At 45.3% G+C, this 144,179-nt stretch overlaps 2 protein-coding genes across 3 annotated transcripts; one reads left to right on the top strand and one right to left on the bottom strand.

Moving 5' to 3' along the window:
• Window positions 1-20: 20 nt before the first annotated feature.
• Window positions 21-22,320, bottom strand: map3k8 (mitogen-activated protein kinase kinase kinase 8). Its single transcript, XM_072508383.1, has 7 exons — window positions 21,612-22,320; window positions 19,864-20,034; window positions 17,542-17,803; window positions 17,314-17,420; window positions 11,885-12,037; window positions 8,574-8,820; window positions 21-3,782 (listed from the first exon to the last, which is right to left on the bottom strand). Exons 1-7 carry the CDS (start codon window positions 21,939-21,941, stop codon window positions 3,655-3,657), a joined length of 1,398 nt encoding a protein of 465 aa, XP_072364484.1. The 5' UTR covers window positions 21,942-22,320; the 3' UTR covers window positions 21-3,654.
• Window positions 22,321-65,336: 43,016 nt separating this feature from the next.
• mtpap (mitochondrial poly(A) polymerase) lies at window positions 65,337-130,605 on the top strand. 2 transcript variants are annotated; one of them, XM_072508382.1, is made up of 9 exons: window positions 65,337-65,504; window positions 71,947-72,119; window positions 76,195-76,428; window positions 77,993-78,217; window positions 109,316-109,527; window positions 110,425-110,651; window positions 120,265-120,351; window positions 120,441-120,514; window positions 129,828-130,605. In XM_072508382.1, the coding sequence occupies exons 1-9, from the start codon at window positions 65,372-65,374 to the stop codon at window positions 130,194-130,196; spliced, it is 1,734 nt and encodes a 577-aa protein (XP_072364483.1). In that variant the 5' UTR covers window positions 65,337-65,371; the 3' UTR covers window positions 130,197-130,605. The 2 variants fall into 2 exon arrangements, with proteins under 2 accessions (XP_072364483.1, XP_072364482.1); XM_072508381.1 differs by having other exon boundaries at window positions 120,262-120,351.
• The last annotated feature ends 13,574 nt before the right edge of the window (window positions 130,606-144,179 follow it).

Raw genomic sequence — 144,179 nt, 5'->3', positions numbered from 1 at the left:
TGTATCAAAATAAACAAGAGTTCATTTAAATAATTGTTTATTCAACCATTATTTTGTTTACAAAGTTGCAAAAACAATCTGGTGCCCATGAAACTGTACACCAGCAAGCAGACAAAACCTTCAGAAAAGTTGGAAAAAACAATCAGGAAGAGAAAAGTACATCAAGTACAAGTAAGGTCTAGGAACAATCTTAAATTGTTTCCACAATGTTTTTGTAATGATAATGAGGGAAAGTATCCCTCAGTAAGCATTTGTTCAAGTTCATTTCCAATCACTAAATGAAATATGATACATATCCCAAATTTGTGCCTCTGATGTTCACCAGGGTATATAATATAATGATAGAGGAATCTTTTAAATTTACCTGGCCAAGTGGCAGCGAAACAATCCTGGGTAGCTCAGGCCCAACTTCTGCTCATTGATCACTAATTTATGGATAGGCCTTGTCAACCAGTGTTAGGCCCCTAATTTATGTATCTTGCACAAGCATTGGTCCCACTGTGAAATTCACATGGCACATTTTTTAATAATTTCAGTGGATATCTAAGAGAGGCGTTAAAATGTTAATTTGGGTCCTAATTACAGTTGAAGGACCCATGCGATAATATCTGTTACCAATGATATTTTTCTTTCCATGCACACCCGCAACGAGAGGATTTTCTTCAAAAACAAAATACTTTTACATGGTGCCAAATTGGGAGTCTTGGCAAATGCACTCTCCACTCCAACACCAATACATCCTGTGCATATGCGACTGAGATGTCAATTGCTGCTAATCCTCCATCCTAGACCAAAATCGACCTCATAAGGGTGCAGACTAACCATAAATCTCTTTACTGTGATCATCAGTAACACCTTGTCTAATACTTTTCCCCTTTCTTGGTCCAGGGATGTTACATAGAATCACTGCCACAACAGACACAATTTAATGACTGCGCTGCTGATTTAATGTGAATGCTAAGTTTATTTTTAAAATGTTTTGGTGCCCCCTCCTCTCACAGTGAATCAGGTAGCGTGACTCAGGTTTCTGGTGTTGCCATCTTTAATGCAGAAGTGACTCACATTGATATACCCTCCTTTCAACCAGCCAGATTTGCCTCCCTTCATATGTTACTGATATCAGAAGATTCAGCATCTGGGCGAATATAAGGCCTATCATTCCATAGCAGGCCACACTGGAGCACTCAAACATGCTGTGCACCCTATCAGAAGATCTTCAGAATTCATTTCTGAACTGGATTGCCTGGCTATTGCATCATATTAACATGAATATAAAATCAAACATACTCTGACTTGAAATGATAAAAATATTGGTTTCACAACAGCAAATTTAAAACCTTTCAACATCAAATGAAAATCTACTCAGTAACCGTAGACACAACGTATTAGAATTACAACAACATTATGAGAATAGAGTGAGAAAACCCATACCCAACCTGGAGCAAAATATATACCAAGTGCCTGCAAGATTCAAATCGATGGTTTCAGTAAGACACAGTAAAGCTAGCTGGAGTAAGCTAACTAGTTTGATGTTAAAAGAATACATGGCCCAGATCTTTTGGTCTCCGGATAGCCAGAGACCAGACTTTCCCCCGAAGATGTGGTATGAGATTAAATTTAATGACTATGTGGGAATTGCCTGGAAGTTTGAACTCCCAATGGGCAATTCCCCTGCTCGTTGGACCCACCGACTTACTTACTCAGGAAATGTTAGACAGAAAATAAATTCCTAGTCGAACTCCTGCGAAACTATGCAACACCCCCTCCCCAGACTGACACCTGCAACTCCCCCCTTGAATCCCTGACCCTCCCAACTCCCTCTCGATCCAACCGGACTACCTCCCACCAGTCGACTTGCACCCGACATCCCGAAACCAACCTCACCATCCGACAGCCTCCACTGACACCTCCAACCTGGCCTCTCCATCCAACTACCCTGAATCCGCGACCCGACCTCACCCACCCTACCCTCTTTACCACCATTCACTCACCCATTCATTTCTGCACTAACTTACAAAAAAGCCGTTTAAACGTCCCACCCTTTCAATGTGTTAACGAAAAACTTGTCAGAATACGGCAGCTAGTGGGTTAAAGAGGGTGCGTGGCCTGTTTCATCTGCCGATCCAGCACTATGAAGGATGTAGGATCGAAGGTACACTCTGCATTTCTGAAGAAGCCAGGATCAGAAGTCCCAACCAGAAAGGCAGAGCTCTGGAGTGGCAAGAAAAGTAGGAGTGGAATGGCAATCCATCGGTGATTGCTGCTCCTCGTAAAATTTAAATGTTTAGAAAGGACACATCTTTTCAGTGAGACATTTCTTCACTGGATCTTTGCATTACCAGGGGGACCAGCATTTATTGTCTGTCTCACTCAAGCTTCCGCAAGAAGATAGCGATGGGTCTTTACATGCAGTTTGATACAATTGAGTGGCTTGCTTTGTCACTTCAATGGGCAGTTAAGAGGCAACCGCTTCAGTGGGGAACTGGAGTCATAGTTGCGCCAGACTTGATAAAGTCGACAGGCTTCTTTCCCCAAGGGACAATGGTGAAGCAGTTGGGTTTTCAGTGACAACTAGTCAAGTTTGATAATCATTGTAACTGCCCGTGGAGACACTCGGATTTGAATACTGCAGGTACCAGCACAATAGTCAACATTGGTTTGGTTCAGCTGCAAATTTTCTCTGAGCTTTTCTTACAGTAAACAAAATATGCTCATTAGTAAAAACAATGTTTAAAACAGATTAACAATTACAAGTTAGAAGTTATGATACATAAATGTGCCACCTCAAAAATAAGGAGAACTTTTTTACCTTTTAGTGGCTGAAGTAGCATGACTATGACACATAACATGTAGCTAAATAATGCACATTATGGGTGGGATTTCTCTGGCCCACATGCCCTGGGGATGGCCCAATCCCACCCAAAGTCTTTTGTCTGGGCCACCAAATCTCCCATGGCGGATCTAGCCTTGACAGGGCCGAAAATTCCCAGCCTATGTTTCCAATATTGCTTAACTAGCCCTTTGCAGAACAAAGCAGAGGCTGACCCATCCCATAGGGTGTACAGAACAATCAGCTCATAATGTTTACAGAGCTACAGGGTTACTGTGAACCCGCAGCACACTTTGTGTGCAATTTAGTCGCCTGCATGGCATTTATTACATACATGCTCTTGTTTCCATAGGAACACATGTATTTCGACAAGTCTAACTCTCATCAGTTTGAGTAATTTTTCCATTAGAGAAATACATTAATCAGCGATAATCACTGAAAGCAAAGAGAGGGAGAGGGAGCATTAATCCATCAACCAAACCATTAGGCATAACAGAGGAAAGGAAAGGATAGTGCTTTTGTTATGGGAGACAGTCAAGCATCATTCACATTCCTTCTACCGCACTCTTCCATCACTGCACCTTGCAAACTAAGGAAACATACAGCAATGGGGATGTTAACTGATAAAATACATTAGTAATAAAATATTCTTTTTTTAAAAAACACTATTTTTTCTTAATGCTATAATCACATTGATGAAACATTCAGTGACCTCTTCCCCACTCTCAGGCAGACTCCTCCAATTCCATAGCACTGCAGCAGATATCTGGTGCCACTTGTTCTTCACAACACACTGGGTATCCCTTAGTCTGCTGGTTTGACAATCAGCCATATTCTGATCCAGGAGGTCCCCTGATCATGTTGAAGTAGCCAGCCAAGGCGCCTAGGTCAATATAGAGAGAGCGATTCCTTTTTCCTACGGTTGATTCTTCAGTGCTGCACACAGAAGTATCTGAAATTCAAATAAAAGCAAGTGAGAAAAATCAAACTTCCCCCATTCAAAACTACCCGAAAACAAAAACTATATATATTTTTAAAACATGGAGTGCACAATCCATTTTTTTCCAATTAAGGGGCAATTTAGCGTGGACAATCCACCTACACTGCACATCTTTGGGTTGTGGGGGCGAAACCCACGCAAACACGGGGAGAACGTGCAAACTCCACAAGGACAGTGACCCAGAGCCGGAAGCGAACCTGGGACCTAGGTGCTGTGAGACAGCAGTACCAACCATTGCGCCACCATGCTGCCCACAAAAACTGTATTATTGGAAAAGAATCAATAAATATATTGCTCCATCATTTCTGTCCCAACTTTCAAAATTACAGCTCAAGAATCTTTGCAATCTCTCTGTCCCGTAATACTCTTGTGGCAGTTATGGTTAACGAATGGAGGAGGTGCGAGCCATCAAGATCAGGTTCTCCTTCCAGCCACTGTGAGTAAATCTGAACCAAGTGGCCCAGGGTCTGTGCTCTCTCTGTAGGGTGAAGCACAGTGAAGCAGGGCTTGTTTGGCATTACCAGTTTTACAGTAGCTGCAGGCTTCTGCCCCAACAGCTGTATGGAAAGTTATTTTTTAAAAGTGTTTTTATTGGGTTTTCACATCTTGTATTTCACAGTTCTATTATCAAACACAAAAATGTACTAAAACAAAAAGACAATAAGACAGTCAAAGAGAACACAACGTGTATTTACAGGAAATTGTTTCCCCTCCCGCTGTGGTGACCCCCCCCCCCCCCCCTTTAATCGGCATACATATGTTACAATCCCCAGTGTGGCCAGAGCACATATTTACAAGTGTCTATTTACAGTGTGGTTTGGGCATCAGTCTCCTGCGACTTTGTCCCTTGTCCCTCTTGTTCTCTTTGCATACCTTCGTGAATCCACACCCCCATCCCCCCGTTTTCTTCCTTCTCCCTCACCCCCTTTCATTTTCCTCTTTGTCCTGTGGCTTATTTGTGTTTCCCCTTGCCGCTGCCACCCCCAACCCCCACCCCCACCAACCCAACCGGTTGCTGGCTACGAACAGAAGCTGTATGGAAAGGTAAAGTGGCTCCCTGTCAATTCTGTTGCCAGAGGAGCTCAGCTGACATGAGTTTATAGGGCATTTAATGTGGGTGTAATGGGCAGAATTTCTGAGATAGCTTGGGAAATCCCAAACAGCAGTCCTGGTATACAATGGGAGCGGGTACCTCAACCTTACTCCACTGAAATGTGGACTGCTTTTATATAGGGTGGGAGTCTCGTATATCTGCTTTGACTGTGATCTCCCCGTCATGATTAATCTGTTTACTCTGTGTTTACCCTGGACCCAACATCGCAGGTTAATATTTATTGGCTCAACACCTACAACCTTGTCTAATTGTTGACATTCACCATGACTCAGAGAGCTCACTTCTGTGCAGGCAGCTGGTGTTGGACAGGTTTGGTAACATTACTTTTCAGTTCTGCCCTCAAGGATCGTGATGAGATTATATTTGTCAACACAGTGGATGAGATTGTTTTCCTAATCTCCTATCTGTACAGATGATATGAGTTGGATGCTTCCATCTGCTACATTTAAATTCTGCATTTTTTCTTTTTGCTTTCCCTACATTCCAAAGCCTCATTTTTTCACAAAGGGCTGGTTTACTTTACAGTATTATTAAAGGAATATCAGCAGCATATCTTTGTTTCTGTATAGAATAATCACATGTAAAAGCATCACACTATCACTTGCACGTAACGCAAGTAGGACTACTCCAAAAAAATGCTTTCATTCCTGTTTTATGGTTGAATTTAGTTTACTTTTGAATTTCTGGCAGGTGCTTTAATTTCAGCAGTATCATTTATAGAGGAAGTTTCCTTCTGTGCACAGTGGGTACAAGGTTGTAAACACTTTCTTTACAATACTCTACATTCAGCATATAGGTAAAATGCCAGCGGCTCCCACCTATGTGACTATCATGTTCCCATATGCCTGTATTCCCTATTTCACCAACCATCTATTTAATCTATTGGTAAATGACATGCTCTTTGCTTTAATTACTAACTCTGGTGGTGTAGTCCAGAACCTTATAGCCCTTCCCTGTGTAAAATACTTGCCCCTACTCCATCCTTAATCCCTTAAGTTTAATTTTATATACACTTTCTTAATAAAATAAAAATCAATAAGTTAAACAAAAGTGAGAGGGGGTGGTAGCCCGTGGTGGAGGGCTGTAACTAAAATCAAACATCAAAGGAAACTAAACTAAACCAAGATATCATTTCTGGGGGTGATGATGCATGCCAGCGCAACCAGCGCCCACCGGTCATGGAAAGCCTGAAGCATGCCGATGAACACTGCGTGCTCCCTCTCCAGGGCCACCCGGTGTGAACATAGCCACAGGAGGGGCAGACAGTTTGGTCGACATTTCATCTTATATCAACGTCCCCTCAATTACCAGAAATGGTCTGTTTCAATTAGCTCCACACCAGTGCAGCATTATTTTAAACACCTTTATCAAATCATCCTGCGATCTCCTCTGTTCTAACAGAAGCAGCTCCAATTTGTCAAGTCTTTCTTTCTATTTGATCACCTTCTGCCAACAAATTTGTGCTGTAACTCTTTTTATTGTCTTCACTTTCCAACATGTGGAGCTTAGAAGTGTACAATACTCCAACTGTGAGCTAGCTGACTGATCATTCAGCATTATATGGAGGTCTATATTGAATACATCTTGCAATAAAACTAATTCCAATTGATTTTTCCAATGCCTCCAAGCTGCCTCTTCTCCCTCCAAATTGACAGTTGAATGGTTGCCGTTCATTTGGATAGGATGGGGATGCAAGGATGGGAAATAAAATAAATTCCATCCAGATTTATCCTTCCAACAAAACACCATAGAGTCAGACTGCCATGTGTCATCTGACACATTTGGTGCTCTGAACAATACCCATGCAGAAGGAGAAAATCTGACCCTGTAACTGATGGTAAATACATTGATTTCAGAAAGGAGGGGAGAAATCAATGAAGCACATCAATTAAGAATAAAATGTTCCCAAGCTACACCCAGAAGGTAAATATTGGTTTGGGCTGGAAACTGCTGTTGGCCAGATCCTGTACTCGAACAAGAGGCTTAGGCCACCCAGGTCACAGTGAACATTGGGACGAGTGCTAATTCCTTTTGTGTTATTTTGTACAAACCAGCTAATGCCTTCAGATGATATCCCTTTGTTTGCTAGTTAAACAAGGTCATTAACCTTGTTATTTTTCCCAAAACATGTTATTTATTATCATCCATAAACAGTGGAAATTCTATCCGTCAGGGTTGAATCTAGCCATTGTCACTTGATATAGCCAATTGATATTCTTCCTCTCTATACACTTTCTAGCATTATTGGTGCATCTAATACTCCAGCTCCGTAATATAAATTGTATCTTGGATTTGATTTAAGAAATTCCAAATTGCATGTTTGGTTTCAAGAATAATTTTCATTTGTAACTCTCATGTTTCCCCACCCACCTCAAAATGATTCCCCTATAACCCTGAAGGTGCTAAGCACAGTTACTCAGACACCCTTTGTACCTCACACCCCGGGCGGGATTCTCTGACCCCAGGGCCAGGTCGGAGAATCGCCGGGCTGGACGCGAAGCCGCCCAGAGGCCAGTCCGCCAATTCTCCGGTCACCAGACAATCGGCGCCATTGGCGCTGGCGCGGTCGGGGGCTGCTTTACGCTGCCCCCCCCCCCCCCCCCCCCGGCGTTTACGACGGCATCAACACTTAGCCTCAGGATCAGAGATTCCCGCCCCCCATCTTTATGTGAATACATAAACCAAGATGGCATCCAACTCAGCACTGAGCGAGTGCTGCATTAATGGTGGTGCAATCCTTATGGCAAGAATTTAAACCAAGGTTCCATCAGCTCCCTCGGCTGGATTTCATGACATTATTCGACCAAGAGTCGGGGAGTTCAGCTCGGTGTCCTGGCCAATGCTTATCTCTCAACAAACATCAGTAAAAACAGATTAGTCATTCTGTCAATCTCTGCCGCGGTTCCTACATTACAACAGCAACTACACTTCAACGAAGTACATCACTGGCTGTAAAGTGCTTCTCCTGAGTTCATGAAAGTTTCTTTTTAAAAGCGTGTTTGTTTGTTCACGTGAACCCAGACAGCAAAGACTGGCAGGCTAATCAACTGTGAAGAGGTGCGGAGAGAGGGGGAAATGACAGGTGAGCCACACACTGGCCTCAGTCAATGACCACAGTTGCACTGTCGAGCAAGATCAGAAGTGGAAACTCTAGATCACTTTCCAACCTCCCCAACTCAAGTGTTCGGAGATTCATTGTAGCAGCCAGACCGATAGGATTCAGCTTCGTGCTGGCAGAATATCATGAAAACCATTGGGGGCAATTTTAACCTTTCCTACTCTGACGGGATTGGGTACAATGCTGATTTCACACCCCTCCTGGTTTGGCTCTCCACTGTAGTCAACAGAGAGTACATGTTGGGCGGGTTTAGCTCAGTGGGCTAGACAGCTGGTTTGTATTGCAGAACAAGGCCAGCAGCGCGGGTTCAATTCCGGTACTGGCTTACCCGTACAGGCGCCGGAATGTGGCGACTAGGGACTTTTTACAGTCACTTCATACTTGTGACAATAACAGAGAGTACATTGGACAGGGTGTAAAATATAGCTCCACCTGATCCCATAGGTCTCCCAGCTGGGGAGTTGAGATAAAATTGCCCTCATTCCAGCTGGATGAAATCGAAAGGACATACCACATATTTGTTCAGGTAACTCCAGCTCTTTTCTCCTAAAGGTGCGACTGATTTCAAAGAGAGCTGAGTCAAGGCTCTGGCAGCGTGGCTGATCTTCAGGAGGAGGGCTCAAGGCCGCATGCTTCAACAGCTCTCCTGCACACCACCTTTTCTTTGGATTTCTCTCCAACGTCGCTTCAATAAACTTCTTCATGGCAGGGCTGCAGTCCTCCGCAATGTCTTCTAATGGTGGAGCCTGCTTGTGGATCTTCAGGGAAAGAACAGAATTATCACAAAAAACTTAGCGAGTTTGCAAATGAGAAAAATTAGACCGTCGTAAAGACAAGCAAGAAAAAATGTTGCTGAAAGGTTTCTGTTTGCAGCAGCATTGCTCATTTTTTTTCTCACCAACTGTCTCCTACCCGCACCCTTTGTTTCAGGGACTTGGTTCCACAGATACAAAACAGTTCCTAGTACTTTGCACATGCCTGTATTACTGAAAAACAGGGGTCGAGTTTGATCCTATTCCCAACTGATGTCCACACTGCACTCACAGCAGGATCCATGAAGTGGATCAGGAGCTGAAAATCTGAACAACGTTTGCTTCCTTATCTCAAGGCATCTTGTCCATTTTCATATATCCATCTTGATGGAGACTAACAGGCCAATAAGGTGGGAAACTCTGGGAATTTTCCTGCTCTGTATGATTCCGATAATCAATGGCTATTAATGGAGATTTGGCAGCACTATTATTGAGCATCTATTCCTTTTAATTATTTCTTCTACTTTCTTTCTTTCTGGGTCATCTACAGCTAACTACCACAGTCTAACTGAGTCAAGCAGCTATTAGGCTCCTTCCACCCTTTCTCTTCAGCCAACTGGCTGAAGATGTTCCTCGTCGATTTCCTTTTCTTGCCTAAGTTTCTGTTCTGCTCTTTGGGGAACTTCTTAGCGTTGGACAGCTGGCAGGAATCATATTCCAAACTTTCTTGGGTTTTGAACACACACTACAACACGAGGCAGTCTAATTTGCCCTAAGATTCTCCTCTGAGCTTTGGATTCAAGGTCACTAACTGCCCTCTGACACTTTACCATTCTTTATTTGTTAAGCAAGGTAGTGAATGCTGACACAAAATTTGAATATGGATGGCATCACAGCTGAGCTTGATCCCACTACCACTTGTGTACTCTTTCAAACAGTGATCACTAAAGTGTGTATCAGATATCAGGGGTGAAATTCTCTGGTATCGGCGTGATGTCCGCCGCCTGGCGCCCAAAACGGTGCAAATCAGCCGGGCATCACGCCGCCCCAAAGGTGCAGAATGCTCCGCATCTTTGGGGGTGGAGCCCCAACCTTAAGGGGCTAGGCCCGCGCCGGACGAATTTCCGTCCCGCCAGCTGGCGGAAAAGGCCTTTGGTGCCCCGCCAGCTGGTGTGGAATTGACATCTCCGGGCAGCGCATGCGCGGGAGCGTTAGCGGCCCCTGACGGCATTCCCGCGCATGCGCAGTGGAGGGAGTCTCTTCCGCCTCCGCCATGGTGGAGACCGTGGCGGAGGCGGAAGGGAAAGAGTGCCCCCACGCCACAGGCCCGCCCGCGGATCAGTGGGCCCCGATCGCGGGCCAGGCCACCGTGGGGGCACCCCCCCGGGGCCAGATCGCCCCGCGCACCCCCCCCCCCCCCCCCCCCCCCCCCCAGGACCCCGGAGCCTGCCCGCGCCGCCTTGTCCCGCCGGTAAGGTAGGTGATTTAATCTACGCCGGCGGGACAGGCATTTTAGCGGCGGGACTTCGGCCCATCCGATCCGGAGAATCGCAGGGTGGGGGCCCGCCAACCGGCGCGGCGCGTTTCCCGCCCCCGCCGAATATCCGGTGCTGGAGAATTCGGCAACTGGCGGGGGCGGGATTCACGCCTGCCCCCGGCGATTCTCCGACCCGGCGGGGGGTCGGAGAATCTCGTCCCAGATGTCAGAATGATTTCTCTCCCCAAGCAAGGATCATTAAAACCAAATGTGACTCCCCTACCAGGCGATTCGCTAACCTGGTCAAATCTGGGGGCATACTAATCTACAAAGCTGAGTGTGGCATTTGCTAACTGGGGGAAGAAGGAAGATGGGGGGTGGGATTCTCCGCGGGCGTGATTCTCCATTATGTCGGCGCCCCGGGGGTTTCCCGATGGCGTGGGGCTGCTCCACAGTGGAAAATCCCATTGTCCAGCCGGCGTAACGGAGAATCCCGCCGGCCGGCCGGGGCAGAAATGTGGCGCGGCAGGGTGGGGAATCCAGCCCATGGTTTATTGAGGAAAATAAAATTCAGGGTGGTAGACATGAACTAAACTTACTAGGGGCGGCACGTGGCACAGTGGTTAGCATTGCTGCCTACGGCGCTGAGGACTCAATTATTTGTTTTTCCAATTAAGGAGCAATTTAACGTGGCCAATCCACCCACCCTGCACATCTTTGGGTTGTGGGGGTGAGACCCATGCAGACACGGGGAGAATGTGCAAACTCCACACAGACAGTGACCCGGGGCCGGGATCAAACCTGGGTCGTCTGTGCCGTGAGGCAGCAGTGCTAACCACTCCACCACCGTGCCACCCCAATTTTACACTTATTAATTTCAGTATTGAATAAACAATGCTTTTACAAGTCAATTAAATTGACTGCCTCGATCATAAAGAAAACAAGAGGATAAATATCCTTTTGCATCACAATTGCATTGCTTAACTTTTTTTTTCAATGCTTTGCTTAAACTGATGCTTTCTTAGAAACTTATATTTCTCAGTCTTGTCTACATTCCATTATTTACCTCTCAGATCACAATGTCTAACCACTGTCACTTTATTTATTTCATTGGTCTTATTTTTCAATCTTGGTGGCATCCTGCATTATGTACCTTGAGCCCTCACCCAGGTTTCTCAATTTAAAATAGGGATCCACTATCTTACAACAATGCAGTTTCCCTGACATACACATTTGTTCCGTGTCACGAAAGCACGCGAACATTATCTTAATCACCTGTCCTAATAGGAATGCACTTGTCCTAATCACCTGTCCTAATAGGAATGCACTTGTCCTAATCACCTGCCCCAATAGGAATGCACTTGTTCACAGAGCAGAAGTGACTTAGTCAGGCTATTTTAGATCCCAGTAAATCGTAAAACCAGTTTCATTGCACCCACTTCCATCTCATTTAAAGTGGAACTGTCTTCATGAAACACTGTTTTCCAAACTGGTTTGCTCTCTTACTCAACATTTCATTTGTTTGATTAGACCATTGTTTAGCTTCAATGTGATTCCTACTTTTTACTTAGATTTGTTGTGATGGAAACTTACAATGTACAGATATGATGGGTAAGCTGACCTAGGATACCTCTTCACCCAGGGTGGATTCCCAGTCTGCATGTGGATGATGGTAGAACCAAGACTGTAGATGTCTGACTTTGTTGAATGGCCTCTGCAGGTAATAACTTCTGGACTCATATAGAACTAAAACAAAATATAAATCTACAGTTAATTCATGACTTCCAATCATTCTCACAAAACCTGGCTTTTTCATCTAGCAAAAACAAAGCCTTGAAGTATATTAATGGGAAAGCCAACTGCACACTTAAACGGTTTTAAATGTAAAGCCATTGGCAATCCGTCTTATTTTTTGGTTATCATCGGATATTTTCAGGACATGTTCATCTTTTTTAAAGAAACAGATAACAGAAGGTTCCAGTAGAATATTTGTGACTTTTGTTATCTGCCTACTGAATGTACTGTCCTAAAAAATGACAATCTACGCTAAATACTGTTGCCTTTCATTGCAATAACTGATAAGCACATCAAGATTAGTGAGCACATTAAAAATGATTAGTGAGCACATTCACTTCAGAAAATGAAGATAAAATATTTCTAATGTACTGTCTGCATTTTGCTGCCAATACACTCAAAATAGATTGGACAATCTGGTAAAATAAACTGTTAGATTATTGTAAAAATATAACTGGTTTGCTAATGTCCTTTCGGGAATGAGGCCCACTGGCCATCCCCAGCCTAACTTTAGGTGGCTCCAGTCCTACACTAATTTAGTGGACACTTGCCCTTTAAAGCAGCATAGCAAGCTATTCAGTTATTTCAAATTAAGGGCAAGAAATACCAGCAAAGCACATAACGTGAACATTAATACTGGAATCAAAATATCCATCATAAGCATCAGTACTTGGTTTTGCAACTAAGTGTAATCTTCACATTTTTCTTTCTTCTTTTCATAAATTTAGAGTACCCAATAAGGGGCAATTTAACGTGGCCAGTCCACCTAACCTGCACATCTTTGGGTTGTGGGGGTGAAACCCACGCAAACACGGGGAGAATGTGCAAACTCCACACGGATAGTGACCCAGGGCGGGGATTCGAACCCGGGTCCTCAGCGCCGTAGGCCCAGTGCTAACCACTGCGCCATGTGCCGCCCTGTAATCTTTGCATTTATACCACTTCTATGCTTCATTTTATTTATAGTAGAATGCCGATATGCTTTTATACTCTGTAAATAAATCTTCAGGTCAATCACACCCACTAGGCTTCCTGCCTGATATATCTACCTTGCTGCAGAAAGAGCATTGCATTAGGGGTCCAAGGAAGCTTTGTGTAAACCTCCTTCATCACAGTTAGTTCACAACCACCATCCAAAGTGATATACTGACAGATGAAAGAGAATTAAAAAGCTCTATACTATTTAGACCACATGAGCTAGAATAAAAAAAATACTAAAAATTTACCAGAAATAGGGGACGGGATTCTGTGAAACACCGTCATCATCAGTACGGCCTCAGGATCAGCAATTCTGGCCCCGACAGGTGGCCAGCACGGCACGGGAGTGGTTCACACCGCTCCAGCTGCTGATCCCGGCATCAACTGGGCGCCACGGCATCTGTGCATGCGCATTGGCACTGGCGCCAACGTGCGCATGCGCAGTGGCTCCCTTCAATGTGCCGGCCCAGATGCAACATGGCGCAGGCCTACAGGAGCCGGCAAGGAAGAAACAAGGCCCCCAGCCAGAGAGGCCAGCCCGCCGATTGGTGGGCCCTGATTGAGGGCCAGGCCACATCGGAGGCTCCCCTTGGGTTCGGACCCCCCCCCCCCCCACAGGCCGCCCCCTGACCCGTCCACGCCGAGTTCCCGCCAGCTGAGAGCAGGTGTGGAAGGCGCCGGCGGGACTCGGCTTTTTTACGACGGCCGCTCGGCTCATCCCGCACTGAGAATCGGTGGGGGGGGGGGGGGGGAGAAGAGAGAGGGCCTTCGCGCCCGCCAACCTTGCTGCGCAAATAGCACTGATTCTCCCCTCTGCGGAGAATCGTGTGCCGGCATCGGGTCGGTGTGGCGCGATTTGCGCCGCTCGCGGGGTTTGCCCGGCCCTGGGCTGAGAGAAACCCGCTCAAGGTTTTCCAATGTGAACCAAGCTTTATATGAACGGTGTGTAACCCACTATTTAAAAGGCATGTGAACATATCTTGCTAATTACTTGACCTAAAAATCTTTGAGGAAGGAATGTACTTGTTCACAGATCAGAAGTTACTATTTGCGATCCTAATAAGTGGTAAAACCTGTTTTGCTGGGCCCATTTAAAAGGGAACTATCTTTCATGAAACAAGTGTGTTTTCAAACTGGCTGCCCGACCTCCAGCACACAATGCCACTCATTATCTTGCCACTTGAGTGCAACAACAGAGTGAGAAAATGACAACAAAACGTCTGTCAAAACACTTATACAGTAATATACAGGTATATAACAAAAAGCTGATTGGGCAATTTCTTCCACGCATCTTTTTACTTGATAATGCATTCTTTAGTGGAAAGAAATGTTATTAACTTGTTTCCCAAGTGGGCGGCACGGTGGCGCAGTGGTTAGCACTGCTGCCTCACAGTGCTGAGGATCCGGGCTCGATCCCGGCTACGGGTCACTCTCTGTGTGGAGTTTGCACATTCTACCAATATCTGCATGGGTCTCACCCCCACAACCCAAAGATGTGCAGGATAGGTGGATTGGCCACACTAAATTGTCCCTTAATTGGAAATAAAAGAATTGTGTACTCTAAATCTTTTTTTTTTTTAATGTTTTTTTAAACTTGCTTCCCAATAGAAAACCCGATTGGCAGACATCCATCTATGGCCTAGGAAATTATTTAATTGCCTCTTATGTTTGGAAATGATGGATGGAATCAACATTGTTTTCAACATTTATTGTAAAGCTTCTTGTGCCTCTGCAGCAGTTATAAACTGCTGCGACTGACGTTTATTAAACTCATTTCCACCCATGAAGTTTATTTTATACCAGCATTTTCTCGTGGCGTTTTTCCCCCAAATTCCATCCCCTTCCAAAAGGAATACTGGAGCACAGATCCTTGGGATGCTGACAGTCTTGATGTATCCTAGTGTAATGTCCACAGTAACCTGCAGCTGTTACTGTATAGTGACCAGAAGCAAAAGCTCAGAGTTAGTTTGGCCTCCCTATCCCAAGGATATTGAAGGCAAATTCATCATCCCAATTGGTTCCTGGTCCAAGGTAGCTAATTTGACAGAATCGAGATTGAGCCTTGTATTTTACTGGTCTATATAGCTCAGTTGTAGAATGGATGGAGCCTTTTATATCTGAGTCATCAGGATATTTGGGTAGATGGAGTATAATGCGGTGCACCATAGGTCATAGGTTGCTCATACTTTTTAAAAGATATGAAACTTGTAAATGTTTACATTCAGAAGGATTTGGATGCACTTGTTCAAGGAACGCAAACTTTGCATGCAGGGACAGCAAGCAATTAGGTAGGCAAATCACATGTTGGCCTTTATTGCAAGACAATGGGAGCACAAGGATAAGGAAGTTTTGCTACAATTGTACAGGAATTTGGTTGAGACCATACCTTGAATACTGTGAGCAATATTTGGACTCCATATTAAAAGAAGGATATACTTGCATTGGAGGCAGAGCAATGAAGGTTCACCTGATTGGTCCCTGGGAGGACAAGGTTGTCCTATGATGAGTGACTCAATATATTGAGCATATAATCTCTGGATTTTTCAGGAATGAGAGATGTTTACATAGAATTTACAGTGCAGGAGGCCATTCAGCCCATTGAGTCTGCACCGGCCCTTGGAAAGAGCACCCCACTTAAGCCCACACCTAGCATGGCCAATCCAATAGTCTTTGGACTGTGGGAGAAAAACGGAGTTCCCGGAGGAAACCCATGCAGACACAAGGAGAACGTGCAGACTCCGCACAAACAATGACCCAGCAGGGAATCGAACGTGGGACCCTGGAGCTGTGAAGCGACAGTGCTAACCACTGTGCTACCGTGCTGTTACATTTGGTTGAAACATACAAGAAGGGGCTTGATAGGGCAGATAATGAGAGATTGTTTCTGCTGACTGGGGACTCGAGCATGGGGATTCAGGATAAGGAACAAAACATTTAGGACTGAGATAAAGAGTAATTAATATCTTCACTGAAGTTGTTGTGAATCTTTGGAATTCTCTACCCCAAAGGGTTGTGGATGCTCCATCATTGAGTATATGTATGGCTGGGATAGACAGATTTTTGATCTCACAGCAAATTAATGGATATGGAGAGCCGGCAAGAAAGTGATCAGCCATCATCCTATTGAATGCGCAGAGCCAGTTTGTATTTATTAGTTATTTTGGATAGTTTGACTCCTCTCATCTTTGAAGTTTCCCCAAAGCAGCAATACTTGTTGGCTGTCTCCAGCTGACAGGACGTTCATGCTTCTGTGCGTTTCCCAACTTCGTAATGCAATTGGTTGCTAGGACACTTTAAAAAACATTTAAAGGCTTCAATTTCATCCCACACCCTGTAAAGATCCACTGAGTGCTTCCCTGCCTTGTCTTGAATTACATTAAATTAAATTAGGAACTCAATGCAGCAACTCAAAGCCACAAACCATAGCCTACATTATGTGCTATCATGCCTTGCTATACGGTTCAATTTCTTGGGCTTTCCATAAGCCTGTGCATTTGTTCGGTTTTACTCTGAGATACACATTTTGAGAAAGCTGCACCAAGTTAGGTTTGATAAAAATGGTGTGAAAAGATCTTTTGTTGCACAAGAGTTTGTTGGATAAGGGGGCATTTTTGTTGAAATAGTTTAGATGCATTGTTCTGCTCTTCATTAGCCCATTTCCTTCAGTGTTGTGCACCTATATCATAGCCTCTCTGTAAGCCTACAGCGACAATCGGCATGCCACGTTCATCGCAAAATCTGAAATGGATGTTTCCCCAAAAATGGAACAGATCACTCACCAAAGATGAAGCAATCAGTTACCAAAGATGGAGAAATTCTGTCACAAAATATGTGCAATAATACAGAAACAATTCCAGAGACACGTGCTTTCCAAGGCATTAAACAAGTGGCACACCAAATTTAGTTTTAAATCAGAGACTTCTTGAGGAAGTGAAACCTCAGTTCTGAATACATGCACAATGACAGATCTCAACACCCCAACCGTTTCTCCACAATTAAGAGGAGGCATGAGAAACATCACTGCCATTTCATAGTCAGAGTCTGCACAGAACCATGGAAATATGTTAACTGGGAGAAAGCCAATTGGGTATTTTGCCAAAAGTAATTGTGAGGGGATGATGTGAGGGGTCACAGGAAGTCTGATAAAGGGCCAAGTAAACTAAATGGTTTGAATGAGATAAGAGACAAATGTTATTTTAAAAATCCTGGCCTTATATAACTGTCTTTGGAAATACAATAACCGTTCTCACCTCTGTTCCTCGAATATCTCTGGGAATGTAAGTTTCTTCAGTCATCTGGACAGAGAGACCAAAATCTACCAGCACTGCCTTGGTTGACATGAGAACTATATTGCTGGCTGGGAAGACATGAACAAATGAGACAAATTAACAAATCATTCCAATATTCCTTTTCACTGGGCAAACGTCTTTAACAGATTAGGAGTTATGTATAAATTATACAAAGTGCAAAAAACTTACGTTTAATGTCATGATGTATGACATTTTTGGAATGTAGAAAGTCAAGTGCTTTGAGGACTTGTTTTGTCAACCATATGATTTCAAATTCCTTCATAGGCCCACAGCTTTCTAATTTTTCCAAGATGGAGCCTCCCTCGCCTGCCTCCATGAAGAGGTGTATGGTCTCATTCCACAGTAAGGCTCCATATAATTCTGCAATGTTCTCATGGCAGAACTTTGCTTGTATTTGTATGTCAGCAGGCTTGAAAAATTCCACCGGAATCTTAAGATTTAAAACAAAATGCATTTTGTGACTCATTAAAGAAGATTTGCATTTATAATATAATTATATAGAAATTTAGGGGGAAAAAATACATTTACTGCCTCCAATTTCCTTGTCTCCTTTCTTGATGGCAATGATACAAGTTGGTATATTGTGTGATGCCTATATGGCCATTATTGATATGAGACTATAAACTGTTTTATCATGTGGGAAGTCCTCAGCTGACATCTATAAAGATTCACACTTTCCAGTAATACTATTTGATACTGAACAGAAGTCGGAATCCTGGCCAGCCTTTCCCAGTCTAAGCCCAGCGATTCTGAGGCCAACTTCTGGCGCTTCGTTAGTTACCTTACATACAATTGACAAAAATAGTTTCTTTATAATTGATACAGCATATAATGCACATAGCACTCTGGGAAACTCCAAATATCACTGATAGGCTTTTTCAGCCCATGTTTTATAAAATCTTTTTCTCTTTCTCCTCTCGTTCCTCTGTTTCCTTTTTCTTTTTTGATCAATTTATTATTTTACATTTAAGTTTTTCCTCAGCCACCTATTGGCTAAGTTACAAGCACACCTGTACAGTGTCACCCTTTGTTCATATCCTGGGACGCAAGCAAAAGAGGCCTGAAGTGATGTCTCGTCCTCTCTTCCCTCAATTTCACAACCCGTCAAATAAGAGATGGGCCTTTGCTTTCACTTCCCCTGACAGTATATCTCAATGTGGGAGTCCACCTCGTGAACATTTTTGGCATGACATCTTCTCCTGCTGCTCTGTGCTCCAAACAGAGCTCAGTAAAATGACTTATGTGCTATTTTAACACTGCTGTTAATTATAACATGCAGATGACTGGAAAATGAATTCAAGGCATTGCAAATGTATTTATCTTTTAACACCAACTGATCAGATGAAGGTAATTACATTATTGAAGTTTAATTAATTTTACCCAGATTTTTATATTTACAAAATGGACCTTGTTGGGGAAAACATTATGCAGTAACATAAATTAATCCAGTCATAGCTTGATTGTGGTGTGTTTCATAGACAACAGACCAAGCAGTTTTCTCAGGAACATACAGGTATACAGTTTTTATTATGGGTTTCAGAGATACACTCGCCCCACACTAAACTGGTGATGGCATTCCAGGGGAGATTTCCAGGGTTGTATTTTATTTAATTAATTTAGAGTACCCAATTCATTTTTTCCAATTAAGGGGCAATGTAATTGTGGCCAATCCACCTACCCTGCACATCTCTGGATTGTGTGGGCGAGCACGCAACACGGGGAGAATGTGCAAACTCCACACAGGCAATGGCCCAGAGCCGGGATCGAACCTGGAACCTTGGTGCCATGAGGCAGCAGTGCTGACCACTGCGCCACCATGCTGCCTGCCTTTCCTGGGTTGTATTGTCTGACAATTGAGTAGATTTTTTTTTAAATAAACATTTTATTGAGGTATTTTTGGGTTTTACAGCGACAACAAAATAAACAATATACATGAATCTATAAACATAGTGCAAAAGCCGTCTTTCTCCCTTACAGGTCCCACCTTTAACAATTAAGTAGATTGAGAAGGATAGGGTGCACATCTTTAAAACCTTGTGTCCAATTGTCCTTCCATTTAAATACTTTTAAAGCAAATGTTACGTGAATTCATTGAAATTTTAAAGATTATGAAAGCAAATAACAAAGCTGGTTGGAGCAAATGTTACTTGTGTTGTTGGATTACAGGAGTCTCAAGTTAAAATTAGGAAGTTAGGAGTGAAAAGAGAAGTTGCATTGAACCATTATGTGGACAAAGTTGTAATGCACGTTACAAAAAAAGCCATTAAAATGATCAATGTAAATAGTTTTAAGAGGTAACTATATCTGTTTCTAGAGCGAAGAGGTTGAGGTATATAATAAGTGAGTTGAAGACATTAAGATCTATCAAAATGGGTTGGGTTTGTTGAGACAAGAATATTTACAAAATGTTCAATACGAAAAGGTTCTGAGCTTTGATACTATCTTTTAGTAGTTGAAGGAATTTATTTATAAAACTTTTACAGGACTTACTAATTTGCATGCCATTCGCTTCTTTGTCTCTCTGTCCTGTGCAAGGTGACACTTTCCAAAAGTACCACGAGGAATGTAACCAGGACCAATGTTCCTATGGGCAAATTTCCATGGAAACAAGAAGACTTCCGAATCGACCTGATAATGTCCATTTTTAATTGCTATATCTTTCTGTAGAATAAAAAGAAAGCCATGACAATCAAAGACCACAATAAAAAACTATGTCAAACTACCTCCTCACATGTCAATTTGAAGTACACAAGCCTACTGTGGAAGTGGAAAGTTTATATTTACACATTAATAGCACTTGTGGTGGATTTAAAATAGATTAAAACTAGTTTGAACTGCAAAACATTTTCCATTCATATAGAAATCTAAGTGGACACATCAGTGCAGCACAGAGGGAGTGTTGCCTGTCAGATGAGACATTAAACTAATGTTCCATCTGTTTGCGGGATGCTAAAGATCCCTCAGCACTATCTGTATAAGAGCAGGGGAGTTCTTGCCAGTAGTCCTAGCCCTAAATCTATTTGTAGAATATTGCACAAATTGGCTGCTGCGGGGAACTAAAACCTGCCACTCCGGAGCATCTCATTTGTGGCTCCCAACTTGCTCCTGTTGGATTGCATTAACATGGTAAAAAATGAAGAAAAGTAAGAATTGTGATTTAATTGTGGGGATTAAAAAGCTAAATCAACTTTCTGCACTTCATGGCTTTAACACAAAAATCATGCTACTCGAAACAAAGCTGCCCCGAATGGTAGAACTACACCGTGGTTATAGCTACATGCTATCTGGGTCGAGGAACAGGTTTCATGGTTTGCCACTCTTATTGTCTCTAATATAGCTGCGATGATAAATATTCTGACTGTGCTGTTGGGAAGTATTTTTTTTAAACTAGGAGAATCAATAGCTGAAAAGATTGTCTTCATTCTACGCTTAAGTTAAAGTTTATTTTAAAGATCACTTACAAAATTAGAGTAAAAATAATCAAAAATGTAATAATTCAGAGTTAGACCTACTTTAATTTCCATTTTTTTCTATTGACACACAAATTCAGTAAATGTATCTTATGTAGTAAATATGCAAACTAAGCATTCTACTCATGACACTTGTTAATTTGCCAATTATTTGGTGTACAAATGCAACATTTTCGGCTTGTGGTTCTAATAGTTTTTATTTTCGGGAGATTTGTTTCATAGAATCATAGAATTTATAGTGCAGAAAGAGGCCATTTGGCCCATAGAGTCTGCATCGGCCCTTGGAAAGAACACCCCACCCAAGCCCATAGTTCCACCATATCCCCGTAACCCCACCTAATTTTTTTTTGGACACTAAGGACATTTCATTTTTCATGTAGCATGACCAATCCACTTAACCTGCATATCTTTGGACTGTGGGAGGAAACTGGTGCACCCGGAGGAAACCCACGGAGACACGGGGAGAACGTGCAGACTCCGCACAGACAGGGAATCGAACCTGGGACTCTGGAGCTAACTACTGTGCAACCTTGCTGCCCTTTATTAAGACTCTTTGGGTAAAATAGGTAGTGGCCCCTGCTGTGTTCCCTTGTGTCTACTCTTCAATAGGACTTCATCGGCTGCAACTGAAAGGCGACAGAAATTCAGGGAGGGGAGGGGAGGGGAGGGGAGTGTAAAAAAATAAATAAATAAATTCCGGCCACGCAGCACTCTGTTCTTTCTGAGTAATGTCCTTGCGTGCAGCCAACACAATGAAATAGCTCTCACCTTATTCAGTATCACTCCTGCCTCGCTGTTTCGGAAGTGCTGGAGGAGGCTGCGGGAAGTGTTGGACACCTGATTTGCAAAGTTAAGTAAATCCTCCACTGTGCCGTATCTGACAGAGGCGAGGAAGGGCGACTGCTGCTCGTCCCTGGCCCCATTCTCGAGGGCTTCTCGGTCCGAGTGTTGCTCCAGCGAGAGCAGATTGTCCTGGTACAGTGCCGTGCCCTCCAGCGGGTAAAGCGCCTCCAGCACCTCCATCACGTCGTCGCCCATATGTTCCAGCAGCAATTCCCACCTGGCGTTATCGATACTCTGGGTGAGCATGTACTCCATTGCCTTCCTCTTTCGATCGCTGCCGTCTGTCCTGACAAAAGAGAGGCGGCAGAAATGATCAGCACACCCGCCAGCTCCTCGCCAAAGCGGACACACAGCAGCTGCCGCTCGCTGCTGCCATCCTACCCAATGACTCTGCGTGTGACACCGAGCAGAGATTCCCTGCACTCCACAGGGGGAGGAGCAGAGCGCCGCTTTCAGTACGTGGGGGAGTGGAGAGAAGGAGGCGGGCTCTTACCCAGACAGGGGTTGCCCCAGATCTGATAGGACTGCACGGCATGAGAATATCACACACCCTGCAGTAATGACTTGTGACTGAACATTAGCAATGATTCAACAACAGTATGTCTCATTTGAATACAGTTATTTCTGGGCGGGGTGAAGTCTGGGAGGCGCACTCACACACACCCGCTGGGTCGAATGGCCTATTAATATACTGTTATTCTCCTGACTCACATTGAGAAAGTGAGCAGAATGCAAATAGACTCACTTAGCCATTCATTGTTAAACATTTCATTCGGGGTATGGGTACCCCAGGCAAGGTTAGTTATGCAGAACGATCATTTACATCCGAAATGTTAACTCTGTTCCTGTCAGACCTGCTGCGTTTATCCAGCATTTTCTGTTTCTATTTCAAATTTCCAGCATCTTCATTGTTTTGTTTTTATTTTAATGCCAGTATGTATTGCCTATTCTTGGGGAGGTGGTGGTGCGCGGCCATCTTCATCCAACGCTGTCCCTGTACGGTGTCGCCACATCCACAGCGTTCTTGCAGAGTGACGGTGAAGGAGCAGCAATATACTGCCAAGCTGAGATTGTTGTGCAACTTGGCAGGGAAACTTCCAGGTGGGGGGTTCCCCTTGGCCTTCTAGATGGCAAAGATTGTGGTTTCGGAAGGTACTGTTGAATAAACCTTGAAGGATTGCTGCAGTGGATCTTGTAGTTCCCACTGTGGTGGAGGGAGTGAATATTTAAGACAGTGGAGCATAAAGTGGGCTGCCTCATTTAAGATGGTGTTGGACGTCATGATTGTGATTGGAGCTGCACTCATCCAGGTCCAGAGTATTCCATCACACTGCTGATATGAGCCTTGTGAATGGCAGACAGGAGATACTTCTGCGGAATTCCCAACCTGTGGACTGCTTTTGTAGCCACAGTATTTTTGTGGCTAGTCCAATTAAGTTTCTGATCAATGGTTACCCCTGGGATGCTTCTGTGCTGTTCTAACCTATGGGGCAAGATCCTCCGAGCCCCGCCGGGTCGTAGAATCCCCGGGGGCTGGAGTGAATCCCGCCCCCGCCGGTTGCCGAATTCTCCGGCACCGGATATTTGGCGGGGGCGGGAATCGCGCCGCGCCGGTTGGCGGCCCCCCCAACCCCCCGCGATTCTCCGGCCCAGATGGGCCGAAGTCCCGCAGCTAAAATGCCTGTCCCGCCGGCGTGGATTAAACCACCTACCTTACCGGTGGGACAAGACGGCGCAGGCGGGCTCCGGGGTCCTGGGGGGGGGGGGGGGGGGGGGGCGCGGGGCGATCTGGCCCCGGGCGTTTCTCCGGCCCGAACAGGCCGAGTGGCCGTAAGAAAAGAGCCGAGTCCCGCCGGCGCCGTTCTAACCTGCTCTGGGCCGGCGGGACCTTGGCGTGTAAGGGTCAGGTGGCGGCCTTTGGGGGGGGAGGGGGGGTCCGACCCTGGGAGGGCCTCCGATGAGGCCTGGCCGCCGCGATCGCGGCCCACCGATCGGCAGGCCGGCCTCTGTGGCTGGGAGCCTCCTTTCCTACGCGCCAGCCCATGTAGTCCTACGCCATGTTGCGTCGGGGCCGGCGCGCTGAAGGAGGCCACTGCGAAAGCGCGCATTGGCGCTGGTGACACTGCGCATGTCCTCGTCGGCGCTGGCACAACTGCGCATGCACGGATCCCGCGGCGCACAGTTCACGCCGGGATCTGCAGCTGGAGCGGTGCGAATCGCTCAAGCGCCGTGCTGGCCCCCTGGAGGGACCAGAATTAGTCGTGGGAGCGGCCCGTTCATTCTGTCGTAAAACGCAACGGCGTTTACGACGCCGTGGACAGTCTGCCGCGGGATTGGAGAATCCCGCCCCAGGTCTCCGACTTCGAGGGCTTTGAGTCCCTCCAAGCTAATAGTATCCGTCTCCGGGCTATCAGGGAAGCAAAGGCCAGGACGTCTGCCTTTCTCCTCCTGGATTCCCGGGTCTTCCGACACCCCGGAAATCGCCACCTCTGGACTCAGCGCCACCCTTGTTTTTAACACTGTGGACGTGACATCTGCAAACCCCTGCCAAAATCCCCTAAGCTTTGGACATGCCCAGAACAAGTGGGCATGGTTCACTGGTCCTCCTGCACATTTTGCACACCTGTCTTCCACCCCAAAGAATCTGCTCATCTGGGCCACTGTCATGTGAGCCCGGTGAACGACCTTAAATTGTGTCAGGCTGAGCCTGGCACATGTTGCGGACGCGTTGACTCTACTGAACGCATCCGCCCATAGACCATCCTTTATCTCTCCTCCCAGCTCCTCCTCCCACTTGCGTTTCAGCTCCTCGGTCTGCGTCTCCTCTGACCCCATAAGTTCCTTGTAAATGTCAGAGACCCTCCCTTCTCCCATCCACCCTCTGGAAACTACCCTGTCCTGAATCCCCCTTTGTGGTAGGAGTGGGAAGGTTGACACCTGTTTACGTAGGAAGTCCCGCACCTGCAGATACCTGAATTTGTTTCCCCTTGACTTTCACTTTAGTAATGGAGAGGGATAGGTGCGTGCAATAGGGCAAGGTTTAAACTGGGGGAAGGGTAAATACGATGTTGTCAGACAAGAATTGAAGTGCATAAGTTGGGAACATAGGCTGTCAGGGAAGGACACAAGTGAAATGTGGAACTTGTTCAAGGAACAGGTACTATGTGTCCTTGATATGTATGTTCCTGTCAGGCAGGGAAGAGATGGTCGAGTGAGGGAACCATGGTTGACAAGAGAGGTTGAATGTCTTGTTAAGAGGAAAAAGGAGACTTATGTAAGGCTGAGGAAACAAAGTTCAGAAAGGGAGTTGGAGGGATACAAGATAGCCAGGAGGGAACTGAAGAAAGGGATTAGGAGAGCTAAGAGAGGGCATGAACAATCTTTGGCGGGTAGGATCAAGGAAAACCCCAAGGCCTTTTACACAAAAGTGAGAAATATGAGAATGACTAGAGCGAGGGTAGGTCCGATCAAGGACAGCAGCGGGAGATTGTGCGTTGAGTCTGAAGAGATAGGAGAGGTCTTGAACGAGTACTTTTCTTCTGTATTTACAAATGAGAGGGGCCATATTGTTGGAGAGGACAGTGTGAAACAGACTGGTAAGCTCGAGGAAATACTTGTTAGGAAGGAAGATGCGTTGGGTATTTTGAAAAACTTGAGGATAGACAAATCCCCCGGGCCTGACGGGATATATCCAAGGATTCTATGGGAAGCAAGAGATGAAATTGCAGAGCTCTTTTCATCCTCACTGTCAACAGGGGTGGTACCAGGGGATTGGAGAGTGACAAATGTCGTGCCCCTGTTCAAAAAAGGGACTAGGGATAACCCTGGGAATTACAGGCCAGTTAGTCTTACTTCGGTGGTAGGCAAAGTAATGGAAAGGGTACTGAAGGATAGGATTTCTGAGCATCTGGAAAGACACTGCTTGATTAGGAATAGTCAGCACGGATTTGTGAGGGGTAGGTCTTGCCTTACAAGTCTTATTGAATTCTTTGAGGAGGTGACCAAGCATGTGGATGAAGGTAAAGTAGTGGATGTAGTGTACATGGATTTTAGTAAGGCATTTGATAAGGTTCCCCTTATCAAAGGGGTTGGTAGGCTTATGCAGAAAGTAAGGAGGCATGGGATAGTGGGAAATTTGGCCAGTTGGATAACGAACTGGCTAACCGATAGAAGTCAGAGAGTGGTGGTGGATGGCAAATATTCAGCCTGGATCCCAGTTACCAGTGGCGTACCGCAGGGATCAGTTCTGGGTCCTCTGTTGTTTGTGATTTTCATTAATGACTTGGATGAGGGAGTTGAAGGGTGGGTTAGTAAATTTGCAGACGATACGAAAATTGGTGGAGTTGTGGATAGTGAGGAGGGCTGTTGTCGGCTGCAAAGAGACATAGATAGGATGCAGAGCTCGGCTGAGAAGTGGCAGATGGAGTTTAACCATGAAAAGTGTGAGGTTGTCCATTTTGGAAGGACAAATATGAATGCGGAATACAGGGTTAACGGTAGAGTTCCTGGCAATGTGGAGGAGCAGAGAGATCTTGGGGTCTATGTTCATACATCTTTGAAAGTTGCCAGTCAAGTGGATAGGGCTGTGAAGAAGGCCTATGGTGTGCTAGCGTTCATTAACAGAGGGATTGAATTTAAGAGCCGTAAGGTGATGATGCAGCTGTACAAAACTTTGGTAAGGCCACCTTTGGAGTACTGTGTACAGTTCTGGTCGCCTCATTTTAGGAAGGATGTGGAAGCTTTGGAAAAGGTCCAAAGGAGATTTACCAGGATGTTGCCTGGAATGGAGAGTAGGTATTACGAGGAAAGGTTGAGGGTGCTAGGCCTTTTCTCATTAGAACGGAGAAGGATGAGGGGCGACTTGATAGAGGTTTATAAGATGATCAGGGGAATAGATAGAGTAGACAGTCAGAGACTTTTTCCCCGGGTGGAACAAACCAATACAAGGGGACATAAATTTAAGGTGAATGGTGGAAGATATAGGGGGGATGTCAGAGGTAGGTTCTTTACCCAGAGAGTAATGGGGGCATGGAATGCACTGCCTGTGGAAGTCGTTGATTCGGAAACATTAGGGACCTTCAAGCAGCTATTGGATAGGTACATAGATTACGGTAGAATTATATAGTGTAGATTAATTTGTTCTTAAGGGCAGCATGGTAGCATTGTGGATAGCACAATTGCTTCACAGCTCCAGGGTCCCAGGTTCGATTCCAGCTTGGGTCGCTGTCTGTGCGGAGTCTGCACATACTCCCCGTGTGTGCATGGGTTTCCTCCGGGTGCTCCGGTTTCCTCCCACAGTCCAAAGATGTGCAGGTTAGTTGGATTGGCCATGATAAATTGCCCTTGCTGTCCAAAATTGCCCTCAGTGTTGGGTGGAGGTGTTGACCTTGGGTAGGGTGCTCTTTCCAAGAGCCAGTGCAGACTCAATGGGCCGAATGGCCTCCTTCTGCACTGTAAATTCTATGATAATCTATGATTAATCTAGGACAAAGGTTCGGCACAACATCGTGGGCCGAAGGGCCTGTTCTGTGCTGTATTTTTCTATGTTCTCACCAACCCAAACTTCTCCTTCAGCGCCCTCATACTCGGAAAGCTCCCCTTTAAAAACATCTCCCCCATCCTCTCAATCCCTGCTGTCCGCCATATCCGGAAAACCCCCATCCATACTTCCCGGGGCAAACCGGTGATTATTACAGATTGGGACCAGATCGATGCTCCCTCTACTCACACATGTCTCCTCCATTGCCCCCAGAATCTCAGGGACGCCACCACCACGGGGGTGGTGGAGTACCTAGCTGGCGGGAACGGCAGAGGCCCAGTTACCAACGCCCCCAAACTGGTGCCCTTGCATGAAGCCGCCTCCATACGCTCCCATGCCGACCCCTCCCCCACCACCAACTTCCTGATGATGGCTATATTCGCCGCCCAGTAATAGTTACTAAAATTTGGCAGCACCAGCCCGCCCTCTCCCCGACTCTGTTCAAGCATTACCTTCCTTACCCGTGGGGTCTTGCCCGCCCAAACAAAGCCAGAGATCACTTTGGTTTAAAAAAAAAAAAAAATTTAGAGTACCCAATTAATTTTTCCAATTAAGGGGCAATTTAGCGTGGCCAATCCACCTAACCTGCACATCTTTTGGGTTGTGGGGGCGAAACCCACGCAGCCACGGGTAGAATGTGCAAACTCCAAACGGACAGTGACCCAGGCCGGGATTCAAACAATGCTAACCATTGTGCCACCGTGCTGCCCAGAGATCACTTTGTTGACTCGTTTAAAAAAGGACCGCGGAATAAAGATGGGGAGACATTGAAACACGAACAGGAATTTCGGGAGGACCGTCATCTTCACCGTCTGCACCCTCCCAGCTAACGACAATGGGAGCGCGTCCCATCTCTGAAAATTATCCTTTATTTGATCTACTAGCCGGGCCAGATTTAATTTATGCAGCCGGTCCCATTCCCGCGCCACTTGAATGCCTAGGTACCTAAAGCTTCCCCCTACTAATCTAAACGGCAGCTCCCCCAGTCGCTGTTCCTGTCCCCTCACCTGCACCGCAAACATCTCACTTTTCCCCATATTTAGCTTATACCCCAAAAACCGGCCAAATTCCTCTAGAATCCTCATGATTTCTTCCATCCCCTCTATTGGGTCCAATACATACAGAAGCAGGTTGTCTGCATAGAGCAAGACTCTGTGCTCCACCCCCCCCCCCCCCCCCACCCCCCCGGACCAGTCCTTCCAGCCCCTTGAGGCTCTCAAAGCAATTGCCAACGGCTCTATAGCTAGCACTAACAACAGTGGGGAGAGGGGGCATCCCTGTCTCATCCCCCGGTGCAGTCTAAAATAGTCCGATGTCGTTCTATTCGTCCGTACACTTGCCACAGGAGCCTAATACAGCAACCTGACCCAGTCAATAAAGCCCCGCCCAAATCCAAACCGTCCCAGTACCTCCCACAGATAATCCCATTCTACCCGATCAAAAGTCTTTTCAGCATCCATTGCGACCACTACCGCCACCTCCCTACCTTCCGGGGGCACCATGATCACATTTAACAACCTTATTACATTGACCACCAACTGCCCACCCTTAACAAACCCTGTCTGGTCCTCCCCAATTACGTCCGGAACACAATCCTCAATCCTGGAGGACAAAATTTTGGCCAGCAGTTTGGCATCCACATTCAACAGGGATATCAGCCAGTAGGACCCACACAGCTCCGGGTTCTTGTCCTGCTTCAGTATCAGCGAAATTGTGGCCTGTGATATCGTCGGGAGCAGCACCTCTCTTTCCATTGCCTCATTGAACACCCTCATCAACACCGGCCCCAATATCCCAGACAACCTTTCATAAAACTCCACTGGGTACCCGTCCGGCTGGGGCATTACCCGGCTGCATGGCCTTCAGACCCTCCATTATCTCTTCCAACCTGAACGGGACCCCCCGCCCTTCTACCAGCTCCCCGTCCACCTTTGGGAAATTCAGCCCCCCAAGAAGAGCCCCATCCCCTCCGGCCCTGTAGGGGGTTCCGACTTATACAGCCGACTGTATGTTGTGTTATGTAATGTGGAATAACACAAGCTGCCACTTGATGCAGTTTTGAGTAAAAGATGCTCCAGACTTTCCAGTGAGTTCAATGTGTTTTATTGAACTATTAGCACAGTTCTCAATGAGTTCGACTCTCTGCTAATCTAAATGTAGTAACTCAGTCAAACTGAACCAGCCTTGCTCTAAGCCCCGTGCTGGGGTGTGATGCTGAGGATACACCCTATCTCACTCTGTAGATGTTCGTCTGTGGAAAGAGGCGGGGTGTGAGTGCTTCATCCCTTTTGTAGTGAGATACCACCCCTGAGTGTCCTGACTGCTCAATGGTCGTGTCCTATTCTATGTGTTCATTTGCTGCATGTTTGCATATCATCACACTGTAGAAATCCCTAAATGCCTTATTCTCCCCTGCTGAATCTCCAACCAGGTTCCCATCTCCGTCATTTACTTTCCCTATCTCCCTGGCTGCCTCCCTCTTTCTAAGCTGCTGTGCAAGCATTCTGCTGGCCTTCTCTCCATGCTCATAGATCGCCCCCCTCGTCTTTCTCAGCTGCTCCACCGCCCTTCCCGTGGTTAACAAGCCGAACTCTGCCTGCAGTCTCCGCCGTTCCCTTAAAAGCCCTGCCTCTGAGGCCTCCACATACCTCCTATCGATCTGTAGTATCTCCTTTACCAGTAGGTCCTTCTCTGCCCTATCCACCTTCTCCCTATGGGCCCGTATCGAGATCAGCTCCCCTCTGACCACCGCCTTCAGTGCTTCCCAGACCACCGCTGCTGAAATTTCCCCCGTGTCGTTGACCTGCAGGTAGTTCTGAATACATTTCCTCAGCCGTTCGCCCACCCCTTCGTCAGCCAAAAGTCCCACATCCAACCTCCAGTGCGGGTGCTGATTACTGTCTTTACTAACCTGCGGGTCAAGCCAGTACGGAGCATAGTCTGAGATTGTGATCGCCGAGTACCCCATGTCCACCACCCCAGCCAGTAAGGCCCTGCTCAAAATAAAGAAATCAATCCGGGAGTACACTTTATGCACGTGTGAGTAGAAGGAGAACTCCTTCACCCTCGGCTGCCCAAATCTCCATGGATCCACCCCCCCCCCCCCCCATCTGCTCCATGTACCCTTTTAGTTCCTTTGCCATTGCTGGCACCCTGCCCGTTTTCGAGCTTGACTGGTCCAAGCCAGGGTCAATAACTGTGTTGAAGTCCCCTCCAATGACCAACCTGTGCAAGTCCAAGTCCGGTATCTTCCCCAACATCCTATTTATAAACTCCACGTCATCCCAATTTGGCGCATACACATTTACTAATACCACTTGCACCCCCTCCAGTTTCCTACTGACCATAATGTACCGACCTCCCACATCCAAAACTATTCTACCCGCCTCAAATACCACCCGCTTATTGATCAGGATCGCGACCCCTCTAGTCTTTGAATCCAGTACCGAGTGAAAGACCTGACTGACCCAGCCTTTCCTCAATCTAATCTGGTCAGTTACTCTAAGGTGCGTCTTCTGCAACATTGCCACGTCTGCCTTCAGTCCCCTAAGATGCGCGAACACACGTGCCCTCTTGACCGGCCCATTTAACCCTCGAACATTCCTGGCGATCAGCCTAGTTGGGGGGCTCATTGCCCCCCCCCCTTTGCCAATCAGCCATCCCCTTTTTGGGCCTGCCTCCAGCCATGCTCCGTGCCTCCACCGGCCCGCCCCAGGCAGCCTCCGCCCCCAACCTCCTCTCTGTTCCTTGGCCCAAGTCCCTCCCTCATCAGCAGAACATTTTCCCCCCTCCCCCCCCCCCCCCCCAGTAACAACACTCTGTAATCCAACCCCTTTGATTATCTGAACTTATGCGCCCCCCCCCCCCACTGCACTTCCGTGAGCTAGCCCGCCCAGCTAGCTTGGTGGCCCCCATCCCTGGCGCCGGATAGTTTCCCACCTATTGTTCTCTCCCCACTCTCCCCCCGCTCATACAAACATATTCCAACATCAAACAATCCCCACACAATTGCCTGACAGAAAAACACCAAAATCTAAACAAGCACACCTCCATCCCCCAACAGTGCAAATGAAAACCTTAACTCACTCAGCTCTGCCACTGGTCCCAAATCAATACAGAAGGCATTACAAACAGCTTCCACAAAACAAAAAATGAGAAACTTTTTTTTTAAGGAATGGAGAAACAAAAAGAAAAAAAAACATGAGCGTTGCATCAAAGTTCAAAAGTTTTCAGTCCACCACCAGTCCTTTCCTTTTCACAAAGTCCAGCGCGTCCTCAGACGACTCGAAATAAAAGTGCTGTTCCTCGTACGTGACCCAGAGACGGGCCGGATACAACAGTCCGAACTTCACCTTTTTCTTAAAAAGGATCAACCTAATCTGGTTGAAGTCTGCTCTTCTCCTGGCCACCTCCACACTCACGTCTTGGTAGACCCGCAGGACACTATTGTCCCACTTACACCTCCGTGTCTGTTTGGCCCACTGTAGAATGCACTCCTTATCCAAGTACCTGTGGAATCTCACCACCATTGCCCTCGGGGGGGGGGTCTCCCGTTCGTGGCTTCCTCGCGGGTGCTCTGTGAGCCCTGTCCACTTCCAAGAAGGCTGTTTAGCACAGGGCTAAATCTCTGGCTTTGAAAGCAGACCAAGTAAGGCCAGCAGCACGGTTCAATTCCAGTAACAGCCTCCCCGAACAGGCGGCGGAATGTGGCGACTAGGGGTTTTTCACAGTAACTTCATTTGAAGGTTACTTGTGACAAGCGATTTTCATTTCATTTCATTTCAAGGGTCAGGAGAATGCTCCATCCCTCAGCAGCTTCTCAAACATATCTGTGATGTCTGCCCCAGCGTCCACTCCTTCGGACCCCTCTAGGAGCCCAACGATTCTCAAGTTCTGCCGGCGGGACCTATTCTCTAAGTCCTCCATCTTCTCCAGGAGCTTCTTCTGCTGGTCTCTCAGCATCCCCACTTCCAACTTCACCGCTGTTTGATGTTCCTCCTGCTCAGCCAGTGCCTTCTCCACCTTCTGGATTGCCCGAACTTGGGCATCGCATCTAAGCTCCAGCCGCTCAATCGACTCTTTTATCGGATCCAAGCAGTCCCGTTTCTGCTTAGCAAAGCCTTCCTGAATAACTTGCATCAGCTGCTCTGTTGACCGCTGGGTCAACAAACCAGACGTCTGGTCCTCCGCCATGCTGTCTCTCGCTGCAGCTTCAGCCCATAGCACAGGGCTAAATCGCTGGCTTTGAAAGCAGGCCAGCAGCATGGTTCAATTCCCATACCAGCCTCCCTGAACAGGCGCAGGAATGTGGCGACTAGGGGCTTTTCACAGTAACTTCATTTGAAGCCTACTTATGACAATAAGAGATTTTCATTTCATTTCAATTTTCATTTTCTGTCTTTCTGTTTCTGCGTTTATGAGCACTTCTAGTCCTTATCTCCATGCACCGATGTGGGAATTCAGTACACAATTGTCTCTGTTTTACATTTCAAGTCCGGTAGAAAATCGGGGGAAAAGGTCCAAAAGTCCGACCCAAGTGGGAGCCACCAAATGTGCAACTTACTCGCCACCGGAAGTATCGAAGATTTGTTTTTTTTAAATGCAATATAATGTTCCTGACTGAAGGGGGGCAGAGAGCAGGTCACACCACCTGAAAGTCACTGTCATGTGCGTTGGGCGCGATTGCGATTCCTCCATTCTGAGAAAATGGTGGGTCACGAACGTAGGCCGGCATTGGGTCGTGAAGGTCGGCCGGCGTGCGTCCCGAAGGTCGGCCGACATGGGTCCCGAAGGTTGGCTGGTTGGTAAAAATGGGTCCCCGGAAAAAAACGTTTGAAAAACACTGTATTAGTCTAACTCTGAATGTGGTCCAGGTCTTGCTGCATGTGAACAGTTACAAACTGAACTGTGCACAGTGAAATCATCAACGAACATCCTCACTTTGCATTTATATTGGAGGGAAGGTCACTGATGAAGCAGCTGAATATGGTTGGACCTAGGACACAGTCCTGAGAAACCCTTGTAGTGATAAATTGGGGCTGAAATGATTGGCCTCCAACAATCACAAACCAACTTCCTCTCTTCTAGTTTTGACTCTAACCAGTGCAGATTTTTCTGCCTGATTTCCACTGACATCAAATTTACTAGTGCTCCTTAATGCCACAACTGGTCAAGTGGTACCATAATGTCAAGGACAGTCACTTTCCACTCAGCAATGGAATGACTGTCTTTTGTCCATGCTTGGAATCCGGTCATAATCGGGTGTGGCGTTGAGTTGTCGTGGTAGAGCCCAAACCAAACATTGGTGAGTAGATCATTGGTGAGAAACTGTTGCTTGATAATGATGACACCTTCAATCACATTGCTGATGATTGAGATAGGCATATGGGTTGGTCACTGGCCTTTATTTTCTGGTCAAGACATACCTGGGCACTTTTCCACATTTTCAGGTAGATGCAAGTGTTGTAGCTGTAGTGCTATAGTTTGGATGGAGACACGGGTAGTACTGGACCACATATTTTCAGCAATACTGCTGTGATGTTGTCAGGGAGCATTGCCTTTGCAATATCCAGTGCCTTTATCCGATTCCTTGCAACATGTGGAGTGAATCGAATTGGTTAAAGACTGGCATCTCTGATGCTGGTGACCTCAAGAGGAGGCCGCGATGAATCATTCACTCAGCACTTCTGGTTGAAGATGGTTGTAAATGCTCCAGCCTTTTCTTTTGCGCTGACATGCTGGACTCCTCCATCATTGAGGATGGAAATATTTGTGGACCCTCCACCTCCAGTTAGTTGTTATTGTCCACCATCATTCACAACTGGATGTGGCTGGACTGCAGAGCTCAGATGTAACCCATTGATTGTGAGGTCGTTTAGCTCTGTCTGAAGCACTCTGTGCAAACAGTCTTTTGTTGTAGCTTCACCAGGTTGCCACTTGAATTTTAGGCATGCCTAGTTAACCAGGGTTGAACCATTGCTGATCCCCTGGCTTGACGGTAATGTTCGAGTGAGGGATATGCCAGGCCATGGGGTTACAGATTGTGGTTGAATACAATTCTGCTGCTGCTGATGGCCCACAATGTTTCATGGATGCCCAGTTTTGAGTTCCTAGATCTGTTCTGAACATATCCCATTTACAAATGATAGTGCCACACAACACAGTTTGATCGTGTATGACATCAAGGAGCTCTAGCAAAACTGGAGTCAATGAGAATCTGAGGGGAAACTCTCCATTGATTGGAGTCATACCTACCACAAAGGAAGATGGTTGTGGTTGTTGGAGATCAGTCATCTCAATCCAAGGACATCAATTCAGGAGTTCCTCAGAGTACTGTCCTAGGCCCAACCATCTTCAGCTACTTCATCAATGACCTTCCTTCCAAAATAAGATCAGATGTGGGGATGTTGACTGACGATTGCACAATGTTCAGCACCATTCCTCAGACACTGAAGCAGGCCACGTGCAAATGCAGCAAGACCTGGACAATATCCAGGCTTGGCTTAACAAGAGAAAGATAACACTTGTGCTGCACAAGTGCCAGGCAATGACTATCTCCAGTAAGAGAGAATCAAAACAATCACTATCAACATCCAGTGGGTTATCATTGACCAGAAACTGAACTGGACTAGCTATATAAATACTGTGACTACAAGAGCAGGTCAGAGGCTAGGAATACTGCAGTGAGTAACTCATCTCCTGACTCCCCAAAGCCTATCCACTACCTACAAAGCACAAGTCAGGGGTCTAATGGAATACTCTCCACTTGCCTGGAGGATTGCAGCTCCAACAATACTCAAGAAATTTAACACCATCCAGGATAAAGCATGCTTGGCTGGCACCCCTTCCACAAATGTTCATTCCCTCTACACCGATGCACTGCAGCAGCAATGTATACTATCTACAAGATGCACTGCAGGAACTCCCAAAGGCTCCTTAGGCATCACCTTCCAAATTCACGACCACTACCATCTAAAAGGACAAGGGAAGCAGATACATGGGAACTGTGCCCCCTGGAAGTTCCCTCCAAGTCACTCACCGCCATTCCTTCACTGTTGAGTCAAAATCCTGGAACTCTCTCCCTAATAGCACATTGAGTGTACCTTCACCACCACCTTCTCACGGGCAATTAGGGATGGGCAAAATGAACAAATGCTGGCCGAACCAACGACACCCATATCCCATAAAAATGATTTTTTTTTTAAATCTCAAAATCCCCCAACAGGAGTACATTCTGTGCGCTTGCTACCCATTGCTCTTTTTCGAAGTTCTGTTCAACGTGGAAGAGAATTGATTCATCAGCTGAAGGAGAATGGTAAGTCATAATCCGTAGGTATCTTTGCCCATGTTTGACCTGATGCCATTAGACTTTGTGAGGTTTTGAGTCTATGTTAGGGATGTCACTCCCTCACCATTGTATGCCAGTGGGCCACCATTTCTGATGGGATAAGACATAGCCACACATGGTGACAGAGGTGTTTGGGACTTTGGCTGAAAGGTATGACTCTGTGACTATGACCATATCAGGCTGTTGCTCGTCTAATCTGGTGGACAGCGCCCCCAATCCCGGCACAACTGTAAGTGAGAAGGACTTTGCAGGTTCAGCTGGGCTGGGTAATGCTTTTGCCACATCCCAATCCAATGCTGGGTGGTCTAGCCTGTTTTATTATAATTATACTTTGAACTGGCAGCTTCATAGGCCAATTTCAGAGAACAGTTAAGAGTTAACTGCAGGTCTGGAGTTGCATATCTGCCAGACTGGGTAGAGACAGATTTCCTTCCCTAATGGACATTAATGAACCAGGTGGGTTTTGACAACAGCCCAATAGTTACACGGTCACCATTACTGATACGAGCTTTATAACACGGTGGCTTGCACTGCGTCCTCACAACGCCAGGGATCCAAGTTTAATTCCAGCCTTGGGTGTCTGTGAAGTTTGCACTTTCTCCCCATGTCTGCGTAGGTTTCCTCCGGGTGCTCCGTTTTCCACCCACAGTCCAAAGATGTGCAGGTTCGATGGATTGGCCATGTTAAATTGCCCCTTCATGCCCAAATGTTAGGTGGGGCTAGAGGGATGGAGCAGTGGAGTGAGCCTAGGTAAAGTGCTCTTTTGCAGGGTCGGTGCAGTTTGGATGGGCCAAATGACCTTCTGCACTGTGGGGATTCTAAGGTGCGTCTCCTGCAACATTGCCACGTCTCAAAGGCAGCGCCTCCCTCTGCACCCCCCTATCCGAAGCAGGGGGCGGAAAAGAAAATGAAAATAAAAATGCAGGTTGATTGCGAGCCTTGTGGGACAGGAATGGGAAATCCCGCTGACTATCACTTCCTGCACAGCTCATAGAAGGCGACCCTTCTCCGTGCCAGCTGTGGGGGCGATCACTTGGGAAAGCCACCGAATGACAGTGCCTTTGGGTTGAATCCTTTCGAGTCGCTGTCAATCCCGGCAACATTCCGGGTGAAAGTCTGGCATGGAAACTGGCTCGTCTTCATTTCTCCAAGGAAAGTGGTCACTCGTCACAATAACCCATAATTTCACATTTAAATGCAATGCAATCCTCGAGTGTGACTATTAATAGGGTTTGGGGTTTTAACGTGTTTTTTTTAACAGTTCGAAGTCAGTGTCTGATTAGACCTGAATAATAACGATGCAATGGTGTAAAGTGCAAAAATATTCCAGGGCTGTGAGCGGGTTGGCGTGGCAGACACTTTGTCAAACATGGAAACGTGTGCTGTCGAACATACCCTCATTTGGAATGCATGTAGGTTGAAAAGCGGTTCCCATTTGCCAGTAAAAGGCTTCCTGTTTCCTCTCATCGTCATTCACTGGTCTTTATGTGAAATGAGACACAACCCTCAATACGTCAGGAATACGCAGAACCCCCCCCACACACACACACATTGTCATGACATTTATTTTCCTTTTAAAACCTCAGTTATCCGGAGTTGCACAATTTCTCTTCAAGAATTAGAAACGGCATTCCAGTAACATCCGCATAGAAAAGACGCTTAACCAGCGAAAAGACACGAACTGAACGTTTTGACCGGTAGAAGTGGCCGCAAACGCTCCTAGTAGTTTGGAAGTGTTTCAATGCGACCTTTATCGAGTTTGCATTATTAATCGATCCACCCCCGCTTGCAAAGATATAACACAACCACCGGTCGGTGCACAGACCAGTAGAATACTGGGATAGAAAGAAATGCTTGCCTTTTTTACAGACTTTATCGTAATTCATCAAGGATTGCTTCGGGCAATTCCAGTCAATACCGTTCTGTGGACTTGGAAGTCACTCCGCCCAGAGCTTCAGCCACACAGTCGCTCGCCTTGACTCTTGGCCAAGATGACATGGTCAAATCCTGAAACTTGGGTCCATCTCATTCTGACTCGAGGCGAGAATACTCGAGCTCCAAATAGTACCAGGGAACTTTTATAGGATGGGCGGACTCTCTCTCTCCGTTTAATGACTCATTCAAAAAAACCCCCACAGGGCCAAACTAATCAAAAGACAAAATATTGCGGGAGCTGTAAAGGTGAAATCAAAACAAATGCTCAGCATCATCTGTGAGATATTTCTGACCTTTCATCGAATTACCTTTCATCTCTGCACGCACGCTGCCAAAACCTGCAGAACATTGCCCGCATGCCTTGTTTGTATGCCCGTTTTGTCATTTCGACCATGAGCTAATTATTCCCAATCTCCAAAAGTAGGTACACCGATCAGAAATGGTGAGGGTTCAAACCATTTCGGTTCCTTAGTTCTAGATTTGTTGATACCCATCTACCAAAGCTCTAACACAAGTACAAAATACTGCTGATGCTGGAAATCAAATAGGTCAGAAAATGCTGGAAATATTTAGCAGAGGGAGAATCAGAGTTAACAATAACTTTCCATTAGGACAAGAAGAGGTTTAGAGGTTCGACAGGTTTTAAGCAGGGGATGGGGAGGAAGGCTTGAAAGGATAGCTCAGTGATGGGGTGGAAGGTAGGAGAGACTGAAATGACAAGAGGACGAAGTAAAGAAGGAAGAGGAGCTGTAAATGGCAACATCGGAATCATTGTCTGAGAAAATGGGGGTATTGGTTATGATATGGAATTGTTGAACTTGCTGCTGAGTTGTAAAGTGTCTAATCAAAAGATGAAGCACTGTTCCCCAAGCTTCTGTTGAGCCTCATTGGAGGGTGCAGCAAGAGGTCTGAGTGGGAATGGGACAGATAATTAAAATGTCAGCCAACTGGAATCATAGAAGCCCTACAGTGCAGAAGGAGGCTATTCAGCCCATCAAGTTTGCACCCGCCCTCCGAAAGAGCATCCTACCTAGGCCCCCTTCCCTGCTCTATCCCTGTAACACCGCCTAACTTATTGGACACTACGGGGCAATTGGTCATGGCCAATCCACCTAACCTGCACATCTTTGGACTGTGGAGGAAACCGGAGCACCCGGAGGAAACCCACGCAGACATGGGGAGAACGTGAAGACTCCACACAGACAGTCACCCAAGGTTGGAATCAAACATGGGTCCCCAGCGCTGTGAGGCAGCAGTGCTAACCACTGTGCCACTTGTGGACTGATCAGAAGTATCAGCTTCACTGAAACACTATAAAAAGCCGAGGGCAGAGAGGTCAGACTGGGAGGGGGCAGAAAATTAATATGACAGGTGACCAGAAACTTGGGATTCTGCTTCAGGACTAAAGAGAAATGTTCACTTGGTGTGCCCAGTGTGGGGGAGACTGTATTGCGAGCAGCAAATACCATATACTGAATTGGAAGAAGTACAAGAACATCACTCCTGTGCTTGCACAGTAAGGTGTCATGGAAAGGGAGGGTGGCAGTTTGCAGTGATGGGAGAGTGTATCTAGATGTCACAAAGGAGATTATACTTTTAAAATACTGAAAGGGGAGAGGAAGATGTGTTTATTGGTGGCATTGCACTGAACATGGCAGACACTGATTTACTGAATTTGGAGGAAGGTGGAGTGGAGAGGAAAAATCCTATCTTGGTTCTGGGACGTAGGGGAATGGATGAGGGAAGAATTATTGACACCGTCGAAGGCTCTGTCAGCCACAATGGAGAGGAGTTCTTGGTTGAGGAAAAAGGAAGACGTCAAAAGAGCTGGTAAGGAAGGTCAAAAAGAACTCTAAAAAGTGGCATCCAGAAAATAAGAACGAAAAACAATACAGCGCAGGAACAGGCCCTTCGACCCTCCAAGCCTGTACCGGTCTTAACACTACCCTTGGCCAAACCCCTCAGCATTCCATAGTGCCGTACCCCTCTATACCCATCCTATCCATGTATTTGTCAAGATGCCTTTTGAACGCCGTTAATGTATCTGCTTCCACAACCTCCCCTGGCAGCGCGTTCCAGGCACTCGCCACTCTCTGCGTAAAAAAACCTGCTTCGCACATCTCCTCTAAACTTTGCCCCACGGACCATAAACCTATGCCCCTAGTGACTGACCCCTCCACCCTGGGAAAGAGTGCCTGGCCATACACTGTATCCATGCCTCTCATAATCTTGAAGACCTCTATCACGGCACCCCTCAATCTCTATCATTCTAATGAAAACAGTCTGAGTCTACTCAGCCTCTCCGCATAGCTAACACCGTCCAGACCAGGCAACATCCTGATAAACTTCCTCTGCACCCTCTCCAAAGCCTCCACATCCTTCCAGTAGTGTGGCGACCAGAATTGTGCGCAATATTCCAAGTAAGGCCTTTCCAAGGTTCTATACAACTGTAGCATGACTTGCCAGTTTTTATACTCGATGCCCCGTCCAATGAAAGCAAGCATTCCATATGCTTTCTTGACTACCTTGTCCACTTGTGATGCCACTTTCAAAGATCTGTGGACCTGTACGCCCAGATCGGTCTGACTTTCTATATTCCTCAGAGTTTTACCATTTATGGTATATTTCCCCTCAACGTAGACCTGCCAAAATGCATTACCCCACATTTGTCCGGATTAAATTCCATTTGCCATTTCTCTGCCCAAGTGTGGGCGGCACGTTAGCACAGTGGGTACCACTGTTGCTTCACAGCTCCAGGGTCCCAGGTTCGATTTCCGGCTTGGGTCACTGTCTGTGCAGAGTCTGCACGTTCTCCCTGTGTCTGCGTGGGTTTCCTCCGGATTCTCCAGTCTCCCACAGTTCCCGAATGACGTGCTGTTAGGTGAATTGGATAGTCTAAATTCTCCCTATATATATCCGAACAGGCACCGGAATGTGGCGACAAGGGGCTTTTCACAGTAACTTCATTGCAGTGTTAATGAAAGCCTACTTGTGACAATAAATATTATTATTATTGAAATCTCTAACCTACCTATGTCCTGCTGTATCCTCTTACAATCCTCAACACTATCTGCAACTCCACCAACCTTGGTGTCATCCGTGAACTTACTAATTAGACCAGCTAATTTTTGCTCCATATCGTTTATGTACACTACAAACAACAGAGGCCCAAGCACCATCACTGTGGAACACCACTAGTCACAACCTTCCATTCAGAAAAACACCCTTCTACCGTTACCCTCTGAGATCGAGCCAGTTCTGTATCCATCTTGCTACCTCGCATCTTATCAAATGTGACTTCACCTTTTGTACCAGTCTGCCATGAGGCATCTTGTCAAAGGCTTTACTGAAGTCCATGTAAACAACATCCCCCGCCCTCCACTCATTAATCATCTGTCACCTCCTCAAAACACCTCCGCTTCACAAAACCATACTGCCCACAGCTAATGAGTCCATTTGTTTCCAAATGGGTATAAATCCTGTCCCTGAGAATTCTCTCCAATAATTTACCTGCTACCGACATGAGGCTCACCAGCCTTTGGTTACCAGGATTATCCTTGCTGCCTTTCTTAAACAGCGGTACCACATTAGCAATTCTCCAGTCCTCTGGGATCTCACCTGTAGCCAATGAGGATAAAAAGATGTCAGTCAAGGCCCCAGCAATTTCCTCCCTTGCTTCGCTCAGTATTCTGGGGTAAATCACATCAGGCCCAGGAGATCCATCTACCTTAATGTCTTAAAATGTTAAAAAAAACACCCAATACCTTCTCCTTTTTGATAGCAACATGACCCAGACTATCCACACACCCTACCCAAGAATCATCTTCCACAACGTCTTTTTCTTTGGTGAACACTGACGCATAAGATGTCAGCATTTCAGCCAATTGATCAGTAATAAAAAGCCACAGGGATCTCTTTTGGAGGACAAAGTGGAGAGCAGCAGAAAGAGGAGTCAATCTTGGCATAGTTGACAGACTGGTGGGTGTGTGAGGATGGTGCAAGACAGACAAACGTGACGTACCGTTACAGCATATTTCTTGGTCGCAGAAGCAGCAGCAAGGAAGGTCTTCAGAACAAATATGAGGGGGACAGACAAACTGAGAGAATTCAGAATCCTTATAGGAAGCATGATGGGGGTCTACAAATTTATAGTCAATGTTTATTGACAGCCTATTCGCATAAATAGAGAAAGGGAAGTTTAGAAAGGGAAGTGAAGAGTTGATATGGACCATATGAAGGCAAAGTTGTGTGGAAATTAGAAGTGATGGTATTTTCCAGTACATGGCAAGAGCAGGAAGTGACACTGATAAAGTCTCCCAGTGCACAGGAAAAATAGGAGAGAGGTGATGTGTGCAAGATGGGAATGTTCCATTTCTTCTATGAAGAGGTAGGCATGGCAAGGTCCTATATGGATTCCATAGTGACACCTTATTTTGGAAGAAGTGTGAGGAATCAATTTTAGCATTTAGAATTGCAATGCAGAAACAGGCCATTCAACCCATCAGGTCTGTACCAACCCTTCGAAAGACCACCCTAACTAGGCCCAATCCCCCGATATATTCCTAAAACTGCATCCTAAGGGGCAATTTAGCATGGCCAATCCATCCAACCTGCGCATCTTTGGACTGTGGGAGGAAACAGGAGCACCCGGAGGAAACCCACACAGACACGGGGAGAATGTGCAAACTCCACACAGTCACCAGAGGTCGGAATCAAACCTGGGCCCGGGTCTGTGAGACAGCAGTGCCAACCATTGTGCCACCTGCAAAAGAGAAGTTGTTCAAAGTAACAACTTGTTCAGCCAGACAGAGGTGGGGTTAGTGAATGGGGGATGGTCGGGCTTCTATACAATAAGAATAATCTTTATTATTGTCACAAGTAGGCTTACATTAACACTGCAATGAAGTTACTGTGAAAATCCCTTAGTCGCCACACTCCGGCGCCTGTTTGGGTACATTGAGGGAAAATTCAGAATGTCCAAATTACCTAACAGCGCGTCTTTCAGGACTTGAGCATAAGGGGATGATGCTAAGGATAGTGAAAACATGCCAATGGCTGAGCTTGATGGAAGATCTATCGCGCGTAGATCAAATCTATTCAGTTTGAAACCCCTAGTTCAACATCTTCAGCTTTATCGGGAAGAGAATTCCAGATTTCTGCGACATTTTGTGTGAAAAAGTGCTCCCCAATTTCTCTTAAATGGTCTCGCTTTAAATTCTAAATCAATGTTCCCTTGTTCTCGATAGGCCCACTGGAAGAAATGATTCCTCTGCATTCATCATTTTAGCCCCCTCAGTATTTAACCTTCAAAAGCCTAATATGGGTTTCAAAAGGATTGGATCACCATCTGTAAAGCGAAACAAGCTACTGGGGAAGGGTAGGAGAAGTGGCTCAAGGTGAACTGCGCCTTTATAGGGCTGGCACAGACACGACCAGCCGAATGATCTCCTCACCATTCTATATTTCCGGGGTATGGTCTTTTATCATTAGTGACCTCGACGTTCCAGAATTAAATTAATAATAATTTTTATCTGTGTCACAAGTAGGCTTACATTAACACTGCAATGAAGTTCCTGTGAAAATCCCCTAGTCGCCACATTCCGGTGCCTGTTCGGGTACGCTCAGAAAGAATTCAGAATGTCCAATTCATCTAACAAGCACGTCTTTCGGTACTTCTGGGAGCAAACCAGAGCACCCGGAGGAAACCCACTGCAGACACAGGGAAAAAGTGCAGATGCCACACAGTGACCCGAGCCGGAATTGAACACTGGTTCCTGGAGCTGTGATGCAGCAGTGCTAACCACTGTGCTACTGTGCCGTCCATTCTAGGAAGTCTGGTCACTGATGGTGTCAATGGTACAAATCTATCATTCTTTTTCTGATGTAGTTGATTGCCCGAGGGGCTTTTTCTTGTTGTCGAATTGACATTTCTCACCCTTGGGCCAGCTGCCGCCTGCTGCGGTCATTTCATTACTCGATTCATTAACATATGAAAAGAATACGTCTTAGTTTAGCGATACACAGCGCCAGGCACGTATATTCAATAGAGTCCAACAGCACGGCAGTGCAATTTGAGTGACAGTATAAATTATTTCAGGGCAGAGGATATTAAAATGATATCATGTTACCTGGTGCCAAGAACTATTGGAATTTCTGCGAAATCAGGAATGATGGATTCCTCCGTCGTCACATGAACCTACCTCAATTCTAAAGGACTGCACATAAACATTACTCATACACATAGAAGATCATAAAAGTGAGTCACATTTTTTACTCAAGAAACCTATTGGCATTAAAACCCTCAGTCATGAGATGTCTTGCTCTCCCTGATCATTCGTCTGCAGGGAAAGTGTTCCGGGAATCGGTTCAAAGATTGTTGTGAGCTCCTCGCCAGCCAAGCGAATCGAAACTTAACGAGGTTTGGTTTCGCTGCTGCTTTTACCATTTGAAGCGGGTTTGCAAAGCAATTGTGGTGCGGAAAATCAGAGCGCCTGCTCGCTGTTTACTATATCCAATGCCGCACAAGACCACATTGCAAGAGCGGGAATGCAAGTGGGAATTATTTCCCAAACCGTGCAGTTTCCCCCAGCGCCTAATAATAGGGAATCCATTAAGCCAGCTCATGCATCTAAACGAAGGATAGCACATCTAAAATTGTGGTGAAATGGACGTTTCTTCATGTACTTCCCCCTTCATAATCTAGAGAATGGGAAGTTCCTTCTTTCGTTTTTGCTAAACCCGATTCCCTTTAACCTACATTGCTCATGGGTTCAGTAAATCATACACGAATGGCACAAGTTTTGAGTGTTTCTGTAGAATTAATAAAGGTGAGGGGTGCTGGCACTGTACCCTGGAATAATAAAGGTCATATAAAAAGCTCAATGTATTTGTGAAATTCACTGCCTTGCTGCAGGTGCAGCCCACACTGTGTGCTTACAACATCTCGAGTTTCATTATGTGATGGGCAGCGTTGAAACCAATAGGTATTCAGAGAGGAGGAGGCTGTCACATCCAGCTTTGCATCATTTTCTGACCTGAGGGAATGGAATCTCGAATACCCTGTCGGTATGTATAGAATTCATAGAATCCCTACAGTGCAGAAGGAGGCTATTTGGCCCATTGAGTCTGCACCAACCTTCTGAAAGGGCCCAATCCTCTGCCCTGTCCCTGTAATCCCATATCTTTGTACAGACATTGAAAGATGCCCTCGTACGAACGGGATATGGCACTCGACTCATCGATCGACAGTTCCAACGCGCCACAGTGAAAAACCGCACCGACCTCCTCAGAAGACAAACATGGGACACAACCGACAGAATACCCTTCGTCGTCCAGTACTTCCCCGGAGCGGAGAAACTACGTCATCTTCTTCACAGCCTTCAACACGTCATTGATGACGATGAACATCTTGCCAAGGTCATCCCCACACCCCCACTACTTGCCTTCAAACAACCGCGCAACCTCAAACAAACCATTGTTTGCAACAAACTGCCCAGTCTTCAGAACAGTGACCACGACACCACACAACCCTGCCATGGCAATCTCTGCAAGACGTGCCAGATCATCGACATGGATACCACTATTACACGTGAGAACACCACTCACCAGGTACGCGGTACATACTCGTGCGACTCGGCCAACGTTGTCTACCTCATACGCTGCAGGAAAGGATGTCCCGAAGCATGGTACATTGGCGAGACCATGCAGACGCTGCGACAACGAATGAACGGACATCACGCAACAATCACCAGGCAGGAATGTTCCCTTCCAGTCGGGGAACACTTCAGCAGTCAAGGGCATTCAGCCTCTGATCTCCGGGTAAGCGTTCTCCAAGGCGGCCTTCAGGATGCGCGACAACGCAGAATCGCCGAGCAGAAACTTATAGCCAAGTTCCGCACACATGAGTGCGGCCTCAACCGGGACCTGGGGTTCATGTCGCATTACATTCATCCCTCACCATCTGGCCTGCGAAATCCTACCAACTGTCCTGGCTTGACACAATTCACACCTCGTTAACCTGGGGTTACCCCATCTCTGGATCTGTAAAGATTTAATCACCTGTTAATGGTCGCATTCCAAGTATTGTTTGGCATCTTTGAATTTGTCTATATATATGTTTCTGGAACATACCTCTTCATTCACCTGAGGAAGGAGTAGCGCTCCGAAAGCTAGTGACATCGAAACAAACCTGTTGGACTTTAACCTGGTGTTGTAAGACTTCATACTTTGTACACTAAGGGACAGTTTTTACCCTGGCCAATCCACCCAAGCTGTAGATCTTTGGACTGTGGGCGGAAACCAGAGCACCCAGAGGAAATCCATGGAGACACAGGGAGAACGTGAAAACTCCACACAGTCACCCAAGGTCAGAATTGAACCCGGGTCTCTGGTGCTGAGGCAGCAGTGCTAACCACTGTGTCACCGTGCCATACAAATCTCTGGTGCCCTGATAACTTAATGCTAGTTATATTTACTGTTTAATCCCGGCCCTGGGTCACTGCCCGTGTGGAGTTTGCACATTCTCCCTGTGTGTGCGTGGATCTCAACCCCACAACCCAAAAAGATGTGCAGGGTAGGTGAATTGGCCGTGCTAAATTGCTCCTTAATTGGACAAAAAAATATTTATTGTTTAAAATAAAGTCAACATCCAGTCAGTGTTTTGCTAACATTGATCAAAGATTTTAATTTTTCTTTCAAAAACTCCCAGGTAATTTAATATACAGTCTGGAAACTTCATAAACTTTACTTTGCACCATCTGTAGTTATGCACCACAGTATATAACTTCCTTCTTCCAAATCATTAATATATATTGTGAAAAGTTGTGGTTCCAGCACCGACACCTGAGGCACACCACTAGTCACCGGCTACCATCATGAAAAAGACCCCTTTATCCCAACTCTCTGCCTTCTGCCAGTCAGCCAATCCTCTACCCATGCCAGGATCTTACTCTTAACACCATGGGCTCTTAACTTATTTAACAGTCTCCTATGCGGCACCTTGTCAAAGGCTTTCTGGACATCTAAATAAATCATGTCCACTGGTTCTCCTTTGTCTAACTTCCTTGTTACTTCCTTAAAGAACTGTAACAGATTTGTCAGACATGACCTCCCCTTAACGAAGCCTTGCTGACTCAGTCATATATTATCATGCACTTCCAAGAACTCCGCAATCTCATCTTTAATAATGGACTCTAAAATCTTACCAATGACCGAAGTCAGGCTAACTGGCCTATAATTTCCCATCTTCTGCCTCCCTCCCTTCTTAAACAGGGGTGTTACATTCGCCATTTTCCAGTCCTTGGGGACCCTTCCTGCCTCCAATGATTCCTGAAAGATCACCACCAATGCCTCCACAATCACCTGAGCTATCTCTTTTAGAACCCTGGGGTGTATTCCATCCGGTCCAGGTGATCTATCCACCTTCAGACCTTTCAGTTTGCCCAGAACCTTCTCCTTAGTGATGGTCACTGCACTCAACTCTGCCCCCTGGTTCTCCTGGAGCTCTGGCATCCCACTGGTGTCTTCCACCGTGAAGATTGATGCAAAGTAACTATTCAGTTCGTCTGCCATTTCTTTGTTTCTTATTATTACTTCTCCAGCCACATTTTCCAGTGGTCCAATGTCTATTTTTGCCTCTCTCTTACCTTATATATATTGAAAAAAACTCTTCCTATCTTCCTTTATAGTACTAGCTAGCTTGCACTCATACTTCATCTTCTCCACACTTATTGCTTTTTTAGTTGTCCTCTGCTTGCTTTTAAAAGCTTTCCAATCCTCTGGCTCCTGCCGTTGCTGTTCCATTGTCTTCCCTGCTAGACTCCTTTTCCAATCAACTCTGGCCAGCTCCTCCCTCATGTCTTTGTAGTTACTCTTATTTAATTGTAATACAATTCCATCTGATTGCAGCTTCTCCCTCTCAAACTGCAGGGTTAATTCTATCATATTGTGGTCACTGTTCCAAACAAAGAACAAAGAACAAAGAAATGTACAGCACAGGAACAGGCCCTTCGGCCCTCCAAGCCCGCGCCGACCATGCTGCCCGACTAAACTACAATTTTCTACACTTCCTGGGTCCGTATCCTTCTATTCCCATCCTATTCATGTATTTGTCAAGATGCCCCTTAAATGTCACTATCGTCCCTGCTTCCACCACCTCCTCCGGTAGCGAGTTCCAGGCACCCACTACCCTCTGCGTAAAAAACTTGCCTCGTACATCTACTCTAAACCTTGCCCCTCTCACCTTAAACCTATGCCCCCTAGTAATTGACCCCTCTACCCTGGGGAAAATCCTCTGACTATCCACTCTGTCTATGCCCCTCATAATTTTGTACACCTCTATCAGGTCTCCCCTCAACCTCCTTCGTTCCAGTGAGAACAAACCAAGTTTATTCAACCGCTCCTCATAGCTAATGCCCTCCATACCAGGCAACATTCTGGTAAATCTCTTCTGCACCCTCTCTAAAGCCTCCACCTCCTTCTGGTAGTGTGGCGACCAGAATTGAACACTATACTCCAAGTGTGGCCTAATTAAGGTTCTATACAGCTGCAACATGACTTGCCAATTCTTATACTCAATGCCCCGGCCAATGAAGGCAAGCATGCCGTATGCCTTCTTGACTACCTTCTCCACCTGTGTTGCCCCTTTCAATGACCTGTGGACCTGTACTCCAAGATCTCTTTGACTTTCAATACTCTTGAGGGTTCTACCATTCACTGTATATTCCCTACCTGCGTTAGTCCTTCCAAAATGCATTACCTCACATTTGTCCGGATTAAACTCCATCTGCCATCTCTCCGCCCAAGTCTCCAGACAATCTAAATCCTGCTGTATCCTCCGACAGTCCTCATCGCTATCCGCAATTCCACCAACCTTTGTGTCGTCTGCAAACTTACTAATCAGACCAGTTACATTTTCCTCCAAATCATTTATATATACTACAAAGAGCAAAGGTCCCAGCACTGATCCCTGTGGAACACCACTGGTCACAGCCCTCCAATGAGAAAAGCATCCTTCCATTGCTACTCTCTGCCTTCTATGGCCTAGCCAGTTCTGTATCCACCTTGCCAGCTCACCCCTGATCCCGTGTGACTTCACCTTTTGTACTAGTCTACCATGAGGGACCTTGTCAAAGGCCTTACTGAAGTCCATATAGACAATATCCACTGCCCTGCCTACATCAATCATCTTAGTGACCTCCTCGAAAAACTCTATCAAGTTAGTGAGACACGACCTCCCCTTCACAAAACCGTGCTGCTTCTCACTAATACGTCCATTTGCTTCCAAATGGGAGTAGATCCTGTCTCGAAGAATTCTCTCCAGTAATTTCCCTACCACTGAAGTAAGGCTCACCGGCCTGTAGTTCCCGGGATTATCCTTGCTACCCTTCTTAAACAGAGGAACAACATTGGCTATTCTCCAGTCCTCCGGGACATCCCCTGAAGACAGCGAGGATCCAAAGATTTCTGTCAAGGCCTCAGCAATTTCCTCTCCAGCCTCCTTCAGTATTCTGGGGTAGATCCCATCAGGCCTTATCTACCTTAATATTTTTTAAGACACCCAACACCTCGTCTTTTTGGATCACAATGTGACCCAGGCTATCTACACCCCCTTCTCCAGACTCAACATCTACCAATTCCTTCTCTTTGGTGAATACCGATGCAAAGTATTCATTTAGTACCTCGCCCATTTCCTCTGGCTCCACACATAGTTTCCCTTGCCTATCCTTCAGTGGGCCAACCCTTTCCCTGGCTACCCTCTTGCTTTTTATGTACGTGTAAAAAGCCTTGGGATTTTCCTTAACCCTATTTGCCAATGACTTTTCGTGACCCCTTCTAGCCCTCCTGACTCCTTGCTTAAGTTCCTTCCTACTTTCCTTATATTCCACGCAGGCTTCGTCTGTTCCCAGCCTTTTAGCCCTGACAAATGTCTCCTTTTTCTTTTTGACGAGGCCTACAATATCACTCGTCATCCAAGGTTCCCGAAAATTGAGGTATTTATCCTTCTTCCTCACAGGAACATGCCGGTCCTGTATTCCTTTCAACTGCCACTTGAAAGCCTCCCACATGTCAGATGTTGATTTGCCCTCAAACATCCGCCCCCAATCTATGTTCTTCAGTTCCCGCCTAATATTATTATAATTAGCCTTCCCCCAATTTAGCACATTCATCCTAGGACCACTCTTATCCTTGTCCACCAGTACTTTAAAACTTACTGAATTGTGGTCACTGTTACCGAAATGCTCCCCTACTGAAACATCTACCACCTGGCCGGGCTCATTCCCAAATACCAGGTCCAGTACCGCCCCTTCCCTAGTTGGACTGTCTACATATTGTTTTAAGAAGCCCTCCTGGATGCTCCTTACAAACTCCGCCCCGTCTAAGCCCCTGGCACTAAGTGAGTCCCAGTCAATATTGGGAAGTTGAAGTCTCCCATCACCACAACCCTGTTGTTTTTACTCTTTTCCAAATCTGCTCTTCTATCTCCCGCTGGCTGTTGGGAGGCCTGTAGTATAACCCCAACATTGTGACTGCACCCTTCTTATTCCTGATCTCTACCCATATAGCCTCACTGCCCTCTGAGGTGTCCATTCGCAGTACAGCTGTGATATTCTCCCGAACCAGTAGCGCAACTCCGCGTCCCCTTTTACATCCCCCTCTATCCCGCCTGAAACATCTAAATCCTGGAACGTTTAGCTGCCAATCCTGCCCTTCCCTCAACCAGGACTCTGTAATGGCAACAACATCATAGTTCCAAGTACTAATCCAAGCTCTAAGTTCATCTGCCTTACCCGTAATAATTCTTGCATTAAAACATATGCACTTCAGGCCACCAGACCCGCTGTGTTCAGCAACTTCTCCCTGTCTGCTCTGCCTCAGAGCCACACTGTCCCTATTCCCTAGTTCTCCCTCAATGCTCTCACCTTCTGACCTATTGCTCCCTTGCCCACCACCCTGCCATACTAGTTTAAACCCTCCCGTGTGACACTAGCAAACCTCGCGGCCAGGATATTTATGCCTCTCCGGTTTAGATGCAACCCGTCCTTCTTATACAGGTCACACCTGCCCCGGAAGAGCTCCCAGTGGTCCAGATAATGGAAACCCTCCCTCCTACACCAGCTGTTTAGCCACGTGTTTAGCTGCTCTATCTTCCTATTTCTAGCCTCACTGGCACGTGGCACAGGGAGTAATCCCGAGATTACAACCCTCGAGGTCCTGTCTTTTAACTTTCTGCCTAGCTCCCTGAACTCCTGCTGCAGGACCTCATGCCCCTTCCTGCCTATGTCGTTAGTACCAATATGTACAACGACCTCTGCCTGTTTGCCCTCCCCCTTCAGGATGCCCTCTCCCCGTTCGGAGACATCCTGGACCCTGGCACCAGGGAGGCAACATACCATCCTGGAGTCTCTTTCACGTCCACAGAAGCACCTATCTGTGCCCCTGACTATAGAGTCCCCTATTACTATTACTCTTCTGCGCTTTGACCCTCCCTTCTGAACATCAGAGCCAGCCGTGGTGCCACTGCTCTGGCTGTTGCTGTTTTCCCCTGATAGGCTATCCCCCCCGACAGTATCCAAAGGGGTATATCTGTTCGAGAGGGGGACAACCACAGGGGATTCCTGCACTGACTGCCTGCCCTTTCTGGTGGTCACCCATTTCTCTGCCTGCACCTTGGGTGTGACCACATTTACATAACTGCAATCTATGACGCTTTCCCTAAGGGTTCCTTCACCTTAAGTTCTCTAATCAAGTATGTCTCATTACACAACACCAAATCCAGAATTGCCTGTTTCCTAGCAGGCTCTGTCACAGGCTGCTCCAAAAAACCATCTCTTAGACATTCCACAAATTCCTTTTCTTGGGATCCACTACCAATCTGATTTTCCCAGTGCACCTGCACATTGAAGTCGCCCATGATTATTATAATATTGCCTTTATTACATGCGTTTCCTATCTCCTGATTTATTTTCTGCCCCACATCCTGACTACTACTATACATAATTCCCATGAGGGTCTTTTTACCTTTGCGATTCCTCAATTCCACCCTCAGAGATTCTATGCCTTCTGAACCTATATCGCTCCTTGCTATCGATTTAACTTCATTCTTTACTAACAATGCGACCCCGCTCCCTTTGCCCATCTGCCTGTCCTTTCGATAGGACACATATCCTTGGATATTTAGAACCCAGCTCTGATCCCCTTACAGCCACGTCTCTGTGATGCCCACAACATCATCCCGGCCAATTTCAATGTGCGCAACAAGTTCTTTTACCTTGTTCCATATACTGTGCGCAGAACCTCCAAAAACATTTGTGTGGGGACATGCAGTGCTGATGGAGATACTGGGCGAAATTCTTCGTTTGGGAGACTAATGTTCTCCTGTTGGAGCTGCATTGCACCTGATTTTTCCAATCCTTAGTCATGCAAATTTATGCATGGTGAGGATGGTAGTCCGATAGTGAGGTCCCGCGGCTGGCCACTCACCCACCTCACATCGCAATTCAGCCCCCAACCCCTGGATTTTTTGGGTTCCCCCTCAGGACAGGGATGACCAAGCCCACACCCAGCCCTCTCCGGTGAATCCCTGAATAAGGGACCCCCTCAGAGACCCCCCCAGTTACCCCCAAAATAAAGCGGCCACCACAGACACCCCTAAACAAAGAGACTCTCCCAGATACCCCATAAATAAAGAGACCCACCACAGAGACCCCCTAAATAAGGCAACCCACACCATAGAACCCTCAGGAAAGAGAACCCTATCAGGAAGCTCCCCAGAGGAGTGACTCCTGTCAGGAAACCCCCCAGAAGAGTGACCCCTGTCAGGAAGCTCTAAATGACCCATTTGCATCCTCCCGCTGGCCCGGGACAATCCCATTGTCAGCGTGGGGATGGGGGATGGGGAACGGTGTGGGGGGAGCAGAGCATCGGAAATGCATCTTCTTTTCCGACACAACGCTGGATTCTCCTCCTCATTGGGAACTCCACTACGGCAGTGTGAGGCAGAGATTCATCCGTTGTCTTTCAAATAACACATTAAAACAAGGCTCCGTCTGTTCAGGTGTATGTTAAAGATCCCATTGCAGTATTTCAAGACCAGGGGTGGTCTCCTGGTGTCCATCAAACCAAAGCACTGAAAATCTAGGACATCTTGTCACTTATCATACTGCTGTTTGAGGGATCCAGTTTAGATTTTAGATTTAGGTTTATTGTCATGTGTACTGAGGTACAGTGAAAAGTATTGTTTTGCATACAGTCCAGACAGATCTTTCCATACATGAAAAACAGGACATACGATAAATACACAATGTAAATACGTAGACATTGGGTGAAGCATAGGGAGTGAAGTACTACTTTATAGAGAAGACGCGTAAAGGCGGCGCAGTGGTTTGCACTGCTGCCTCATGGCACCGAGGACCCAGGGTCGATCCCGGCCCCGGGACACTGTCTGTGTGGAATTCTTCCCATTTCTGCGTGGGTCTCACCCCCACAACCCAAAGATGTGCAGGGTAGGTGGATTGGCCATGCTAAATTGCCCCTTAATTGTGAAAAGAATGAGGTACTCTAAATTCATTAAAAAAAGTAGAGAAGATGCGTGGAGAGATCAGTTCAGTCCATAAGAGGGTCATTCAGGAGTCTGTTACCAGTGGGGAAGAAGCTGTTTTTGAAGCTGTTAATGCGTCTTCTCAGACTTTTATATCTCCTGCCCGATGGAAGAGGTTGGAAGAGAGAATAACCTAGGTGGGATGGGTCTTTGATTATGCTGCCCACTTTCCCAAGGCAGCGGGCGGTGTAGACAGAGTCAATGGATGGGAGGCGGGTCGGGGGATATGAGGAGTAGGCAGGAGAATGGGGATGAGAAGATATTAGCCATGATTGAATGGCGGAGCAGTCTCGATGGGACAAGTAGCCTAATTCCCCTCCTATGTCTTATGGGTTTGCGTGATGGACTGGGCTGTCTTCAGGACTCTGTGTAATTTCTTACTGTCTTGGGCCGACCAGTTGCCATACCAGACTGTGATGTAGCCAGATAGGATGCTTTCTTGGTTCATTTGTAAAAATTGGTAAGAGTCATTGTGTACAAATTTCCTTGGTTTCCTGAGTAAGTATAGGCATTGTTGTGCTTTCTTGGTCATAGTGTCGACGTGGGTGGACCAGGACAGATTGTTGGTGATGTGCACACCTAGGAATTTGAAGCTGTCAACCATCTCCACCTTGGCATCATAGATGCAGACAGGGCTGTGTAGGATACTTCGCTTCTTGAAGTCAATGACCAGCTTCTTAGTTTTGCTACATTGAGGGAGAGATTGTTGTCATTATCCCACACCACTAGATTCTCTATCTTACTCCTGTATTCTGACTCATCGTTATTTGGATCTTGCTGTGGAAACTACTTGCCATGTTAATCAGACGACCCAGACATGGCAAATGCCTCCAGCAGCATTATGTTGCTGGAGCAGAAGATGTTGCTCATAATTCCAACTTAAAGTAAGTTTAAAAAAAATAAGACCAACATCTTTGTTTGGAGCTGTTGGTAATGTCACAGCAAATTCCTGAAGGCCTGACTACAGCACCCGGTACTGATTAATTTTATTGAAGGGGTCCTCAAACATACATAAGGCCCTTCATTAATGTATTAAAGGACCTGTTTAAGGCAGCCATCTGAAATACCTAATAATCGTTTATTGTCACAAGTAGGCTTACATTTGCACTGCAATGAAGTTACTGTGAAAATCCCCTCGTCGCCACAATCTGGTGCCTGTTTGGGTATACAGAGGGAAAATTCAGAATTCGCAGCTGGTACGGGAATTGAACTCACACTGCTGGCCTTGTTCTACATCACAAACCAGCTCTCTAGCCCACTGAGCTAAACCAGCCCCTGAATATTGTCTTAAGGCAAACATAACATTGGACATGCTTCAGACATCCTTATGAATGCAGGACGTAGCCATACAAAATTGGTCCTTTCGGCTCACATTTTCACATGGAAAATGGCCGCAATAGGACAAATTACTATAACTTGTTTATCATAGAGGTATAATCTATTTTCCAAAATACACTTATCCAGTGGAAGTCTGCTGAGTAATCCTTTTGTATATTTAATAAGCATCATAAGCAATGATTCAATCATTTTTATATACCATTGGGCAGCATGGTGGGCGGAGGGTTAGCTCTGCTGCCTCACTGCGCCGAGGTCCCAGGTTCAATCCCGGCTCTGGGTCACTGTCCGTGTGGAGTTTGCACATTCTCCCCTTGTCTGCGTGGATTTTGCCCCCACAACCCAAAGATGTGCAGGCTAGGTGGATTGCCACACTAAATTGCCCCTTAATTGGAAAAAAATGAATTGGGAACTCTAAATTTAAAAATATATATATCTTTACATACCATTCTAGGTGGAGGAATGGAAACTACTCATAACATAATGGCACTCACTACTGAAGGAAGTTATTCAGGTGAAGTTGTTCAGATGCTTTCACGAGGAAGCGGGAGAAGTGCCTGAGAAAAAAACTAATAGAAGATTATGCTGATAGTGCAAGATGAAGAGGGATGAGAGAAGCCTTGTGAAACATAAAACCTGGCATGGATTTGTTGGGCTTGTCATGAATCTGCCTGGAGACAGCAGTAGAGAGTATTCAAAGGCCCCTCATTGGTATGCGTCTCTCCTGGTAACGAGGCAGTTTAGATAATAATCAAGTGTGAATGGCGTATAGAAGGGAAGCAGCTTAGGGGCGGCACAGTGGCGCAGTGGTTAGCACTGCTGTCTCATGGTGCCGAGGACCCAGGTTCGATCCTAGCCCCGGGTCACTGTCCGTGTAGAGTTTGCACATTCCCCGTGTCTGTGTGGGTCTCACTCCCACAATGCAAAGATATGCCTGGTAGGCGAATTGGCCACTCTAAATTGCCTCTTAATTGGAAAAATAAGAATTGGTTACTCTAAATTTATTGAAAAAAAGAAAATAAACAGCTGATAGACAAACGTTAATGTATAGTCAAGGAGGTTGATAGGAGCAGACAGCCGAACACATAGACGGCATACTCAAAGGACAACAAAGATATAATTGACCAGAATCTGAGAAGCAAGAGAGGTTAACATCTAGCAGTCTCAGAAAGCGGACATGCCAGTTTTCAGCCAACCAAGCCTGAAGGCCACATTTACAGCAAACAAGCTTCTAAGTCTTAGAGCCAAGAGCCAAAGCAGTGCAGAAAATCTTTGTGACAACAGTTTTAAAATATCTTCGCTCAACCAGGAAAATATGGTTCTCAGATTTGAGTATCATCCCTGTATTGTATGCTAACTATAGCCGGTTATTCAATTTGGATGTTGTTTGGAGAATAGAGGAAGTCTTACAGAGTTCAGGTATCATAGATATATTTTGTAAGAAGGGGTACGTTATATATAAATTGTGTGTGTTTAATAATTTTGTGTGTATTTGTCTTTTCTTTAATATATATTTTGTCTTTAATAATTGTTACCTGATAACTGGGCTATTTATTCTCACTGGGGTTTCACTTGTTTCCTCACACCATAAAAAACCCAAAACTATGCACCCCCACGAACCGATATTCTAAGTTGGGATACCCTCACAGATAACATTAGCGTACTTTGTGACAGGCTGAATGGCCTGCTTCTATGCAGTACTTACTTTTTGAGCATGCCTTAGGGTTTCCTGTGGAAAAAACGTTTTTGCTGTGTGGTGATGCAGGAGGGAGTGCAGAAAGTTGCAGGCACATCTTTTACGTCTGGGATGTTGGTCTAAGTTTTGTGAAGGATAGACATTTTGATAAGAAATATCTTGGGCAGAGTCAACCCAGAGTCTTGTGGGCATGGGTTCGCAGCAAATTCTTCACCAATTTCAGTATTAATTGATTATTTCATAAGTAGAGGAGGAGGGGATAGGGTAAACGTTCAGCAGTGCAATCAACAGCTAACAATCCTCCTCAGTGGCAAGATGGGATTCTTGAGCTGCAATGCTGGTATAACACACCCATTTAGCACTGTGGTGAATGCAGGGAATTGTTATATGTTATATATTTTGTTGTAGTAATGTTATTAAAAACCCTGGGTTCAAATACATACAGGCAGTATGCCTGCTAAAGCTGTGATTAAGGGGCCATAAAGATGAGGTAATCACTGACTTTCACCATTGACTTGTAAACATTTCGATGGCTAATGGAATATTGTTTATGCTTCGGAGGTTCCCTCGGGTGTAGATAATTTATTTTATTTTAAATGTTTTTGTTGGGTTGTATACATGGTATACTTACAAATGCACACACAGAGAAAACAAAACAAAAAAAACCAAAGGAAAAAAAACAGAGGAAGTATATATACAAAGAGACAAGAAAAATGTCAGAATGGTGCAGATAATTTATGAGAGGTTGTGTTTATTCCTAGCTAAGCGGGTCATGGGACATCCTAATGGGAGGAGACTGGAGAATGCCTTATACTTAGGATAGATATAATGTAATTAAAGGAAGGAGCCAAGTTTGTCTGTAGTTTCCCGTCTGCTATAAGATTTTAAATTGAAGTCTGACAAGAAGGATTTTCAGGTTGTTCCTGAAAGGATCTCTTTCCAAAGGTCTGCACAGATAAGTAACCCTGATTGTTAATTTTATTTATAAGTTTCATTTGAACTGTATAGAGTTGTGTAATTAGAATATATAGTGGTAGGTATAGATAGGCAGTTAATTATTTTCTCTTTTATTTATGAACAGTTTTAACTGTTAATTGCAAAGGTATTTCTGTGTTATTAATGTGATTGATTCTGTGTTTAAATTAAAGTACATTTTAACTTAAAGGTATCTACTGGTCAGAGATATCAGTCCTGTGGTTTAATCGTCTTCCCTTCCAGTCATACAAATTGCAAATTTGGGATTCGCGTATGGCAGTCCTAACAGCAAGACGCCACCTTGTTAAAGATGTTGAAACCAATGCTAGGATAACCACCAGAGATTCATTAAACAGCTGACTCCCATTTCAAACGTTTACTACCATTCAACATGATGTCGCATAGCATCTTGCTGCTGACAGTTCCACTAATCCCCTCACTTAACAGTGATGCACTGTTATGGGAGTAAATGTTACCTTGATCTTAATTTCAAGCACTACATAAAGGCATCCTCACCACTTAAATTAATATTCATTATTTCATGGTCATTAGCGCTGAAACTGTGAAGAGGACCTCAGAAGCACATTGAAGGTCCGCTTTCTCGAGTCTTCACCAACATTTATTTATTACATTTATTCAAAACATTCATGGAAGATTTTACCTAAAAAAAAGTGCTAGTGCTGTGCGACTCCACCTAAGAGGAGCCACTATGTGAAAGAGAGTGCTAGATCATAGCCTTTTTCCAAGGGTTTCATTTTTGTCTGGATTAATAATGGGAGAAAGACCTAATGTTAGGCAGAGCAATAGCAGTTGTTGCAGGAGTAAGGGACAGGAGGATGAAGTGGAATTCTTCCCTATTCCATCAAGACCTCCAGTGCCACATCTGAAAATCTGTGCACCTTCTCCCTCGGTTACTTAGACATACTGAAACATGTAGCGGTGTTTCAGCCAACACACTCCAGCCTTTGGTAGAAATAGGGACGAAGAGTCCACAAAATCTGTTCCATGAAAATTGCATCCAATCTGCACTTGCAGGTTTCTGGGTGAACAACTTCAGGTTAATTCAAATAATAACAATTAGAATTGAAGACCAAAACTGTACGCTGTATCCAGACTTACAAACAGACACGTTTTATTATTCAGCACTTGTTTTCACCCTATGACTAAAATAATAAGATTCCTGTTTCAATCTCTGAGATAGGTAAAAATAAGTCAGAGGTGATTCACTTTGCCTCAGTTACTTTTAACTAAAACAATAACGGTACATTTCTCTTGCTTTGCTGTCTGACATCGGGAGGGGGAAAAAGAACAGATGGTTGAATAGTTCACTGATACTCACTGCCTAAGTTGACACATGAAAAATGCCCGCTTTGTTGAGATAATAGAGTACTGACAGTATCTGTAGAACCTTAACCCAGTATGAGTCACCTGCACAGTCAAGGAGTGGAGAAGAGAAGAAAGCATTGTCTGAAATCAGTATTCCTTTAAGGCAGGAGGTCACAGTGCGCTTTCATACATCAAAAACATACTACCTTCTCAAAGATGCAATGTCATGTTTATATATAAAGAGGACACGGTGATCCATTAAATATTTGTAATTGCTAACTTGCTTTAAAACCCCCCAATAAAAACATGTTTATCTTGTTTCGCTGCAGCACCACCTACAAATACATAAAACAAAAAAGAGTGGCTAAGGTAAATATTGGTCCTTGAGAGGATGAGAAGGGAGATTTAATAATGGGAGATGAGGAAATGGCTGAGGAACTGAACAGGTTTTTTGGGTCGGTCTTCACAGTGGAAGACACAAATAACATGCCAGTGACTGATGGAAATGAGGCTATGACAGGTGAGGACCTTGAGAGGATTGATATCACCAAGGAGGTAGTGATGGGCAAGCTAATGGGGCTAAAGGTAGACAAGTCTCCTGGCCCTGATGGAATGCATCCCAGAGTGCTAAAAGAGATGGCTAGGGAAATTGCAAATGCACTAGTGATAATTTACCAAAATTCACGAGACTCTGGGGTGGTCCCGGCGGATTGGAAATTAGCAAACGTGACACCACTGTTTAAAAAAGGAGGTAGGCAGAAATTATAGGCCAGTGATCTTAACTTCGGTAGTAGGGAAGATGCTGGAATCTGTCATCAAGGAAGAAATAGCGAGGCATCTAGATGGAAATTGTCCCATTGGACAGACGCAGCATGGGTTCATAAAGGGCAGGTCGTGCCTAACTAATTTAGTGGAATTTTTTGAGGACATTAACAGTGCGGTAGATAACGGGGAGCCAATGGATGTGGTATATCTGGATTTCCAGAAAGCCTTTGACAAGGTGCCACACAAAAGGTTGTTGCATAAGATAAAGATGCATGGCATTAAGGGGAAAGTAGTAGCATGGATAGAGGATTGGTTAATTAATAGAAAGCAAAGAGTGGGGATTAATGGGTGTTTCTCTGGTTGGCAATCAGTAGCTAGTGGTGTCCCTCAGGGATCAGTGATGGGCCCACAACTGTTCACAATTTACATAGATGATTTGGAGTTGGGGACCAAGGGCAATGTGTCCAAGTTTGCAGACGACACTAAGATAAGTGGTAAAGCAAAAAGTGCAGAGGATACTGGAAGTCTGCAGAGGGATTTGGATAGGCTAAGTGAATGGGCTAGGGTCTGGCAGATGGAATACAATGTTGACAAATGTGAGGTTATCCATTTTGGTAGGAATAACAGCAAAAGGGATTATTATTTAAATGATAAAATATTAAAACATGCTGCTGTGCAGAGAGACCTGGGTGTGCTAGTGCATGAGTCGCAGAAAGTTGGTTTTCAGGTGCAACAGGTGATTAAGAAGGCAAATGGAATTTTGTCCTTCATTGCTAGAGGGATGGAGTTTAAGACTAGGGAGGTTATGCTGCAATTGTATAAGGTGTTAGTGAGGCCACACCTGGAGTATTGTGTTCAGTTTTGGTCTCCTTACTTGAGAAAGGACGTACTGGCACTGGAGGGTGTGCAGAGGAGATTCACTAGGTTAATCCCAGAGCTGAAGGGGTTGGATTACGAGGAGAGGTTGAGTAGACTGGGACTATACTCGTTGGAATTTAGAAGGATGAGGGGGGATCTTATAGAAACATATAAGATTATGAAGGGAATAGATAGGATAGATGCGGGCAGGTTGTTTCCACTGGCGGGTAAAAGCAGAACTAGGGGGCATAGCCTCAAAATAAGGGGAAGTAGATTTAGGACTGAGTTTAGGAGGAACTTCTTCACCCAAAGGGTTGTGAATCTATGGAATTCCTTGCCCAGTGAAGCAGTAGAGGCTCCTTCATTAAATGTTTTTAAGATAAAGATAGATAGTTTTTTGAAGAATAAAGGGATTAAGGGTTATGGTGTTCGGGCCGGAAAGTGGAGCTGAGTCCACAAAAGATCAGCCATGATCTCATTGAATGGTGGAGCAGGCTCGAGGGGCCAGATGGCCTACTCCTACTCCTAGTTCATATGTTCTTATGTTCTTATTTCAGTGCCCAGTTGGGAAAGTTTTAACTTGAGCACTTTTTAAGAAGGATGGACAGGAAAACTGTTCATAAACCAAGCAATACTCCAGTATCAGACACTCAACACTGTGGGTTAGTGCAAATCTGGAGGGAATGAGTATAAATTTGAACAAAAGGAAACCAAAATTCTCGGCCTGAGACAATGAGAAACAACTCAAGTAATTTCCCCATATTGCTGCAAAATCAGAAAATTAAAGGATTCCAACCACCCTCTTGGGAAAGCAATAGCGCAATGATATTGTCGCTGGACACCTGATCCAGAGTAATGCTCTGGGAACCTGGGTTTGAATCCCACCATGGCAGACGGTGGAGTTTAAATTCAATAAAACACTTGGAATTAAGTGATGACCATGTTATACATTGTTGTTAAAAACTGATCTGGTTCACTAATGCACTGATCTAACCGACAATGTGGTTGACTCTTAAATACCGTTTGAAATGGCGTAGCAAGCCAATGGTAGCATTGTGGATAGCACAATTGCTTCACAGCTCCAGGGTCCCAGGTTCGATTCTGGCTTGGGTCACTGTCTGTGCGGAGTCTGCACGTTCGCCCCCTGTCTGCGTGGGTTTCCTCCGGGTGCTCCGGTTTCCTCCCACAGTCCAAAGATGTGCAGGTTAGGTGGATTGGCCATGATAAATTGCCCTTAGTGTCCAAAATTGCCCTTAGTGTTGGGTGGGGTTACTGGGTTATGGGGATAGGGTGGAGGTGTTGACCTTGGGTGCCAAGAGCCGGTGCAGACTCGACGGGCCGAATGGCCTCCTTCTGCACTATTAATTCTATGATTCTATGTTACAAAGAAAACAGAAAGGAATGAAACCGGACGGTCCACCCAGCATCAACCTAGGCACCGGGAATCATAATGGAAAACACAACTATTAAGACCCAGGAAGCCAAGTGGTAAGGTGAACATTGTTTTATAATGGACACAGAAAGTCTACTTATGGCAGCAAATGTATTTAGAGTACAGTCCGTTGGGACAACTGCTGACATCTATCTTAGCACACTGGGCTAAATAGCTGGCTTTTAAAATAAACCAAGGCAGGCCAACAGCACGGTTCAATTCCCGTACCAGCCTCCCCGAACAGGCGCCGGAATGTAGCGACTAGGGGCTTTTCACAGTAACTTCATTGAAGTCTACTTGTGACAATAAGCGATTTTCATTTTCATTCATATTAATAATGATCACAATATGCAAGTGTGTTCTGTGTATTGGACAAATGACCACACAACCAGTATTTTAGCACAATCACAGTTTATTATCAAATATAGGATTAGTTCTATACTTGCTAAATTACACGCTCCTACACATTAGACTATATCTAGCAGTTTAAACGACCTTTACTTAACTTCCAAATGACCGGCTCTGTGCAGGTTACATAAGGCCTTTATCTGGTTCCCCACGTGTGGCGGCTGGAAGTTGGTTCATCTACGCTGAGTGTCGTCCTTCAGGTGGAGGTTGCGGGTCCTTGAACATGGCTGGTCAATGTGCTGCAGTTGGTACACAGAAGCCGGTCCGAAATGAGACAGAATGTTGGTTGTGCAGTTCCTCCTATCCTCCGATCTTTCGCGTTCTTTTGGGCGGTCCCAGGTAGGGATCCAATGGATCGATAGGATTTCAATCACCCTGATAGATTCTGGCCAATTAGGGACAGATACCTTAATAGCTGGGCGGGTACTAGTTATTATTGTCTGAGGCACATAGGCACTCCCAAATAATGCAAATCAGCACCCCTGAGTCTGTTACTAATGTTAAGTTTCAATCTGAAGCCCATTGTCATGGGAAGACCTGTGAGTGCCTCTAGCAGGTGCAAGTTTCTGCATAAGTCTGAGTTGTTGTTTGCAATCCACACAGGCTGTGTCCTGTCTGTGTCCCAACCTGACCACAATTCCCATCATCCTTTGCGGGAGGCCATTTTAGATGGCCACACAACCAACATGCCGATCTCTGTCCGGGCCAACCTTTATACTGAGTTCTTATGAGCCCCAGCTGGGTGAGCCTCCGCCGACTAGCAGGGAAGCTCATATTCCACAAGTTCCACTGGGAGATCAATAAGAGTATCTATGTGCGCCACATGGAGATTATTACAACCCTTCCCCCCCGACCCCCAACAAAGTCCAAAAGGTCTCCCTTTGCCACAAACTGAGGAGGCCTTCTGTGCCCCTTTGCACACGGTTGTGTTTCAGACAGTGGCGGGTCTGGGCCGGGTGTGTACAATGGTTTGTCGGCCGCCTTTTCCGAGATGATTTTCGGAGGGCTATTGCTGGGGTTTGGCTCCGGACACGACGTTGTGTGTGAGTGCAGACACTTCAGTGTCCATCTTCGAGCCGGAGTCATTAGCATCTTGACAATCTGGGTTTCTGGCCACAGCGGCTAATCCACCTTGACTAAGGAGTGGTCCATGAGCTGGTGGAGGTACTAACGGCCCCAGCTAGGCATCTTCTGGGGCGGGCTCTCGGCTATTAGAACATACAGTGCTGAAGGAGGCCATTCGGCCCATCGAGTCTGCACCGACCTACTGAAGCCCTCACTTCCACCCTATCCCAGTAACCCAATAACCCTCCTAACCTTTTTGGACACTAAGGGCAATTTAGCATGGCCAATCCACCTACCTGCACATCTTTAGACTGTGGGAGGAAACCGGAGCACCCGGAGGAAACCCACGCAGACACGGGGAGAACGTGTAGACTCCACACAGTCACCCAGCGGGGAATCAAACCTGGGATCCTGGTGCTGTGAAGCCACAGTGCTATCCACTGTGCTGCGGTGCAGCCCTAATCATAGAATTTACAGTGCAGCAGGAGCCCATTCTGCCCATCAAGTTTGCACTGGCACTTGGAATGAGCACCCTACTTAAGCCCATGCCTCCATCCTACCGCTGTAACCCAGAAACCCCACCTAATCTTTTAGACACTAAGGGTTAATTTCTCATGGCCAATCCACCTAACCTGCACATCTTTGTCTGTGCCGAGTCTGCACATTCTCCCTGTGTCTGCTCTGGTTTCCTTCCACAAGTCCCAAAAGATGTGCTTGTTAGATAATTTGGACATTCTGAATTCTCCCTCTGTGTACCCAAACAGGCGCCGGAATGTGGCAACTAGGGGATTTTCACAGTAACTTCATTACAGTGTTAATGTAAGTCTACTTGTGACAATAAAGATTATAAAATTGGCCCAGTTCCTCTTTGATTATAGAACTATGCTGCGCACGACGACAGGGGTCGCACCACCACTGCACCATCACCTTTGAAGTCTGTGCCTGTCACTGCCTCTGTCAGTCACTTAACTGCTTCTGTGATATGAGACCTATGTCCAACACCTAACCTTGGATAATTCTTAGCTTGCTGTAGCTCAAAATTAGGAAAACTTAGTTATTGTCTCCTCTCCTGTCACAAACTACTAATTTGCCACTAATTTTATGCTCTTCTCCGACCAACTCTCAGGCTGATTTACACTGTTAGGCCTGAGTTTAAAACACTCACACTCAATTTTAAATCCTATCCCAGGGCAATTTTGGACACTAAGGGCAATTTAGCATGGCCAATCCACCTAACCTGCACATCTTTTGACTGTGGGAGGACACCGGAGCACCCGGAGGAAACCCACACACACAGGGAGAACGTGCAGACTCCGCACAGACAGTGACCCAAGCCGGGAATCGAACCTGGGACCCTGGAGCTGTGAAGTAATTGTGCTAACGACTATGCTACCATGCTGCCCATTCCCCGTGTCTGCGTGGGTTTCCTCCAGGTGATCCGCATTCCTCCCACAGTCCAAAGATATACAAGGTAGGTGGATTGGCTATGCTAAATTGCCCCTTAGTGTCCAGGGATGTGAATGTTAGATTATGGGGTTGCATGGACAGGGTGGGACATGGATTGGTGCAAACCGATGGGCCGAATGGCCTCATTCTGCACTGTAGGGATTCTATAATTCTATGGATATGGCGGTTACTGGGTAAACCGCTATTTGTTGCCTATCCCTAATTGCCATTGAGGAGGTGGTGCTGAGCTGCCTTCTTGAACCTCTGGCAGTCCATGTGGTGTTTGTATACTCACAGTGCTGCTTGGAAGTTCCAGGATCTTGACCCAGCTACTGTAAAGGAACGATGATATAGTTCCAAGTCAGGATAGTGTGGAGGTGAACTTGCAGGTGGTGCTCTTCTGCATCTGCTGCCTTGTCCTTCTAGGTGATAGAGGGTGCAAGTTTGTCAGGTGTAATGGAAGGACCTGCAGTGCGTCTTGCAGATGGTACCCATTGCTGCCACTCTGCGTCGGTGGTGGAGGGAGTGAATGTTGAAGGTGGTTGGCCATTGAGCGCAAGTGCTCTGCAAGAGCAACTCATCTACTCCCACCTCACCTTTCCCCCACAGCCCTGCATTTATTATTTTTTCTTCAGACAATGATCCAATTCTCTATTGAAAGCTATCATTGAATATGCCTCCACCACACGGTCAGGCAGAGCCTTCCAGAACCTAACCACCCGCTTCAAATCATCTTAAATCCTTGCCCCGATCCTCCAATATTTCTATTGATGGTTTCTTGGTGGGAAAGGAGCTATATAAATGCAGGTTCTAATGGTTCCTTTTTGTCGCTTTGAAATGTGTTCCCTTGATTTGATGTAGCCGCGGTCTTGCTGGGGAGGGAGCTCAGGGAAACAGTTGTCATTTGAATGTTGACGGCCGGGGGATGGGAGACGCGCAGGCGCACTGAGCCCGCTCAAGATGGCCGCCTCCATTTGGTGGCGGCGACTCGAGGCCGCGGGGCGGTTGCAGTTCGGCCGTTATCCCAGGAGGAGCGGCGGCACCAGCAGCTGGGCCGAGACCGCGCCGGTTTTGGACGGCCGCGAGGAGCCAGGTAAGGGCTGACCGCGGCGGTAGGTTTTCAGGCCCCAGTCCTCGTCTCGGCCTGGAGTCCGGCCGGGGCCTGGTTTGAAGGCCCCGGCCACTGCTTCAAACTGTCTCCGTCTATCAGAGAAGCAGAGGCTCAGTCCTCTCAGCCACCCCGAGGGCGGCACAACACGACAGCATAGTTTGTTCCACTGTTGAGGCCGGAGCAGGTATCAGTTACTGGGGAAGAATGCGTCCATGCTTTTTAATTGAATCTACTTTGATGTCTCTCACTCGTGAAAATAAATTCTATACCTGTCCATCTTTCTGCTTGTCAAGTTTTTCAAACCGCTGAATTAGGCCTCAGCTAGAGTATTTTAGCAACTGGACACCATATGAAGGATGTCAGGACCTTGGGAGAGGGTGCAGCCGGCATTTACTGGAATAATAAAAAATAAATAAATAATCTTTATTGTCACAAGTAGGCTCACAGTAACACTGCAATGAAGTTACTGTGAAAAGCCCCTAGTCGCCACATTCTGGCGTACACAGAGGGCGAATTCAGAATTCTCAGCTTGTATGGGAATTGAATGAATGAAAGTCAACATCCTGGTAAATCTCTTCTGCACCCTCTCTAAAGCCTCCACATCCTTCTGGTAGTGTGGCAACCAGAATTGAACACTATACTCCAAGTGTGGCCTAACTAAGGTTCTATACAGCTGCAACACGATTTGCCAATTTTTAGACTCAATGCCCCGGCCAATGAAGGCAAGCATGCCGTATGCCTTCTTGACTACCTTCTCCACCTGTGTTGCCGCTTTCAGTGACCTGTGGACCTGTACACCTGGATCTCTCTGACTGTCAATACTCTTGAGGATTCTACCATTCACTGTATATTTCATACCTGTATATTAGACTTTCCAAAATGCATTACCTCACATTTGTCAGGATTAAACTCCATCTGCCATCTCTCCGCCCAAGTCTGCAAACAATCTAAATCCTGCTTGTCCTCTGACAGTCCTCATCGCTATCCGCAATTCCACCAACCTTTGTGGCGTCCGCAAACTTACTAATCAGAACAGTTACATTTTCCTCCAAATCATTTATATATACTACAAATAGCAAAGGTCCCAGCACTGATCCCTGTGGAACACAACTAGCTCTCCAATCCATTGCTACTCTGCCTTCTATGACCTAGCCAGTTCTGTATCCATCTTGCGAGCTCACCTCTGATCCCGTGTGACTTCACCTTTTGGACCAGTCTGCCATGAGGGACCTTGTCAAAGGCCTTACTGAAGTCCATATAGACAACATCCACTGCCCTACCTGCATCAATCATCTTTGTGACCTCCTCGAAAAACTCTTATCGAGTTAGTGAGACATGACCTCCTCTTCGCAAAACCGTGCTGCCTCTCCCTAATACGTTTATTTGCTTCCAAATGGGAGTAGATCCTGTCTCGAAGAATTCTCTCCAGTAATTCCCTACCACTGACGTAAGGCTCACCGTCCTGTAGTTCCCTGGATTATCCTTGCTACCCTTATTAAACAAAGGAACAACATTGGCTATTCTCCAGTCCTCCGGGACATCACCTGAGGATCCAAAGATTTCTGTCAAGGCCTCCGCAATCTTTCTCTTGCCTCCTTCGGTATTCTGGGGTAGATCCCATCAGGCCCTGTGGACGTATCTACCTTAATATTTTTCAAGACGCCCAACACCTCATCTTTTTGGATCTCAATGTGACCCAGGCTATCTACACCCCCTTCTCCAGACTCAACATCCACCAATTCCTTCTCTTTGGTGAATACTGATGCAAAGTATTCATTTAGTACCTCGCCCATTTCCTCTGGCTCCACACATAGATACCCTCTCTGTCCTTCAGTGGGCCAACCCTTTTCCTGGCTACCCTCTTGCTTTTTATGTACGTGTAAAAAGCCTTGGGATTTTCCTTAACCCTATTTGCCAATGACTTTTCGTGACCCCTTTTAGCCCACCTGACTCCTTTCTTAAGTTCCTTTCTACTTTCCTTATATTCCACACAGGCTTTGTCTGTTCCCAGCCTTCTAGCCCTGACAAATGCCTCCTTTTTCTTTTTGACGAGGCCTACAATACCTCTCGTTATCCAAGCTTCCTGAAATTTGCCGTATTTATCCTCCTTCCTCACATGCCGATTCTGAATTCCTTTCAACTGACATTTGAAAGCTTCCCACATGTCAGATGTTGATTTACCTTCAAACATCTGCCCCCAATCTAGGTTCTTCAGTTCCCGCCTAATATTGTTATAATTAGCCTTCCCCCAATTTAGCACATTCACCCTAGGACCACTCTTATCATACCTGCATTATCTGTTTATGTAGTGGTGGTTGATGGCTAACTTGACCAGGGCATAAACACCTTCCTTACTCTTCGTTGGAATACTACCACATACGTCCACTGAGATACAGATTGGTTTGACAGATTGGCTTGAAAGATGGCACCTCCAACAATGCAGCATTGCAACACCTGGGAGTTTCAGCATGGGATTTTTATGCTCAAGTTTTCGAGTGGGTTTATAAAGCCTCTGATTCAGAAGTGAGAGTGAGCTGTCAGTGGGCACTTGAGTAATGTGGAGAGACTAAGAGAAACTGCGATTGCTTGCAAAGTAAAAAAGATTAAGGGGAGATTTATTGAAGGTATTTAAAATTTCTGAGTTTGAAGTTGCAGATTGTGAGAAACTTATCACCAGTAGGAGAATTGGGTCTTTCCTTGGATGTGGGCACCGCTGGCAGGGCCAAACATTATTCCCCATCCCTAATTTAACATAAGTGACTTGCCAGGCTCTTGCAGAGGGCATTTAAGAATCAACCATATTACATAGAAACATAGAAAATAGGAGCAGGAGAAGGCCATTTGGCCTTTGAACCTGCTCTGGTATTTATTATGACCATGGCTGATGATCCAATTCACTAACCCGTTCTCGCTTTCCCCGCATATTCTTTGACCCCTTTAGCCCCAAGAACTATATATAACTACTCCTTGAAAACATACAACATTTTGGCCTCAACTGCTTTCTGTAGTAGAGAATTCCATATGGTAACCACCCTCTGGGTGAATAAATTTCTCCTCATCTCACTCCTAAATGGTTCTCCCCGTATCCTTGGGCTGTAACCTCTGGTTCTGGACTTCCCTGCCATTGGGAACATCCTTCCTGCATGTATCCTGTCTAGTCCAGTTAGAATTTTATAGGTTTCTGTGAGATTCTCCCTCATTCTTCTAAACTCCAACATAAACTCCAGTGACTATAATCCTACCTGACTCAATCTTTCCTTGTATTGCAGTGGGTCTGGAGTCGTATGTTGGCAAGACCAGTTAAGGATGGCAGATTTCCTTCCCAAAATTGATTGTTGTTTTTTTTTAACAACAATCAATGATAATTTAATGTTTACTACCATTACGAAGACCAGGTTTAAATTCCAGGTGCTGTGGTGGGATTTGAGCCCATGCCCCCAGGACATTACCCTGGATTTCTGGATTACTTGTCCAGTGATACTGGCATTCTGCAATCATCTCCCTAGAGGTCTGCAGCTGAAATAGTTTTGAGGACAAAGCTTTTGGGTGCCCAACAAATATCCCCCCCTTTTGACTCAGTGACTTTTTGATTATTTTCCTGTTGGATGTGTCAACATCTTGGATGTTTTATACGTTCAACCCAATAGATAAATGCATGTTAATGTTGACACAGTCATATTCTGCAAAGGCTATGGGGGGGCGTGGCAATATTCCGGCAGCAGTATTGTAGACTTATGCTCCGGAACATGCCATGCTCCTAGCCAAGTTGTTCCAGTATAGCTACAACATTGGTATCTATCTGGCAATGTGGAAAATTGCCCAGGTATAATAATCTTTACTGTCACAAGTAGGCTTACATCAACACTGCAATGAAGTTACTGTGAAAAGCCCCATCGCCACATTCCGGCGCCTGTTCGGGTACACGGAGGGAGAATTCAGAATGTCCAAATTACCTAACCGCATGTCTTTCGGGACTTGTGGAGAAAACCGGAGCACCCGGAAGAAAACCACACAGACGCAGGGAGAACGTGCAGACTCCGCACAGACAGTGACCCAAGCTGGGAATCGAACCTGGGACCCTGGCGCTGTGGAGCAACAGTGCCATGCACTGTGCTACCGTGCTGCCCCGTACACAAGAAGCAGGACAAATGCAACCTGGAAAACTAACACCCCATCAGTCGATCACCAGTAAAGTGATGGAAGGGGTCATCAACAGCACTATCAAGCGACACTTATAACTAGTAATAGCCTGTTTACTGACGCTCAGTTTGAGTTTCATTAAGGTCACTCAGCCCCTGAACTCATTACAACCTTGGTTCAAATGTGTACAAAAGAGCTGAACTCCAGAGGTGAGGTGAGAGTGGCTGCCCTTGACATCAAGGCAGTTTTTGATGGAGTGTGTCATCAAATAGGCCTAATCTCCAGTTGCGTAATTAACAACCTTCCTTCCATCATAAGGTCAGAAGTGGGGATGACTGTCCAATGTTTAGCACCATTCACAATTTCTCATACTCAAGCATCCATGTCCAAATGCAGCAAGACCTGAACATTATTCAGGCTTGAGCTGACAAGTGGCAAGTAACATTCGTGCCTCACAAGTGCCATGCAATGACCATCTCAAACGAGAGGATCTAACCATCGTACAATGATATTAAAGGCAATACCATCGCTGAATCCCTCTTTATCAACTTCCTGGGGATGACCATTGACAAGAAACTGAGCTGAACTAACCATATAAATACTGTAGGTACAAGAGCAGGTCAAAAGTTATGTGCCACAGGATTCCTGTGGCACATAACTTACCTCCTGACACCCCAAAGGCTGTCCACCATTTACAAGGCACACTAGGTTAATCCTGAGTATGGAGGGATTTTCGTGAGATGTAGAGTAGATTGGGCCTGTACTCATTGGAGTTTAGAAGAATGGGAGGCGTCCTTGCTGTGACATAAATGATTCTTGGGGTGCTTGACAGGGTCGATGCTGAGACAATGTTTCCTCTTGTGGGCGAGTCTTGGATCAAAGGACGTAATCAAATAATAAGGGTTTGTCCATTTAAGACAAAGATGAGGAGGAATTTCTTCTCTCAGAGGGTAATGCATCTGTGGAATTCTTTGTCACAGAGGTTGGGTCATTAAGTTTGTTAAAGGCTGAGGTAGACAGTTTTTTAATCAGTAAGGGAATCAAGGAGTATGGGGATAAGGTGGGAAAGTGGAGTTGAGGATTATATCAGCCATGATCTCATTGAATGGCAGAGCCGATTCAATGGGCCAAGTGGCCGACTTCTGCTCCTACATCTTATGACCTTATGGTCTAAGTCAGGAATGTGATAGAATCATCTCCACTTGCCTGGATGAGTGCTGCTCCAACAACACCCAAGAAGCTCAACACCATACAGGACAAATTAGTCTGTTTGATTGCTCTCCCCTTCCACAAACATTTAATCCCTCCACCAACAAACAGTAGCAGCTGTGTGTACCATCGACAAGATGCACTGCAGGAACTCACCAAGGTTCCTTAGAAGCACCTTCCAAATCCACGACCACTACTATCTAAAAGGAGAACAGCAACATCACCACCTGGATCTTTCCCTCCAGGTCACTCACCATCTTGACTTGGAAATATATTAACGCTCCTTCACTGTCACTGGATCAAAATCCTGGAATTCTGCACCTGCCTAACAGCACTGTGGGTGTACCTGCACCTCTGGGACCACAGCGGTTTGAGAAAACAACTCACCACCACCTTCTCAAGGGCAGCAAGGGATGGGCAATAAATGCTGGCCTAGTCAGCGACGGCCACATCCCATAAATGAATTTTTTAAAAATTCTGAGACGCATGAAAATACTATTACTATCGTGCACTATACAGAATATAAAACATGACGTGATGTAGCAACAAACATAATGACAGCAGGGCGAATGGATTAAGTGGACATAATATCGATATGCCATCTAAATTACTTTTTCTCTCTGGTATCTCAAAACAGCTGCAAATGACCATGATTTTTGGATCAAAAATTTGGGACTATAGTCAAAATTAGCTTCATTGAGTTTGATTAGATTGTTGGATTAAGTTTGATTTAATTTATAAGGGGACAAAGACCCCCCCCCCCCCCCCCCCCAGGATCTTTAACTAATTTTGTTTACTTGTAAGCTTTGTAACCATTGCTACTGATTAGTAAGAAAGGAGCTTTGTATTTAGCATTTATGATTGAAATCACACTGTTACAATGAAACGCGTTCCCATCTAATTTTTCCGCAGCTGTTTTACCAAAGGCATTTACCTGTTCAGAATAAACTGGTAAGGGAGCACATTAAATTGGGAAGCAAAAAAATCTTGCTTTATCTGTTTTGTTTTAACAACCATGAAAAATACCATTCATATACTTTTTCTCTTTTGAACACTTAGCAATTTATGTTTTCAGATTTGACTGAGAAAACTATTGCAAAGACATTCTCTGCATTGCAAGCAGAACGACACGAACAAGCAGAACGGACCATTTTGATCAGCTGTCCTTCTAATATCAGTGAAAAGAAATTCTACAAATATTTATCAAGCTATGGAGCTATCAGTAAATATTTCTTCTATGAAACTTTTGTAAGTGTTTTAAGACCAAAGTCTGAATGTTAAAACCATTTTCAGTATACATCCATGTATAAAGCTCTTGATTTTAAAATCCTCATTGTTGCTTTCAAGTCTCTCCATGGCCTGGCCCCTCCTTATCTCTAATCTCCTCCAGCCCTACAAGTGTCCGAGATACCTGTACTTCTCTAATTATGGCCTCATCAGTGTTCCTGATTTTAATTGTTCCACTATTGGCAGCTATGCCATCAACTGGCTAGGTCCTGAACTCTGGAATTTCTTCCCTAAACCGTCCCTAAACCGTTCTATCTCTCTTTCCTCCATTAAGCCACATTAAAACAAACCTCTGACCAAATTTTTGTTACAGGCGTTAATATTGCCGTATGTGTCTCAGGGTTACATTTTGATTTATAGCACTTAGGATATTTTATTACATTAAAGGCACTGTATAATCACAAGTTGTTTCGTAAAATGTTTTTTTGACTACACAGAATAATGGCAAGTCCACAGGAAAAGGACGTGAGGATAATCACATGGGCTAATAGTCACGTATGCCTTAATTTTAAAACAGCAAAGCTAGTGTTGTGCATGTACATAATGAATCTTGAGATCATATGACTGTCTTTAAATCCAACCTACCCCTATTGATTTTGACATGTACAGTTTTCATTTGTAGAGATCACCTTCGCTCCTGACATATATTCCGAGCTTCTTTAAATCATGCTTCAGCATGGCTGAGGCCTCAATGAATGGGACCTATGCAGAAGCATGTTTTGCTTATGCCTTTGATAGCAACATTTTTTTTAAAAGCTAGAATATTATATCTATATAGATTGAAATCAAAACAGCTCTATCAGGATCTGAAAATGATGTGGAGATGCTGGCGTTGGACTGGGGTGAGCACAGTACGAAGTCTTACAACACCAGGTTAAAGTCCAACAGGTTTGTTTCGATGTCACTAGCTTTCGGAGCGCTGCTCCTTCCTCAGGTGAATGAAGAGGTCTGTTCCAGAAACACATATATAGACAAATTCAAAGATGCCAAACAATGCTAGGAATGCGAGCATTAGCAGGTGATTAAATCTTTACAGATTCAGAGATGGGGTAACCCCAGGTTAAAGAGGTGTGAATTGTATCAAGCCAGGACAGTTGGTAGGATTTCGCAGGCCAGGTGGTGGGGGATGAATGTAATGTGACATGAATCCCAGGTCCCGGTTGAGGCCGCACTCATGTGTGCGGAACTTGGCTATAAATTTCTATAAGGATCTGAAAAGATAGTAAAGATTTTGGGTGACGGACCTTCATCAAAGTCACTTACCCCTGAACATGAACCTGTCCTTTTTTCATCGCTTATAAATATTGATAGATCCACTCCACATTTCATCCATTTTCCTCAGAATTCACCGTTTTCCTTTCTATCTCAATATCTAGGTTAGCAATGATGTTCTTCACATTGCTATCGGTAAAAGGTTACATCTGTAAATTATTGCAAATTTCTTTGTGATACAACTGCATTTTAACAAAGATACCAACGCCAAGACAACACCACAGACCCCATTTGCATTAGAATAATCAACGAGGATTAATTTGTATCAGGGTCTGGCAAACAACCTTCCGTAGTCATAAAAATCTGGAGGAAAACATTTTTTTTAAGAAGCATTAGGTTTGCAACTAAAATTCTGCAGTTGTGTTCTTCGTGGAGATAAATTTTTGCACATGTTGGGGATTACAATTGCATTCTTAACTGCAGTTATCTTTATTGCAATATGGTTACATTAAAACTGGTGCAATGGGCTTCTCCACTGACTGGCTAATCACACTGCTGCATTGTACTCTGTTACAAACCAAGTGGGTGCCAAATTTAATTCTCTGTTTCAGACAGGCAACAGTGGAAGCAATACATTTTGTCTGTGTGTATGTTCTGTCTGTCTTGTACCCTAAGGCTTATTTCTTTCTGGAATGAGAACATTTTATTATGTAGACCAGCAACAGTTGATTTCTTAAATTAGGTTATTGATGTGAATGTCACATAATTTGCATTGTGGCCACGATAGATTTGGTTTTGTATTTCAGACTGATTATTTTCTCTGAAATCCCGCATTTTGCACCAAACTAATAGCTTTAGAAAATTGTTTATAAGGACGCTTGCACAACTATAATGTACATGACATGAGCTCGAGCATTTTCTGAATTTTCTCAATCTGCAATTTTCGTCAGGGTGGAACAGAGGTGGTTATGAATATTTCTCACTTCCCTAATTTATAGCAGGAGGGAAAGTGATGTAAGGCAGTGAAATACCTCAAGCTGGGTCCCACATGTTGTGGTACCTCAAAGATCATGACATTTTCAACGTGCTAATTATTTCAGAAGTTTCTCTCCAACTTTGATGTGAAATTAAGCAAACAAATTCAGTCAGCTACGAAAAGACTTGAGGAATATAAGACTCTGTTGATGGCACTGTCAGACTATAAATAAAACTGCTAAATATTTTCCCTTAATATCAAGGTTTTAAACCAAGAAACTGAATCGATCAGAGTGCTAAATGTTATAGAAAATAGAGAATCATTGTCGCTATAGCTTCTGATTCCAATTGTTGGAAAGTTAAGCCAACCAACATTTTAAAAAAAATAAAAAAATTTAGAGTACCCAATTTTTTTTTTCCAATTAAGGCGCAATTTAGCATGGCCAATCCACCTAACCAGCACATCTTTGGGTTGTGGGGGTGAAACCCACGCAGACACGGGGAGAATGTGTAAACTCCACACAGACAGTAACCCAGGGCCGGGATTCGAACCCGGATCCTCAGCGCCGTAGTCCCAGTGCTAACCACTGCGCCGTTTGCCGCCCAGCCAACCAACATTTTTGTGTTCGAGAAGGATGACCCATCGGGTTGGGCTGGATTCAAACTCTGCTGCCATATGTTATGCAATCCTTTAAAATAAAATTAAGTACGCAATTATTTTCTTCCAATTAAGGGGCAATTTAGCGTGTCCAATCCACCTAACCTGCACATCCTTTTTGGGTTTGTGGAGGTGAGAGCCACACAGACACGGGGAGAATGTGAAAACCCCACACAGACAGTGACCTGGGGCAGGGATCGAACCAGGTCCCCGGTGTCATAAGCAGCAGTGCTAACCACTGCGCCACCATGCCACCCTCTGTTACGCAATCCTAAGTGAGAATCTGGTACTACTGGGAAATTTAATGTTTTTTCAGCATTTTTTTTTAACGTTCCCAGTGTATTAGATACATTTGTAACTGCAACAATTTTGGGAAAAGCTAAGAGCTTTTATTTCTTTATAAAGAATTTTTTTCTCCATCTCGCATTGTCTCCTTACTGAGTACATTAGTTTCATTGAATCAGGTCTTCCATCCATTAACCCCAGCCTGTTACCTTTCCCTATTATTAGGATTCACTTGTGAGTCTTGACAGCAAGAGTCAGCTAGTTGTATCAAGTCTACAGCATTTTATAGAAACAGGGAATTCAGCTCAACTGGTCTATCCCAGTGTTCATGTTCCACACCAACCGCCTCCCATCCCCTTTTCATCTAAGCCTATCCCGTCTTTCACTCGTATGTAGCTTCCCCTTAATTCATCTGAGCATCGACTACTTGATTTCATATTCTTGCCACACTTTTGGGGGAAAAATGGTTTCTCATGAATTCCTATAGTAACTGTCTTGTATTTATGACCTCTAGTTTTGGCCTCCCCACAGGTGGAAACATTTTCTCCATGACTACACTTCATTATTGTTAAGGCCAAGGTGTATCACAGCCAAGCCTGATCCTCCACTCTCCAAATTCACACAACCAATCTTTCAGCAGTGACTGTTGAATAGAGTTTTATTCTCTCCTCCTTCAGCTTTACCCAGGGCTATTTAGTTCATGTGCGACACCTGCATCACAGTCTGTATGGCTTAACCACTCACGGCATCTATTTGATTGAGCATGAAGAAATCTTTTCAGAATAGTTTATGCACATATAATGAAATATTACACATTCATTTTATTGCTTGGCTAATAGTTGTTTTCGCATCTCTTAAAACTGCAATAATGTACATATTTATTAATTTCTTCTTTGTGTTCTACAGGGTATTTATGCAGTGGTGGAATTTTCTGATAAGGAAAGTATAGGAACACTGAAACGTATTTCCAGTATCCCGAGCCTCCAGCATGAATGTGCTGTTCCGTTCAAATCCAGGTTTTTCAACCTAAGAAATAGCCATCCAAGAGAGCTTTCTGCTGCACGTCCTTCTGTACCATGCCATAAACAAGCCGTCATCCCGCTTAACGAACTATTAAGGAAGCTTTCTGGGGCTGAGAGTGTAAGTTTTCTGTCAGATTGCTAAAATACAGTGGAGGACTTGACTAAGCTACATGACCACGATAATGTAACAATACTATACTTTTTGATCACCACTCTGCTGTGGGTAGTTTTTGCTACTTTGAGAAGTAAAGTTATCTACTTTGGAAACTGGGAAATGTTGACATTCAGTGGGACCTGAGTCCTCATACTCAGTCCTCCAAAAAAACTATCTCAAGACATTCCATGTATTCTTTTTCTTTGGATTCGCTACCAACTGATTTTCCCAGTCCACCTGTATATTGAAGTCCCCCATGATTATTATAATATTGTCACTCTTGTATCTCTTTTCTATCTCCTGATTTGTTTCCTCCCTCTCATCCAGACTACTGCTAGGGGCCTGTACATAAATCCCATCAGGGTCTTTTTTTCCCTTTGTGATACCTCAGCTCTACCCACATTATTTCTACGCCGTCCGACCCTATATCGCTGCTTGTTGATGATTTAATTTCATTTTGTGATTTCAATGCAACCCCGCCCCTTTCGCATCTGCATGTCCTTTCGATAGAATACATCTCCTTGGATGTTTAGATTCTCGCCCTGACCCCCTTGCAGCCAGGTCTCTGTGATGCCCACAACATCGTACCGGCCAATTTCAATGTGAGATACAAGTTCATTTACCTTGTTTCAGATTTAGGTACGCCTCATCACACATCACCAAATATTAAATCAGTATTAGAAAATCAGTAATAATGGAAGTGTGAAGTAATTTTGTACTATGAGATTGTAGAGAACAACCAGCAGTGCAGGTAGATTATGCCCCTTCAAACCTGGATTGTGCAGAGCATTTTGACCTTTAAGGTCAGGCAGCAGCAATGAGTGTACGATTCCAAGTATAATTTGAGTGTTAAACTTTGTAGTTGATTCAGACCACAAAAGGTGGGGCTGGGTTAGTTGATCCCGGGTGCAGTGGCGTAAGAGGTTCTGCAATCGTCCTCGCCTATTGAGCTCATTGGGGGAAAATCACCCAGGGTTCCTACTCTTGAGAGCTATCCATTGATCACTTTCTGAGAGTGAACATGGCTGTGATGTTGCTGATGTTGAATAGTCAATGAACATTAAATATTGAGACTTGTACATGACATGCAAGGTACATGGGGCAGTTCACATTCTTAGAGCTAAACAACAAGTCTGTATCCTTAGGAGAAAAGATAAGAAAAAGGGAGTGAGAAGAAACAAATGCTATCACATTATAAATAAGCCTTCTAACAAGACTGCAAATGCTTCAGTATTGTGTTTCCTTATTTAAATTATGAAAATATATCTATCAGAAGCTCATCTCTCTAACTAATGTCTTTGCCTGTTGTGTAACTTTATTTATTCCAACTCTTGGTCATAAAGATGTTGGTTGGAAACCAAATTTTGTCATTTATATTTCAACTCCGAAATGGCTGATAAATGTCATTCTTTCTGTCAAATTGCAGAAAAAAAGGAAAATCATTTTCTAAATCCATCAAATTCTGCTAAGTTGACATGCTGTCTGAGTACTATTAGTTAATTGTTTGTTTTTATCTTTTCTCTCTTAGATAGATGAACAATTATACACAATCTGCAAAGAGTACCAGATTACGGAAGAGAATACCCGTCTTCGTTTCCTTGTGTGCTCCCTAGTGAAGGACATTGCAGCTGCTTACTTTCCAGAGTGCTCAATTAAACCGTTTGGATCATCCGTAAATAATTTTGGGAAGATTGGCTGTGACTTAGACATGTTTCTGGATCTGGACAGTATTAGTGGAAGAAATAATACTAAGGTAATAACATTACTTCAGTGAAGGAAATGAAATTTCTCTTTTCTCATAAATAATACAAAAGCAATTGAAAAAAATGCACCCTTTAGGTACTTGTAAAACTGTAGTAGTCAAAGCAGTGAAGCTGGTGCCCTGTGCAACCTGACCGTGGTGGCCGTAATGGGGTCGAGCAATTTTGGGATAGGGAGCAGAGTTTTCATGAGAAATGTAGCAAGTGGTAAACAGTGACTTTTACAATAGTTTGGTGAACTCCTGGTGGGTGACGAAATGGAAAGGAGAAGCGAAAAGAGTGACGAATCTTGAAATAACCATTTGAGGTGGGTGGACTCCATGGAGGTGAAAGTTCAAAAGAGGAAATTTGTGGCATGAACAAGTAGGAGTAGGGAGGTGTGTGGTATTGTTGGTTGGTGTGAGGCGTGAGTTGAGAAAGGGCACAGTGGGAGGCAGCTTAGAGAAGCCATCAGTAGGCCTGGGTAATGCAGGACCAGGGTGTGTGGAAAGGCTGTATTTCTCATGACTGTCACCCTTTCGGCTGCCATGCAGCTGTGCTTCTCTCTGTGTCCTTCACATTCATCCACATCACCTCAGCTACTATCTTTCATGCTGGTCTATTTCCATAAATCAGAGTTATAAAGCTTTTTCCTTCCCCTTTTGCAGTGCACCATAGGATATTTACGCTCTGGCATCACTTAGTAGATCAGCAAATTATTGAAGCTACTGGAAATCTAAAATAAAAGAAAATGCTGGGAATATGCAGCAGGCACTTGACCTTCAAAATCAATGAAGATCCAGACAGAGGTAGAGGGAAACAAGCTTGAGAGCCAGAGGTCACAGATTTAAGATGATTGGCATAAGAACTAACATTGACATGAGGAAACATTTTTATGCAGCGAGTGGTTAACATCTGGATAGCACTGGCTACGACTGGTGGAATCAGATAAGCACCTGAAAAAATAACCTGACAAGCCTATAGGGAAAGAGTGGGATGGGGGGACTAGCTGAGTTGCTTTTGCAGAGAGCTGGCATGGATATGATGAGCTGAATGGCCTCCTGAGCTGTATTCATTCTCTGATACTATTCTATAGGTCTGGCATGCCTGTTGAGAGACACGAGCAGAGTTTAACGTTTCAGGTCGATGACCTTAAATAAGCGCACGGTCGTCCAGCAGAAATTAAAAATTAAATATGAAAAATAAGATACCTCGCCACACCACTCATTCAGCAGTGCTCTGCTTTCTCGTTGCTGTTCTGTCTGTCCTTCCCAAATATTTTTATGGTTGACAGAATACTGACCAGGGTACCCAGAGACTGTCATGTTCTTTATGAAAGCTTCAGGCAGACGCACAACCTTAATTTAATGTATCTTCTGAATTACACCATCTTCCATCCTTATTTGACCTGACCCAGATATAATTCCAGACCCACAGCAATGTAGTTGGTTCTTAAATGTCCTTGTATCAGACTGCTACAGGAAAGTCCAAAAATAATGAAACTGACTGGACCACCAGCATTGACCAAGGCGCCAATAACAATAATGGCGCATGCTGCCCTGTCAAAACCGCAAACATAAGAACATAAGAACTAGGAGCAGGTGTAGGCCATCTGGCCCCTCGAGCCTGCTCCACCATTCAATGAGATCATGGCTGATCTTTTGTGGACTCAGCTCCACTTTCCGGCCCGAACACCATAACCCTTAATCCCTTTATTCTTCAAAAAACTATCTATCTTTATCTTAAAAACATTTAATGAAGGAGCCTCTACTGCTTCACTGGGCAAGGAATTCCATAGATTCACAACCCTTTGGGTGAAGAAGTTCCTCCTAAACTCAGTCCTAAATCTACTTCCCCTTATTTTGAGGCTATGCCCCCTAGTTCTGCTTTCACCCGCCAGTGGAAACAACCTGCCCGCATCTATCCTATCTATTCCCTTCATAATCTTATATGTTTCTATAAGATCCCCCCTCATCCTTCTAAATTCCAATGAGTACAGTCCCAGTCTACTCGACCTCCTCGTAATCCAACCCCTTCAGCTCTGGGATTAATCTAGTGAATCTCCTCTGCACACCCTCCAGTGCCAGTACATCCTTTCTCATGTAAGGAGACCAAAACTGAACACACTACCCCAGGTGTGGCCTCACTAACACCTTATACAATTGCAGCATAACCTCCCTAGTCTTAAACTCCATCCCTCTTGCAATGAAGGACACAAATTCCATTTGCCTTCTTAATCACCTGTTGCACCTGTAAACCAACTTTTTACGACTCATGCACTAGCACACCCAGGTCTCTCTGCACAGCAGTATGTTTTAATATTTTATCATTCAAATAATAATCCCTTTTGCTGTTATTCCTACCAAAATGGATAACCTCACATTTGTCAACATTGTATTCCATCTGCCAGACCCTAGCCCATTCACTTAGCCTATCCAAACCCCTCTGCAGACTTCCAGTATCCTCTGCACTTTTGCTTTACCACTTATCTTAGTGTCGTCTGCAAACTTGGACACATTGCCCTTGGTCCTGAACTCCAAATCATCTATGTAAATTGTGAACAGTTGTGGGCCCAACACTGATCCCTGAGGGACACCACTAGCTACTGATTGCCAACCAGAGAAACACCCATTAATCCCCACTCTTTGCTTTCTATTAATTAACCAATCCTCTATCCATGCTACTACTTTCTACTTAATGCCATGCATCTTTATCTTATGCAGTAACCTTTTGTGCGGCACCTTGTCAAATGCTTTCTGGAAATCCAGCTATACCACATCCATTGGCTCCCCGTTATCTACCGCACTGTTAATGTCTTTAAAAAAATTTCACTGAATTAGTTAGGCACAACCTGCCCTTTATGAACCCATGCTGCGTCTGCCCAATGGGACAATTTCCATCCAGATGCCTCGCTATTTCTTCCTTGATGATAGATTCCAGCATCTTCCCTACTACCAAAGTTAAGCACACTGGCCTATAATTACCCGCTTTCTGCCTACCTCCTTTTTTAAACAGTGGTGTCACGTTTGCTAATTTCTAATCCGCCGGGACCACCCCAGAGTCTAGTGAATTTTGGTAAATTATCACTAGTGCAGTTGCAAATTCCCTAGCCATCTCTTTTAGCACTCTGGGATGCATTCCATCAGGTCCAGGAGACTTGTCTACCTTTAGCCCCATTAGCTTGCCCATCACTACCTCCTTGGTGATAACAATTCTCTCAAGGTCCTCAACTGTCATAGCCTCATTTCCATCAGTCACTGGCATGTTATTTGTGTCTTCCACTGTGAAGACCGACCCAAAAAACCTGTTCAGTTCCTCAGCTATTTCCTCATTTCCCATTATTAAATCTCCCTTCTCATCCTCTAAAGGACCAATATTTACCTTATCCACTCTTTTTTGTTTTATATATTTGTAGAAACTTTTACTATCTGTTTTTATATTCTGAGCAAGTTTACTCTCATAATCTATCTTACTCTTCTTTATAGCTTTTTTAGTAGCTTTCTGTTGCCCCCTAAAGATTTCCCAGTCCTCTAGTCTCCCACTGATCTTTGCTACTTTGTATGTTTTTTCCTTCAATTTGATACTCTCCCTTATTTCCATAGATATCCACGGTCGATTTTCACTCTTTTTACCGTCCTTCCTTTTTGTTGGTATAAACCTTTGCTGAGCACTGTGAAAAATCACTTGGAAGTTTCTCCACTGTTCCTCAACTGTTTCACCATAAAGTCTTTGCTCCCAGTCTACCTTAGCTAGTTCTTCTCTCATCCCATTGTAATCTCCTTTGTTTAAGCACAAAACACTAGTGCTTGATTTTACCTTCTCACCCTCCATCTGTATTTTAAATGCCACCATATTGTGATCGCTCCTTCCGAGAGGATTCCTAACTATGAGATCCTGAATCAATCCTGTCTCATTACACAAGACCAGATCTAGGACCGCTTGTTCCCTCGTAGCTTCCATTACATACTGTTCTAGGAAACTATCGCGGATACATTCTATAAACTCCTCCTCAAGGCTGCCTTGACCGACCTAGTTAAACCAATCGACATGTAGATTATAATCCCCCATGATAACTGCTGTACCATTTCTATATGCATCAGTTATTTCTTTGTTTATTGCCTGCCCCATCATAATGTTACTATTTGGTGGCCTATAGACTACTCCTATCAGTGACTTTTTCGCCTTACTATTCCTGATTTCCACCCAAATGGATTCCACCTTATCCTCCATAGCACCGATGTCATCCCTTACTGTTGCCCAGATGTCATCCTTAAATAACAGAGCTACACCCTTACCCTCCCTTACCTACTCCCTTACCATCCATTCTGTCCTTCCGAATAGTTTGATACCCTTGGATATTTAACTCCCAGTCGTGACCATCCTTTAACCATGTTTCAGTAATGGCCACTAAATCATAGTCATTCACGATGATTTGCACCATCAACTCGTTTACCTTATTCCGAATACTACGAGCATTCAGGTAAAGTACACTTATGTTGGCTTTTTTACCTCTGTTCTGAATCTGAACACCTCGATCAGTAACCTCTCCTAAGTTATATTTCCTCTTAACCTTTCTCCTAATTTTCCTTGTCGTTGAACCCATATCTTCATGTAACAACCTGCCGCATCGCTTACCATTAATGTTTTCACTTCCTGTTTTATTCCTTTTAGTATTCCTGGTCCTATTCACTGAGCTCCCCTCAGTCACTGTACCTTGTACTGTCACCCTTTTTGATTTTTGACTATGGCTTCTCTGTCTTACACATTCCCCCTTACTGCCTTTTGTTTCTGTCCCTGTTTTACTACCTTCCTGCATCGGTTTCCATTCCCCTGCCACATTAGTTTAAACTCTCCCCAACAGCTCTAGCAAACAGCCCCCCCCCCCAACCCTTCCCCTGGTGAGCCATCTCCCTCAACAGTATCCAAAGCGGTATATCTGTTTTGCAGGGAGGTGACCGCAGAGGACACCTGCACTGCCTTCCTACTCTTGCTCTGTCTTTTGGTCACCCATTTTCTATCTCCCTCAGTACCTTTCACCTGCGTTGTGACCAACTCGCTAAACGTGCTATCCACGACGTCCTCAGCATCGCGGATGCTCCAAAGTGAGTCCATCCGCAGCTCCAGAGCTATCAAGCGGTCTAACAGGAGCTGCAACTAGACACACTTCTTGCACGTGAAGGAGCCGGGGACAGTGGACGTGTCCCTGAGCTCCCACATCGCACACGAGGAGCATGACACGGGTCTGAGATTTCCTGCCATGACTTAAACCTTTGGTTAACTTCAACAATTACAATTTCCCCCCAAAAATTAAATAAATAAACAAAAAAAAAAAAATAATAAATATACCAATGAAAAGAAACAGAAAAACAGAAACAATACTTACCAGTCACTTACCAGGGATAAAAAGTACTTTCTCCCCACCCAGCTTCGAATTCCCACCTCGATTCAAATTCCCAAACTCACTCTTGGTTCTGTCTTACGCTGGCTGTGTCTTCTCTGGCTCACTGGGAGAACCTCCTTGCTAATATCTGGGCATTTGTGCAAAAACTGGGAGTGTTGTCCCATAGACCAATCAAGCTACAGCCTGATATTTTCTGTAAGGTATAATTTGTTGAGTTGGGCTATGTCTGAGTCATCACCATCCCAGGAATGTTCTGTCTTACTGGCAAGATGGACCCACCAGCTGATGATTCAACCATGATGAACAACAATTGGAAGTAGCATTGAGGATGGCAAGGGCACAGAATGTATTGAGGACTTGAAAGTCCATCACCAAGATGTCTCAATAGAATCATTGCTGATTGAGCTGACCAAGTCCTTTAGTTACAAGATTGAGTCGACGGAAGTGGTGAGGGAAAAAATGACTTGACCTTATCCTTACCGCTCCACCTGTCACAGGTGCATCTGCCCGTATGGTAGTAGGAGGACTACACAATCATTGTAGAGACAAAGTACAGTCTTCGCATTGAGGATACCCTCCATTGTATTATGCAACACTACCACTATGTGAAACGGGATAGATTTTGAACAGATCTGGGAACATAAGCCCTCACATAAACCATCAAACCAGATTAGCAGGAGGGCAGCGCGGTGGCACAGTGGGTTAGCCCTGCTGCCTCACGGCGCCGAGATCCCAGGTTTGATCCTGGCTCTAGGTCACTGTCCGCGTGGAGTTTACACATTCTCCCCGTGTTTGTGTGGGTTTCGCCCCACAACCCAAAGATGTGCAAGGTAGGTGGATTGGCCACGCTAAATTGTCCCTTAATTGGAAAAAATTAATTGAGTACTCTAAATTAAAAAAAAAACAGATTAACAGCTCTGTGCGATAGGAGGGCATGCTGGAGCACCACGCAATGAGGTGTCAACCTGATGAAGCTACAGCACAGGACTACATGCATAACAAAGCGTGGAAGAAGCATGTGATAAACAGAACCAACGAATCCCCTAACCAACAGATCAGACCAAAGTTCTGCAGTCTTGCCACATCCGGTTGTGAATGTGGTGGACAGTTTAACAACTAACTGGAGTAGGGGGCTCCACAATTATCTACCATCTTCAATGATTGGGAGTCCAGCACATCAGTGCAAAAGGAAAGACTGAGGCATTTTCTGCCAATTTCAGTCAGAAGTACCAAGTGAATGATCTGTCTTGTCCTTTTCTGACGTCCCCAGCATTATAGATGCCATATCTCTAGTCACTTTAATGTTTAAAAAAATGGCTGAAGGCACTAAACACTGCAAAGACTTTGGGTCCTGATAGCATTCCGGCAATAATACTGATGGCCTGAGCTTTGGAACTAGCAATGCCCCTGGCCAAGCTCCAATATTAGCATCTTCCTGTCAATGTGGAAGGTTGCCCAAGTATGACCTGTCCATAAAAGGAAGACCAATCCAACCTGACCAATTATTGCCACTACGGTCTACTTTCAATCGTCAGCAAAATGATGGAAGGGATTTTCAACAGTGATACCCAGCTGTACTTACACAGCAATAACTTGCTCATTGATGCTCAGTTTGAATTCCACTGGAGCCACTCAGCTCCTGACCTCATTATAGCCTTGGTACAAACATGGAAAAAAGAGTTGAAATCCAGAGGTGAAGTAAGAGAGTGATTGCCCTTGGCATCAAGGAACCGTATCAGATAAGAGGTCAGGAATCAGTCCATGTGAAATGCAGCAAGAAGACCTGGACAACATTTGGACTTGGGTTGATAAGTGGCAAGTAGCATTTGTGCCATATAAGTGCCCAGCAATGACCATTCCTCACAAAAGAGAATCTAATCCTCTCACCTTGACATTCAGTGCATTACTATTGCTGATTCCTCCACTCAACATCCTGGGAGTTATCGTTGAAAAGAAATTTAACTGCACCGGCCATATAAAAATAGTGACTACAAAAGAAGGTCAGAGGGACACCAACCATCTCGGTAGACAGTGTAGTTCTGAGTGAGTGATGTTTTGTCAGTAATAGTGTATTTCAGCGAAATGTTAAATCGATGCCCTTTCTGCCTGTTCAGGTGGGTGTAAACAATCATGGCCCTGTTCAGAAAAGAGCAGGGAGTGCTCCCAGTGACAATCGTCTCTTAATCCGCAACATTGAGAGATCAACGGACCATTCATCTCATTCCTGTTTGTGAAACTTTGTTGTGCTAAAGTTGGCTTTTGCTTTTACTATTTACAACCGTGACTACTTCAAAGGTTATAATAATAATAATAATCGCTTATTGTCACGTGTAGGCTTCAATGAAGTTACTATGAAAAGCCCCTAGTCGCCACATTCCGGTACCTGTTTGGGGAGGCAGGTATGGAAATTGAGCCCGCGCTGCTGGTCTTGTTCTGCATTAGAAGCCAACTGTTTAGCCCACTGTGCTAAATAAAGATTCTGTGCCAAGGGCTTAAAGGGACTATACAAACGCAAGTTCTTCCTTAATTATTCATATAAAGTGAAGTAGTCAAATTATTTTGTGCCTGCAGAGATTTAATCAGCAATTTTATTGCCATAAGAATATTTAAACAGGAAGGGAGAATAATAATAATAATGATCACTTATTGTCACAAGTAGGCTTCAATGAACTTACTGTGAAAAGCCCCTAGTCGCCACATTCCGGCGCCTGTTAGGGGAGTACGGTATGGGAATTGAACCCGTGTTGCTGACATTGTTCTGCAGCTGTTTAGCCCACTGTGCGAAACCAGCCCCAAAGTTGAAGGGTGTGGTGTAATGAAATGATTGGTGAACAGATTTCTTTTTAAAAACGTAGAGTTAGTGCTTACAGTGGAGTTTCCGTAAGACTAGGACTGCAGCACTCCCAAGAAATGTGTAAAATGCATAAGTAGTGGAAACCAAATGTTTGGCAGATGATACAAGACCAGACGGGACTGCAGGGTGGTGTGAGCCCAGTGAGAGATATAAAGACAAGTGTGAGGATTTAAAATTTTGTATTGTGTGTCAGAAAGCCTGTAGAGGTCGTTGAGAATTGGCATTAATAGACAGGCAGGACAGGATACATGCAGCAGAGCTTCGACAAGATTTTCTTTCTGGAGGAAGTAGGATGATAGATAAGTACTGAGGCATCGGTGCAGTCAAGGTCTGAGCATGACAACGTGTTAGTATTTTAATGATGGAAAGGCTGAGATGGACAGAGGTGGGTGGTGCTGCAGAGGAGAATGGGGGGACCTCGATTTGCGGCTTTATAGCTCATTTTGGGGTAATAAAAGACAACAAAGTAACAAAAGACGATGGCAGGGAGAAGGATGAAATCAGTGGCAAGAAAACAATTGCTGATGGGAGCCAACTGCTTTAGTCCTAATGTTGAGTTGGAGGAAGTTGTGATTCATCTCCGAGGTCATTTCAGACAAATAGTTCGTGAGTGCAGAGTCAGTCGAGGAGTCTTGGGAGGTGGTGGAGAGGCAGAATTCGGGGCTGTCAGTGAAAGCTAATCCCATTCCTATAGATGGTATAATTGAAGTATTACAAATGTAATTAAGGGAAAGAAGGGAGCGTATTAGATCATTTGAAATCTGTTTTTCACTTTCCTTTATAGTGGTCATGTATCCGTAAGTGGTTAAACAAAGTGAATGTTGTAGGGAGAATTTTATCCCAAGTTACAATGTCTCATTTATCATTTGTGATATCCTGTTAATTTGAGATAGACCATCTACTGTATCTCCCTGTCCATGATAATTTAGTGCTATCAAACTGGAACATCTGGACCAATGTTTTTCTTTGACTTGTTTGCCATTAACTGGAGTTTCTAGAATATTTAATTTAGGACCAAGCTGAGTTTTTTTTTCTCCAGAGCAACCTAGACAAGGTATAGAACAGGGGAGTATAAATTGAATTGTGCCTATTATTGCAGGAGCATTTTTCTCCCCAACAAAACAGGGTCAAAGTTTCTGCTGAATAATAAGGCAGCCAGATTGATTGTTTTGTGTAAGCTGTGCACTGCACAACTCAACCATACGTGGATAAAGCCAAAACCCTGAGGAGTTCAGAGTTGGAGAAACCAGATTTAAAAACGAATTTGTTCACAGGACTTGGGCATCGCTGGCTGTGCCAACATTTATTGCCCATCCCTAATTGCCCTTGTTAATCAACACATTGCCGTTGGTCCGGAGTCACTTGTAGGCTAGACCAGGTAACGGTGACAGATTTCCTCCCCTGAAGGACATGAGTGAACCAGATGGGTTTTTATGACAATCGACAAAGGTTTCATGGTCATCATGAGACTTTTAATTCCCGATTTTTATTTAATTCAAATTTCACCATCTGCAGTGGCAGGATTTGAAACTGGGACCCCAGAGCATTACTCTGGGTCTCTGGTTTACTAGTCCAGTGACAATAACACTACATCACTGCCTCCTTGTGTGAAATTTCTGAGTAAGGTTTCTAATCCAAGTTAATTTACATATTAAAAAAAAAACATTGAACCATTTGGGGCAAGTTTGTTGTTGCTGGACATATCCACTACACACTGTAGGAGGTGCAATAATTCATCAGCTGTAAAAACAAAGCAGTGGATTCCATTCTGCAAGGCAATAGTTCATTCTTGGAGGAAAAGACTGGCAATATTAATCCGACTTGGTAAAGCACAAGTCTCTCGTCAGCAGCATGCAGTCTCTGGCTTTGATTTATCCTACTAAAGGAGTAAGCATGTCAATGATGTTGGAATCTAGAAGGGAAAACATCGAAAAATAAAGTCTGTGAGAATATACTTGGGCCACAACATGTTTATGAGAATATCATGAACCAAGTGCATCGCCCAAATTAGTGATATTATAGTTATCTGTGCTAGGTTTAACTTAATAGATCAGTGACTGGTCATCACCTGAAACATTAACTTTCTCCTTAGATGATGCTAGGCGCGCTGCGTATTTCCAGTGTTTTCTGATTTTATTTAACTTATTTAGTTTGTGGTTACTGACTTCTTCAATGATAAATTGTGGGAATATGTGCATATTGTGAGATTTGCTCTTGATGAACTAGTTCTGAGCAGTTTCAGTAGATTCAGATTTATTGTCACGTGTACCGAGGCACAGTGAAAAGTATTGTTCTGCGTACAGTCCAGACAGATCATTCCATACATGAAAAAACATAGGGCATACTATAAATACATGATGTAAATACATAGACATCGGGTGAAGCATGCAAAGTGTAGCATAGTAGAAACGCTGCGTGGAGAGATTAGCGCAGTCCATAACAGGGTCATTCAGGAGTCTGGCAACAGCAGGGAAGAAGCTGTTTTTGAATCTGTTAGTGCATCTTCTCAGACTTTTGTATCTTCTGCCCGATGGAAGAGGTTGGAAGAGCGAATAACCCAGGTGGGAGGGATCTTTGATTATGCTGCCCGCTTTGCCAAGGCAGCGGGAGGTGAAGACAGTCAATGGATGGGAGGCGTGATGGACTGGGTTGTGTCCACGACTCTAGTTTCTTGCGTTCTTGGGCCGAGCAGTTGCCGTATCAAGCTGTGATGCAGCCACATAGGATGTTTTCTATGGTGCATCTGTAAAAATTGGTAAGAGTCAACGTGGACATGCTGAATTTCCTTAGTTTCCTGAGGAAGTATAGGCGCTGTTGTGCTTTCTTGGTGGTAGCGTCTACGTGTGTGGGCCAGGACAGAATGTTGGTGATGCGTACATCCAGGAATTTGAAGTTGTCAACTATCTCCCCTCTGCACCATTGATGCAGACAGGGGCGTGTACAGCACATATACCCTGCCCTCATTTTCACCTCAACATGGATTATTTGTGGAATCATTCACAGCAATTGAACCAAATGTCTAATTTTTCTAGGAAATCTAGTCACAGCCATGGTTATGTAAGTTGAAACAACTGAACTACTCATTCATGCAGAGACAGGAGAAGACATAACGTGTGCCAAAAATAACTGCGACAAGTTGGTGCAGAGAGACTGACTCTCCGAAATCAATTCTAACAAGCTGTCACCAATGACTTGCAAGACTCTACACTATTCGCCTCGGGGAATTCCCTGTTGAGCCTTTTGTTGTCACCTTAGTTTTGTGAGTTACATGGGTAAATATTCTCCTGCAGCAAACAAAATTTGTTTGGGGAGAAACTTGCGATAAACTCATCACACATGATGAAAAGACCTGTCCTCATTTTAAAATTTGTTCTTGTACATCATGAAGAACCTTACTGAGGAGAGCGGCATTGCTTTCACAGTCCCCAAGGGTTGATTTGTAGTATGTAGAGCTGTGGGAAAAGCTTGTAGTGGTATCAGGGACAGCATGAGGGGGATTGGCACTGTTTCTGCAGCAAAGAGTGAGAGTCCTGTTGGCTGTATGCCTGGCCAGTGCCAGGGTTCAGGACATCTGCTCAGGGCTAGAGAAGAGCTTGCACAGTAAGGGGAGGATCCAGCTGTCATGGTCCATGTAGGTAGCAACGGCCCAGGTGGGAAACTGAAGGAGATCCTGCATAGTCAGTATGAGGAGCTAGGCACCAAATTAAGAAGCAGAACCTCAAAGTTTAAAAAAAAATTTAGAGTACCGAATTCATTTTTTCCAATTAAGGGGCAATTCAGTGTGGCCAATCCACCTACCCTGAATATCTTTGGGTTGTGGGGGCGAAACCCACGCAAACACTGGGAGAATGTGCAAACTCCACATGGACAATGACCCAGAGCCGGGATCGAACCTGGGACCTCAGAACCTCAAAGTTAATGGTCTCTGGATTATTACCTGAGCCACATATAAATTTGCACAGGCCAAATAAGATTAATAAATGCATGGCTCAAAGTCTGGTGTGAGAGAAATGGGTACTGGTTTGTGGGGCACTGGCACCAGCACTGGGGAAAGTGGGGTCTGTACCATTGAGATGGTCTAAACCTGAACCTTGCTGGAGCAGGTGTTCTAGCGAGCTGCATAATTAGGCAAGCAGAGAGGGTATTAAACTAAATAGTAGGGACAAGGGATTAAATTTGAGACGATGATGTAAACCAAAGAATAGAGAAGAGGCAAAAGTAAAGCTGGGGCAGCACGGTAGCCTTGTGGATAGCACAATTGCTTCACAGCTCCAGGGTCCCAGGTTCGATTCCGCCTTGGGTCACTGTCTGTGCGGAGTCTGCACATCCTCCCTGTGTGTGCGTGGGTTTCCTCCGGGTGCTCCGGTTTCTTCCCACAGTGCAAAGATGTGCAGGTTAGGTGGATTGGCCATGATAAATTGCCCTAAGTGTCCAAAATTGCCCTTAGTGTTGGGTGGGGTTACTGGTTTATGGGGATAGGGTGGAGGTGTGGGCTTGGATAGGATACTCTTTCCAAGAGCCGGTGCAGACTTGATGGGCCGAATGGCCTCCTTCTGCACTGTAAATTCTATGATCTATAATATGGAATTGATAAAAAGACCATGACCGGAAGGGACAGAGTACAAATATTAAGAGTCAATGACCACATGAGGTTAGAGGTTACAAAAATCATGAAAGGACAAAACTAAAGGCTTTATATCTGAATGTCGCTGGACCAGCCATCCAGCGACCCAGGATAATGATCTGGGGACCAGGGTTCAAATCCCACCATGACAGGTGACTGAATTTAAACTCCAATAAAATATCTGGAATTAACAGTCTAATGATGACCATGAAACCATTGTCGATTGTCGTAAAAGCCCATCTGGTTCACTAATGTCCTTTAGGGAAGGAAATCTGATCGGGCCTTCATGTGACTCCAGACCCACAGCAATGTGGTTGACTCTTAAATGCCCTCTGAAATGGCCTAGAAAGCCACTCTGATGTATTCAACCGCTACGAAAACACAAAAATGGAATTATACTGGACAAACACCCGGCATCGAACCAGGTACCAGAAATGACCATGGCAAACCCAGCCCTGTCGACCCTGCAAAGTCCTCCTTACTAACATCTTGGGGCTTATGCCAAAGTTGGGAAAGCTATCTCACAGACTAGTTAAGCAACAGCCTGAAATAGTCCTTCTTGTAAGTAAGCTTGCGCACGGTGAAATCGAGACATCCTGAGTGAGTGAGACAGCTGGAATGAGGTTGAAACTTGGTAATTTGGTGCAGTGAGGTAAATCGGTGCAGAGTAGGAGGAGGTGCTTTTTCCCTACCGTTCTGTTTTCTTTCTTCTGGCCTGTAACTGTTAATCTGCAGGGAGAGATCCAAAGAGCATCCTGGATAGGCAAGTGATTTTAATACCTTGTCAAATTGTGGGGGTGGGGAGAGAAACTGAAGTGACATCACAGTAAAGCTGTGACCTGATTGGCTGGTTGGGAATCTGTTAAATTTGAAAAAAAATAACATTGCAAAACAAATCTAACGGATTAACTAGATAGTGGAGTGACTAAACCTGAGTGCAGAGATTAGCATTTAGCATTTAATTTTACATTTAAAAATCTAGCTTCAGGGCCATCGAGTTAATTGTAACCCAATCTAACAATAATTCAAGTGTTTATTTCAAATTATGTAACGAGTGCTTAAATGTCACTCAGCGGGGTGCAGTGCTCCAACTGTGAGATGTGGCAGATCTGTGATGCTTTCAGTGTTCCGGTCGACTACATCTGCAGCAAGTGTAACGAATGGCAGCTCCTCACAGACCACGTGGTTCGGTTGGAGCAGCAGTTGGATTAAGAGCATGCAGGTGGCAGAAAGTGTCATAGATAGGAGTTATAGAGATGTGGTCACACCCAAGGTGCAGGCACACAGATGGGTGACCGCTAGAAAAGGCAGGTAGTCGGTGCAGGAATCCTCTGTGGCTGCCCTCTTCTCAAACACGTATATCTTTTTGGATACTGTTTGGGGGGGGGGGAGAGATAGCCTATCAGTGGAAAACAACAGCATCCAGAACAGTGGCACCGCAACTGGCTCTGTTGCTCAGCAGGGGAGGGCAAAGTGCAGGAGAGCGATAGTTATAGGGGGTTCTATAGTAAGGGGCACAGATAGGCACTTCTGTGGAAGTGAACGAGACTCCAGGATGGTATGTTGCCTCCCTGGTGCCAGGGTCAAGGATGTCTCTGAACGATCACAGGACATCCTGAAGGGGGAGGGTGAACTGCCAGAGGTCGTAGTACACATGGGGAATAATGACATATGCAGGAAGAGTGATGAGGTCCTGCAGAAGGAGTTCAGGGAGTTAGGCAGTAAGCTAAGAAGCAGGACCTCTAGGATTGTAATCACAGGATTACTCCCTGTTCCATGTGCCAGTGAGGCTAGAAATAGGAGGATAGTGCAGTTAAACACGTGGCTAAACCAGTGGCGTAGGAGGGAGGGTGTCAGATTTCTGGACTATTGGGATCTGTTCCGGGGCAGGTGCGACCTGTACAAGAAGGACGGGTTGCTTCTAAACTTGAGGGGCACCAATATCCTGGCTGGGAGGTTTGCTATTGTCACTCGGGAGAATTTAAACTAATATGGTAGGGTGGGGTGGGAACCAGAGCGTTAGCTTAGAAGGTGTCATAACTGAAGGGGAAAAAGAGAACAAAAATAATAGAACATCACCCTCGGGCAGAGCAAAAAAGGTGATAAGTGTGAGAAGGGAGGTGGCCAATGTAGGACTGAGGTTGTTGTACCTTAATGTGCGCAGTATACGGAACAAGGTAAATGAGCTTGTTGCGCACATTGAAATTGGCCGGTACGATGTTGTGGGCATCAGAGACGTGGCTGCAAGGGGATCAGGGCTGGGATCTAAATATACAAGGTTATGTGTCCTATCGAAAGGACAGGCAGATGGGCAAAGGGGATGGGGTTGCATTGACAGTAAGGAATGAAGTTAAATTGATAGCAAGAAGTGACATTGAATCAGAAGTCATAGAATCTCTGTGGGTAGAGTTGAGCAATCGTAAAGGTAAACAGACGGCTGATGGGAATTATGTACCGCCCCCCTAGCAGCAGTCAGGATGTGGGGCAGAAAATAAATCAGGAGATAGAGAAAGCATGTAAAAAAGGCAATATCACAATAATTATGGGCGACTTCAGTATGCATGTCGACTGGGAAAATCAGGTTGGTAGTGCATCCCATGAAAAGGAATTTGTGGAATGTTTCCGAGATTTTTTTTGGAGCAGCTTGTGGTAGAGCCCACTAGGGAACTGGCAATTCTGGATTTGGTGATGTGTAATGAGGCAGACTTGATTCGGGATCTTAAGATGAAGGAACCCTTAGGGAGCAGTGACCACAATATGATAGAATTTGCCCTGCAGTTTGAGAGGGAGAAGCTGGAGTCAGATGTAACGGCAATTAAATAAGGGGAACTACAAAGACATGAGGGAGGTGCTGGCTGGAGTTGATTGGAAAAGGAGACTAGCAGGGAAGACAGTGGGACAGCAATGGCAGGAGTTTTGGGGGGTTATTCGGGAGGCACAGCAGAAATTCATCCCAAGGAGGAGGAAACATGCTAAAGGGAGGACAAGGCATCCATGGCTGATGAGGGAAGCCAAGGACGGCATAAAAGCAAAAGAAAAAGAATACAAAATGGCAAAGATTAGTGGGAAACCAGAGGATTGGGAATCATTTAAAAGCGAGCAGAGGACAACTAAAAAAGCAAAAGGGGAGAGAAGGTGAAATATGAGCACAAATTAGCTAGTAATATAAAAGAAGATAGTAAGAGTTTCTTTCAATATATAAAAGGTAAGAGAGAGGCAAAAGTAGACATTGGACCACTGGGAAACATGGCTGGGGCAGTAATAATAGGAAACAAAGAAATGGCCGACGAACTGAATGGTTACTTTGCATCAGTCTTCACGGTGGAAGACATCAGTGGGATGGCAGAGCTCCAGGAAAATCAGGGGGCAGAGGTGAGTGCAGTGGCCATCACTAAGGAAAAGATTCTGTGGAAACTGAAAGGTCTGAAGGTGGATAAGTCACCTGGACCGGATGGACTACACCCCAGGGTCCTAAAAGAGATAGCTGAGGAAGCAAGGGGGCTGCAGAAGGATTTGGACAAGCTAGGAGAGTGGGCAGTGAAGTGGCAAATGAAATACAATGTGGAAAAGTGTGAGGTTATGCACTTTGGAAGGAGGAATTTAGGCATGGACTAGTTTCTAAATGGGGAAATGCTAAGGAAATCAGAAGCACAAAGGGACCTGGGAGTCCTTGTTCACGATTCTCTTAAGGTTAACGTGCAGGTTCAGTCGGCAGTTAAGGTAAATGCAATGTTAGATTCATCTCAAGAAGGCTAGAATACAAGACCAGGGATGTACTTCTGAGGCTGTATAAGGCTCTGGTCAGATCCCATTTGGAGTATTGTGAGCAGTCTTGGGCCCCGTATCTAAGGAAAGATGTGCTGGCCTTGGAAAGAGTCCAGAGGAGGTTCACAAGAATGATCCCTGGAATGAAGAGCTTGTATGAGAAACGGTTGAGCACTCTGGGTCTGTACTTGTTGGAGTTTAGAAGGATGAGGGGGGGATCTTATTGAAAATTGCAGGATACTGCAAGGCCTGGATTGAGTGGATGTGGAGAGGATGTTTCCACTTGTAGGAAAAACTAGAACCAGAGGACACCATCTCAGAATAAAGGGACGATCCTTTAAAATAGAGATGAGGAGGAATTTCTTCAGCCAGAGGGTGGTGAATCTGTGGAATTCTTTGCCGCAGAAGGTTGCGGAGGCCAAATCACTGAGTGTCTTTAAGACAGATGGATAGCTTCTTGATTGATAAGGGGATCAGGGGTTATGGGGATGAGAAAATATCAGCCATGATTGAATGGCGGAGCAGACTCGATGGGCCGAGTTGCCTAATTCTGCTCCTATGTTTTATGGTCTTATGGTCTTCTCACGGAATCATACCTTACAGACAATGTCCCAGACACCATTATCACCATTTCTGGGTATGTCCTGTCTCACTGGTAGGACAGACCCAGCATAGGTAGGAGGGAGTTGCCCTGGGAGTCCTCAACATCGACTCTGGACGCCATGAAGTCTCATGGCTTCAGGTTAAAATTGGGCAAGGAAACCTGCTGATTACCACGTACCGGCCACTATCACCTGATGAATCAGTGCTCCTCCATGTTGAACACCATTTAGAGGAAGCAGTGAGGGTGGCAAGGGCACCGAATATGCTCTGGGTGGGGATATTCAGTGTCCATCACCAAGAGTGGCTCAGTCGTACCACCTGGTCCTAAAAGACATAGCGGCTAGCCTGGGACTGCAGCAAATGGTGAGTGAACCAATAAGAGGGAAAAACGTACTTGACCGCATCTGCCTGCTGCAGATGCATCTGTACATTGCTATTTAGCACAGGGCTAAATCGCTGGCTTTGAAAGCAGACCAAGGCAGCCAGCAGCACTGTTCAATTCCCGTACCAGCCTCCCCAAACAGGTGCCGGAATGTGGCGACTAGTGGCTTTTCACAGTAACTTCATTTGAAGCCTACTTGTAATAATGAGCGATTTTCATTTCATTTCAAGTGACCACCGCACAGTCCTTGTGGAGACAAAGTCCTGATTTCACATTGATGGTACCCTTCATCGTGTGTGGCACTACCACCGTGCAAGTGGAAACATGCTCTCCACGTCCACTCTATCCAGGCCTCGCAGTATCTTGTACGTTTCAAGAAGATTCCCCTCCTCACCCTCACATTGAGAATACCCTCCATCGTGTTGTGTGGCACTACCACCGTGCAAAATGGGATAGACTTCAAACAGATCTAACAACTCAAGTCTGGACATCCAAGAGGCGCTATGGGCCATCAGCAGCACCAGAATTATATTGAACCACAATCTGCAACCTGATGGCCTGGCATATCCCCCACTCTACCATTACCACCAAAGAACAAAGAAAAGTACAGCACAGGAACAGGCCCTTCGGCCCTCCAAGACTGCGCCGACTATGCTGCCCGTCTAAACTAAAATCTTCTACACTTCTGGGGTCCATATCCCTCTATTCCCATCCTATTCATGTATTTGTCAAGATGCCCCTTAAACGTCACTATCGTTCCTGCTTTCACCACCATCCAGCAGCGAGTTCCAGGCATGCACCCAGTACTCTGTGTATAAAAAAATAAAATAAAAAAAAAACTTGCCTCCTCTAAACCTTGCCCCTTGCACCTTAAACCTATGCCCCCTAGTAATTGACCCCTCTACCCTAGGAAAAAGTCTCTGACTATCCTGTCTATGCCCCTCATAATTTTGTAGACCTCTATCAGGTCGCCCTTCAACCTCCGTCGTTCCAAGCCAGGGATCAACCCTAGTTCAATGAAGAGTGCAGGAGCAACATCAGGCATACCGAAAAATGAGGTGTCAACCTGGTGAAGCTGCAACACAGCACTACTTGTGTGCCAAACAGCATATGCAGCAAGTAATAGGCAGAGCTAAGCGATCCCTCAAAGAATGCATCAGGTCTAAGCTCTGCAGTCCTGCCACAGCGAGCCATGAATTGTGGTGGACAATTAAACAACTAACTGGAGGAGGAGCCTACACAAATATCTCCATCCTCTATGATGGAGGAGCCCAGCACATGTGCAAAAAACTATGCTGAGGCATTCTCAACAATCTTCAGCCAGAAGTGCTGAGTGGATGATGCATCTCTGTCTCCTCCAGAGGTCCACAGCATCACCGATGTCAGTCTTCAGCCAATACGATTCATTCCACGAGATATCAAGAAATGGCTGAAAGCACTGGATACTACAAATAGTACTGAAGAACCCCTAGCCAAGATGTTGCAGTACAGCTACAACACTGGCATCTACCCGATAATGTGGAAAATTGCCCAGGTGTGTTCTGTACACAAGAAACAGGACAAATCCAACCCAGCCAATTATCTCCCCATCAGTTTACTCTCCATCATCAGCAAAGTGATGGAAGGAGTCATCAACAATGCCATCAAGTGGCACTTGCTCAGCAACAACCTGCTCACGAACGCTCAGTTTGGGTTCCACCTGGACATTCAGCTTCTGACCTCATTACAGCCTTGGTTCAAACATGAACAAAAGAGCTGAATGCCTGAGGTGAGGTGAGAGTGACTGCCCTTGGCATCAAGGCAGCACTTGACCGAGTATAGCATCAAGGAATTGGGGGGGGAACCTCTTCACAACATACTTTCCTACCTGTCATTTGCAAACTTGGCTACCATGCCTTCATTCCTGTAATCTAAGACATTGATATAAATTTTTAAAAATTGAGGGCTCAGCATAGACCCCTGTGGGACTCCACTCGTCATATCCTGCCAACCAGAAAAAGACCCATTTATGCATACTCTGTTTTCTGCAGCCAACCAATCTTCTATCCATGCTAATATATTATCCCCTGCAACATGAGCTTTAGTTTTCTGCAGTAACCGTTGATGTGTGGCACCTTATCAAATGCCTTCTGGAAATCCAAGGACAGCACGTCTACAGGCCCCCTTTATCCACAAAGAACTCCTTCAAAGAACTCCAATAAATTGGGTAAACATGATTTTCCTTTTACAAAACCATGCTGATTCTTCTGATTACCTTGAGTTTCTCTAAGTTCCCAGCTGTAACACTGTAACAACGTCCCCACAAATGATGTTTTCAGCCTCCCTCCCTTGGATAGAGGGGTTATATTTGCTACTTTCCAGTCTGATGGAACCTTACCAGAATTGAGCAAATCTTGGGAAAATTAACACCAACACATCTACTACCTCATTAGACGCCACCTTTAAAGCCCTGGTTGAAGTCCACCAGGACCCGGAGTCTTTACAGCCCTCAGCCCTATCAGTTTACTCAGTATTGCTTCCCAAGTGATAGTAATTTCAACCGGTTCTCCTCTCCCTTCCACCTCTTAATTTACAGCCATTGCAAAAATGTTTTTGTAACCTCCCTAGTGAAGATGAGCAATATATTTGTTCATTTAATCCCCATGTTAGAACCTACATGGACCACTGTGGCTGGATCCTCTCCGCCTCCCACTGCAAGTTCCTCTCCCTCCTCCCACTGCAAGTTCCTCCCCAGCCCTGAATATATGTCCAAAACACTGGCACCTAGCAGACAACACAGCCTTCTGGACTCTCTCTCTTTGCTGTGGACAAAACAGCATCAATCCTCTTGCTATTCCATCCCCCACCACCACTGCATTCCCATTTTCTCCCCTCACTTGAACGTCTTCCTGTATTATGGTGTCATGGCCAGCCTGTTCATCCACCTTGCAGACCCCACTACTTTTGTTAACAGTTGAGAGCTCCTCAAAACCTTTTTGACAATTGCAAAGTCTGAGCCTCCTGTATTACTGTTTGCTCGATCCCTTTACCTGCCTCACTCGTCACAGGTCCTGTCCCTCACTGCTGAACAAAACAGATGACCCTATTTTAAGAAGTGTGACCATCTTCTGGAACAAAGTAACCAGGTGTTTCTCCCCCTCCCTTATGTTGCGCGCAGTGTCCATAGTTCGGCTTCCAGATCAATAATCCTGATCTGATATTCCTCTAACTGCTTACATTTCTGCAGACATGTTTGTCATGGATCACCTTAGCATCCAAAAACTCCCACATTCCACAGTTGAAACATAGCGCTTGTCCTGCCATTGTTCCTTATGTTGTTCAGTTAATATAATCTAATTACTCAATTAACTTGGAATAATTCCTATATATATATACCACATCTCTTTTCCCTCAGGCACCAAATTCCCATCAGAACCAATTTGCTACTCACTCGGTCTCCATCCCGTTCAAGTGAAGTCACCTCATGTGTCCCTTACTGACCAGTGGTTATGGTAGCTCCAGGGAGCCAAGTCCCCATGCTTTTGTCTATTTGAAAGTGCAATGACTGGATATAATTCCTTTTACCTAAAGGGGACAGAGCCCTGCATATGAAAATTATGTAGCTTCCAGCATTCGTGTTGAGCTATGTTGCAAGCCCGACAGGTGATCTTAAATTGGTTGTTAGTGTAATGCTTAGCGCACTTGGGATTTTTCAGCAAATGCTGCCCAGCGAATGCTGCCCAATCATCCCAGATATGTAAAGACCTCCCTCCTGCACCAGCCACACATTAATCCCCCTTATCCTCTTATTTCTGTACTCACTTGCACGTGGCACTCTTAGTGATCCGTAGGTTACTACTTTTGAGGTCCTGCTTACTAACTTTCTACCTAGCTCCCTAAATTCTGTCTGTAGGACTACATCCCCCTTCCTGCCAAAGTCATTGGTATCCATGAGGACCACGACTTCTGGCTGTTTACCCTCCCCCAGAAGAATGTCCTGCTGTCGCTCTGTGACGTCCTTGATCCTGGGACCAGGGAAGTAACATATCATCCTGGAGTTAAGTCTACAGCTGCATTAACCTATCACTATTGTTTTTACATTTATTTTCCCTCCGATCTTGCACAGTCGAGCCGCTCGTACTGCCAGGAACTTGGCTCTGACTGCACTCCTTCGAGAAATCAGTGCCCTCACCAGCATCCAAAATGGAAACCCGATTAGCGAGTGGGATCACAGGGAACTCCTGCATTACCTGCCTGGTGCTCTTGGACTGTCTGGCAGTCACCCATTCCCTGTTGCCTCCATGCTCCTAACCGGCACTGTGACCAGCTCTCTGAACATACTATCCACATAGCTCTCAGCCTCACGAAAGTGCCATGACTCCAGCCACTACTGAAGCTCCGAAACACAGAGCTCAAGTTTCTGCAGCTGGCAGCACTTGGTGCACATGTGGTTGCCGAGGTCACCAATAGTGTCCACAATGTTCCACAATACAGGGTGCACATTCCACTCCTCTGACCTGCCCTGCCATGTCTTAACTTTATTTCCCTTCCGTTAACTTGATTTGACTTTGGTTTATTTATCTCACTTTACTGGCCCTGATTTCTCTTTATTCCTAGTGTTTCTTACTCAAAAATATGTAGCTACTCCTTCTTTAAAACTAATATGCTTTTCTAATTTACAGCTACTTAAAGGCACTCCCTTTAACAGCAGTTTCTTACCAACCAATGAATTTGCTCATTAACCCATGCACCAAATTCCCACATGAAACTAATTCTCTAATCTCTCTGACTCCCTCTCACTCCAGCGTACTCACCCATCTCCTTGTGCATATCTGACTGGCTAAATTACAAATCTTGGGGAAATAATTGGAGACTAAAATGTGGAAAGGTAAACTCCAAATGTTGACTAAAACTAAAATGGGATTTCAATTTCGAACACAACTATACTGAACTCAGCATTACCTTTCTCATAGAAATGCTTGGTTAAAAATAAGAGACGAGACTTAAAAAATGACTATAGTAATGGAGAGCATATAACTGTGGAGGTAGTACTATGTGCGAGGTCATCTGTACTCTTGCATTTTAATTATTTAAGGTTTTAAAAAAAGCAAACTTCTAAATCCTGGCAACATACCTTCCTTTTTTTCAAAAATGTAATTTATTCCAAATATATTCAAAACTACAACGCAAATCAATAAGATACTCAATACTCCCACAATTCATGGTTGTACAATTTTTATTGTCGCGTGTACCGAGGTACAGTGAAAAGTATTTTCCTGCGAGCAGCTCAAACAGATCATTTAATACATGAAAAGATAATACATAATAGGGCGAAAGAAAATACACAATGTAAAATACATAGATACAGGCATCGGGTGAAGCATACAGGAGTGTAGTATTAATCAGTTCAGTCCATAAGAGGTCCTTCTGCTCTCCTCCTCCCTCTCCCCCACCACGACAAACAATTCCTCAAACATTCTCATAAACAGTCTCCACCGTGTCTCCAAACCTTCCGCTGATCCCCTCAACTCGAACTTGATCTTTTCAGCCGAAGAAAGTCATACAGGTCCCTAAACCAGGCTACCACCCTCGGCGGCGGCGCTGACCGTCAATCCATCAATATCCTTGGCTAAGCAATTAGAGAGGCAGAAGCCACGACATCGACCCTCTTCCCCTCCATCAGCTCCGGCATTTCCAACACCTCAAACTTCGCCACCATTGGGTCCGGCCTGACCTTCACCCCCACAATCTTCAATAGTGTTCCGAACACCACCTCCCAGTATCTCTCCTCACAGCGTCAGAACATGTGCGCATGATTCGTTGGTCCTCGCCCACACTTCTCACACTCGTCTGCCACGCCCTGGAAGAACCCACTCATCCTTGCCCAGGTCATATGCACCTTGTGCACCACCTTGAATTGAATTAAGCTCGTCCGAGGTGGTCGAATTTACTCTACGCATCGCCTCTCTCCACACTCCCCATCCTGTCTACCCTCCCAACACCAGCTCTCTGAACATACTATCCACATAGCTCTCAGCCTCACGAAAGTGCCATGACTCCAGCCACTACTCAAGCTCCGAAACCCAGAGCTCATGTTTCTGCAGCTGGCAGCACTTGGTGCACATGTGGTTGCCGAGGTCACCAATAGTGACCACCTCCCAGTTCTCAATCCTCACCACCTGCATTCCCCCTTGTTCACCCAGCCAGCCATATATACCTCCAATTCTGCCCTCGCCCTCCACATCCAGGAGCAGCAGCTGCTCCAACAAAATATACTCTGGCAGCCTGGGAAACGCTCTCCATTCCTTCTGCACGAAATTCCGCACTTGCAGGTACCTGAATTCACTTCACTTCGATAACTCAAACCTCTCCCGTAGCTCTCCCAGGCCTGCAGGTACTTCTCTTCCAGGTACAAATCCTTCGCCCTCACCAGCCCCACCTCCTTCCACTTCCTATACATGCCATCCATCTCCCCTGCCTTAAACCTGCGATTTCCACACAACAGTGTCAGCACCGATATCCCCTCCATCCTAAAGTGTCTCCTCAGCTGGTTCCACACCCTGATCATAGACTGTACCACCGGTCTCACAGTATACCTGCCCGGCACCAGCGGAAGTGACACCGTCACCATGGCCTTCAAGCCGAACCCCCTACAGGACTCCTCCATCTAACCCCTCCCCCTCCCACCACCATCTTGCCCTCTCCACATTAGCCGCCCAGTAGTAATGCAGCAGGTTCGGAAGCGCCAACCCCCTTTCTGCCTCTGTAACAGGGCCCTCTTTACCATTGGTACCTTCCACGTCCATACAAATTCAGAGATCACAGCATCCAATTTATACACCGTCCAGTAGTAATGCAGCAGGTTTGGGAGCGCCAGCTCTCCTTTCTGCTTCTGCCTCTGTAGCAGAGCCCTCTTTACCCTAGCTACCTTCCCTGCCCAAACAAACTCTGAGATCACAACCTCCAATTTTCGGAAAAGATCGGGGGGGCGTGGGGTTTGTGGAATACAGGAACCTTGGCAGCACGTTCATCTTACTCACCTCGACCCTCCCCGCCAATGCAGGTGCAGCGTATCCCACCTCCTAAAATCCCCCCTAACGTCCTCCATCAATGTTGCCAGATTCCACTAGTGCAACGTCGCCCACTCCCCCGTCACCTGGACCCCCAAATACCTGAACCTATCTCTGGCTACCCTGAATGGCAACGCCCCCAGGTTGGTCCCCCCGACCTGCATTCACTGGGAACACTTCACTCTTCCCGATGTTACATCCTGAAAAGAGTCCAAAGCTCTCCAATATGTCCATAATTCTCCCCTTCCTCTCCAGCGGGTCTCACACAAACAGCAACAGGTTGTCCGCATGCAGTGGCACCCAGTATTCCCCACTCTCCTTCACAAACCCCTGCCACTCCACTGATCCCCTAAGGGCCACCGCCAAGGGCTCTATCGCCAGTGCAAACAGCAGCGGCGACGGCGGACACCCCTGACTCGTTCCCCTCTGCAACCCAAAGCTCTGCGACTCATCTCATTTATCCGTACACGTCCCACCAGGGCCGCATATAACAGACGCACCCACACCACAAACTTTGTGCCAAACCCAAACCGTCCCAATATCTTGAACAGGTACCTCCACTCCACCCGATCGAAAGCCTTCTCTGCATAGAGACCTCTACCTCCGGTACCTGCCCCGCCATGTTTAACAGCCTCCTGATGTTACTGGAGAGCTGCCTGTCCTTACAAAACCCATTTGGTCCTTGGCGACCACCCCTGGGACACATCCCTCCATCTCCCCACCACTGATTTGGCCAACACTTTCACAGCCGTGTTTAACAGTGAAATGTGCTTAGATGAACCATACTCCTGCAGGTCCTTCCTCTCCTTTGCAATTGTATCCTTTGTCAATGTCGGTGGCAGCTCCCTTTTTCAGTGCCTCACTAAACATTCCCAGCAAATGCGGTGCCAACTCTGTCGTGGACTCTGCCGGGTAGCCATCTGGCCCCGGAGCCTTCCCTGACTTCATCCCCCTTATCCGATCCATCACGTCCCTCAGCCTTAGTGGTTAGCACTGTTGCCTCACAACGCCAGGGTTGAAAATGAAATGAAAATGTTCGAGGTTCGATTCCTGACTTGGGTCACTGTCTATGCGGAGTCTGCACGTTCTCCCTGTGTCTGCGTGGGTTTCCTCCGGGTGCTCCGGTTTCCTCCCACAAGTCCCGAAAGACGTGAATTGGACGTTCTGAATTCTCCCTCCGTGTACCCGAACAGGTGGTGGAATGTGGCGACTCGGGGCTTTTCAAAGTAACTTCATTGCAGTGTTAATGTAAGCCTACTTGTTACAATAAAGATTATTAAAAATATTAACAGCTCTTCCAGCGCCTGCCTCCTCTCTTCATCCAGCTTTGGGAACTCCAGCCCGTCCAAATGCCACCCCATATCGCTTCCTCACCACCTGGCTCTGCACTGTACAGCTTCTCATAATACTCCCTAAATGCCTCGTTGATCCGCCCTGGCTCCGACACTAGCTCCCCCTTCCCTGTACGCACCCACAAAATCTCCCTAGCGGCCTGCCTTCGTAGCTGGTGTGTCAGCATGCGGCTCGCCTTCTCTCCATATTCGTATTGCGCCCCCTCGCTCACTGTAACTGCCTCATTGCCTTCCCCGTCATCAACCTGTCAAACTGCCCCAGTAACCTTTTGCTCTCCGCCAAACTCTTCTTGGTGGGAACTCTCTATTTCCTGTCCACTTCAAATATCTCATCCAACAACCATCTGTACTCTTCCCTCTTCCTCCTGTCACTATGCGCCTTGAACGAGATAACCTCTCCTCGAACCACAGCCTTCAACGTCTCACAAAATGTGGCCGCCGACCCCTCCCCATTCTGATTCAACTGCGCATAGTCTCTGATCAACAACTGCACCTTGACACACAACCCCTTCTCCACCAAAAGCCCCGGATCCAGCTTCAATCCCGGCCTCTGCTCCTGCCTCGAGCTAAGCCTGACCTCCTGCCAGTGAGTCGCATGATCTGAGATCACGATTCCTGCATATTCCACCCCCACCAACACCGCTTGACTCGCCACAAAGAAATCAATTCTGGAGTATACCATGTACACGTGCGAAGGAGGAGTACTCCCCCGCCCGACTCCTAAACCTACACAGGTCCACCATTCCCTCACGTTACATAAAAACTCCCAGCTCCTTTGCCATTCACAAACAACCTTCCCATTGACTTGAGTTTCGATCTAGCCACCCTTTTTCCAACCCAGTTGAAATCACCTTCTCTCACCCAGCTGGGCTTGGCAGATTTGGACATCTTATTGAGGATGTATTCAAGAAGCTGTGAAGAAACCAGCTTCCTCATTCCACCTTGTCGGACACTGGCACTGCTCTGGATGAGCAGGGGCTCAGATAGGTGCTGTTGCTGCGACTCTGCGGTTCCTCATGGCTTCTTTGACCTGCTCTGCCATCTTGAACAATGTGCTCCTTTGGGGACTGGTGCCTGCGGACGGACAGACGGTTTGCGGGGGGGGGGGGGGGGGGGGGGGTTTAAGAGGGACAGCACGGCCAAAGGCTGAGCGAGAACGTGCTGTGAAAACACAAAAGAGAAGCCACTTATCCTTCAGCCATACTGCGTCTCTCTCAAATTTGCAGCCTGTGATTGGAAGAACCGAGCTGGGGGTTGGTGAAGCCTCATTTACGGGGCACTAGGACATTTTTAATCTCTATCCCATCGTAACTAACATGCTTCAGCATTGTCTCAGAAGAGACCCGCTCTTCCCGGTACACCCACCAGTAGGTGGGGCAGTACTAACGGGACTGCCGTTTAAACAAGCCCGACTCAAATTCCGTTACCTGGGGATCCAAATAGCCCACTACTGGAAAGGGATCCACAAATGGAACCTTACCAGTCTGACGGAGGAAGTAAAAAAGGACCTGCAAAGATGGAGAGTCCAGACGATCAAAATGAACGTGCTGCCCAGGTACCTCTTCCTATTCAGATCAATCCCGATCAACATCCCCACGGCCTTTTTCAAAGCATTAGACAAAATAATCATGGCGTTCCTAGGGGGGGGGGGAAGAATTCTAGGATCACAAAGAAGGTCTTACAACAAACAAAATCAAGGGGAGGGCTAGCCCTTCCAAACCTATAATTCTACCACTGGGCGGCGATGGCCGAGCGAATAAGGGGATGGATCAAGGAGCCATAAGCAGAGTGGGTGCGCACGGAAGAGGCCTCCTGTAAGGGGACCTCCCTCTGGGCCCTCGCCACGGCGGCACTCCCATTCCCACCCAAAAAACAATCCAGCAGCCCAGTGGTGATAGCCACCCTCCAGTCCTGGAACCAGCTACAGCAGCAATTTGGCCTGACCAAAATGTCAGACAAAGCTCCCATCTGTACAACCATAGGTTCACCCCAGCACTGACTGATGCCACCTTCAAAAGGTGGAGACAGGACGAGGGGACACTGACAGTCAGGGACCTATACACCGACGGCAGGGTCGCGACACTGGACGAACTGATGGAGAAATTCCAGCTGGCCAGGGGGGAACGAGCTAAGGTACCTGCAGCTCAGAAACTTCCTACGAAAGGTGACAAGGACTTCCCCACAACTGCCACGGCAGACATTACTGGAAGAGTTACTGGATGCAAGCATATTAGAGAGAGGAAACTGTAGCGACATGTACGACCGACTGGTAGAAGGGGCCGACACCGTACTGGACGCAACAAGAATGAAATGGGAGGAGGACCTGGGGATCAAGATTGGGTGGGGACTCTGGAGCGAAGCACTGCATAGGGTCAACTCCACCTCCACCTGCGCCAGGCTCAGCCTGACGCAACTAAAAGTGGTACATAGAGCCCACTTAACAAGAACCCGTATGAGTAGGTTCTTCCCGGAGGTGGAGGATAGGCGTGAGCGGTGCCAAGGAGGCTTGGCCAACCACGCCCACATGTTCTGGTCTTGCCCCAGACTTGTGGAGTACTGGACTGCCTTCTTTGAGGCAATGTCCTAAGTGGTGGGGGTGGTGGCGAACCTTGGAGGGGGGGGAGTGAGAGGAGGGAAGGAAAGGCGAACCGCAGAGGGGAGGGGGAGGAGGGAAGAGTCAGGGAACAATAGAGGAGAGTCAGGGAGGTTTGGTGGGGGGGGGGGGGGGGGGGGGCAGGGAAACGTTAACCAACTTGACATCCACAGGAACAGAGAAAAAGGAGAACACGGGGAAGACGGGAGGGCCGGCTGAAGCGGCAGCGTGCACGCGAAGACAATGGCGGCGAAATCCGGCTGGGAGAAGCGAGGGGCAACACCCGCACCAGACCCACTCGAGGATTGCCCTCCGGAAGTGCCTCGCCGGCACAAACGGTTGCCGACTTGTATATATATATATATATATATATATATCACATCCTGTGTACATAACGGCAAAATATACTCTGTTCTAAAATCCAATAAAAAACACTTATTTAAAAAAAAGGAGACCAGCTCTGAACACCTGGATCCGTCTGCACCATTTGGTTATTTCGTTTGTTGAGGAATTGATGAAGTACCATGGAAAATTTCTTGAGTGCTTTCAACTTTGCTAATGTTGCAAGTTTTATTATCTTGCATTGTGATTTTAGTCAAAAGTAGACTGATTATGTCAGACCCAATAAGCAGCTCAAGAAGACTTTGTCCTATTCATCTTAATGGTCAGCTTAATGCGGCAGATGGCAGTCCATCAACTTTGGCTTGCGACTGGCAGTAGTGTTGTTTAAAAAAAAAAAATCTTCATTCACTTACCTTCCCTTCTCTCATCACCCGCGCCCCCCCCCCCCCCCCCCCCCCCACCCCTCCGCCCATGGTTCACCTTTCCTTCCCTCCTCTCACCACCCTCGCCTTTCCTTCCTCTTAGACTGAGTTGTCCTTCTCCCGGTTTAAGAGGTTCCCCACCTTTCAGTCCCCATCCCCCCCCCCCCCATCTCCCAGTTTAAGATGCTCCCCACCTTTCAGGTTCTGTCTATTGTTGAAACAAGATCTCCAAAAGGGACTTAAATGACATTAAATACAGAAATTGCTGGAACTAGACAGCTGATGCATTAGATTTGAAAGAGTTACATTTATTTAAATCAAATGTTTGCAATGTTTTCCTCTTGATATTTTGGTTGTAATTACACTTTTTATGGTGCAATTCTTCAGTCTGATATTTTAGGAGGTCATGAATCCGTTGTTATTTTTCGCTGCCCTTATTCAATTCTTTTTCCTCCATTGTAAAATCAGCATATTAAAAATTGCAGCTCTCTCAATGCATTGCTTACAATAAATGAAACAAGCTGTTTTATAAATGGACGATTGCAATGTATTACTCTGTTTGGAAGTTTGTCACTTTTTGCAGTCACCTTGGGTCAATTGGAAATTATTGTTTACAGATTGGGAACTGCTTGTAAATATAAGGCTTCAAGTCAGTTTTCCTGTTTCCCTTTATTTTTTAAACACTATTTCCCACCTGGTCTTGGGGGTAATATATTAGCATAGATAGAAAATGGCTCTTACTGCGCAAGAAAGAATCGCGCTTTGAAAAATAACCCAGTTATCCATTTTGTCGCAATTAAAGTGTATTACTTCAGATGGAGTTTCAACTGTCATCCTTATTGCAGCTAACATCTCCACCCATTTTCGGCATTGGCTAGTCTTGTAAGCACCTGTGTACATTCAAGCACTTCTTTCAGTTTAAAATTATTGTCAAACACTTTCCAACCTTTTGCAAAACTGGAATTATTTTGACCCATATTTTAAATGAGTGTTCAAGTTGTGAAGTACTAAGGGACATAGGTTTAAAGTGCAAGGGGAAAAGTTTAGAACTGATGTGCGAGGCAAGTTTTTTTACACAGAGGGTGGTAAATATTTGGAACGTGCTGCTTGGGGAGGTGGTGGGAGCAGGTACGATAGCGGCATTTAAGGGGCATCTAGACAGATATATGAATAGGTGGAATGGAAGGATATGGACTCCATAAGTGCATATGGTTTTAGTTTAGGCAGGTACCATGGTCGGCACAGGCTTGGAGGGCAGAAGGGCCTGTTCCTGTGCTGTATTGTCTTTGTTCTTTGTTCTTTATCAGCCAGTGAATAGTGGAGAGTTGCAAGGATCAGTGCTGGGGCTTCCGCTATCTGCTATCTATATATATTTTTAAAATTTTTTTAGAGTACCCAATTCATTTTTTCCAATTAAGGGGCAATTTTAGCGTGGCCAATCCACCTAGCTTGCACATCTTTGGATTGTGGGGGCGAAACCCACGCAAACACAGGGAGAATGTGCAAACTCCATACGGACAGTGACCCAGAGCCGGGATCGAACCTGGGACCTCGGTGCCATGAGGCCGCAGTGCTAACCCACTGCGCTACTATCTATATTAATGAGTCGGACCAAGAGACAAAGTTAAATTTCTTACATTCTTATGCGTGATCAAGAACTGGACACTAGATATTCCTTCAATTTGGCAGTGGTGTTCTTTGCTTACTAGTTTTGTCTTTCTTTAGACAGGAGGTGCTTTTTCTATGGAATATCAAACAAAAAGAGTGTCATCAGAGCGGGTGGCAACACAAAGCACCCTTTCGGTGATAGGAGAATGCATTGATCAGTTTGCCCCAGGATGCACAGGAATACAGAAGATACTCAATGCTCGTTGCCCATTGGTGCGGTTTTCTCATCAACCTTCAGGATTGCAATGTGACCTCACTGCCAATAATAGGTGAGGAACACCAAAATCAATTTGTGTATTACAAATGGCTCTTACTGCGAAATAAAAATTGCTTTGAAAAATATCCCAGTTATCCATTTCGTCCCAATTAAAGTGTATTACTTCAGATGGAGTTTCAACTGTCATCCTTATTGCAGCTAACATTTCCACCCATTTTCGGCATTGGCTAGTCTTGTCAGCACCTGTGTACATTCAAGCACTTCTTTCAGTTTCAAATTATTGTCACACACTTTAACTCTGAATCCTCCAACCTTTTGCAAAACTGGAATTATTTTGACCCATACTAACTGAGATCTGAAGAACTACATTTGCTTCAAATTGTGGAAGGAATGTGCTACCAATTAGACTTCCTGCTGCTTCAATGAACGCACAACACCGTAGATACACCAGAAATTAAAGTTAAAATAATGATATGCATCAAAATTCTATTGACAAATTGATGCCATAGAATTTAAGCAATTCTGACCTATTGTTAAAGCGTGTTAAAATAATTTTCCAAGTGACTTGTCTGAGAGAGTTTATTTTACTGTAACAGGCCACCAATCATGAAATATACTGTGAACAAAGTGGGGCTTTAAAATATAAATTGTGACTTAAAACAGTTCAAATTAATAAATCATCTCAATTTTGATAGGACAATTACATTTGTTAAAATCTTTAAATTCACATTAGGTGGTATGCTTCACGATCATCTGTTCATGTTACAGTGCCTTCTGCTTAATCTATGACATTCACGTTACATGCAAATGAAGAAATATTTTTTAACTGAAGAAATTGGTAGCGTTTTATTAGACAATTTAAAAAGTGCAGTTGATAATTGAGATTGAGAATTTACAAGTTAATCTTTGAATCAGGTTTTAAACTCTGCTCATTTTGCTTTGGTTATAGAATTGCTATGCGGAGCACAGAGCTCCTTTATATTTATTCTAATATTGACCCTCGAGTACGGGCCCTGGTGTTTGGTGTTCGGTGCTGGGCCCGTGCTCAAGGGATCACCAGCAACATTCCTGGATCCTGGATCACTAACTTCTCATTGACCATGATGGTCCTTTTCCTACTGCAGAAGAGAAATCCGCCAATCATACCAACATTGGACCAGCTTCGAGACTTAGCAGGTAATGCAGGACAAGAGATTTCAGTATCCTTTCCATGTCACTATTTTGGAACATTGTGCCACAATATTCCTAAGCATCCATGTGTCACTTCTGCAAGAGCTATCCATTACATCACTTAACCTCAAGAGTACCTTCTTCAAACATTAAAATACTTCTGAGAAAGCTATTGTGGTTTCTGTTTCCACCACTGTTTTCTGTAAAGGCAATCCACGTGATAATAAATAGCTGCACATAGACTGACTAACCTCTTCCTTTATACCTCTAACTACTGAAAATAGTTTTTCCTTATTTTAATAAATCTTCTTATTCACTTTAATAAATCTCATCAGTTTGAACAACTCAACAAGCTTAAATGAAAAGAGTTTGAGCTGCTTTATTTTTGTCTCATTGCCTTTGCCTCTTTTTAAAAAGTATTAATTTTGAGGTATGCATGCATTGCCCATGCCCTAGTTGCCCTTGGAAAGCTGGTGTTTGACCCACTGTTTAAGTCTATGCTGTCCATGCAATAACAGTGCTGTTGGGTAAGATATTTTGGGATTTTGAATAAGTGTTGGATCAAGGAATAGCAATGAATGTCCAAGTTGGGGTGAGTGTTGCCTGGTGTTGGATTTGGAAATAATGGGTGTTCTGTGCACTTACACTGTCCCTATCCTTCTGCATGTGGGGGCCAAAGGTTTGGGAATTGCTGACCAAGAAGCCTTGGTGAGTTCCTGAAGTGCATCTTGTACATGTTACACATGCCATTATTTGTCAGTGGTGGGAGGAGTGAGTTAGCTTAATTCGGTAGTAGGGAAGATGCTGGAATCTATCATCAAGGAAGAATTTGCGAGGCATCTGCATGGAAATTGTCCTATTAGGCAGACGCAGCATGGGTTCATAAAGGGCAGGTCGTGCCTAACTAATTTTGTGGAATTTTTTGAGAGCATTACCAGTGCGGCAGATAACGGGGAGCCAATGGATGTGGTATATCTGGATTTCCAGAAAGCTTTTGACAAGATGCCACACAAAAGGTTGCTGCATAAGATAAAGATGCATGGCATTAAGGGTAAAGTAGTAGCATGGATAGAGGATTGGTTAATTAATAGAAAGCAAAGAGTGGGGATTAATGGGTGTTTCTCTGGCTGGCAATCAGTAGCTAGTGGTGTCCCTCGGGGATCAGTGTTGGGCCCACAATTGTTCACAATTTACATAGATGATTTGGAGTTGGGGACCAAGTGCAATGTGTCCAAGCTTGCAGACGACACTAAGATGCGTGGTAAAGCAAAAAGTGCAGAGGATACCGGAAGTCTGCAGAGGGATTTGGACAGGTTAAGTGAATGGGCTAGGGTCTGGCAGATGAAATACAATGTTGACAAATGTGAGGTTATCCATTTTGGTAGGAATAACAGCAAAAGGGATTATTATTTAAATGATAAAATATTAAAAAATGCTGCTGTGCAGAGAGACCTGGGTGTGCTAGTGCATGAGTCGCAAAAAGTTGGTTTACAGGTGCAACAGGTGATTAAGAAGGCAAATGGAGTTTTGTCCTTCATTGCTAGAGGGATGGAGTTTAAGATTAGGGAGGCTATGCTGCAATGTGTAAGGTGTTAATGAGGCCACACCTGGAGTATTGTGTTCAGTTTTGGTCTCCTTACCTGAGAAAGGACATACTGGCGCTGGAGGGTGTGCAGAGGAGATTCACTAGGTTAATCCCAGAGCTGAAGGGGTTGGATTACGAGGAGAGGTTGAGTAGACTGGGACTGTACTCGTTGGAATTTAGAAGGATGCGGGGGAGATCTTATAGAAGCATATAAAATTATGAAGGGAATAGATAGGATAGATGTGGGCAGGTTGTTTCCACTGGCGAGTGAAAGCAGAATTAGGGGGCATAGCCTCAAAATAAGGGGAAGTAGATTCAGGACTGAGCATAGGAGGAACTTCTTCACCCAAAGGGTTGTGAATCTATGGAATTCCTTGCCCAGTGAAGCAGTTGAGGCTCCTTCATTAAATGTTTTTAAGATAAAGATAGTTTTTTGAAGAATAAAGGGATTAAGGGTTATGGTGTTCGGGCTGGAAAGCGGAGCTGAGTCCACAAAAGATCAGCCATGATCTCATTGAATGGTGCAGCAGGCTCGAGGGGCCAGATGGCCTACTCCTGCTCCTAGTTCTTATGTTCATAGAATTATAGCACCCCTACATTGCAGAAGGAGGCCATTCGGCCCATCGAGTCTGCACCGACCCTTGGAAAGAGCACCCTACCTAGGCCCACGCTTCCACCCTATCCCTGTAAACCAGTAACCCCACCCTACCTTTTGGACACTACGGAGTAATTTAGCATGGCCAGTCCACATAACCTGCACATCTTAGGACTGTGGGAGGAAACCGGAGCACCCGGAGGAAACTCACGCAAACACGGGGAGAACGTGCAAACTCCACACAGTCACCCGAAGCCGGAATTGAACCCGGGCCCCTGAGCTGTGAATCAGCAGTACTAACCACTGCGCCGCTGTGCTGCCACTTGTGGGTGAGGTGCCAATCAAATGGGCTGTTTGTGCAGGATGGTGTCAAACTTCTTGAGTGTTGTTGGAACTGCACTGATTTAAAAAAAAATATAAACTTAGAGTACCCAATTCTTTTTTTTCCAATTAAGGGGCAATTTAGCATGGCCAATCCACCTACGCTGCATATCTTTGGGTTGTGGGGGTGAGACTCATGCAGACACTGAGAGAATGTGCAAACTCCACAGACAGTGACCTGGGGCCAGGATTGAGCCCGGGTCCTCAGTACCATGAGGCAGCAGTGCTAACCACTGAGCCGCCGTTCCACCCCTTGGAGCTGCAGTGATCCAGGCAACTGGAGAGTATTCCATTGCATTCCTGACTAGGGCCTTGTAGATGGTGAGCACAGTAACAAGTCTTACAACACCAGATTAAATTCCAACAGGTTTGTTTCAAATCACTAGCTTTCAGAGCACTGCTCCTTCCTTAGGTGTAGATGGTGGACAGGCTTTCAAGAGTCACAAGGTGAACTAGAGCACTGCTCCAGTAGCCAAAATATTCGTATGGTTAGACTGGTTCAGTTTCTGGTCAATGGTAAACCCCCCCCCCCCCCTCCCTCCCCCGTTCAGTTTCTGGTCAATGGTAACCCCCCCCCCCCCCCCCCCCCCCCCAGGATGTTGTTCGTAGGGATTCAGCCATTGAATGTCATGAGGCGGTGATTAGTTTCTCTCTTGTTGGAGATGGTCATTGCCTAATATTGTCCAGATTATGCTGCATTTGGCAAAAGCAGAATACTGCGGATGCTGGAAATCTGAAATAAAAACAGAAAATTCTGCAAAACAGGTTTGTGGAGAGAGAAACAGAGTTAACGTTTCGCGTCCATATCACCTGACTAAGCTCTGATGAAGGGACATGCAAACTCGAAACGTTAACCCTGTTTCTTCCTCCACAGATGCTGCCAGACCGGCTGTGTTTTGCCAGTATTTTATTTTATTGCTGCATTTGGATGTGGACTGCTTTAGTATCTGTCGTGAATGGTGCTGAAAATGTGCAATCATCAATAAACATCCCCACTTTTGACATTAAGACGGATGGAAAATCACTGCTGAAGCACCTGAAGATGGTTAGGCCTAGAAAACTACACTGAAGAACTCCTGCTGTGATGTACTGGAGCTGAGATGATTGACTTCCAACCACCACAGCCATGTTCATTTGCCAGGTATGACTCCAACCAGTGGAGAGTCTCACCCCCCCCCCCCCCCCCCCGATTCCCATTGACTCCAGTTTTGTACAGGCTCCTTGATGCCACACTTGGTTAAACACTGCCTCGGTGTGAAGTGCAGTCACTTTCAGCTCTGTTGGTCATGTTTGAACTAAGTCTGTAATGAGGTCAGGAGCTGAGTGATCCAGTTGGAACTCAGATTGGTCGTCAGTAAGCAGACTATTGTTAAGCAGGTGCTGCTTGATAGCACTGTTGATGACCCCCTTCCATCACTTTATTGATGAATGAGAGTACACTGATGGACTGGTAATTGGCCTGAATGGATTTGTCCTATTCTTTGTGTACATGAGATACCGAGCCGATTTTCCACATTGCAGGTAGATGCCAGTGTTGTGGCTGTGCTGGAACAGCCTGGCTAGAGGCACGGCAAGTTATGGAGCGCAAGTCTTCAGTACTGTTGCTGGAATATTTTCAGGGCTAATAGCCGTGGCAGTATTAGTGCCTTCAACTGTTTCGTGATATCCCATGGAGTAAATCAAATTGCCTGAAGACTGCGTCTGTGATATTGGGGACGTCCAGAGGAGGCGGAGATGGATCATCCATTACCATTTCTGGCTGAAGATTGTTGTAAATGCTTCAGCCTTATCTTTTGTACTGATGTGCTGGGCTCCTCCATCATTGAGGATGGGCATTTCTTAGCCTCCTCCTCAAGTGAATTTAATTGTCCACCACCGTTCACCGCTGGTTGTGGCAGGACTGTAAAGCTTGGATCTGATCTGTTAGTTGTGGGATTGCTTAACTCTATATCTACTGCCTGCTTTTTATGCTGTTTGGCATGTGTTATAACATCACCAGGTTGACAACCTCATTTTTAGGTATACCTAGTGCTGGTCCTGGCATGCCTTCCTGTGTTCTTAATTGAAACAGGGTCGATTCTTTGGCTTGATGGTAGTGGTAGAGTTGGTGTATGCCGATCCATGAGGTTACAGATTGGCGTTGTATACAATTGGACTGCTGCTAATGGACCACAGCGCCTCATGACTGCTCAGTCTTGAGTTGCCAGATCTGTTTGAAATCTATTCCATTTAGCACAGGGATCATGCTACACAACCGCGACACAGGGTGGCCTCAGTGGGAAGACAACACTTCATCGCCACAAGGACCTCTGCCAGTGCTGTCATGGACATAGGTATTTGCAACAGGCAGATTGATGAGGACGTGGTCAAGTATGTTTATGCCTCCTGTTGGTTCCCTCACCACCTGCTGCAGATGTAGTCTAGCAGCTGTGTGCTTCAAGACTGTCGCTCGGGCTGTGGTGGTGCTACCGAGCCACTCTTGATGATGGATATTCAAGTTCCCCACCCAGAGTCAACTCTGCTCCCTTCCCATGCTCAAACATGGAAAAGCACTGAATCATCAGCTGAGGTGGTTGGAGTTGTTACGTGGTAATTAGGAGGTTACTGTGCCCATGTTTGACCTGATGCCATGAGACTTCATGGGGTCCAGAGGGGCAATTTTGCATGGCGAATTCACCTACCCTGCACATAGAATCTACAGTGCAGAAGGAGGCCATTTGGCCCAACTTGTCTGCATCGGCCCATGGAAAGAGCACCCTACTTAAGCCCACAACTCCACCCTAATCCAGTAATCCCACCTAACCTTTTTGGACATGAAGGGCAATTTAGTGTGGCCAATCCACCTAACCTGCACATCTTTGGATTGTGGGAGGAAACCGGAGCACCTGGAGGAAACCCACGCAGACCCAGGGAAAACGTGCAGACTCCGCACAGATAGTGACCAAGCTGGGAATCAAACCCAGATCCCTGGCGCTATGAAGAAACAGTGCTAACCACTGTGCTACCATGCCGTCCTTTGGGTTGTGGATGTGAGACCCACGCAAATACGGGGCGAATGTGCAAACTCCACACGGACAGTAAGATAGGGTCCAGAGTTGATGTTGAGGACTTTCCGGGGAACTCCTCTTGACTGTATAACACTGTACCTCCATCACTTCTTGACATACCCAGGAATGGTGATGGTGGTGTCTGGGACCTTATCTGTAAGATATGATTTTGTGAGTATGACTGTCAAGTTGTTGCTTGACTAGTCTGTGGGACAACTCGCCTAATTTCGGCTCAAACCCCCAGATTTTTGTAAGGAGGAGTGTGAGTTTACATTTTCTCCACATGTCTGCATGGGTTTCTTCCGGATGCTCCGGTGCCCTCCCAGAGTCCAAAGATGTGCAGATTAGGTGAATTGGCCATGATAATTTGCCCTTAGTGTCCAAAGATGTGTCGGTTAATTGGGTTTACAAAAATAGGGCCGGGGGAATGGGCCTGGGTAGAGTTCTCTTTTAGAGGGTCGGTGCAGTCTTGATGGGCCAAATGGCCTCCTACGCTGTGGGGATCCGATGGAGGACTTTGCAGGGTCAACAGGACTGAGTTTGCCATTGTCAGGTGGTCCATCCGGTTTCATTCCTTACAGATTTTGTAGTGAATGTGATACAACTGATTGGTTTGTTAGGCCACTTCAGAGAGCAATGAAGTGTCAACCGCTTGCTGTGGATCTGAAATCATACGTAGGCCAGCCCTGGTAAGGATGGCAGATTTCTTTCCTGAAGGATATTAGTGAACCAGATGGGTTTTTACACCAATGGGCAATTGTTTCATGGTCATCATTAGACTTTTAATTACTGATTCTTCTTAAAATTCAAATTCCACCATCTGCCATTGTGGGATTCGAACCCAGATCCCCAGAGCATTACCCTGGGTCTCTGGATTGGTAGTCCATTGACCCCACGGTCCTCTCCATTTTACATAACTTCCTTGTTTTTGCACTCTTATGCATATTGACAAGACCAAGATGCCATATACTTAATTAACCGTGCCCGCAACCTGTACTGCCTCCTTCGATGAAGTATGTACATACCCAGATCCCGCTGCTCCTGCACACGCTTTGGAGTTGTACCCTTTATTTTATATCAAGCCTATGTTTTTCCTGCCACAAAGAATCACTTCCCACTTTTCTGCATTATATTTCATCTGCCACTTGTCTGCCCATTCCACCAATGCCTATGTAATTTTGAAGTTCTACACTATCCTTAATAATAATCTTTATTAGTGTCACAAGTAAGTTTACTTTAACACTGCAATGAAGTTACTGTGAAAAGCCCCTGGTCGCCACACTCCAACACCTTGTCATAGTCATTTAAGCAGTAATGGCTTGCAAATTGCTACCCACATCCAAATATTAACAGAAATATATGTACTTTTCATTAATTCAAGCGCCTTCAGTTGCCCTTTGTATAGAAACTTGTCTTGTCATTTTTTTCCCCTTTCCTTATGCATATATTTGAGATAATTTAAAATTAAAGGAGTACTTCATTATTTCTTATGTATATTTACTTCAGATGTTTTTAATGCTGAAAATGGCCATGTAAGATTTTCTTATGCTGAACCTGATTTTAAAATGTGTAGTCAGTGCAAGATGAGTGGGCAAAATTAATCCTTTTATGACTTCATCCCATATGCCCTGTGTTTCTAGAATGAAGGCAGCTTGTAAGCCTCAAGCGCAGACTAAGAACTGTAATTGATTGCATATTTTCCAGGAATAAAAGCCCTGGAACTTGGCTGGAAATGTATCTGCATTTCTAGGCACGCCCACTGAGGATTGCATATTATCACAGGACTGCATTTCTCCACAAGAAATACCAAAAGGTTGTTGCAGTAAAGTCTATTATTCAGGGCAGTTATTTGCTTGTCCTTGGGCATCAACCCAGTCTGAGAATTTAATTGCATATTAACTTCACCTCGGGAGTCTGTCTCTTCTAGTAATCCATGATTCGCAATTCCAGGTTTTCCCAGCAAGGAAGTTTAATGATGACTGATGAGGGAAGACTCTGGGAAGGTTCATTTTCATTAAACAAGCAGTGCTACTTGATTTAAAAGGAATAACTATTACAGGATAGTCTAGCAAAATACCAAAAGTTATTGATCCTGGAAAGATGAAGGTGATGAAGAAGCCATCAAAAATCTGCATTAAACTCCGATCTTAGAGTTCTGAAGCATTGTCCGGCATCTTTGAATTTGTCTATATATATGTTTCTGGAACATACCTCTTCATTCACCTGAGGAAGGAGCAGCGCTCCGAAAGCTAGTGATTCGAAACAAACCTGTTGGGCTTTAACCTGGTGTTGTAAGACTTCTTACTGTGCTCACCCCAGTCCAACGCCAGCATCTTGCCAAAGGCATTTTTTAAAAGAGAAATTGAAGGGATGATTACCTCGTTCATATGGGATGGGAAGGTGGCCAGAATTAAAAAGGTGCTGCTACAGAGAGGAAGGCAGGCAGGGGGTTTGGGTCTTCCGAACCTGATGTCTTATCACTGGATAGCGAATGTGGAGAAGGTACGGAGCTGGAAAATGCCGATCGGGGGAACCATAGATTTGAGCCAGGGAAGTGGGATGGAAATTTTCGGAGATGGGAGGAGAAAGGAATTAGGACAACAAAAGATTTGTTACTTAGGGGTCGCTTTGCGGGATTGAAGGAGCTGGGAGCAAAGTCTGGCCTGAAGCAGGGGGAATTATTTAGATACGTGCAGGTTCGAGACTTTGCCAGAAAGGAGATAGAGCTTCCCACGAGAGCAGGCTTCCACATTGCTGGAAGAGGTGCTGACGACCGGGGGACTGGAGAAGGGGGTAGTATCGGCGGTTTACGGGGTTATGTTTGAGGAGGAGAAGGCGCCGCTAGAAGGGATCAAGGCAAAGTGGGAGGAAGAGTTGGGAGTGGGTATGGAGGAGGGGTTCTGGTGTGACGTGCTCTGGAGGGTGAATGCCTCCACCTCATGTGCGAGGTTGGGGCTGATAACCCTGAAGATGGTGTATATAGCGCACCTGGCAAGGATGAGCCGGCTCTTTGAGGGGGTAGAAGATGTGTGTGAACGTTGCGGGGGAGGCCCCACAAACCACGTTCATATGTTTTGGTCCTGTCCAAAGCTGGAGGATTACTGGAAGGAGGTTTAGGATAATATCTAAAGTGGTGCACGTAAAACTGGACCCGGGCCCTCGGGAGGCCATATTCGGGGTGTCGGACCAGCCGGGGTTGGAAACGGGTGCGGAGGCAGATGTTGGGCAGCATGGTGGCAGATGTTGGGCAGCACGGTAGCACAAGTGGATAGCACTGTGGCTTCACAGCGCCAGGGTCTCCGGTTCGATTCCCCGCTGGGTCACTGTCTGTGTGGAGTCTGCACGTCCTCCCCGTGTCTGCGTGGGTTTCCTCCGGGTCCTCCGGTTCCTCCCACAGTCCTAAGCTGTGCAGGTTATGTGGATTGGCCATGATAAATTGCTCCGTAGTGTCCAAAAGGTTGGGTGGGGTTACTGGTTTACAGGGATGGGGTGGAAGCGTGGGCCTAGGTAGGAATTAAAAGTCTAATGACCATTTCAACCATTGCCAATTGCTGTAAAAACCCATCTGGTTCACTAATTTCCATTTAAGGAAGTAAATCTGCTATCCTTACCTAGTCTGGCCTACATGTGACTCCAGATCCACAGAAATGTGGTTGACTCTAAATGTCCTCTGTTCAAGGGCAATTAGGGATGGGCAGCCAGTGATGCTCACATCCCTTGATTGAATTAAAAAATATATATTTTACCTTTGACCATAACTTCATTTCATTCTCTCTGTGACTTTTCAGCTACCTGCTACCTTCCTGTGCAGATCCATTGTTTTTTTAAATATGTAAGCGTATTGAAGAATTATAGAATTTACAGCACAGGAGCACATTCAGCCCATTATACCTGTGCCAATCCTATACATTTAGCTGGAGTTGCTGACTGTAATTGTGTTTCCCTGTCCTCTCCCTATATCCTTTCATATTAGGAACCCTGATAATGACACTGATTGTTCTTTTTCAGAAGTAGAAGATAAATATGTTATTGAAAGTCATGACTGCACGTTTGTTCCTAATAACAAAATAAAGCCTTCCCAAAACACAGAGACACTCGGTAAGCAGGAAGATGTACAATTACCATCTAAAGTGATATGCAACTCTGGTTTACAAATTAAATAATTTTCAATTTGGATTTCTCTACAGAGGAACTTCTACAGGAATTCTTTGAATTTTATGGCAATTTTGCTTTCAATCAAATGTCCATCAATATCAGGAAGGTTAGTATGGGTACAGACTTTGATTTTCTAATGTGGGGCTTTGCCATTCAGTTTTGACCAAACATTCCCTGACATTGTTAGGACAAACTTTTAACAAGATCTTGGTGCATCATAATGATTACTATTGGGAGTTTTGGTGTGAATCATAGGAAAGTGATTAAGTTCAGAGCTAATTCAGCCCACAGATAATCTGTTAGTCAGAACATCTTAAAGCTGTACAATTGTACAGGTGTGCAAATATGAATCACTGAACTGCCCTTAAACTGAACTCCAATTTGAAATTTGGGCGGCACAGTGGTTACCATTGCTGCCTCACAGTGGCAGGTACCCAGGTTCAATTCTGGCCTTGGGTGACTGGAATTTGGACGTTGTCCCAGCGTCTGGGTTTTCTCCAGGTGCTCTGGGTTCCTCCCACAGTCTTAAGATGTGCTGCTTAGGTGGATTGGCCATGATAAAGTTGGCCCTTAGTGTCCAGGGATGTACAGGTTAGGTGCAGATATGAGGATAGGGCAGGGGAATGGGCCTAGTTGTAGGGTGCTCTTTCCTCTTTCAGAGGGTCGGTGCAGTCTCAATGGGCCGAATGGCCTCCTGCACTGTAGAGATTCTATGAAAATCAAATCTTAATTGTCTTTTGAATGAAGTAGCTATAGGAATAAAGTTTGTTGTTATAATTTTATTCATTCATGGGGTGTAGGCATTATTGACAAGGTCAGCATTTATTGCACATGCCCTTGAGAAGGTGGTATATTTGGACAGGCAATTGGCTATACCTAAAACTACATACTGCAACTAGTCTGTAGTTGAGTTCAAGGTCACATCTTGAAATGGCAAGAATCAGATCTTCTCTCCCAGCTCCTTTGTGGAGATAGAAGCTGTTGAGAGGCCTTTTGAAAACATTCTACCTTCACATTATTTAGCATTGTACTACTCAATCCAGTGATTTGTCTTTCCCACTTTTTCTGTTACCTTTTGCATTTTAAAACCTTAAATGTGCTCCAATACTTGTTGATGTTTGAAATGCATGCTTTTAAAAAAAGTTAAATTGAGTAGCGATGAAATAAATTGCATTTCAAAACCCATCATACACTATGCAAACTTTTGTACTGAGTATTTTATAATTAAATTCAGCGCAATGTGGTAGTAACTTCTAACCACCTGATTTAAAGTGTTGTAACATTGTTGGACTATTCAGAGAATAGTGCAATGATCTTTACAGTTATGTTGTCGGTATGTCTTGGTTTTAAATATTACGGCAGGTGCTGCTGCGACTTAGGGATGGTCCTTACTGATCTCAAGTAGCTGCAGCAGAAGGTTAACGCACTAGAATAATATGATTTGGCATCAATCAATTTTTAAAATTGATCAAGTGACAACAAATGATGAGGCAAGGAATGCTTTAACAAGGCTAAAGAATCACAAATTTGATAAATTGGTTAAGCACGGTAGCACAGTGGTTAGCAATATTGCTTCACAGTGCCAGAGTCCCAGGTTCGATTCCCGGCTTCGGTCACTGTTTGTGCAGAGTCTGCACGTTCTCCCCATGTCTGCGTGGGTTTCCCCGGGTGCTCCGGTTTCCTCTTGCAAGTCCCGAAAGACGTGCTGTTTGGTAATTTGGACATTCTGAATTCTCCCTCTGTGTACCCGAACAGGTGCCGGAATGTGGTGACTCGGGGCTTTTCACAGTAACTTCATTGTAGTGTTAATGTAAGCCTACTTGTGACAATAAAGATTATATATACATATATAACCCTCCTAACTGCTTGCTGCACCTGCATTCTCGCTTTCAGTGACTGTTGTACAAGGGCATCCAGGCCCCTTTGTACATCAACATTTCCCAATATCACCATTTAAATAATGCTCTGCCATTCTGTTTTTCCTACCGAAGTGGATAATAGTTGTCCACACTATATTGCATCTGTCATGTATTTTCCCACTCATTCAACTTGTCTAAATTGCCTTGAAGCTTCTTAACATCCCGCTCCACTCTCATTCCGCCTACTTTTGTGTCATCAGCAAACTTGGAAATATTGCATTTGGTTCCCTTATCCAAATCATGTGTATATATTTGGAATAGCTGGGGCCCAAGCACCAATCCCTGCGGTACCCCACTAGTCACCATCTGCAACTCCTAAAAAGACCCATTTAATCCTAGTCCCTGTTTCCTGTCTGTTAACCAACTCATAATCCATGCCAATATATTACTCCCTATTCCAAGTGCTTTAATTTTGCACACAAACCTCTTGGGGGACTTTAACAAAAGCTTTCGGAAAATCCAAATACATCACATCTACTGGTTGGCCTACTAGTTACATCCTCCAAAAAAACTCCAGTAGGTTTGTCAAACATCATTTCCCTTTCATAAATCCATGTTGACTTTGTCTAATCCTTTTGATATTTTCTAAGTGTCTTAAGGGACATTAGTAAACAAGATAGATTTTTCATCAATCATAAATAGAGGTAATAGTACAAAAATGTGGCGGTTATGCTGTACCTTTATAAATCTCTGGTTAGGCCATAAGTAAAGTATTGCATCCAGTTTTGGTCATTGCACTCTATTAAGGGTATAAAGGTTCTTGTGAGGCTGCTGAGGAGATTTTCCAGAATGATTCCAGGAATGGGGCATTTTATGAACGAGTTTAGGTTGGAGACTGAAGTTGATCTTCCAGCAAAGGAAGCTTGAAGAGGTGAGCTCTTGAGATTTGGTAAAGAGATGCAGTGAGAATGTGAGGAAGAACCTTTTTATGCAACAAATATAATGACCTTGCATTCACTGCTTTTGAGGGTGTTGGAGGTGGAGAAGATGAATGATTTTAGAAGGAAATTGGATGGACACTTGTGGTGGGTCAGCATGAATGATTGAATTTCTCTGCAGAGAGCTGGTATGAACTTGATGGGCTGAACAACCTCTTTCTGTGACTAAATGATTCTATGTGCAGAATTTTGTGATTCCCCTGCCAACAGGTTTGCAGGAATGGGGGTCTGCAAACTTTTCTGTATGGTCTTCCCACCGCCCTCCTGCCCACCCCCTACCTGTCTGCAAATTTACGTGAGGAGGAAAGACTTTGGGCAACCTACACATGCTTGCCCTAATTGAGACCTTTGCATTCTTACTTAACGGCCACTTTGGCCTTCATTTTGAGGCTGGCAGGAGGATTATTGGGACGGGATCAAAGTCAGGCAGGTTACTGCTTGGGCCTTGGCCGGCCTCTCAAGAGCCCACTTTCCACATTGGGTGTGCCCACCCCGCCCCCAGGTTTTCCTCTCAGTGTGCCCCCCCCCCTGCCATGAGACACCCACATTTAGCTTTTTCTGGGTTCTGGGATTACAGTGCTGCCGACCAACGAGATTGACTGACAGCTCTCTGAGGAAAAACATTGATCCGAGGGACGGAAGGAATTCTGACTCCTACCAGTTAATGCTTCTTGAAATGTTAAACGAATATGGGGCTGCTGTGATTGCCATTCCAGCTCACTCTTCTGGTGGGGGGGGGTGTGGGAAACCCAGCCATCTGAAAAATGACTCTGGCTGTTTCTCAGTGAGTCAGAGTCACTGAAAGGGCACAGTGACGAATTACAGGCAGGAGTGAAGACTGGGAGGTGAGAGGGATAGCAGATGCAGGTGGGCGAGAAAGGAAATGAGAACGATTAGGGAGTGGGAGGACTAGGATTCTCCTGAATTTCTTTTCTAAAACAAAGTTCGATAAATTGTCTTCACTTTTATGCAGCTCTTACTGAGTGAAGCGCTATTTCATATCAACTTTAACATCTGCGATCTTGTATTGCAGTATGAAAGTAATTAAGTAAGTAAAATCACCATAGTCCCAAATGCCCATAGGCTGCTTTCCCCTTTGAGGGGGAGAGCTGACTGGTGATGATTTAATCTGAGGATCACCACACCTCAGGCGCGAAGGGCAAGCTTGCGACGGCGGGCCTTCATGAATAACCTCAGTCGGGAATTGAAAGAGTGCTGCTGGCCCTGCATCACGAGACAACTGTCTAGCCAAGTGAGATAAACCGGCCCCTATTGCAGTATACAATTTACTGATAACAAGAAGCAGAACATGCTTCTCATTAAATGTGGCTGCTTGTATGTCTTCGCTCAAAACCTACATATTTTAAGTACATCTGGAATAATTTTTCTTTCACTTATTTGGCGGGTGCACTTTTACTTCATTCTTTAATGGGCTGTCGGTTTCACTAGCTAGGCCAGCATCTTATTTCCTTTGAAAAGGTGATGGTGAACCATCTTCTTGAATGGCTGCTGTCCATGTTGTGTAGGTGCCTGTTAAGGGTGGGGGGGGGGGGGGGGGGGAAGTTCCATGATTTTGACCCAGCCACAGTGAAGGAATCGTTCCAAGTCAAGATGATGTGTGGTTTGAAGGGTATTATAATTATTTGTTGCCGCAAAGAGAAAAGATATGGAGGTGTCCAGCACTTTGGATCCTTGTAAACCTTCTTGTAAACCGCAACAAGAAATTTGTGAAGGGCGTTGCCCATACAATAAAGATGATGATCTCCAAAATACGTCACTGATGACACGACATATCACGTGACGCAGATTCAGCAAGAATGTATTCCCAGATACATAATACCCCTCCCTCTTTAATGCATTTGTGCAATAACAACAATTAACATATATGCAATAGATCCTCTTATATGTTACTTTTCTACAGCACGGTAGCATTGTGGATAGCACAATTGCTTCACAGCTCCAGGGTCCCAGGTTCGATTCCGGCTTGGGTCACTGTCTGTGTGGAGTCTGCACATCCTCCCCGTGTGTGCGTGGGTTTCCTCCCACAGTCCAAAGATGTGCAGGTTAGATGGATTGGCCATGATAAATTGCCCTTAGTGTCCAAAATTGCCCTTAGTGTTGGGTGGGGTTACTGGGTTATGGGGATAGGGTGGGGGTGTTGACCTTGGGTAGGGTGCTCTTTCCAAGAGCCGGTGCAGACTCGATGGGCCGAATGGCCTCCTTCTGCACTGTAAATTCTATGATCTATGATCTACATATATACAATTCAGCTGACAGTCTCTGTGGTGGACATCTATTTTTTTTGGTAGAATTCTGCATTCTGAACTCGGTAACTTGCGACCTCCGAAGTGTCCTCATTCCTTTCTATAGATGGTACTTTTATTATTATTTCATTATCTTTCACTATCAGCATTGAAAAGTCCTCAATCAGAACTCAAGAACAAAGAACAAAGAAAAGTACAGCACAGGAACAGGACCTTCGACCCTCCAAGCCCGTGCCGACCATCCTGCCCGACTAAACTGCAATCTTCTCCACTTCCCGGGTCCGTGTCCCTCTATTCCCATCCTATTCATGTATTTGTCAAGATGCCCCTTAAATGACACTATCGTCCCTGCTTCCACCACCTCCTCCGGCAGCGAGTTCCAGGCACCCACTACCTCTGTGTAAAAAAAACTTGCCTCGTACATCTACTCTAAACCTTGCCCCTCGCACCTCAAACCTATGCCCCCTAGTAATTGACCCCTCTACCCTGGGGAAAAGCCTCTGACTATCCACTCTGTCTATGCCCCTCATAATTTTGTAGACCTCTATCAGGTCGCCCCTCAACCTCCGTCGTTCCAATGAGAACAAACCAAGTTTATTCAACCGCTCCTCATAGCTAATGCCCTCTATATCAGGCAACATTTTGGTAAATCTCTTCTGCACCCTCTCTAAAGCCTCCACATCCTTCTGGTAGTGTGGCGACCAGAATTCAACACTATACTCCAAGTGTGGCCTAACTAAGGTTCTATACAGCTGCAACATGACTTGCCAATTCTTATACTCAATGCCCTGGCCAATGAAGGCAAGCTTCTTGACTACCTTCTCCACCTGTGTTGCCCCTTTCAGTGACCTGTACGCCTAGATCTCTCTGACTTTCAATACTCTTGAAGGTTCTACCATTCACTATATATTCCCTACCTGCATTAGACCTTCCAAAATGCATTAGTTCACATTTGTCCGGATTAAACTCCATCTGCCATCTCTCCGCCCAAGTCTCCAAACAATCTAAATCCTGCTGTATCCTCTGACAGTCCTCATCGCTATCCGCAATTCCACTAACCTTTGTGTCGTCTGCAAAATTACTAATCAGACCAGTTACATTTTCCTCCAAATCATTTATATATACTACAAACAGCAAAGGTCCCAGCACTGATCCCTGCGGAACACCACTAGTCACAATTAGAAAAGCATCCTTCCATTGCTGCTCTCTGCCTTCTATGACCTAGCCAATTCTGTATCCACCTTGCCAGCTCACCCCTGATCCCGTGTGACTTCACCTTTTGTACTAGTCTACCATGAGGGACCTTGTCAAAGGCCTTACTGAAGTCCATATAGACAACATCCACTGCCCTACCTGCATCAATCTTTGTGACCTCTTCGAAAAACTCTATCAAGTTAGTGAGACACGACCTCCCCTTCACAAAACCATGCTGCCTCTCACTAATACGTCCATTTGCTTCCAAATGGGAGTAGATCCGGTCTCAAAGAATTCTCTCCAGCAATTTCCCTACCACTGACGTAAGGCTCACCGGCCTGTAGTTCCCTGGATTATCCTTGCTACCCTTCTTAAACAAAGGAACAACATTGGCTATTCTCCAGTCCTCCGGGACATCACCTGAAGACAGTGAGGATCCAAAGATTTCTGTCAAGGCCTCAGCAATTTCCTCTCTTGCCTCCTTCAGTATTCTGGGGTAGATCCCATCAGGCCCTGGGGACTTATCTACCTTAATATTTTTCAAGACGCCCAACACCTCGACTTTTTGGATCTCAATGTGACCCAGGCTATCTACACACCCTTCTCCAGACTCAACATCCACTAATTCTTTCTCTTTGGTGAATACTGATGCAAAGTATTCATTTAGAACCTCGCCATTTCCTCTGGCTCCACACATAGATTCCCTTGCCTATCCTTCAGTGGGCCAACCCTTTCCCTGGCTACCCTCTTGCTTTTTATGTACGTGTAAAAAGCCTTGGGATTTTCCTTAACGCTATTTGCCAATGACTTTTCGTGACCCCTTCTAGCCCTCCTGACTCCTTGCTTCAGTTCCTTCCTACTTTCCTTATATTCCACATAGGCTTCGTCTGTTCCCAGCCTTTTAGCCCTGACAAATGCCTCCTTTTTCTTTTTGATGAGGCCTACAATATCTCTCGTTATCCAAGGCTCCTGAAAATTGCCGTATTCATCCTTCTTCCTCACAGGAACATGCCAGTCCTGAATTCCTTTCATCTGACACTTGAAAGCCTCCCACATGTCAGATGTTGATTTACCCTCAAACATCCGCCCCCAATCTAGATTCTTCAGTTTCCGCCTAATATTGTTATAATTAGCCTTCCCCCAATTTAGTACATTCACCCTAGGACCACTCTTAGCCTTGTCCACCAGCACTTTAAAACTTACTGAATTGTGGTCACTGTTCCCGAAATGCTCCCCTACTGAAACCTCTACCACCTGGCCGGGCTCATTCCCCAATACCAGGTCCGGTACAGCCCTTTCCCTAGTTGGACTGTCTACATATTGTTTTAAGAAGCCCTCCTGGATGCTCCTTACAAACTCTGCCCCGTCTAAGCCCCTGGCACTAAGTGAGTCCCAGTCAATATTGGGGAAGTTGCAGTCTCCCATCACAACAACCCTGTTGTTTTTACTCTTTTCCAAAATCTGTCTACCTATCTGCTCTATCTCCCGCTGGCTGTTGGGAGGCCTGTAGTAAACCCCCAACATTGTGACTGCACCCTTCTTATTCCTGATCTCTACCCATATAGCCTCACTGCCCTCTGAGGTGTCCTCCCGTAGTACAGCTGTGATACTCTCCCTAACCAGTAGCGCAACTCCGCCACCCTTTTTACATCCCCCTCTATCCCGCCTGAAACATTTAAATCTTGGAACGTTTAGCTGCCAGTCCTGCCCTTCCCTCAACCAGGTCTCTGTAATGGCAACAACATCATAGTTCCAAGTACTAATCCAAGCTCTAAGTTCATCTGCCTTACCCGTAATACTTCTTGCATTAAAACATATGCCTCACTCCGGCGCCTGTTTGAGTACACGGAGGAAGAATTCAGAATGTCCAATACACCTAACACGCACGTCTTTCGGGGACTTTGTGGGAGGAAACCGGAGCACCCGGAGGAAACCCACGCAGACACTGGGAGAACCTGCAGACTCCGCACAAACAGTGACACAAGCTGAGAATCTAACCCAGGTCCCTGATGCTGTGAAGCAACAGTGCTAACCACTGTGCCCCCGTGTCGCCGAGATGGGTCCTCGTTTAATGTCTCATCTGAAGGAAGCATATGTTTTAAGTTTTTCAATCTGTTGATAAAGCAATTCTAACTTTTCAGTTTATGGGAGATACTAGTATTTTCTTAAACTTCACATTTTTTTCCTCAGACCTGTATTCATAACCATTTAATCAGTTTAAACTTGTATTTAATAAAACAATGCCAGGCCTAGATACAGCTACTAACAAAAATGTATTCTGATAAAACAAAAAACTGACAAATGCAGTTTTTCAATATTTAAATATTATATATCTTAATTTTATCCCAAAGTCCAGTACATTTAAGTGTGTGTGATACAGCTTTCATTTAGTATGGTACTAGCATTTTAAAATACAGCCAGTACAGATCTAAATGGACAGGAGCTATCCATTGTGTTTGTACAAGGAATACTGTGTCAACACTTCTTTAAGATTGCTATTACATCATTTCTGAACTATTTGGAATGACCTCTGTTCATTTGGTGACTGTAGAGTTTGATAAATAAGACAAAACCCTACGTTGTAAAATTTAACTAAGCTGAGAGTACAGATCACTTTATTTCTGGGGAAAGCCCAAATTTACATAGGGCAAAACTACTTTGCTCAGTCTCCAAGATGAGCAGTTTTTTCTGTTTTATGCTCAGTCTCCAAGATGAGCAGTTTTTTCTGTTTTAAATTCTATCTAAATGATGGGCAGATAAAAGGAATCTGTTATATGCAGACGAGCAAAAATGTTAAACTTGAATATATTTGCAATAACTGCATCAGTATAAAGTCAGGCACAGGTTCAATATTAGTGAAAATGCTTATTTGCACTTGTGTGGATTTCTGGTAGTTCACAATGTCGTTCGATTATCTATTTTCCCTTCTGCACTGAGCAATTCACTTACCCAGGATAGAAATAGACCAATAGGATTCATAAAAGAGGCAGACAGTACTATGAATTCCTTGAATGACAGACAGTGGTTTATTTTTCTTTTGGACAATGTTAAACCTAGTAGATGCTGTAAATTCATTTTCATTTTTCTTCTTGTAACCATTCTAGGGGAAAGAACAGCATAAACCTGAGGCGTCTCCACTTTACATTCAGAACCCGTTTGAGCAGGCTTTAAATGTGAGCAAGAATGTCAATCAAACCCAGCTGGAGAGGTTTGTGACCTCGGCAAGAGAGAGCGCGTGGATATTGCAGCAGGAAGGGCTAAAGCAGCCTATGTCAAATACCAAACCCTGGGGACTAGCAGCTCTGCTCCTTCCTACCATGCAATCACCTGGAGGCAAGAGTAAAAAGAAGAGACAACCAGCAAGCGAGAGGATTAAAACTTTGTTGGATTCACTAAAGACAAACAAATCAACCCCTGGCTATTTAAACCGGTCAAATGGTGGTAGACGGCACATTTGCACTGTTGCCTGGTAGCAGCCCTCCATAAATAAAATGAACATATATCTGTAAAAACATCATTCAACCAGCGTGAGCACAAAGACAGCAGAAGTCTCAAGACTGTAAAAATCCATTGAGTGCTGCAAGAATTATTGAATGATACAGCCATTTGGCAGTAAGCGTTATTTGGCTTAAGGATTGAAATGTTAGGCCTGAATCTGTTCTAATGGAGACTAGTGCATGAACTGGATGGTACTATGGCTAATAATTGAAGGGAAATCTTTAAACCTTACTGACTTGGATGACCTAAGAGACCATTCCTGCACGCTTCTCTTCATTCAGATGAAACTTAAGGGTGTGTTCAGACTTTATTTTCAGAAAGCTGCTGAATTAATGAATGAAAGATTTATATTACCTGCATTTTAAATAAACTACTAGAAGATAACCAGTAAAAGTGTATAACCTTTTTAAACATTTGGTTCTTTTGCATCTGTTAATTTCCAGTTGGTTCCGTGAAAATGAAAATACGCCTTATAATTTGAGTTGCAAAATTGTCTCATTCACAGTAAAGTTAGTAATCCACTTGGCTTACAAAGAAATGGGGTTTTGCAAATGTCTGACTTTCCTCAACAGAATCAATTTCAAACTGCTTTAGAAGCAATAAGCTGCAGCAGAAGTAGAACCAATTCACGCAGCTTTGTATAAATTGCTCAGTTCAAACGCTGTTTAATAAAAATATTCTGCAAATTAAATAATTGATTGAAGATTGAATCAAGTTTTGGGAAACTTCCATACGTACAGGAAAAAGCAGCCCTGTAGAAAACAAAATACTGTGATCACAGACTGGACAATCCGGCTCATATCAAGGCAATTAAAAGAAAAAGAAAGACTTGCATTTATAGAATATCTTTCACAACCTCACGATGTCCCGAAGTGCTTTCCAGCCATGGAACTACTTTTGAAGTGTAGTCACTGATGTAACATAGGATGTCTGTGATCTTGAGCGAAGAGAATTGAAATGTGATTAGAACGTTCACTGTCAGCAGCAGGAGAAATTATTTTAATGAGTAATGCAAGGCCATACTCTGATTTAAATCGAGAAACTAATTATGTACCATTTAGAACTATTTTCTCCATGGCTGTGTCATGCTTGATATGTTCACGTTCTCAATAACTTCTTTTCTCTTGGAGGCCAACACCACAGACTGGGTTTTATCAAGATTTCTGAACCTAATAACTAGTAATCATATTCAGCATTTCTAGGCATTGGCAAAATACAAGGAAGTGTCTACTCACCCTCATTCCAAACAAGCCTCCAAATTGTTTGTCCTTTCTAAAAATGTGTTCAGTGTATGACCATTACTGCAATGCAATCTTTGTATCCGTACTATTGTCCATAATTTAATTTCTTGCCAAATTACTCGCTGGACAGTGCCTTGCATGAGATATTGACTCATTCCACAGTGGATTTTTGTTCTATGTATTATTGTATTCACTAAGGAGATGAAATCAATGTTTCTTTTCTCACTACTGACTCTGCCTTTGTCCCATGCCTACTATATTGGTGTTCCATAATTTAAGTTTGAGAAGTCCTAATTATTTATAATTAATTCTGATTAATGGGATAGTATGGGGTTAATGTTACTAGACTAGTCCAGGCCACTGGATTACTAATGCTCCAGAGATACGAGTTCAAATCCCACCATGGCAGCTGGGAATATAAATTCTATAATAAATACATCTGGAATAAAATGCGAGTTGCTTTAATTAATGTTTTTTTTTATTGACATTCCAGTAGTTTCCTGACCATTTGGTTCACTAATGTCCTTCAGGGGAGAAAATCTCCTGTCCTCAGCTGGTCTGACCTACACGTGACTCTTGACCCACAGCAATGTGGATGGCTTTTAACTGCTTCTCTGAAATGGCCCAGCAAACCACTCTGTTTCGAGGGCAGTTGGGGCTGCATATTTTTTTTATTTTTTTTAAATTTAAGGACCCAATTCATTTTTTTCAATTAAAGGGCAATTTAACATGGCCAACCAACCTACCCTGCACATCTTTGGGTTGTGGGGGTGAAACCCACACAAACACGGGGAGAATGTACAAACTCCACACGGACAGTGACCCAGAGCTGGGATCGAACCTGGGACCTCGGCACCGTGAGGCAGCAGTGCTAACCACTACACCACCGTGCTGCCCTGGGGATGCATATCTCAATTTTTAAAAATTGCCTGTTTCTACCAAAGCCTGTGTAGGCTCCATTATTTTGAGTTAAATTTCTATAAACTTAATTGGTAATCAAAAGTTCAATTTTCCCTACATCATCAGATATTCTTCAGCATTAGCCATGGCAAATAAATATCTAACCTATTTGGTAGAACTGGAATTTTGACCAAATATGGATTCAACTCAATCCATAGCTTTTGGAGATCATTTGGGGAAATGGAGGATAATGTCTCCAATGCATGCAGTACTATAGTAGATGCAGCTGCAATTGTATTGCTACTGTGCTGTTTCCACAACTGTAAACTCACAGCTAGCTTAAAATGCATCATTTACCTGATCTAAATAAAAATGCTCAACTATAAAAAATGCTATTCATCCTTCTGGTAAAAGTCAAACTTCACATTTTGTTGCAACACTGGGTCAAATACCTGGAACTCCTTTCCGAACAGCTGGCTGTCCCTAACCATATGAACTGCAGCTGTTCAAGAAGACAGCTCATCCTCACCTCAAGTGCAATGAGCAAGAATTGCTGTCTTTGCCATTAATGCTCTCATCCCATGAATGACTTAAAAACAATCTTCTCATTTGTATCCCAAGGTATATTTTTACTATTGCTCTACAGAAGCTGTGGGTGTTGAATGTGAGAGATTCAGTTCTTCAGCACTGAACAAATCTTTTGGAAAAAGAAATGCATTCATGAAGCCTTTTAATAAACTCGGGTTTAGATGTAAATGAGAGCTTCAATCCATTCAATCACTTGCCTGTTCATTGCTGCCTCCCCACCAGCTGCAGCAGCTGACTGCTAGTTGTTGCTGTTTCATTCAAGGCCTCGTACAGATCCCAATCATCATTGCATTGTGCTCCCTGGCTCGTTTACCAACTGAAAAATATTCATTGCTACCTGACTTTTACACAGCACATTCCAATATTCTTGCTATAACACTTTTGTGCAAACCTTTTTTGAGGAATTTGACTGTAAATCCTCAATAGTGACAAACAAAACCAATGCAAAGGGCATCAAGGAGACCCACTAGATTAATTCCTAATATAAAGCCTCTTGGTTATCAAGATAGGCTAAAAGAGTTGGTGCTGCACACATCAGAAACTCACAGACCTAGGAGTGATCTGATTGAGATGTGTATGGTGATGAAGGGAATATATGCTGTTCCAGGCCAACTTGCAATCAATATCACAAAAACACTTTATTTGGTCAATCAGATAGCTGTTTGCTGGAGCTTGCTGAGTGCAAATTGCTGTGTTTCCTGCATTACAATGGTGACTATGCTTCATTGACTAAAGCACTTTGGAATATTCTGTGGATGTGAAAGGTGTTACATTTGCAAGTCTGTTTTCTTTCAATTTTCTATTCCATTTAAATCAGTCAGGGAGGTTCAGTGTTAACAATTTTAAGTTATGTAAAAGCCAGATCTAGGTTAGATGCCAGGTGATTGTTTTCTGAGAAAAAATACTGGATCTCTGGAAGAGGCTGTCAACCCGTGAAGTGGATGCCGATTCGAGGAATACATTGGGCCAGACATCGCCTCTTACAAAATATGGGCACATCAAGAAATCCTGGGTCATACATATCTGGACTAATTTCAAGTGGAGCCAGATATCACCTCTTACAAAATATGGGTATGTCATGAAGTCCTGGGTCAGACATATCGACTAATTTCAATCACCCTGCTGGAATACAGGTTGTTAATTGTTTTGCCTTTCTCTGGAGATGACTTGGCTTTTGGATGGGGCTGAGTTCCCATTGTGATACACAGGTTTGGTTGTGTGGGACAGGCTGGATGGATCAGCGGGTCTGTACCTGTCAGACTGTATTAAAAAATTACATTTAAGAAAGCGTGTGGGGTAATTTTACAGGAATACATTGTCAAAAGTCTTGGGGAGTAAGGAATCATGTGGAGTGAAACCTCTGGGCTTGTCGTTCAGAGAAGTACTGCCACTTAGTGTTGGAATGTTTCTTTGCAACCATGAAATCAGGTTACCTTCTATGTAACTACTCCAATGCAAGAAGGTAAGATTGCTTTTCAATCAATTCGTTTCACTTTTGAAAAGAACAACAGCAAAGGATTGTTAAGTGGTATGAATGAAGCATAGGATACTGGGGAATGCAGTAATTATTGCTTGTTGCATTTGTGGGTTTCCTCTTGGTGCTCTGGTTTCCTATAAGTTCTGAAAGATGTGCTTGTTAGGTGAATTGGGCATTCTGAATTCTCCCTCCGTGTACCTGAACAGGTGCCATAGTGTGGCAAACAAGGGATTTTCACAGTAACCTAATTGCTGTGTTGTAAGCCTATTTGTGACACTAATAATAATATTTATTAGTATGAACCAACGAGAAGAAAGATAAATCTTTCCCGGAACTCAGGCCATCTCAAAATGCTTCACGACCAGTTGTGCATTTTGAATTGTCACGGTTGTAATATCCAAACAAGTTCTTGCGTCTTACACTCGCCTATGTTGAAATTAATTTGCCAATTATTACCCACCCCGCAAGTTTATTTATTTGTGTAAGTTGTTGCGTGCTCCTCTTTGTAATTTGATTTGTTTATGTAGTATTTCTCCTTCAGTGTTTCTGATTTCTATTTTAAATGTGGTTATATAATTTCTAATCTCACCTTACAATAATATTCTCTTTAAAACGAGGCAGGTAAAACGTGCCGCTGTGCCAGCTGTAGTTCACTTGGCTGCACATTGGAAAACTTGAGTACAAAGATTAAGGCTGACATTCCAGTGCAGTATTGAGGGAGCACTAAACTGTTGGGAGGTGCCATCTTTCAAATGAGATGCTAAACGAAGTTCGGTGAATGTAAAAGCTGCCATGGCACTATTTCATGCCCTGGCCAATATTTTATCACTCACTCAACATCATAAAACTGGGGATGGAGGTGGGGGGGTGGTACTGGGGACGGAGGTGGGGGGGTGGTACTGGGGACGGAGGTGGGGGGGTGGTACTGGGGACGGAGGTGGGCGGGGGCGGGGGGAGTACTGGGGACGGGGGTGGGCGGGGGGGGGTACTGGGGACGGAGGTGGGCGGGGGCGGGGGGGTACTGGGGACGGAGGTGGGCGGGGGCGGGGGGGGTACTGGGGACGGAGGTGGGCGGGGGCGGGGGGGGGTACTGGGGACGGAGGTGGGCGGGGGCGGGGGGGGGGCTACTGGGGACGGAGGTGGTCGGGGGCGGGGGGGGGTACTGGGGACGGAGGTGGGCGGGGGCGGGGGGGTACTGGGGACGGAGGTGGGCGGGGGCGGGGGGGGTACTGGGGACGGAGGTGGGCGGGGGGGGGTACTGGGGACGGAGGTGGGCGGGGGGGGTACTGGGGACGGAGGTGGGCGGGGGGGTACTGGGGACGGGCGGGGGCGGGGGGGGGTACTGGGGACGGAGGTGGGACGGAGGTGGGCGGGGGCGGGGGGGTACTGGGGACGGAGGTGGGCGGGGGCAGGGGGGATACTGGGGACGGAGGTGGGCGGGGGCGGGGGGGGTACTGGGGACGGAGGTGGGCGTGGGCGGGGGGGTACTGGGGACGGAGGTGGGCGTGGGCGGGGGGTACTGGGGACGGAGGTGGGAGGTGGGTGGGGTACTGGGGACGGAGGTGGGTGGGGTACTGGGGATGGAGGTGGGTGGGGGGGTACTGGGGACGGAGGTGGGCGGGGGCGGGGGGGTACTGGGGGCGGAGGTGGGCGTGGGCAGGGGGGTACTGGGGACGGAGGTGGGCGTGGGCGGGGGGTACTGGGGACGGAGGTGGGAGGTGGGTGGGGTACTGGGGACGGAGGTGGGTGGGGTACTGGGGATGGAGGTGGGTGGGGGGGTACTGGGAACGGAGGTGGGCTGGGGGGGGGGTACTGGGGACGGAGGTGGGCTGGGGGGGTACTGGGGACGGAGGTGGGCTGGGGGGGTACTGGGGACGGAGGTGGGCTGGGGGGGGTACTGGGGACGGAGGTGGGGTACTGGGGACAGAGGTGGGCTGGGGGGGTACTGGGGACGGAGGTGGGCTGGGGGGGGAGGTACTGGGAACGGAGGTGGGCTGGGGGGGTTACTGGGGACGGAGGTGGGCTGGGGGGGTTACTGGGGACGGAGGTGGGCTGGGGGGGTTACTGGGGACGGAGGTGGGCTGGGGGGGGTACTGGGGACGGAGGTGGGCTGGGGGGGGGGGGTACTGGGGACGGTGGTGGGCTGGGGGGCGGTACTGGGGACGGAGGTGGGCTGGGGGGGGGGGGTGCTGGGGACTCTGGAGGGAACCACTGAGGAGGGCCAATTCCAACTTCTTCCTGCTCAAGGCTCAAGGCTCAGCCTCATTCGGTTTAAAGTGGTGCACAGGGCACACCTAACCAGAACTCGAATGAAAAGTTCTTCCCGGAGGTAGAAGATAAATGTGAATGGTGCCAGAGGGTCCGGCCAACCACACCCACATGTTCTGGCAATCTTCGGGGTATCAGAACAGCCAGAGCTACATATGGGGAAGAGGGCTGACGCCCTTGCTTTTGCTTCCCTAATCGCATGGCGATCAGCAGCACCACCCACAGCTGCCAACTGGCTGGCAGACCTGGTAGAATTTCTCTATCTGCAGATGATATAATACACCATCCGAGGGTCGGAAGAAGGCTTCCTCAAAGCATGGGGGCAATTCATAGAATCTACAGTGCAGAAGGAGGCCATTCAGCCCATCGAGTCTGCACCAGCCCATGGAAAGAGCACCCTACTTAACCCTACACCTCCACCCTATTCCCGTAACCCCACCTAACTCTTTGGACGCGAAGGGCAATTCAGCATAGCCAATCCACCTAACCTGCACGTCTTTGGACTGTGGGAGGAAACCCATGCAGACACGGGGAGAATATGCAAACTCAACAGAGACAGTAACCCGAGACCGGAACTGGACCTGGGACTCTGGAGGTGTGAGGCGGTAGTGCTAACCACTGTGCCACCGAGCCTGTTCCAAGACTTGTTCAAGGCCAACAGCGATTAGGGGAAGGGAGAGAGAAGACAAAAACACACCACTTAAGAGGTACATAAATGGAAGGGGGGAAGGAAATGAGGAGGAAACGTAGGGGAACCACAAGAAGAAATATGGGGGAGGGAGAGGTGGCAGGAAGCCCCCCCCCCCCCCCCCCCGAACCCACAAGGCCAGCAACAAAAATCACCAAAGGAAGGGGAGGTAAAGGGGAAGACATAAGCTCAGTAATAGCCGTTGCTCGTTTTAGCCTTAGTTTATTTGCTCTAATTCTGTCACCTTTGCTCTTGAGTCGCCAGGTATCTTTCTGATACCGCCACGTGGTTCAAGTCCGAGTAATGATTAATAATCCAACACACCGCTTAGTAAGAGTTAAATCAACGCTCATTTATTATGTACAGCAATTAATACTTGCACAGTAATTCTACTTCTAAACTACTACCTACCACTAACAGGCCAATACTTAACTTGGAAATAGCCCACCAGGTCAGGGAAACGAATGGCCTTTCAAATGGGTTCTGAGCCTGCAGGATTCAAAAGCTGGTACAGGTCGATAGTCAGGAGTGTCTATCTGGTAGCAATCGTTGGAGTAAAACTTACAGTTCTTTCAGCAAGGGTCTCGAAGGGTGCGGAGGGGGGAAGAAGGGTTGAGTTGAACTTGGCCCCTATTCTTATAGTCCCCAGGGGCTCCCCGCCTCTCGGGGCGGACCTTGTACCTGGTTCCAAGTGATTGGACTTGGTCCCAATCACTTGGTTCGATATTCTCCAATACTGGAGCGATTCCTTGATCGAAGGGTGGTCGTTTATCTTTCTTTGTGTCAGCTCCTGCTGGCGCCGAAAGGTCTGGGTCGGCTTTGTGTTGCTAATTTGTAGCAATTGTTCCCGGGGATGGCTGATTACTATGCAGATGGCTGGGTTGTTGTGATGTTGATGGCTGCAGGTATCGATTCTGTCTGGCTTCTCCAGAGGCGAATACACTGTTTTACCTGCAGCTGTCTGTTTGAGACCTGTTAGCTGATTTTCCCATCAGCCTCTTCCGTTCGCCATTTTAAATCAGGATTTGGCCATTCTAATCGGGAGTCAGCCATTTTACATGGCTACATAGCTCAGAGCGGAGGAGGGGGATACCAAGGAGGAGTCGGGGAGGGAGTGGGGGAGGAAGAGGGGAAGGGGGAGGAAGAAGATATATCAAGAAAGAATGTATGTACGTAAGAACTGTATAAACTGTAAATATCAGGCACATAGTTTCGCGATGTAAAATTGAAAATGCCAATAAAAATACTTTAAAAAACAAAAGTACTTTATTGGCTGTACGGCACTTTGCTGGTTGTAAAAAGCTGAAATTTTCCAGCTGTTCCCAATGGCAGGACCTTCTGGTCCCTCCGAATGTGGTCTCCCGCCACAGGTTCCCTGACGACAGAGGATGCGAGCAACAGGAAATCCCGTTGACAGTGGTGAAACTGGACGTTCCTGCCACTGGCCAATTGCAGGCCACCTCCCCTGCCACAAAACACACTGCAGGTGACACCGAATACCCCACCCTTTGTCTTCGAGCGGCATGGTAGCACAGTGGTTAGCACTGTCACTTCACAGCGCCAGGGGCCCGGGTTCGATTCCCAGCTTGGGTCACTGTCTGTGCGGAGTCTGCATGTTCTCCCCGTGTCTGCGTGGATTTCCTCCGGTGCTCCGGTTTCCTCCCACAAATCCCGAAAGATGTGCTTGTTAGGTGAATTGGATATTCTGAATTCTCCCTCTGTGTATCCGAACAGGCGCCGGAGTGTGCCCGCTAGGGGATTTTCACAGTAACTTTGTTGCCGTGTTAATGTAAGGCTACTTGTGACAATAATAAAGATTATTGTTATTAGTGTTATTATTTAACAAAGCCATCCTGACTGCACTCAATTAGTCCATACCATTCTAAATCCTCTCTAAATTCTGCATTGGTGGTTGAAATTGTTGCTCTTTCCCAATACTGGTTTACTTGCTTCAGTAAACAAGCAATCCTCTGAAATGGATCGGCTTTGAGTCAGCGCAATGCGCAGCAATCGCATGTAGTTTTTGCTTTGCCGAATAATTCCTCATCCCATAAATTAATTATGATTTCCCTTTTGAAAACATTGTATCTCTGGTTAAATTGTTTGCACATTTGAGAGCAAACTTCCTGGTCTGAGTTGTCATCTTTGCAACATGTCAGTGATGGCCATGGTTACTCTCACAAGGCTTCCAACACTTGTTCTGGGTTCTGTGCAACTTGAATGATTTTCCTAACTATTGTCCAAAAGATAAAATCAACTTAAAAATATAGATCCAAAGGCTCTTTGAAAGAGCTGTCTATTAGTCTGAAATAAAAACAGAAAATGCTGGATAAACTCAGCAGGTCTGGCAACATCTAAATGATCCTTCTACAGTTCTGTTTCTATTTCAGATTTCCAGCATCTGCAGTATTTTGCTTTTAGATATATATATTAGTCTGACTGCCTTGCTCTTTCCCCATAGTTCTGCAGAGGTTTTTTCTTCAGAAAGTCAGGGGGCATGGGATACAGGGAAATTTGGCTGTCTGGATACAGAATTGGCTGGCCAGAAGAAGACAGCGAGTGGTAGTGGATGGAAAGTATTCCACCTGGAGGTCAGTGACCAGTGGTGTCCCGCAGGGATCTATTCTGGGACCTCTGCTCTGGGACCTCTGCTCTTTGTGGTTTGGATGAGGAAGTGGAAGGGTGTGTTAGTAAGTTTGCCGATGACACAATGTTTGGTGGAGTTGTAGATAGTGTTGAGGGCTGTTGCAGGTTACAACAGGACATGGACAGGATGCAGAGCTGGGCTGAGAAGTGGCAGATGAAGTTCAACCTGAATAAATGTGAAGTGATTCATTTTGGAAGGTTGAATTTGAATGCTGAATACTGATTACAGGGTAAAAGGCAGGATTCTTCGAAGTGTGGAAGAACAGAGGGATCTTGGGGTCCACGTACATAGATCCCTCAAAGTTGCTACTCAGTTTGATAGGGTTGTTGAGAAAGCATATGGTGTGTTGGCTTTCATTAACGGGGGGATTGAGTTTAAGAGCCGCGAGGTTTTGCTGCAGCTTTATAAAACACTGGTTAGACCACACTTGGAATATTGTGCCCAGTTCTGGTCGCCTCATTATAGGAAGGATATGGATGCTTTGTGGAGGGTGCAGAGGAGCTTTACCAGGATGCTGCCTGGACTGGAGGGCATGTCTTATGAAGAAAGGCTGAGGGAGCTACGAGAGAAGAAGGAAGAGAGGTGACTTGATAGAGGTGTACAAGATGATGAGATAGAGTGGATAGCCAGAGATATTTCCCCAGGGTGGAAATGTCTGTCACGAGGGGACATCATTTTAAGGTGATTGGAGGAAGATTTAGGGGAGATGTCAGGTTCTTTACACAGAGTGGTGGGTGTGTGAAATGCATTGCCAGTGGAGGTGGTGGAGTCAAAGTCTTTAGGGACATTTAAGCGACTCTTGGACAGGCACATGGACAGCAGTAAATTGAAGGGGTGTAGGTTAGGTTGATCTTAAATTTGGGTAAATGGTCGGCACAACATCGTGGGCTGAAAGGCCTGTACTGTGCTGTTCTATGTTCCAAATGGCTATGCATTTCCCTTCAGTAAATCATTCCTGAATCTGCTCCCATCACCCATTCAGGCACAAAGGAAGATGGTTGTGACGGTTGGAGGTCAGTCATCTCAATTTCAGGACATCTCTGCTAGAGTTCCTCAGGAGAGTGTACGAGGCCCAACGATGCATAATAATTCTTTGGAAGGTGGGTTGCAGACATAGCCAGCGAGTTTCCATAAAATTCTGAGGATTTTCCTTCGGCAGCTGTTGTGAAAGAGTCCGAGTGTGATTGTTCTGTGCCAGGTCCCTATTCTACAGTTTAAATCTTTCAATACATAATTCAAATTTCAGTAACTTTTGCTGTGGCTGAGGATCGACACCCAGACCCAGAAAGAAAGAAGACAGTTTTCCCCAAATCCTGTTGTCCTTCACACATTTTGAATCATCAGAACATAAGAACTCGGAGCAGGAGTAGGCCATCTGGCCCCTTGAGCCTGCTCCGCCATTCAATGAGATCATGGCTGATCTTTTGTGGACTCAGCTCCACTTTCCGGCCCGAACACCATAACCCTTAATCCCTTTATTCTTCAAAAAACTATCTATCTTTATCTTAAAGACATTTAATGAAGGAGCCTCTACTGCTTCACTGGGCAAGGAATTCCATAGATTCACAACCTTTTGGGTGAAGTAGTTCCTCCTAAGCTCAGTCCTAAATCTACTTCCCCTTATTTTGAGGCTATGCCCCCTAGTTATGCTTTCACCCACCAGTGGAAACAACCTGCCCGCATCTATCCTATCTATTCCCTTCATAATTTTATATGTTTCTATAAGATCCCCCCACCCGCATCCTTCTAAATTCCAACGAGTACAGTCCCAGTCTACTCAACCTCTCCTTGTAATCCAATCCCTTCAGCTCTGGGATTAACCGAGTGAATCTCCTCTGCACACCCTCCAGTGCCAGTACGTCTTTTCTCAAGTAAGGAGACCAAAACTGAACACAATACTCCAGGTGTGGCCTCACTAACACCTTATACAATTGCAGCATAACCTCCCTAGTCCTAAATTCTGTCCCTCTAGCAATGAAGGACAAAATTCCATTTGCCTTCTTAATCACCTGTAAACCAACGTTTTGCAACTCATGCACTAGCACACCCAGGTCTCTGCAAAACAGCATATTTTAATATTTTATCATTTAAATAATAATCCCTTTTGCTGTTATTCCTACCAAAATGGATAACCTCACATTTGTCAACATTGTATTCCATCTCCAGACCCTAGCCCATTCACTTAACCTATCCAAATCCCTCTGCAGACTTCCAGTATCCTCTGCACTTTTTGCTTTACCACTCATCTCAGTGTCGTCTGCACATTTGGACACATTGCACTTGGTCCCCAACTCCAAATCATCTATGTAAATTGTGAACAATTGTGGGCCCAACACTGATCTCTGAGGGACACCACTAGCTACTGATCGCCAACCAGAGAAACACCCATTAATCCCCACTCTTTGCTTTCTATTAATTAACCAATCCTCTATCCATGCTACTACTTTACCCTTAATGCCATACATCTTTATCTTATGCAGCAACCTTTTGTGTGGCAAAAGCTTTCTGGAAATCCAGATCTACCACATCCATTGGCTCCCCGTTATCTACCGCACTGGTAATGTCCTCAAAAAATTAGTTAGACATGACCTGCCCTTTATGAACCCATGCTGCATCTGCCCAATGGGACAATTTCCATCCAGATGCCTCGCTATTTCTTCCTTGATGATGGATTCCAGCATCTTCCCTACTACCGAAGTTAAGCTCACTGGCCTATAATTACCCGCTTTCTGCCTGACTCCTTTTTTAAATAGTAGTGTCACGTTTGCTAATTTCCAATCCGCCGGGACCACTCCAGAGTCTAGTGAATTCTGGTAAATTATCACTAGTGCATTTGCAATTAATTCCCTAGCCATCTCTTTTAGCTCTCAGGGATGCATTCCATCAGGGCCAGGAGACTTGTCTACCTTTAGCCCCATTAGCTTGCCCATCACTACCTCCTTAGTGGTAACAATCATCTCAAGGTCCTCACCTGTCATCGCCTCATTTCTATCAGTCACTGGCATGTTATTTGTGTCTTGCACTGTGAAGACCGATCCAAAAAACCTGTTCAGTTCCTCAGCCATTTCCTCATCTCCCATTATTAAATCTCCCTTCTCATCCTCTAAAGGATCAATATTTATCTTAGCCACTCTTTTTTGTTTTATATATTTGTAGAAGTTTTTACTATCTGTTTTTATATTCTGAGCAAGTTTACTCTCATAATCTATCTATGTAAAATCTCCAACCTGGTATTTGGCTTCCCAAAAACTCCTTCTAATGAGAGGACCGAGAGAGAAAGGATGTGATCTCCCGGCCTCGTTACACTTTCGCTCAAGCGAAACAAGGCCGGTGAATAGCGGGAGAGGCCAAAAACGAGATTCGCGGCAAGCGCCAAACAGTTTGCGATGCAACCGGACATCTCCTGTATATGAAACCGGGATCTCGCCTTAGTGAGGCGAGAAACCAATTATTACCACTTAAGCCCCATTGCCATACAATACAATGAGAGACACCCATCATCCAACGGCCTCCCCAGCAAGTGCTCACGCTGGCGCCAATTCGTACTCCCGTTAAAAAGCATAAACCGGAAGGGCTTCTGTGGGGAGCTGAGGAGGTGAGTAGTCATCGCTGCTCACAGGCAAAGAGCCTGGGGGTGCTGATCCTGCTGCCTCTGTACTCGGTGGGGGATGGGGGACCTTCGACTGGAGGTGGGGGGACCCTTCGCAGGGGTGGGCTGCCTTGGAAGGGTGGGGAGGCAACCCGTGGCAACTGTTCATGGCAGCACCGTGCCAACCCCTGAATCCTGTGTATCCATTTTGGGCAACCCTTGTCCCTGCCCGTCTGCCCCACCGACCACCCATAACCCCTACCGGCTGCTTAGGCCTCTGGAGGGTCCCGGGGTCAGTCTAACATCCTCTCCCAATGCCTTACAGATACTGAACGTTATGGCAGGGATGTTGGATGCAGAAGTTGCCCTAGTGATGCTGGTGCTATGCGGTGCGGTGGTTGTTTGAACAGATGATGGACTGTGCGTGGCACAGGAGGCTCTGCCTCAACAAGGAGACGGTGTGGCAACACATGCGCCATATCCTCGCGGACTTGGCACCACGTGGAGGAGGTGGGCACCTGCTCCCGGTGGCCATCAAGGTCACTGCAGCCCTGAACGTT

The sequence above is a fragment of the Scyliorhinus torazame genome, chromosome 6 (assembly GCF_047496885.1).
Source record: "Scyliorhinus torazame isolate Kashiwa2021f chromosome 6, sScyTor2.1, whole genome shotgun sequence".
Lineage (NCBI taxonomy): Eukaryota > Metazoa > Chordata > Chondrichthyes > Carcharhiniformes > Scyliorhinidae > Scyliorhinus > Scyliorhinus torazame.
The sequence above is the reverse complement of the archived record's forward strand: the minus strand, read 5'-3'. Positions and strand labels throughout refer to the sequence as shown.

What these genes read in the sequence shown, in the direction of transcription:
- map3k8 (XM_072508383.1), bottom strand. Translation starts at nt 21,941, where the DNA reads ATGGAGTACATGCTCACCCAGAGTATCGATAACGCCAGGTGGGAATTG. An exon ending in CATACATCATGACATTAAAC is followed by an intron (nt 17,421 to 17,541) that starts GTAAGTTTTTTG and finishes ATGTCTTCCCAG; the next exon opens with CCAGCAATATAGTTCTCATG. An exon ending in ACCCATCATATCTGTACATT is followed by an intron (nt 8,821 to 11,884) that starts GTAAGTTTCCAT and finishes CTTTCCCTGAAG; the next exon opens with ATCCACAAGCAGGCTCCACC.
- mtpap (XM_072508381.1), top strand. Translation starts at nt 65,372, where the DNA reads ATGGCCGCCTCCATTTGGTGGCGGCGACTCGAGGCCGCGGGGCGGTTG. An exon ending in AGCTTTCTGGGGCTGAGAGT is followed by an intron (nt 76,429 to 77,992) that starts GTAAGTTTTCTG and finishes TTTCTCTCTTAG; the next exon opens with ATAGATGAACAATTATACAC. An exon ending in GTGGAAGAAATAATACTAAG is followed by an intron (nt 78,218 to 109,315) that starts GTAATAACATTA and finishes GTCTTTCTTTAG; the next exon opens with ACAGGAGGTGCTTTTTCTAT.